The 121,896-nt window shown below is 40.0% G+C and overlaps 1 protein-coding gene across 2 annotated transcripts; it reads right to left on the bottom strand.

Moving 5' to 3' along the window:
• Positions 1-20,739: 20,739 nt before the first annotated feature.
• NIN (ninein) lies at positions 20,740-113,355 on the bottom strand. 2 transcript variants are annotated; one of them, XM_054567582.1, is made up of 31 exons: positions 113,177-113,355; positions 112,610-112,663; positions 104,239-104,442; positions 93,333-93,414; positions 81,058-81,230; positions 68,188-68,227; positions 66,731-66,921; positions 62,824-62,970; positions 62,189-62,356; positions 61,533-61,669; positions 61,068-61,208; positions 60,651-60,825; positions 58,104-58,214; positions 57,629-57,718; positions 55,839-55,977; positions 48,484-48,605; positions 46,862-47,367; positions 43,794-45,938; positions 42,418-42,543; positions 42,240-42,309; positions 40,436-40,648; positions 39,397-39,510; positions 36,550-36,675; positions 35,751-35,864; positions 34,818-34,964; positions 33,390-33,569; positions 32,189-32,338; positions 30,316-30,417; positions 26,901-27,101; positions 23,470-23,583; positions 20,740-21,299 (listed from the first exon to the last, which is right to left on the bottom strand). In XM_054567582.1, the coding sequence occupies exons 3-31, from the start codon at positions 104,419-104,421 to the stop codon at positions 21,090-21,092; spliced, it is 6,417 nt and encodes a 2,138-aa protein (XP_054423557.1). In that variant the 5' UTR covers positions 104,422-104,442; positions 112,610-112,663; positions 113,177-113,355; the 3' UTR covers positions 20,740-21,089. The 2 variants fall into 2 exon arrangements, with proteins under 2 accessions (XP_054423557.1, XP_054423556.1); XM_054567581.1 differs by lacking the exon at positions 36,550-36,675.
• Between the last annotated feature and the right edge of the window lie 8,541 nt (positions 113,356-121,896).

Here is a 121,896-nt window from a genome sequence, read left to right as displayed (position 1 = left end):
GAAAAATCTGTCATCCTTATTTTGTTCCTCTCTATTTAATGTCTTTTTCTCTGGCTGCATAAAATTAAATGGGATATATATTTCTAAATCATGGTTTATGAAACACAAAAATATATTCTTTGGTGAAAAAAATAGATCAAATAACACCAGGTTGACAAAATTAGGTTTGTCTGTAGGATATATATTTTTATATATATAAAATCTCATAGAGTAATGGCTCTCAAACTCTGGTCCCAGGACCACTTTGCATTCTCAAAGAGATTTCACTTATGGATTTATATGGATTTTATTTATCAATTTAACCATATTAGAATTTAAAACTGAGAAAAATTTTAAAGTATTATTTTAAAATAACAATAAGTCCATTTCATTCTATGTTAACACAAATAACATTTTTATGAGAAACACTACTTTCCAAAACAAAATATTTGAGAAAAGATGTTAGGAAATTTCTTTAATGTTTGGCTTAATAGAAAATAGGTGAATTATCCCATCTACTTCTGCATTCAATCTGTTGTATGTATGTATGTATGTATTGTTTTGGTTGAAGTTTATGAAGAAAAGCTGGCCTCACATAGATAAGTAGTTAGAAAATGAAGGAACATTTTAATATCTTTTTCAAATAATTGTGGATATTATTGATTGATACTAAACCAAATTTAACAGATAGTAGTTTCTCAAAGTTTGGTGGAAATGCAGAGTCTGAAACATACCAATGAACTTTTTGTACTCTGCTACATTAATATATATTGGTCTATCTTAGACTTTGAATCATTATTTATGCGTGATTTTATAACATGCATTGGTGTTTTGGAAAATAGTGGTTACAGAGTTATGTTGATCTTCTAATTGCTAATATAACATCATACATGTATCTTAAATCACATTCATAAATATTACCACTGACTTAACTCAAGTCTTTAATTATTGGAAAACTATCAGAGTCACAATGGCAGATATAAATATTTCAAAATTCTAACTTCCTTTTGAAAGAAGCTTTCAAACAAATTCAACAAATTCAGCCAGTTCTAGAAATTATAGGCTCACTTCATTCATTTTCAAAAAAGTGTCTAGATAACAAAGTCTGAATAATTATGTTTTGTCTGCTTGTCAATATTTTTTTAAAAGCTTTGAGATGTACACCTTAAAATGTTAAGGGTCAAGTATAAGGTGATGACTGGATATGTGTATATATTACAGAATGATTGCCACAGTAAGGTTAGTTACCATATCCATCACCTCACATTGTGTGTTTTGGTGAGAACATTTAAGGTCTGCTCTTAGCAACTTTCAAATATACAATACCGTATTGTTAACTACGGTCACATGCTGTATATTAATTCCCCAGAACATATTCATTTGACCACTGGAAGTTCGTACCCTTTGACCACCCTCACCCATTTCCCCTCCTCACTTCCCTACCATGCCTTGGTAACCACTAATCCACTCTGTTTCCACGTGTTCAGTTTCTTGGTTTGTTTGTTTTAGTTCCCACATATAGATCATAAGGTGTTTGCCTTTCTCACTGTAATTTATTTTATTGATATAATGCCCTCAATGTCCATCCATGCTGTCACAAATGGTGGGACTTTTCTTCTTTTTTATGGCTGAATAATAACCCATTGTGTATATATGTATGTATGTATATATAAAGTATTTATCCATTCACCCATTGATGGACACTTAGGTTGTTTAATTATCTTGGCTATTGCAATAATGCTGCAGTGAACATGGGGATGCAGATATCTTTAAAGACAATTATTTCATTTCCTTGAAATATATACCCAGAAGTGAAATTACTAGGTCATATAGTTATTCTTAATTTTTTGAGGAAACTACATACTGTTTTCCACAATAGCTGTGCTAATTTACATTCCTGCTAATAGTTCACAGGGTTTCCTTTTCTCCACATCCTTGCCAACACTTGTTATTTCTTTTCTTTTTTATGATAACCTCATTTGGTCTAACCTCATTGTGGTTTTGATTTGTATTTTCCTTATGATTAGTGATGTTGAGCATCTTTTAATGTACTTGTCGGCCATCTGTATGTCTTCTTTGGATAAATGTCTCTTCAGCTTCTGACCACTTTTTAATTGTATTGTTTGGGAGTTTTTTGCTGTTGCATAGTAGGAGTTCTTGATATATTTTGGATGCTTATCCTTTATCAGATATATGACTTGAAAATATTTTGTTCCATTTGGTAGGTTGCCTTTTCATTTTGTTGATGGTTTTCTTTGCTGTGCAGAAGTTTTTTAGTTTGATGTTTCCCACTTGTTTATTTTTTCCTTTGCTTTTGGTGTCAGAACTAAAAAGTCCTCATCGATAATACCTCTATCAAAGAGTTTACCACCTATATTTTCTTCAAGGAGTTTTATGGTTTTATGCCCTACATTCAAGTCTTTAGCCGATTTGGAGTAAGTTTTTGTATATGGTATAAGATAGTAGTCCAGTTTCTTTCTTTCTTTCTTTTTCTTTTCTTTTCTTTCTTTTTGCACATGCCTGTCCAGTTTTCACAACATGATTAAAGAGGCTGTCCTTTCCCCATTGTATTACCTCCTTTGTCATCAATTAATTTAACATTTATCTGTGCTTTTATTTCTGGGTTTTCTATCCCTTCACATTAATTGACATATTTATGCCAATACTGTACTCTTTTGATAGCTATAACTTTGTAATATAGTTTGAAAATCAGAGAGCATGATGCTTTCAGTTTTGTTTTTACTTGAGATTGATTTGGCTATTAACGGTCTTTTGTGATTCCATACAAATTTTAGAATTATTTGCTCTATTTCAGTGAAAAATGCCATTGAAATTTTAATAGAGATTGCATTGAATCTACAGTTGCTTTGGATAATAAGGACATTTTTAGCAATACTAATTCTTCAATCCATGGACACTGAATATCATTCCACTTATTTTTGTCTTCTTCAATTTCTTTCCCTAATGCTTTATAGTTTTCAGTGTTCAGGTCTTTCAATTCTTCAGTTAATTTTATTCCTAAGTGCCACTTGGATGAGTGCTGCGGGTCGCTGCTTGTTCCTGGTCCGGGCAACAACTGCACCGAGGGATGGAGCAGGTGGCGGGGAGAGTGGCACTCGGGGATCTGAGGGTTACTGTTCTGGGCCTGCTGAGATGGGTATGGGGACTCTGAATCCCACAGAGCCTGGCTCAGGGTTGTTACAGATGAGGGGGATAAATACAAGCATCACAAACACTTTGTTTGCCAGGAGAGGGGACATGGCACATCCCCCTAGTGGGGAAGACCCTGTGCCCCTTTGTTCAAAGACTTTTATTGAAAGGGTTATCAGTGGGGCTAGGTAACAGGAATGCACAGGTTGTCTCATTACATCAGTATGTTAATGTTTACAGAGAATAGATAATGTTTTGAAGAAAACAAATGGCAGGAACACCCCAGTTTACATGGGTCCTAGAAGAGATTAGTAAACTAGAGAGACGAATAAACATGAGAGTGTAGTAAACATAAGAGTGCCTAAGGATATAGGGTTAGGGTCTGTGAATAATGTACATTTCCTTCCCAGCATGAGCTGGCTATCATATTTTTTGAGGGAAAAACAAAACATACTTTAAAGAACTTACTTTTAGGCCTGATTTCCCCTGGGAACTGCCAAATCTAGTTTAGGGCTGTCTCCAGTATTGTTTTGAGCCTGAGCCAGGCGGGGAAAGGGAGCCACCAAGAGACAAGGAGACTTTTTTCAGATAGAATGAAGACTCTGGCCATGTCCAAGCTGAGCCGAGGGGTACGGACCTTTTTGCCCTTTCTCTGTGTTGCCCATGCCCTTGTCCGCTGCCCATACCGGCCGATGTCTGTCTTAGGTTGTTTTCTCCTCGTGAGAAAGCTTACCCATCATCGACAAGTGACCATCACAGGGCCAAGCAGGGTGATGTGGTGAGAGGGGGCGGGGAGGGGGGTAGGGGCTGCACCCCTGCCAGGAGGACAGGTTTCGTCTCCTCAGGGGCCTGTTTTCCCAAGGCCTCCTTGATTATTTCCAGCCTTAGAGGCCCTCTCGCCTGCCTGCAGGGTCACAGTTCCTGAAACCAGACAGGGCGTTTCCCAACACCTAGGTGGTTTATTCTTTTTTGATATAGTTGTAAATGAGATTGTTTTCTTAATTTCTCTTTCTGATGGTTTGTTGTTATAGAAAGACAACAGATTTTTGCATGTTGATTTTTTTTTCACCCTGCTAGTTAATTCATTTATTAGTTCTAACAATTTTTTGGTGAAGTCTTTAGGGTTTTCCTTATATAATATGTCATCTGTAATAAGGTTTACTTCTCCCTTTCCTACTTGGATGACTTTTATTTCTTTTTGTTCCCTAATTGCTCTGGCTAGAGCTTCAATGCTATTTTGAATAAAAGTGACAAGAGTTTGTGTCCTTGTCTTGTTCCTGATCTCAGAGGAGAATCTTTCAGTATGATATTATCTGTGGGATTGTCATATAAGGCCTTAATTATGTTGAGGTATGTTTCATCTACACCCACTTGTTTGAGAGTTTATCATGAAAAGATGTTGAATAATGTCAAATGTCAAATTTTTTTTGCCTCTATTACAATTATATGATTTTTATTCTTTGTTAATGTGGTATATTGCATTGATTGATTTGCTGATGTTGAAACATCCTTGCATTTTAAAAATAATTCCCACTTGATCATGGTGTATGAGCCTTTTAACTTATTGTTGAATATGGTATGCTAACATCTTTTCAGGATTTTTGCATCTCTGTTCATCAAGGTAGTTGGGGTGTAATTTTCTTGTGGAATCCTTGTCTGATTTTGGTATTAGGGTGATTTGGCATCAAAAAATAAATTCAGAAGTATTCTCCCCTCTTCTCTGTTTTTTTAAAAAACATTTGAGAAGGATTGGTATTAATTCTTAAAATGTTTGATAGAACTTACCAGTGAAGCTCTCTGGTCCTAGATTTTTGTTTTCTGGAAAGTTTTGTTATTGATTCATTCTCCTTAACTAATAATTGGTCTGTTTAGTTGTGGTGTTAATGTGAATTTCCCTGGGGGATTAGTGATATTGAGCAACTTTCATGTACCTGTTGTCCACTTGAATATATTCTTTGGAAAAATATCTATTCACGTTATTTGCCCATTTTTTTAATTGCCGATTTTTAAAATTGGATTTTTAAAAATTTTTTGCTGTTGACACCCATCATTCCTCCTGGTAAAAGTGGTGTTTCTGGAAAAAAGCAGCTAGTTTAGCACAAAAAAAAAAAAAAATATATATATATATATATATATATATATATATATATATATGCTTTTCATTTAGACAACCATCATTCATTAGTATAGAGAAGTGGCTTATGCTCTATTCCTATTTTATTGTACAGAATATTTAAAAGCTGTGTATGGAAAGGCCAAGGTAGTAGATCATCGGTTTTTATACTGCTTTATCAGGATCAAAGGAATTCTTAAGTGAAATTGCCCTTTTCTCACCCCACGCTTGAGTTTGCTGTGGGGAAAATGAAAATAATATATTCAGAAATTTATTATTTAATTTCATGTACCCTCTGAAATGGGTCTTGGGGACTCCTAGATTCCATGGATTATACTTTGAGGACTCCTGCTACATATTTAACATTTAGTGTGCCAGATGCTATACTTTGTAAAGTATATCTCAATTTGATCTCATGTGTCCCGTAAGATAAACATTATTATTCCCATTTTACTAATGTAGCAAATCAAGGTCAGAAAGGTTAAAGTTAAGTTTCTCTTTCAAATCTACACAGTTAGTAAATGACATGGGCAGAATTTGAATTCAGATTTTTCTCTATCCTAGATTTTTCTGGCTTTGTGTTCTTTACCATTATGCTACAACTAACTGTGCTACTATAGGGACAGTAATCTGAATGTCTGACAAATTTTTAACTTGATCCTTACTGAGATAAAGCTTTCTGGTGCTTTTATACCAGTCTCCATATTTCTCTCACATGTTTAAAAAAAAAGAACAAGAATAATGGGTATTGGTCCCCATGACAAAAAGTCCCCAAGCACAATTGTTGATTTTCCTCACTGAAGATACTGTTAAGAGAAACCCTTTTGTTTTTAAACCATAAGGCATATGAAGCTTAAGGGACCAAATTTAATTGAGAAATAAAACAAACTCTGAAAGTATCTTAAGCCATTAAGTAATTTCAAGTGAATGAGAACAGTTACTTCTATTTATGTCATGCAGAAATAATCATTCCTCAAAAAAAAAATTTATACAGTGTGTTTAAACATCTATTGACAAATGTTTGCTTAATAATATTTCTGTTGGTCTTTCACCCAAAGAGAATACACTTCAAAAGCTTTCTTCAATTTGTTCATTAACTATAATTTAGCTTTGCCTATCCTATCATATGTGAAAATGGGATTTTTAAAGGATATCACACAAAGCTTCTTAAAAATGTTAAGATAAACATTTTGAAATAATGTTTTTCTCATCTGATAATCATATCAGAAAAAATGAACTGTTTGATATTCTTGCTCAAAATTATGTGTCAGAAAGGGAGAAATGAATAATATCTTTCTCCTACAAATTCACAAGATTTTTCTTCATTAAATGTTTTGCAAAAAGTAAAGCTGAATAAAAGAAAGACAATGATTCTAAGACACCCTTAGCATAGGGAATTTAAAAATGAATTCTTTGGGTATAATCCCAGCAATGGAATTGCCAGTTATAAGGTAGTTCCATTTTTAGTTTTTTGAGGAAATTCCACACTGTTTTCCACAGTGGCTGCACCAGTCTGCTTTCCTATCAACAGCGCATAAGGGTTCCCTTATTTCCACAATGTTGCCAGCACTTGTTGTTTGTTGGTTTGTTAAATGATGGCCATTCTGACTGGTTTGAAGTGGTATCTCATTGTGATTTTACTTTGCATCTCTCTGGTGGCTAGTGATGCGGAGCATCCTTTCATGTGCCTCTGCGCCTTCTGTATGTCCTCTTTGGAGAAGTGTCTGTTCAGATCCTTTGCCCATTTTTTAAATTGGATTGTTTGTCTTCCTGGTGGGGAGCCATGTGAGTTCTTTATATATTTTGGAGATCAAACCCTTGTCTGAGGTATCATTGGCAAATATGTTTTCCTGTATGGTTGGTTCCCTTTCCATTTTGCTGATATTTTCTTTAGCCGTGCAGAAGCTTTTTAATTTGATGTAGTCCCTTTGTTTATTCTTTCCTTTATACCCCTTGCCCCAGGGGACATATCTGAAAATATTGCTGCATGGGTTACCTGAAATTTTCCTGTTCTATGTTCTTCTCTAGGAGTTTTATGGTGTCATGATTTATATTTAAGTCTCTTATCCATCTTGAGTTTATTTTTGTGTATGGTCTCAGTTGGTGGCCTAGTTTCATTTTTTTGCATGTCCCTGTCTAGATCTCCCAAAACTATTGAAGAGGCTACTTTTACTCCATTTGATGCTCCTGCCCCCTTTGTCACATGTTAATTGACCATAGAAACTTGGATTTATTTCTGGGCTCTCTATTCTGTTCCATTGATCTATATGTCTGTTCTTATGCCAGTACCAGACTGCTTTAATTACAGAGGTCTTGTAATATAGTTTGATATCGGGTATTGTGATCCCACCTACTTTGTTCTTCTTTCTCAAAATTGCTGAGGCTATTCAGGATCATTTATGATTCCATATATATATTTTTGAAATATTTGTTCTATAGATGTAAAATATGTCATTGGTATTTTTTCTTTTGGTGTGTTTATCACATATTTTTGGGGGGGTTTTACAAAATTTTTTATAACAGGCATATATTACTTTATAATGATGATAATAAATACTATTCCTTCATTCTCTAAATATTTCAGCATCTATCATGAGCAAGTTTTCTAGATGCTGAACATACAGCAGTGGACAAGATAAAGTCCCTCTCTGCCTGGAGCTTCCATTCAGTGGCAGGGGATGGGGAGATAATAGAATGTGTGTCCTTCCACTGTCAACTCCACCATCACCTGATGGGCACCACTACCATTGGTAGCTTCACAGGTATACTTTCCCGTGTCCTCTTCAGGCCGGGTCTGAATCAAGGCTGAAACTCCCTCGGATTGCACAGTCCATCAGGAAGCAGCCCCCACTGGTGATGGGTTGCCCATTTCTGTACTACATCACGCAGGGCTCTGGGTAACCCCAGACCCTCCCTTCAAACTTGGCGAGGCTCCTTCTTTGATGCAGAGGTTCTGAGGGGATGAAATGAAAGCAGGAGCCTTGGTCAGGGGCATGGAGCCAACTCTTGAGTAATCCACTTTGAGGGAGCTTTTAGAAACGTGTGTGGAGGCAGCCAGCTTCACATCCCCCATAGTCATCTCCTTTGTTGTTTGTTGTGGCAACTGGGCGTGGAGGGCAAGGAAAGAGGTCTATTTCCCTGTGGTCTCAGGAAGCCCTCAGTCAAGTAGCTCCTGAAGTTGTTCTAAACTGCAGCAGAGGCAGGCGATTTGGGAGGTGATTTGCCTGGGTTTCAGCAAAGGCTGGGGCAGAGTAGGCAGGAGATGCTGGAGGATGGACTGGGGAAGGAGGCCCTGACGAGAGAACCGAGGGAATAGCAGGCAAGATCAGGGTGCTGACCCCTCCCCCATACACAGCAGCCATCTTGCCCAGGCAGACCACACCTATTATTGGTATTTTAAGAGGGATTGCATTGAATCTATAGATTGCTTTGCATAGTATGGACATTTTAATGATGTTAATTCTTCCAATCCATGAACACAGTATATGCTTCCATTTCTTTGTGTCTTCCTTAATTAATTTCTTCAGTGTTCTGTAGTTTTCTGAGTATAGGTCTTTTGCCTCCTTGGTTAGGTTTCCTCCTAGGTACTTTATTTTTCTTGTTGCTAGAGCAAATGGGATATTTTTTTCCTAATTTCTGCTTCTAATATTTTGTTGTTGGTGTACAAAAATGCCTTTAATGTCTGAATATTGACTTTGTATTCTGCTCTTTTGCTAAATTCACTTATTAGGTTGAGGAATTTTTGGTGGAGTCTATAGGGTTTTCCATGTACACTATCATGTCCTCTGCAAACAATGAGTGTTACTTCTTCCTTTCCAATTTGGATGCCTTTTATTTTTCTTGTCTGACTGCTGCAGCTAGAACTTCCAAAACTATGTTGAATAGATGTGGTGAAAGTAGACACCCTTTTTTTCTTGTTCCTGATCTTAGGGGGAAAGCTTTTAATTTCTGTCCATTGAGTATGGTGTTGCCTGTAGGTTTCTTGTATATGGCCTTTATTATGTTGAGGTATGCTACCTCTACTCTCACTTTGCTGAATGTTGGTTTTTTTTCTTAATCACAAATGGGTGCTGTGCTTTATCAAATGCTTTTCAGCATTTATTTATATGATCATGTGATTTTTGTTTTTCATTTTATGTGATGTATGATGTTTATTGTTTTGCAAATATTGTACCATCCTTGAATCCCTGAAATGAATCCCACTTGATCATGATGTATGATCTTTTTAATGTTCTGCTGGATCCAGTTTGCCAATGTTTTGTTGAGGATTTTTAGCATCTATGTTCCTCGGTGATATTGGCCTGTAGTTTTCTTCCTCTGTTGTATCTTTATCTGGTTTTCGAATTAGGATGATGCTGGCCTCGTAAAAAGAGTTTGAGAGTCTTTCCGTTGCTTGAATTTTTGGAAATAGTTTGAGTAGAATAGGTGTTAGCTCTTCCCTAAATGTTTTGTAAAATTCTCCTGTGAAGCCATGTGGTCCAGGGCTTTTGTATGCTAGTTTTTTGTTATTTTTTTTATTACAACTTCAATTTCAATAGCTGTTATAGGTCTATTTAAGCTTCATACTTCCTGATTCAGTTTTGGAAGGTTATGTTTCCAGAAATTTGTCCACTTCACTCAGGTTTTCAAATTTCTTGGCATATAGTTGTTTATAGAAATTTCTTACTATCCTTTGTATTTCTGTAGTATCAGTTCTTAATTTCTCCTCTTTCATTTCTGATTTTATTTGGGTCCTCTCTCCTGTTTTCTTTTTCTTTTTTCTATATATATATTATTGATTATGCTATTACAGTTGTCCCATTTTTTCTCCCCTTTATTCCCCTCTGCCCTACACTGTACCACCCCCCAGCTCTTCCCCTCTCCCCTTAGTTCGTGTTGTCCATATAAGTTCCTTGGCTTCTCCATTTCCTATACTATTCTTAACCTCCCCCTGCCTACTCTGTACCTACTATTTATGCTGCTTATTTCTTGTACCTTTTCTCCCATTCTTCCCCCTCCCCACCCCTGTTTTACTGTTAATAGTTTTTGATCTTCTTTTTCTTAGATAAGTCCCTGTAACATTTCATGTAATAAGGGTTTGGTGATGATGAACTCCTTTAACTTTACCTTATCTGGGAAGCACTTTATCTGCCCTTCCATTCTAAATGATAGCTTTCCTGGATAGAGTAATCTTGGTTGTAGGTCCTTGCCTTTCATGACTTTGAATGCTTCTTGCCAGCCCATTCTTGCTTGCAAGGTTTCTTTTGAGAAATAAGCTGATAGTCTTATGGGAGCTTCTTTGTAGATTACTGTTTCCTTTTCTCTTGCTGCTTTTAAGATTCTCTCCTTATCTTTAATCTTGGGTAACTTAATTAAAATGTGCCTTGGTGTGGTCTTCCTTGGGTCCAACTTCTTTGGGACTCTCTGAGCTTCCTGGATCTCCTGGAAGTCTATTTCCTGGGCCAGCCTGGGGAAGTTCTCCTTCATTATTTTTTCAAATAAGTTTTCAATTTCTTGCTCTTACTTTTCTCCTTCTGGCACCCCTATGACTCAGATGTTGAATTGTTTAAAGTTGTTCCAGAGGTTCCTAAGCCTCTCCTTTTTTTTTTTTTTTTATTCTTGTTTCTTTATTCTGTTCTGGTTGAATGTTTATCTCTTCCTTCTGCTCCCAATCCTTGATTTGAGTCCCTGTTTTCTTCCCTTTACTGTTGGTTCTTTGTCTATTTTTCTTTATTTCACTTTGCGTAGCCTTCACTTTTTCCTCCATTTTGCAACCATACTCAACCAATTCAGTGAGCATTCAGATTACCAGTGTTTTGAACTGTGCATTTGATAGGTTGGCTATCTGTTCATCACTTATTTCTATTTTTGGAGCTTTGATCTGTTCTTTCATTTGGCCATATTTATTTCAGCATGCCTGTTACTTGGAAGGGGCAGAACCTTAGGTATTGCCAGGGTAGCGCAACCCAGGTCTCTGAGTTGTGATGCTGTGTGTGGGGGAGGGGTCCGAGATCGGCTCTTGTCCTGCGTTCAGTCACTTCCCTCCCTACCCACAAGCAAATTGTGTCCTCCTGGTACTGATTTCCTCATGGGCGGGTTTGTGTACATTCCAGGACCATGTGGGTCTCTCCAGCGGACTCTCCCATGAGGATGGGAGCTTCTCCTGCCTCCACAATCCCCACAGGTTTTTACAACCAGAGGTTTTGAGGCTTTCTTTTCCTGCGCTGGAACCCTGGATTAAGTGACTCTCTCACTTCCCAGCTGTTCCTCTGGTTTTGGTTTATCCGCATGCAAATGTGGGGCTGCCCAGTCTGCCAGCCATTGCCTCGCCCACCCTGTCCTCCAGCCACAGCTTTGCCTGTGTCCTCTCTGTCCCAGCTGCCCATCTCCACCCCTCCTACCAATCTGGATGAAATGTTTCTTCTTTAGCTCCTTGGCTGTTGGACTTCCATACAGTTTGATTTTTCTGGCAGTTCTGGTTGTTTTTTGTTTTTAAATTTGTTGTTGTCCTTCTTTTGGTTGTGCAAGGAGGAAAAGTGTTATGTGCTTACTCCTCCATCTTGGCCGGAAGTCCCTCTCTCCTGTTTTCTTGATGAGTCTGATTAAAGGCTTGCCTGTTCTGCTTATCTTTTCAAAGAACAAGCTCCTGGATTTATTGATCCTTTGAATTGTTCTTTTAGTCTCTATGTCATTTAATTATGCTCTGATTTTGATTATTTCCTTCCTTCTACTCATTCTGGGCTTCATTTGTTTTTCCTCCAGTGTTTGTAGATATACGGTTAGGTTCTTTCTTTGAAATATTTCTCTTTTTTTATATAGGCCTGTGTTGCTGTGAGCTTCCCTCTCCAGACTGCCTTCACGGTGTCCCATAGGTTTTCGACTGTTGTGTGTTCATTTTCTTTTGTTTCCAGAAACTTTTTGATTTCTTCTTTAATCTCATTATTAGCCCATTCATTGTTTAATAGCATGCTATTCAGTCTCCATGAGTTGGAATGTTTCTGAGTTTTTTCCTTGAGGTTGGTTTCTAGTTTCAAGCCCTTATGGTCCAAGAAAATGCTTGATATGACTTTAGTTTTCCTCAATTTGTTGAGGCTTGTTTTGTGTCCTGTCATGTGGTATATCTTTGAAAATGTTCCATGTGCATTTAAAAAGAATGTATATTTTGCTTCTTTGCAAAGAAGCAAAGAAAGAATGAAAGGTTCTATGTATATCAGTTAAGTCCATTTGATGTAATGCTTCATTCAGTTCCAAAATATCCTTATTGATATTTTGTTTGGAAAATCCATCCATTGTTGACAGGGGAGTGTTAAAATCCCCTGTTATAACTGTGTTGCTGTCTATAACTTTCTTGAAGTCCCCCAAGATCTTTCTTATACATTTGGGTGCATATATGTTTACGATATTTGTCTTCTTGATGGATTCTTCCCTTGAGTATTATGGAGTGTACTTCTGTCTCTTTTTGAAGTCTGTTTTGTCTGATATAAGTATTGCTACCCTGGCTTTTTTTTTCCTGTTTCCTTGGAATATTTTTTTCCAACCCTTCACTTTCAGTCTGTGTAGGTCTTTTGTTCTGAAGTAGGTCTCTTGTAGGCAGCATATGTGCAGGTCATGTTTCCTAATCCATTCAGCTACCCTATGTCTTTTGATTGGAGCATTTAATCCATTTACATTTAAGGATATTATTGATAGGTATTTATTCATTACCATTTTACCCTCTTGGTACCTGTGTTCCTCTCTCTCTCACTTTTTCTTCACCTTCTTAAAGCAGTCCCTTTAGCATGTCTTACAAGGCTTGTTTGGTAGAGGTATATTCTTTTAGCAGTCTTTTGTCTGGGAAAGTCCTTATTTCGCCTTCCATTTTAATTGAAAACCTTGCTGGGTAGAGTAGTCTTGGTTGCAGGCCTTTGCTTTTCATGACTTGGAATATCTTACCATTCTCTTCTGGCTTCAATAAGTGATTCTAGAAAACAATCTAAGCAGACAGGAAGAACAAAGACAGAATCATGGATACCGAGAGCATTTAAAATGGTTGCCAGATGGGAGGGGGTGCAATGGAACGGATAAAGGAGAGAGGGGATTAAGAAGTACAAATAGGTAGTTACAGAATAGTCAAGGGGGTGTTAAGTACAGTAGTGGAAATGTAGAAGCCAAAGATCTTATACACATGACCCATGGATATGAACAATGGTGTGGAATTGCCTGAGGGGGTGGGGTGTGCTGGGTGGAGTGGGAAAAATTAGGACAACTCTAATAGCATAATCAATGAAATATAATTAAAATATTTTCTTACAATCTTTTTTATTCCTTTGGTGTCAGTAGTTATTCTCCTTTCATTTCTGATTTTATTTGGCCCTTTTTTTTTTCTTAATGAGTCTAGTTAAAAGTTGGTCAATCTTGTTTATCTTTTCAAAGAAACAGCTCTTGGTTTCATTTTTGGGGGAGGGGTATCACTTTTTTAGACTATTTCATTTATTTCTGCTCTGATCTTTATTACTTCTTTCCTTCTACTCACTTTGGGCTTTGTTTTTTTTTTTCAAGTTCCTTTAAGTGTAAAGTTAGAATGTTTATTTAAGCTTTTTCTTGTTTGTTATTTTTTTTGAGATAGGCTTATAATGCTATGAATTATCCTCTGAGGATTGCTTTCCCTGTGTCCCTCAGATTATGGATTATTGTGTCATTCTCATTTGTTTCAAGGTGTCTTTTGAGTTCTTCCTTGATCTGGTTGTTGACCCATTCGTTGTTTAATAACATGTTATTTAGCTCACATATCTTTGTGATTTTCAGTGTTCTTGTGATGGATTTCTAGTTTCATAACATTGTGGTCAGAGAAGATGCTTGATATGATTTCAATCTTCTTAAATTTATTGAGACTTGTTTTGTATTTTAACATATGGTCTATCCTAGAAAACATCCCTTGTTCACTTGAGAAGTATGTATACTCTGCTGCTTTGTGATGAAATGCTCTGAAGATATCAATTCAATCCATTTGATCTAGAGTGTTGTTTAAGGCCCCCCCCCTTTTTTTTTCTGTCTGGAAGATTTATCCATTGAAGTCAGTGGGGTGTTAAAATCCCCAGTTATTACTGTATTTCTGTTGATTTCTCTGTTTATGTCCATCAAGATTTGCTTCACATATTTAGGTGCCCTATATTGGGTGTGTAAATGGTTACTAAGGTTATAGTCTCTTGTTGGATTTTTCACTTTATCATTATATAGTGTCCTTCTTTGTCTTTTAGTATAGCCTTTGTTTTAAGGTCTATTTTTTCACATGTGAGTATTGCTACTCCAGCTTTTTTTCCTTTCCATTTGCATGAAATATTTTTTTCTATCCCTTTACTTTTAGTCTGTGTGTATCTTTCAATCTGAGGTGGGTCTCTTGGAGGCAGCATATATATGAGTCTTGTTTTCTTACCCATTAAGCTACCCTGTGCCTTTTGGTTGGAGCATTTAAGCCATTTACATTCAAAGTGATTATTGATAGATACATGTTTAGTGCCATTTTATTGTGAGACTGTTTTCCTCTGTTTTTCTATTTTTCTTTTGCTCTTTTCCTATCCTTCTTAAAGCAAACCCATAACATTTGTTGCAGTACTGATTTGGTCCTTTAGTTTTTTCTTGTCTGGGAAGATCCTTATCTCTCCTTCAATTTTAAATGATAGCCTTGCTGGGTAAAGGAGCCTTGGCTGTAGGTCCTTGCTTTCTTTATCTTGAATATTTCACATCACTCCCTTCTGGCCCGAAATGTTTCTTTTGAGAAATCAGATGACAGTCTAATTGGTGCTCCCTTGCCTGTAACTACCTGCTTTTTTCTTGGGGCTTTTAGGATTCTCTCCTTGTCTTTACGCCTTGCCATTTTACTCACGATGTGTCATGGTGTAGACCTCTTTGGATAACTTGTTTGGAATTGTCTGAACTCCCTGGATTTGTGTGTCTTTTTCCTTCACCAGATTAGGGAAGTTTTTGGTCATTATTTCTTCAAACAGGTTCTAGATCCCTTGCTTACTCTTCTGATATTCCTGTGGTGCAGATGTTGTTCTGCTTCATGTTGTCCAAAATGTTTCTTAAGCTTTCCTCATTTACTTTTTTTTTTCCTTTTTGCTGTTCTGCTTGGGTGTTTTTTTCTACCTTGTCTTCCCAATCACCAATTTGATCCCCTGTTTCATCTAACTTACTGTTTATTCCTTCCAGTGTATTATTTATTTCAGATATAGCATTCTTTATTTCTGACTGTCCTTTTTTATGGTTTCTATGTCTTTTTTCATGCTATTGAGTATGCTTATAATCATTACTCTAAACTCTTTATCTGATAAATTTCTTGCCTCCATTTTATATAGTTATGGAGAAGTTAAGATATATCATGTGGTATATCTTTGAAAATATTCCATGTGCATTTAAAAAGAATGTATATTTTGCTTGTTTTCATTTGGGCCCTGTTTGTCTTCCCATTTTGGATGCCTTTGCATTTGTTTCTATGTATTAGGTAGATCTGTAAAGACTCTGGTGTGGACATTTGTTAGATGCTGCTTGTGACTGGCCCTAGGCAACCTGTTTGGAGCTATTGGAGCCACAAGCTGTGGATCTCTATCTCCTGGGCCTTAGTGTATACAGAAAGAACCAGGCTGCATACCAAGGCCAGCTTTTACTAGAATCAGTCCTGGTGGAGGGTAGCTAAAGTCTCAGAACTCCCAGGGATCTGCTCTAGTTGTTAAACTGAATCAGTGATATAGCCTCAAGCTGTACTCAGCAGCCTGGCTTAAGTTTCACAGGGTGGGGCAGAGTAATTCCTGTGGGTGTGGCTATTGCTTCCCCTCAGGCTGATGCCATTTGGAGAGACGTGCTCTGCCTGAGAAAGATGGCTCCTGCAGTATGGGGGATGACTCAGCACAGGGATCCTGGCTGCTGTTCCTTCAGTTCTCTCCCCAAAGACACCAACCGCAGACTTTCCTCATGCATCTTTAGTCCACTCTGCCCTCCCTCTGCCAGAGCCCAGGGTAAGTGGCTGCAAATGGAATTGTGTGCATTGGCCCTTTAAAAGGTTCTCTGTGTTTCCAGCAGTCTCTCCCTGGCAGACAGAAATCTGCTGCTTTTCAGCACTGGCTATTACCTGGGTTCCTTTTCTGGCTCTGGTGCTGTAGGCTGGGGAGTCCAACTTGGGATTTACACCTCACATTTTTCAGGGGGAATCCCCTAGCTGCTGAAATAATTCCCCTAGAACTTCAGCTGATGCCTGTGGGAGCCCAGCCAGCCCTCTCATGCCTCCTCCATGCGTCCTACCAGTCATGTTGTCGTGATTTCTTCTGTCTGTCCGTGGTTATAAGGCTCCTTTCCAGGTAGTGTTCAGTTGGTCGTTCAGAATGAGTTCTCTGTAATTTAGTTGTAATGCTAGATTTGTCCTGGGAGGTTAATGTAGCTTCTACTTGCACCTCTGACATCTTGGGTCCCCCCTCAAGTGTTGCAACATATTAGTACACACAAACCTGGGCCTTGAGTCTGGTGCCCCCTACTTAGCAGGCTGTGTGGCCTTGAGTAAGTCACAACTTTCTTAAGTTCCAATTTTCTCATCTGTAAAATGGGGATAATTGTTCTTGCCTCATAAAGGCAATGTGAATCTGGTATAAAAGCTTAGAAAATAAAACCAGGCTCATGAGATAGGTCTAGTTTGGCCAACATTGCTATTTTATATTTCAGTATTCAGTATATTATGTGTTCAGGTTAACATTTTTTGTGCCTATAATTTCACTTATCTCATCATTCACACACAGCTGAACTAAAACAGTCTGTCATCCATGAAGTTGGTAAAGTGAAATACCACCACCTCAGAAGCCCTGACTATCCCAAGCATGGCCTTGCCTATGGTTAAGTCAGAATTTTTAAAGTAAATTATGAACCACAACAGGAACAGAGACCCTAAACTTGCCAGTGTGAAAATGATCAATTCTGTGACAAAAACAGGAGTACCGGTGCTCTAAATCACATACACCATTTGGGGATCATTTAAAAAATCCATAATCTGATTCATTAGGTCTGGAGTGGAGAATCAGATTCTGCATTTCCAGAATTTTAAGTGCAATATTTTTATGTTTTCTCTCTAAATACCAATGTTAAAAAACACTGAAAACTATAAAATTTCAGAGTGTATAGAAAACAAGAGTCATGTTTGCAAAATTATTTATTTATATTTTAAGCTCACATTTAAAATTTCTAAGATAAAATGGCTAAGATGATATTTACAAGGCCAATATAAACACATACACATTAATCTTTATCTGAGAAGAATCCTAGAGATGGCTTTAGATGAATTCGGGTTTTCCTTCACGAAACTATAGTGTTCCCTTAAATTATGTTATGATGTCGTCCCACAGGAATAAATTTAATATATCTTTCAGAAAAAATGAGAAACAGAAAGCTAACTTGGATTTATTATTACACAGCTATTTATATGCCGTAATACCAAAACTATTTTACAGTGCTGAGATGTTTAAATAGGTCCAAACATGATGTAATGAATAATATTTAAATATAGACTGCTTTGGTTATTAGGCTTTGACATGGTTTTTGGCTTACTTGTATAATTATATCATTTCAATGAGTCATTCCAGACAATAGGTTCAAAACCAGACTTGCTTAATACTATTTATTACAAAGCACTTAGTCTTCCCTTGATTGGGAATGCCTTTAGGATGTTGACAGTAGCAACACATTTCTCTTTTCCTTCACTCAGAAAAAAAGTCACAAAAATAAAAAAACTCATTCAACATGTTAAAATCTGCTATGTCTCATTCATTCTTTAAAAAAAATAATTCCTCATAATATTACCTGCCTCAGGTATTGGTACATTATTGAAATACTAGACCTGTAACAGCCCCTCTAATACCTTCAAAGCCTATGACTTGGTGATCTATTTATGTAAAGATTAAATTTATAAGTAATGCATTTGAAGCTTCTCCATTTGAAGCTTCTGGGGAGGATTTACATTTAAAAGTTTTAAAATCTGAATTTATTAAATTTTAGAAAAATAAATAAAATATTATGGTGGTTCTACCCCTCCCCTTCTATTTTTCTCCCTCCACAAATATGAGTTTAAGAGCCTAGGTTTCTAAAAAGCAGAAGAATGTGAAATAGAATACAGGTTTTATCATCCACATTTTCTTCTTCTTAGTGCAACATATTATCAAAAAGGCATTGATTCTCTTTCCTTGAAATGAAGATCCCATCGTCTAAGACTTAATTTAAATAACTGTTCTTAGGAAGTCAAAAGAAAGTTTAACCAGTGCTTTTAATAAACAAGCAGCTATAAATGCCTATACAATTATATATAACTTGTGATTTTTTTTAAAGAGTGCTATTATAAAGTCTGAAAGCAGTATCTAATCATTTAACAGTTTAATCTCTTTAAAAAGGTCTTTTAAAAAGCTATAAGTTATATTATAAATTGCCAGTTAAATTCCTACTCTAAACTACTTCATAAAAATAAACTGCTGCACAAATGTATCAATTTAAGGTAACTACATTTGAGAAATGAGATCATGAGATGTTGATTCCTGTCCCCCCACAATGTTCCAATGTTACAAGAAATTAAGCACCTAGATGTTGGTTAAACAAACTTTCATTTGAGCAGCATTTTGATTTTGGATGAAGGGATTCTAAAATGTAGTCTACAACTTTCCAGAAAGTCATATTCACATTCACTGTACAGGATTTTATATATACATAAATACAGATTTATAAGAAATAAACAACCTTTACTTTTCATAATATAAAAATTACAACATATGAATCACATGCTAAATATTTGAGAAGTATTCTTGGTGTTCATTTCTGATGGCAATAACCTTGAGTAAGTTGAAGTATATCACACAAGTATACCACAGAAACTTATTTATAACCTTAGCCTAGGCCTAACCACAGTTTTAAGTGAAAAAAATTCTCTGTTAAATCCAGTGCAGTAAAAATAGTTATATTTACTAGTAATGTTTGGAAAAGAAAGATGAGGGAATGCATGATAGCAGATATCCAATGTTTTGAAGTGTACTTATTGGGAAGGATTAAAATTCCCTTTCCAAGAGAAAATCAGGACTTTCTGATGAGGGCTGTCCAAAAGGGAAAAGGTTTGCTTCATGAATATGAACTCCCGGTCCCATAAACAACCGTGCCTTGCCCAGGGCTCTGGTGGTGAGGACTCCTGTGTTGGCAGGTGGGACATAGTCGATGGTTAGGTCTGCGGAGGGGGCGGGGGCGGGGGTGGGCTCTAAAGTTCCTTGATGCAAACTGTTGTGTTGAGTTTGAGTTTCTGACATGTGATTTCTTAGGCAGTTTGCTCTGTCTTTTGTTTCTGCCCATAAAGCAGTGTTTAATTTTGCTGTTATACTGCTTATAAATCAATGGGCTTGGCCTTGCTTGAATACAGCAAAGTCAGTTTTTCTAATTAACTTATTTCTTATTGCTATCTCACAAAAACAAATAGGTGACTGTGATGGGCTTCGTTAGTGCCCTACACCTAATCAGTCCTCCACCCGCTGCTGGCTGATGTAGGCTACTTCACAGATTTTACTTGGAGGGTAAAAAGAGTTATCTAATCTAAAATGTGTATTGTTCTATAAAGTTCTGGTATTGAGACTGAATGGGAAATGCTCTTTGGCACCCCTTTAGCTCAGGTGGCATGCCAGTGCTTCCATATCACAGTAAGAAATTCTTATTACCGGATTTGAGGTGTAGAGGAATAGGAGGTGTGGAAATTTTGACCTATTTAAACAAACAAGCCAATAATGATAACTATTCCATAAGTTAGAAGAGGATTTTAACTGTAAAATCAAGGCCTTTTCTCAGAAGATTACATTCACTAAAAGTGTAGAAATAAAAATCCCACTATGGCTCTAAATACAATACAAATAAATAAGGTCACGTGGCTTATACATTTTAAATTCTTACAGAGGCCCTATAATATTTCAGGAAGACAGCTTAAAGTATTGTTCCCTGAGTTCTTGAGGCAACCCCAAACGTAATTTCATGAATTCCAAGACTTCTGAGAGAGAGAAACCCACCTGGTGTGCTTTTCTCTCTTCTAAGAGTAGCTCTTCTCAAAAGTGGTTTGTCCAGTGCTTTCCCTATAGTTCAAATGCTTTAAGAATGTGGCTTTATCCAATTTTAGAAGATAATCTCCCAAATGAAACTTATAAGAAGGGAAAAGGGCTATTTAAAGAAAGTGAAGTTTCAGCATTAGTTAACAGTGCAGCTGAGTAAATCAGCTGTATATCTATAATACGGCAAGAGTGATAATACTGTCATAGGTATTAGAAGGTAGAGTTCTATGGACTCTGCCTTTTTTGACCTCAGTGGTTATTGAGCCCAGTTTCTGTTGCTAAGTAGAAAGTCTAACAATTAATCCAAAGAATGAAACTATTAGAAACAGAGTAACTTTCACATATTTAAATGCTAAGAAGGCATACATTCAGTTTAAAATAAAGATCAACACAATATTAATTAGATGTCAAACTGAAAATAGCTGGAATTTAATAATTATTTAAAAAAACTCATTCAGAATTGGTGTTTTAAGATTCTTGAACTGTTTTCAATATCTACCTTCTTGGTGGCCATTAGAATTCTCTTAAAAATTCAGAAGTTGGAAATACTTCAAACTGAAATATGTGACTGTTTGCAACTCCCATTAGAGTCAATTTAGGAAAAAACTCATTACAGTGAATGGAGACTTCAGTTCTGTTGCTGGCAGTTTTAAGATAGGCTTAACTTGAAGCCATGAAAGGTTTTTTAAATTAGTAATAATAATAATAAAAAAATGTTGACAGAACCTACTGAAATGTTCCATCCATTTCAGTAAAGTGCACAAACATGAGTGTATCCTTTGGCTTTGCTATGACCTCAAGGGAGGTGTAGAAGTCAATGGTGCTGGTGTCAGATTCCTGACTATATTGCTAAGGCTGGCAATCTTCTCCTCTAGGAGGTAATTTTTCTTCTCGGCTGTTTTTTGTCGCTGTTCAGTCATTTCCAGAGCTTTCAACAACTGGGCATTTTCGACATACAAACCCTTCGCCGTTGCGTCTGTGTTAGTATTCTTGCAGAGCTAGAAACAGAAGCAGAAACATTTTGACTCCATTTCTGTAATTCTTTTAAGTTAAAGTCTGACATACGGACAGTTGTTTATAAAGGCAAATGGCTTCTATCAATTATATTCTCTTATTTTACTACACAGACTTAACATCAGACTTTCATCAGAGATACAAGTAGAGCAAATCCACTATTATTCCAAACTGTTTCTTTGCATAGTATGTTTGTAGAAGTCACTGATAAAAAGAACAAGTTGATATTTGAGGGTTCAAAAATGAAAGTTTTTTCCACCTAAAGAAATTAGGTATTATTCTTTTATTCAGTCTTGAAAAAAATATTAAATACTTTTATAACTTAAATTTCTGAGTTCGGGTGTGAACTGTGTTTATTTCCATTCTTAACAAATGCTTTAGCTTCCCATTCATAACTACAACCTACTAATTATTTAAAAATGTGTCTCATGTATTATAAGAAGCAAGATTTGTGCAGTTAGTTTTCCTTAACCATTCCTCTTTTATATAGAGCCTTGTCCAGAAAATATTTATTCTAATATTTATGGTTACAATATATAGTCTAGGGTAGTGTGGGAAAACTTGTTAGCAGCCTTGGGATAATTTTATTATTGCTTGTGTCAATATTTTCTAATCCCTCTTCCCTCGTTATACCTTTAACTCCTCATTTACACATAATTTCAAGCAGGACAGCTAAAAGTATAAAGGCTTAAGGGGACACAGAGTGGCTAATTAATTTATTAGCATTTCACAGGGCAATGATGAAGCCCAGAATTTAGTGACTGGCCAGTGTAACATACTAATCTACTCTCTATTGAACTGTTCTAATGCAACCCTCCCTTCCATTTTTCTTCCCTCCCTTCCATTAAAAGATACTTTTGATGGTTCTTTATCATCTAAAGAATGAAATTCAAATTCCATGGCTCAGCATTTTAGGGAGGAGCTGGCCATAGAGGGTCTATCTCTCTAGTTTCTTCTCCTGCTTTTCCCATAATAGTGTTATGCTAAACTATTATGCCAAAGTGTTTGTGGATGTCCACACCCCAAATAGTCATAACTGCATGATGTTTCTGTAGCTTAGAACGCCCCTGCATTTCTCCACTTGTTAAAATCTTACTCAACACACAGTATTAGGCTTAAGAGGCCTTTAGCAAACTTTCTTTAAACTCTCTGGGTAGCAACAAGTTTTCCTTCTCTTGTTTCCCTCTACTGAAAATAGAGTGGACCCCATTTTCTTTTATTTTTGAAATTATTACTGGCCAAATGCTCAATACTTTGTCAGTGAACTATGCTACATGTGGGCAGAAATTTTATTTTGCTCACTGCTGTATCTCTAGTGCTTAGAACAGTACCTGGCACACAGTAACTGTAATTAATGATTAAAGGGTTAAATCAATACATGCTTATTTTATAGGACTTTTTAATATCCATTCTGTATATTAAGATATAGGACAAAGGAAAGCTGTGTCTACCTCTGAATGAAGATCCTCTCTTGGAATTTTTCTTCCTAAATTTTATTTATCTAGAAAACCAGGTTGGGCAACTTTCTCCTGCCAACCCCCACCAGTTCGTCTCAAACTTTCCTAGATAGTGGCCCTTTCTTGCATATCTCTTCAGTGGATGTACATATAATTCCTAAACACAGAGGCCACACCTGCCACCAGAAGGTGAAAATCTCCAGGCCGTTTAGAGACTTTGGAGTTCAGGGTCTAGGTTCTAGTTCAAAGCACAGCCTTTTGAATCTGGTTATAGCCGTAAGGTACTTTTTGAGGTTATCACAGCTGTTGCAAACAGGAAAGCTAAAGTTCTATATATTATCCTCCAATTTTTTTTTAACCAACTATACATTTTCTGTTTATTTAAGTAGGACTGTTTTCTCTCTTGGGCCAAAACAAAAAACAAAAAAACCAACAACAACTATGACACTGTTAGCAAATACACGTTTTTAAAACTGTGGACAAACATATGCCTTAAAAGAGCTTCAGAAAAAATAATGCCGAACACAGAGTTCATGAAGTGGTATGGGGGAACATGAGTCCTAACTTCTATACATTCAGAGTAGAATCTGCCCTTTTTAGACAACAACGGTTAACAAGTTAATGGCAATAAAGGAATGTAAAATGAGTTAAAAGTGGAATGTAAGATGGGTGGGTAGAGATGACCTGGGAGTCTCACTTGTTCTTTGAGCTGATTCACTTTTTCCTGAAGAAGCCTTTTCACCAGTTTCAATTTCTGTTCAACTTCTATCATTCGTTCCTCCATGACAGTTACCAGTTGTTCCTGGTTTTCCTGAAGGGAAGAAAAAAATGTATTATCATTTGAAAATCATGCCACACTGAAGTGAAAACACTAACAGTTTATTTTCCCCATAAGATGCCTAGGGAAAAGACAGCAAATGTTTGCCTCTGTAACAGGAAGGGTGGATTTCTTATGAAATGGGAGTTCTGAATACTTCATGGGTTGTACATGTTAGAAAAGTAACCCTATCAGAAAAAGAATCAGATAAAAAAAAAAGAATCTTACCTGTGTTACCATCTTCCCCTGAGATAAAGCAAAATTCTTAAAACCCACAATTTAATACCTGTGTGTACTTTTAGTTTACTTTGGATACCTATTTTACTAAAAGATGGTTATCAACCTTCCGTCTGTGATTTGGGTCTTTGCAATACTGTGGGCCTCTTAACAACAAAACAAAAACTGAGTTTATTCTGGGTTGTCTAACGTTCCCAATCAGCTTGAAATATGCATATCTGTTTTTCTTTTGAAATGGCTGATTACTGCGAGGGTGTTAGTGTTTCTTCATGATAATCAGCCTCTTCCTACCAGTTACTCTATTCATCTTTTTCCAGTTTGACTCATTAATGTGAAGCAAACATTGCACTGGAGAATGGGTTTATCAATTGAACAGATTTAAAATTAAGAATCTCCTCCCCACAAACAACTAAAATAGGGCAGCAAAAGAGCCCTGGCTTCTTTTCCTCTCCTCACATTACAGTGCAACTGAGTGCCCCTCCCCACAGTCTGCTAACATGTTCACATAAGGAATTTCCGATTTTAAACCTTCTTCAAATGATAAGCACAACTCAGGTGTTAGTGGCTGATGGTATAACCAGCCTTTAAAAATCACGCAGAATGACCACACATGAGTTGAAAACCAACATATTACGAAATAGCATTTATTCAAACATACAAGAAACAACTAAACCATGTGATTAATTTGAAGATGAAAATTGTAGTAGGCAAAAGTATAAAGCAGAAAGTAAATTTCAAGAAATCAGGCTTTGAAAGCATCTCTCTTTTTAAAAAATCCTATCTTTTTAAAAGATAGAATGGCTGTTTAAAACTCAAACATAAAATGGAAAATGCCTGATTCCCACTTGCCTTAAAAAAACAAAGCAAAACAAGTAAAAAACAATAATGGCTAATTAAAGAACATGGAACATGGCAAAAGAGTGGGGAAAGAGGAAAAACAAAGGCAGTCATATTTAAAATTTATTTTATTGTTTCATCAAAAATTTCCTGTCAAGTAATGTACATCTCATACAAAACAGTATAAATAAACCCTGATTTTCTTCAAATTCCATATATAAAAGTAGTACCTCTTATTAAAAATAATTACAACATATGGAATGAGAAAATATATGGAATATACATCCTGTCAAGAATCTCAAATCCACACTCTTTAAAGGGTATAAATAAAATGATTTGTTACAAGCTGACATATGTGAATTTGATTCACAAAATCTGTCATTTCTACATAAATAAGAGCCATAATACTGCAAAGGCATAATAATAATAATAATAATAATAATAATTTAAAAGAGCACTTGATTCCAAAACATTTCTTAGCTTATGTCTCTGTGTTTGTGTGGTGTGTGGTGTGTGGGTGTGTGCATTTGAGTGTCTGCCATGGTAAGAAATGCCATCAATAGCAGCCCAGTGTTCACAGGTGCCCAATCCTTCTGTAGGAATCTGCATGCACTGCTCGCTGCTCCGGTAGCAAGGCCTAGAGAAAGAAGGCAAGTGGTACACTTCACCCTGATGTCCAGATTATGTTTTTTTGGGGGGAGGAGTCTAAATTCACACATTTATAATGCAAGCAGTCTTTAAAAGCACACACATTAACACCACATATGCAAGCAAAGCAACACAAAGGCGGAAGAAATCACATCACTCCACACACAGAGACAACATGCAGATTCTAATGCTATTCTTAAAATTTGCGTCCGCTCCGTTACCAGAAACAGGAGAACCTGTAGTGGCAGTCTGGTGGGAGCAACAAGCAGTCCACCCTGCCATCTGACTGGAGGAATCTTTTCGTTTTAATATGAAAATCTTAACCTATTTTTGCCTACCTAGTCCTTAAGTGATTGGAATAATGGGATATTTATTTTTAAACATTGGTGGGTGGGCTGGGAAGAGAACGCTTTAATAACAGGGTGCATGGGAAAGCAATGAGTAGAATCTTAGCTTAATCATTAGTTTAAAATGTCCAGTAAAAAGTGAAGTCAAGGTTTTATAATTCAACTCCGTAATGAAGAGCTGAAGCATCTAATAGCCCACCAGAGTTTTTATTCAAGAATTTAATTTTAATATTTGAAAACGGCAGTGGAATGTGGGAAAGTCTTAAAAACATGGATGTTAAAGCACACAAGAAAAACGTTTTTAAAGGTTTTGTTGGAAAGAATATGACAGAAGTACATCATGACAAAGCATAGATATACATTAGGGGAGGAAAAGAGAACTGCTCTAATGTGTAATTATAGTGTTAATATGACTTTGCAAAGCCACTTTGAGGGGATTACAGAAAGAGTTGGGAAATTCCTTATCAAATGTCAAAAGAGAAGCACAGTATTTGAAAACAGAAGAGCATCCAAACCAGCAAGAATTAATTTATAATTCTGCAAACTAAGGAGTATTTTAAATTTTATTTCTAATTCTGAATAAACTAAATACACAAGACCAAAGAGTTAAGAGACTTCTAAAAAAGGATGATTATGAATGTAGCACTAAAGAGAAATAATTATTTGAAAACCTAGGTGACATAAGGTGTCTGGTAGTCAGCTGGGATCATGCTAATACAAAGGGGAGGAGGACATCTTTATTATCTTAAAAATAATATTTTATATGATGTAGTTTGAAACACTCTAAGTGAGCTGTGCCAACTGAAAAGTCACTGACTACACATTCAACTTTGTTAGTTGTGAAAAGTCCCTAGTTGTTAGTTCCACGGAACTCAAGCAGGCTGTGCACCCCTCAGGTACAAGAAAACCCAGGAAGCTTTGTTAGTAATGCATGTCCTAGAATTGCACTTGAATTCTGTAATATTTTTGGCGTCAGATAAGACTGTACACTATGTGCAAGTTATCCTGATACTTTATCATCAATTACGAATGTGCAAAGGAGACCCAGAACATGTAATTACCCAGCTTAGAAGCTGAGAGCTCAAAAGCAGCACTGCAAGAAACAAAAGAAAAAAGGCACTGCAGTCCTGACAGAAGATTTACATTCTTTATTTCCACCTTTCAACTGGTATAACTTCAAATAAGCAAGTAAAATAAATAGGTGATTTGAGTTTCTGTTAAAGGGAAAAAAGAGCCTCGTACCTGTGGTGTGTTGGTTTCCGAGGTTCTGTTTTCAGGTTCCTCCCGCCGGTGCTGGTTTACCCTTTCGGCCTGCAGGAGCTGGTGTTGAAGCTGCAGAAACTGCTCCCTGGGCACCATCGGACAGGCTTGCTGCTGGAGCAGCTGCAGATCCCAGGTGTGGGGGGATGGGCTAAGCATCACAGTGGACCTCAGGTGCTGCATCTGGAGGACAAGGGCAAAGCCCTGGTCAGCTGCAGCGCCTTCAAACACACACCTGCTCTTGAAGGTGTTAAGCAGAGTAATGAAGCCTGATCCCTCCCCGCCCTCCCAACTTGCAAATCAGGGAAGCACATGAGTCTGAATAAGGAGTAAATGGGAAGAATCATTTTGCTTAGGAGATACTATAATTAATTAATCAATCAGTAGGCCTTCTTAAAAGTTTTAGACTTAAAACTGTTCTTCCTCACTCTTGAGTGAGTATAAGGGGTACATGATGTACATAATGCTTGAATTCTATTTTTTTCTTACATTAGAACATTTAATTATCCCTCTTTAAAAAACAGCCACACCAGAGCCGGAGTAGACAAATGGGAGAAAGTGGTTTTGCTTTAGGGCTTGCCACTTACCATTCAAGAGATTCCTAAAAGTGAATGTTCAATGACTATGTATTTTTCAAGTTAGCAATATTTTTTCAAAGAATCTCACATCTAAAATTATTTTAATAGCTTATCAATACTATATTCTTAAATAGCACAATAAGACAGGCAATTCTGGGGCATAAGGTGGTATCCCAGAACATCTGGGAATTGAAGTACATGGAATAGAAGTATGTGTTCAAGACAATGAAGAAATGGTATGCACATCTCATGCCAATCAAAGTTGGGGAGAGGAAAAAGGAGAGGAGAATGCACTGCATTTGGCCGGTGAAGCATGCCAATTCACATCTGTCGGCATATTCAGCAGACACAGGGCTCAGTGGAAAGCATGCAACAAACATGACCAAGCACTAAACTCCAGAAGTACCCCAAGGCTTGTGAGAAGGGAAAAGGTCCTCTAAGACAAAACTATAACAAAATGCTATCATGAAACTTCAGAGCCATTATCCATTTCTGTCAATCTAAATTTCTGAGGTGGGCCATTACCGATTTTGAAATATGTTAAAGGTTCAGAAAACCCACCATTTTATTTTCAGAAACAAAGTATAGAGAGAGTTATGATCCCATGATATATCAGGGCGATAGTTTTCATCACTTTTTCAAATACTGACTTTTAAATACTGAGGAAATTCCTCATGTAAATGTAAACAGAGACATATTCCACAGTTAAAGCAAAATGAAAATGAATATTGGCTCTTTCCTTTAGTACTTATTAACTGTTACAGTCAGTAGAAGTGATTACATGTACAAAGGAATTGAATGAGATGTCTCCATGCTAGGAAATTCATTGAAAGAGCATGTTCTACCTTCACACACTATCTCAGGCAGAGAACTGCACCCTTCTCTGCTAGTTCCAACCACAGAGTTCTAGGTACAGGTTAGCCACAGACAAAACAAAAACAAAATTGCAGGAGTTATAAAAAGAAGAAAAGTATGAGTTATAAAAAGAGAAAGAAGAGTACAGATTGAGTGTATTATATACCTGAGTATGTGTGCTTTAACCAGTAAGACCTTATAAAGGACCAACAATTACATTGTCTGTATATAAACTGTACAGATGGTAAAAGTTTTGGAGGGAGGGGGCGATGGTTGTAGAACATCGTGAATGTAATCGACACCACTGAATTGTATACTCAGAAATGGTTAAAATGGCAAATTTTATGCATATATTTATCACAATTTTAAAAAATGTAATATGCCAAAAACCACTGAAATGTACACTTTAAACAGGTGAGTTGTCATATGTGAATTATACTTCAATAAAACTACTAAAGAATCCGATTTATTTAGGTCTATATGGAGTAACAGCTCAGTCTTATTTTCCTAAAGAAAGCTATGTTAGAACAGTGTATGTTTTTTCAGTCTTTCCATTGAAAATTCATGCCTTTTCTTTATTCAGCTCCAGTGCCAAGTACACTTCCTCATCCATTAGTAAATATTTACTACTAGATAAGGAAGAAAAATAATGAGGAAAAATGGCTTAGGATGGCTAATCATGTACAGTACAGTTGGGCTTCCAAGGCCAGTGAGAGCAGGCAGTGTTTGGAGAGGATCCAGTAGTGATGAAGTTACCCTGTTACTTTTCAGTGTGGTAGTAGACAAGTCAGCCTTAGATTCAGATATCTTACTCATTATGGTATATAATTGTTTCATCAGAAAAGCATAACTATATGTAAACACAGTCCACAGCTCAAGGTTTTGAACCTCTGAAGCAGTATGAATTCCTATGACATTTATTACATGCTGTCAGAGAAAGAAAATGCTTTGGGTTTTGCTCTTTATAGTTTAGTAACCTATTAGTTGATAAATCAGAGGATATAAGTGACAGAAGCCTCAGTGATCATTTCAGTGTCAATGTGATAGGTTTGCCCATGTTTCACATTTAAAAACCAAGCATCTATTTAAAGTTACCTTTGTATGTTCCCAGCTTCATAAACATACTTAAACATTTCTCTTCCTTCTGATAATTCTGGCTTAAAAATAATTGTATACATAGTACTTTTTAACAGCGCGCGCACACACACACACACACACAAAGACATTTTCTACTCATGCCTCCCTACCTTATATAAATTTTATAGTTCACTAAAGATTGGATAAATATTTTCATCTACCCAAAGCAAAGTATCTCAATGAAATTACAACTTACTAGGGAGGACTCGCATATGAGTTGTTTCATAGCCTGGAATTGTTTTCAGTATTCAGGAAGCAATCTCGTAGATTGAAACCCAATGTCCTGGCCGACAAGTTTTACAAATCCATTTTTGTATTTTACAGCTGTACCTCTCACAAGGCAATGCTGGGTACTAACGTAATAAACAGTGGCAACACTTGAAAGTTAAACTTCTAAATGCTAATGTTTTCGAATGCCCTGTATGGATTTCCTAACTGAAGAGGTTGTTAGAGAGCAGCCACATCTATAAAATACTATTACTATGGAAGGTATCAGGAAACTGTTATAACCATAGCAATGGCAAGAGAGCCATGGGTCCTTTGGCTAGTTTCGGACAGAGTCCCTGCCTCTTGGACATTTCTTACATTTTAGGACAAACAACATTATTCCTTCCTCTGAGAAGCAGTATGAATTCCTATGACTGTGTTAAACTAAAATGTCCATCGAACTTGCTAAGATAGAGCAAAGAATTTGGCTTGGCAGGGTACTTAGATTTTCACTTTTTTTCATAATATGAATTCAGTGCTATACTAGTCTCTCCCAACAAATGGCTCATTCATGGATTAAAATATTCTTCATAGCTGAGGCCATTTGCTTAAAAGCTTACCTCCATTAGCTGCTCATCCAGTTTTACTTGTTTCTTTTTCAGGCCTTCAGTTTCTAAATGAATTGTTTCTAATTCTTGTTCAAGGGAATTCATTTGACTGACCTGTTAAAAAACAAACAAAAAAAACCCCCTTTTTAAACAAAGCAAAACAAAACCCCCATATGAGTTGCTCTAGTTTATTTTGACAAGTTTACACCAGTCAAAAACCTCAGCTCTTGAAAGAAAGCTGAGTTCATTCCTTGAAGGAAAGCAAACAGAATAATTCAGTACATTTATTACATTTAAGAAATCTAGTTGTAATCATCACTCTTCATGTAGAGCAGATTCCTAAAGGGGCCTGGATTTCAAACTTCAATGCCACTCATTGTATGAAATACATTTTATCTTGCAACCCAGGAAATAGACCCACTCCCACTTGCTACCTATACATGTGTATTCATTTTAAGTACATATCACTGAAAGAAAACTTTCAGAAATAACATTTATCCTTACCATGTACTCATATTTTGTGGTATATTTTATTAATAAAAATGCTGATGTTTCACTAAATCAATTTTATGATTCTCCACTTTGGATCCGCAGTGTAAAAAAAACACTTTAAAATTTTATTTATTTATTTTTAGAGAGAGGGGGAGGGAGGGAGAAAAGGAGGGAGAGAAACATCGATGTGGGAGAGATACATTGATCGGTTGCTTCTCATACACCCTCAACTGGACATCGAACTGGAGACCTTTCAGTCTGTGGGCTGGTGCTCAATCCACTGAGCCACACCAGCCAGGGCTTTAAAAAATTTTTTTTATTTATTTCACTGTTTTAAGGCAAAGTTTAAAGACTTAAAACTTGGAATACATAAAACCTGATTTCTATAACTCCTTTCTCAATTCTAAAGATGAAATTTGAAGATTTTATGAGTATCCAGTTTTAGAATTCTCTTTATTGTAGGAAGAATCTAATGAGCTAGAGAACACTGGGATTTAGAATAATGCTAAATAGAAAACATATGACAATATTCTAGAATGTTAATTTTTGCCTCTACCAGAAGAGATGAAGACAGTACCAAGAATTGTGAAACAGAGTATAGTCTCTCAAGGTATATTTAAATTCATTGTTATGTTAAAGCCTATCATTAGATTTTTCCCTTAGTGAGTAGCTAGATGAAACCCACTGTCCTTCTTGAAAAGTTTACTTGAATGTACCTAAAGTTAAATGCCATTTCAGCTTTAGAGCAAACTCATTCTTCTGCTGCCAATGGTCATCATAACTTTCACAAACAATAAAAAACTTTATGAAATTTGCATAACAAAATAAATGATCATAATTCTCGCCAGATTTTTAAGCAAACCATAACTTTCAGAAGTAAACAGTGAAAACTGTGAGTTTTAGTTTAGAAAAAGAAAGAAAAACAAGTAATAACAAGAACTCCCAGAGTAACACTGGCCTAGAACTCTAGCTTCATGGAACAAAGCACTGAACTGTGCTGCAAGGGTTTAACCACATGGTAGCCAGCCTCCTCAACGGCCCCCCAGGACCACCACCTCGTTTGTTATTTTAATTTGTTACACAGACATAGATCATACCGACCTTAAGATGTTCCTAATATATACTTTACTAACTTATAAAGGTTTTGTAATACTAAATAAAGATGATTAACTGTCTTCTTTATGAAAGCTTAAAGTTAATCGTACCTTTCAACCATCACTCAATCAAAAAGAATTATACTGTTTTGACGAGATTACTAGAACATAGTCGTAAAGAAAAACAAAAACATGGCCCTGTGGTCATTTCCTTGGAAGCACGCAGGGGAAGAAATACACACTTAGAGGCACATCATAGTCAGAACACAGTAGATGCATGGTATAAACTCTTAATTCACCTTTCTATTTGTAGGGGATCTTTCCTTTTGAAACTGTTCACACTCTCTCTTTAAGCTCAACTTCTCCTGCTCGGTGGGCTTCACAGTACCTGATGAGTTTATATGTTTTTGGTGCTTGGTGTGTAGAAGGTTGGATTCCAGTTGACGGACCTAACAAGAACAAATGTAAAGGCAAGAAATGCTAATAGTCACCCAACCAGGAAAAACAAACCATGAACATAAGGGAGGTTTTTATTCACCACTTGGGTGTTATCGTAATAAAAACACTTTTGTCAGTCAAGTCTACTAATTTTTGAAGCCTACTTTCTTTGTATTTCAAAAAGATCCTTTCTAGGTAAATCTATTTTTAGTCTGATTGGCTCTAAAAACCCAATGCTGTAAAGGACAGGCAGGGAAGGAGGGAACTTGTGGCTCTAGCAAACTGCTGAAAGTCAAGAAAGCAGACACAGTCCTAGGCACGTCTGCTCTGACACGAGGTGACAGTCCGGTCTATTATACAGTACTTTGTATTGGACTGTTCGCACCTGAAACAATATATTTACATCAACTAAGTTCCACGAGGACAGTGACCACATCTGTCTTACTCGAATCGACACTGCAGCTTCAGTGATAGAGTGTGTGGCGCACAGTAGGTGTGCTAAATGAAAATCTGTGGCTCTCCAGAGAGTTCTTCCTTGAAAGAGGTGCTTAAGTAAAGGTCAAACATAGTTGTTTCACTACTTAGAGGTGAAGAATTTAGACATCAGCTTAGTGGTTGGAAGACATGATCTTCAAAGACCATTCTAATCTCTAAACCTTGAAACAACCTTTGAAAAGGGACACCTTTTCTCTGACAAGGACTCAGACCACAAGATTTGGGTCTTGTTTTGCCATTTTTGTACTACCCGTCTCGGTGGCTAGCCTATTTGAAGAGGTCTGGTTAACAACCTCCATGAGTCTATATTTTGGACATGGGGATTAAAATCACAGATTTTAATGTATTGATAGAACTGCTTATACAAAAATGAATAATGTTGTATAAACATATCAGGATAAATTTTAATGAAAGTAAATGATAAATTATACATTCTTAAAATAAGTATGCTATAAGAGAACACTCAAATCCATACCCTACAACTATTTCAGTCATATCAAACATTTATCTTCACATCAAACTAAGCATTTTCAAACATTGGCCACCATGTGCAACATTTCCAGTTACCTTCTCCTGGGAGTGCGAGAGTTCCGCCTTGGTGTTTTGCACCACACTTTGGAGTCTCTCATTCTCTTGCCAAAGCAGCTGTTGTTCCTCATTCCTCAGATGATCCAATTTGTCCCAAGACAGCCGTTGCTGCTGACTATGGAATCCTGATGGATGGGTGGCTACTTCTGGGGCCCAGTTCTTAAGAGAGAATTGTAGAGTTAAACCTTAAACACAGACTGATTTCTATTTTTGAGTGTCATATTTACCTAATGACATCAATTCTTAGTACCTTTCAACCTTCACCTTTGTCTTCTAATGGGAGCAAGTGTACATATATACAGATATAAATAAAACAATGTTATTAGAGTTTGATTTAAAAAAAAAAGTTTTGTAAACTCTCTGTTTAAAACAGTCTTTGGCAAAAGAGCCCCATCAAGTCTAATGGCACAGGTGATCGTGTGGCAAGTCCCACTTCCATGCAGGACACAGTACATAGTGACTGGTGGCCTTCAAAACTGCCTCATTCTTATGAAGCCAGGCTTTGAGCCCAGACAACTGCCCTTCTGGTTAACAGAGGACACGGGGGAACTCTGAAATGCACCGCTAACTTGAAAGCTTTCACAAGCTCAACTCTACTTCCATTTTCACACATGCAATCATATCCTTTTTTAGATTCCAAAGCACATACTGTCCATGTAATTGAGGCCTGAACACAGAAATATACTTTAAGTTACCGAAGTGACTTTTTGGATCCTTAAAAATGCTTTAAAAAATAAAAAAGGCAACACAACTTGATAAGCCTTTTAAGTCAAAACACGAAAAAGAAAAAAAGGTACTATCTCATTCTGAGAAAAATGTCAGCTCAGAAGTAACTTTTAAAAATGGAAACTTTTATTTTATTTTTTAAAATCACAGTTGAAAAGTATCACCAAGAGATAAAATAACTGAATTAATGCCTACTTTTACAGTAGGACAAAAATCTCAACATCTACCCGTGGGTGATGACATCCGTAACATTGTTCTTAATTTATTTGTGCACAGATGAAAAAGCATTGTGATATTAAAATGAGACACATTTTCTTGAACATCAAAATTTTTTAGTTTTACATAATAAAACAGCTTAGTCATGGTCTTCTGACTTGCACAACACAAAAAGTTACCTTGTCACTATGGTTCTATTTATATGAAGTTCAGAAACAAGCGTCCCTATTCTAGGGTGCAGAGGGTAGAACAGTGGTTCCCTTGGGGATATCAACTGGAGGGGGCAGGGGAGGCTGCTGGGTGCTGGAAAAGTTCTATACTTTGAACTAGATGGTGTTTACACAAACACGCGGAGATAGGTGAAATACATTTTACCTATACATGTATATAAATAATCAAGATGTATACCTAAAATGTGTACACTTCACTATAGAAAGTTATACCTCAATAAGAAAAGAAAATTACCTTGTCCCCAGCATTGTGAAGTTGCTTATGTAAAGACATCACTTCTTGTTTTAAAGCCTCCTTTTCCTGCTGAGTCACTCGTAGGTCGGATTTAATCCGGGACATTTGCAGGTTTACATTCTGCAGGGTGTCCTCTAAACTCTGAACCTGCATGATGAGAAAAATCTTACACTGTGACCCAAATCCTTGGGGTCTCACCTATAGTGTATCCAGGTATGAATGAGCTTGGAGAAGATAACCCCTGGGTCCCTTCTATTTCTACTTATTTTCTCTGGCTCTTTACCATAGCTCTGCAGAAACTCAGTATGTTATGTATATTTACAAGATGTTAAATCATATTTATGATAATGATGAACTATGCCTAGAGCAATATATTGCTTATATAGTCATCTGGTATATTACTGAGTGGTATCTTATAGAACCAATGAGTACCAACTGGCATCACAAAATAGAGTTTTACCTAATTTTACAGAAATCATGTTTCAGCCTGTGGTGTTGATTTGTAAAGAACCTCTTAGTTGAAAATAAAAATATATACTTGTAGAACCCTACTCTCTGCTAATATCTCAATTATTTCAATTAAAAAATTAAATTGGTGAAAGGAATACTGATACAGATCTTTATAATAGGGCATGAACCTACCTTAGAAATCCCATTTCTAAATTAGGAACAAGCAGTTTTTGTTGCACACTATTCTCAAGCTTTCACAAATAAGTAATTTCATAATGATGAGATAATCTCATACTAATGAACTTTGAGGGAAATATTCTAGTTATTTCACTATACTATAAGCAAGTATCAAATGTTAGACAAATTGAATCATTCTGAGCCCATTGAGGCCACTTCCGCCTGGAACATTCTTTCTTCTGTGGGTTCTGTTGGAAGACACAGGAAAATATTAACTGTGCAGATGAAACAAAATTGTCCGCATACCTTCTCCTGTGAAGCCACTAGCTGCAACTTTAAACTTTCATTCTGCTGTTCCCAAGACTTCTGTTCCTGCTTCATAGTAGCAATTCTGTGCTCTAAAAGACTTGATTTTGCCAACTGTTTCGGGAAAAGAAAAGAGGTAATGGTGCATTTTTGCAAACACATCTAGTCTCAATTTATGTGCCTCCACTTAACACTGAAAAAGATCAAATACCATCTATTTACATGGGGGAGCAGAGCAAAGTAAAAAAGTTCTCCTCACTAACTCCCTTTTCTACCTTTAATTTTGAGCAGTCTCTTTTCTTTGGGGATTCCCATTTTTCTTTCTCATCACCTCCTATTTTGCCGGTTAAAGACAGTGGACTGGAAGGCAGTCAGAAATCTCAAGAGTGTACCATAACAGGGAACTACAGAGTGCCGAGTAAGGCCGGGGGGGCAAAAGCAGTGTTTTGGATCTGCTAGGGAAAATACAATAGAAAAAAAGTATCTGTGTTCTAGATCTCAAGTTAAATACAACGATATATTTATATTACATTTAAGAAGATAGTAATAGATTTAAATATTATTATTAAGTAGCATGGCTACATATTAAAATGAGACAAACTTCGTATTACCGTCTTTAATAATATAGTTATTAAACAACTAATTTAGACTGCTGTTAAAATCATGGCTTCAGCTCTGAGGCCACATAACGCCGGCTGAAATGTTGCCCCAGGAGACTCTGGAACGATTAGGCCCATGTGCATAGAGAAATGCTTACTGTGGTACATATGATCATGGTAAAAAGTCGTCTTATCTTTACTGACTTATCAATACAGCTATTTAATTCTTCGCTTAGAACTTCCTTCTCTTTCTGCAGTTTTTCATTGTAGCTTAGAACACTAGAAATTTTTTGCTGGAAGTCAGAGAGATCAGGACACCTGTGCAGCTGTAAGAGTTAAGCTAACGAGCCCTCCCATCACGTCTCCTGCCTGTATGTATAAGCAGGGCACTTTCTTGCCTGCTGCTAGATACTGCAGTGGACATCTGAACTCTCGGGGACTATAACTAACTTTAACACAATGTTCCCTGCTAGGCTTCTCTCCATTCCCCAATCAACTGTCTGTTCGGATAGACTCAACCAGGCAGACACTGACAAGTGATGGTCCTAGCTTTCTGTTTTACTTTCGGGGTAGAATAAATAACATGACATCCTGTCGTCAATTTAACTTGTGTACAAATAGCACAATACATTTTCCTCATGCTTTTTTAACTTAAACAAAAGATCTCCTTCAAAAATCTCAGTCAAGAGTATATAATTAGTATGAACCAAGTACAATGCGTTAACACAAAGGCCAGTTTAATGATAAAACTGTTTTCCAGCTTGTTCCATGTACCTTTCCCTTTGGAAAATGCCAAGATTGACTTGGTGAGTAAAATGTTGCTGGTATAAACACACTGGCTTCCTCCTCTCCCCTTTAAGGAATCAGGACAAACCAAAGACATTTTCTGTTTCATTTTAGCATCAACCTTAGCACTATTGACATTTGGGGCCAGGTAACTCTTTGCTGTGGGTTCTGTCCTGAGCACTGTCGGGTGGTTAACAGCAAGTCTGGCTTTACCAATTAGATTCTAATGGCACCCCTCTCCTTCCCCACACGCCAGTTATAAAAACCAAAAATGTCCCCAGACATTGCTAGATGTCCCAGGGTAGGGGAACAACTCCCACCTTTCCCCAACCACTGCTTTAAAGAGACCAATTATTTCTTACACTTCTTTTTAACTCTTTTCTGTAGTGCATATGTTTCTAATTTCCCTCCACTTCTCTTGGCTTTCAAATCCTCGATTCTTTATTAAGATTTTATGGCCCTCTTTCTACTTCCAACCTTAGGTTCTTTTACATTTCGCTTAGCACTAGTATGACAAAGTAGCCTTTAAAGGTTGAATCTTGTCTTCAACTAGCAACAAATCTAGCATACCTTACAAATCTAAAGAAGTCAGAAGGATGTAGGGAAATGTATTTTAAAATACCTGGGCATTGTTTTCATGAAGAACCTCTCTCCTTTGCCTACTACCTTGCCTCCCCATTCCCAGACCCTCACAAAGCCTGGTGTCATTTTAGGTGTCTACAAACTGGCAAGTGACTTCTGCTAATGCTATTCGTATTTCCTTTCAGTGTAACAGATAATAAAAAAAGCTTTGTGAATGAGGAGTCGTTTTGCCATATAGAGCAACACATGCTTTCTAGGTGGAAGCTGTATGGCAGTGACAATGGGCTGACATCATTCCACTCTTGTGATCCAAAAGAGTGCCATGAAGCAACTTATTGCCACGATTTACATCAATGCTGCTGTAAAAAAAAAAAAAATGCAATAAAAACATGCCAAATGATGTCCTTCCTCATCGTGCTCTGCTCTTTGCTCTTTTTCTTCTGATCCCTAGCTTAGCAAAGTCACAATGCACACGTTTCCCGTGCTATGGATTTGGAACGATCACTATCATCTTAAAGGTTGAACAACAGGCAGATTTTCAAAAAGTAAAGGAGGAAACTATGCCCAAATTCATTAGGATGAAGTTGGTAATAACAGCTTTGGAGCACTTATCCCCCAGAGAAGGGCCCTGTGAGTTTTAACTTCTGCAGTGTTTATATGGACAGACAGCTTTGGTTATGGCAGAAGAGACAGACTTTGCACAGTAGCGTCTGACTTGAAATGGTTCTATTAAAGCACTCATTAGGAGCCAGTACTGTACTAGGCATTACGAGACACAAATTCCCTGAGAGTCTAAGAATCCTATTAGGAAATTAAGACTGATAGGAGTCAATCAGAGGTGGACGAAAATGTAACACCTTGCGGCAGAGACTCAACATTTCAGCATTCAAGGAGAGGCACTTTTGTGCTAATAGGCTGAACAGACACAAGAGAGAATTTTATCATCTAAAGATGTTATACTATTTAAGTAATCCTTTAGTGAAGCAAATTAAATAAAATGAACAACTAAATTCTCCTATTATAAATCAGAATTGCTCAAACAGAAAGACTCCTGTACTCATTGAAAAATTCAGAATAAAGAATAAAATAGGACAATGTCCAGGACACAACATTAAGGTGAACCATCTTTTATCCTTAAAATTAAGTCTTTGAAACTTTTGAAATAGGCTTTTGAAAGACAAATTCGTGAGACTGCAACCTTGATAATACTCTAGAATTTACCCTACGCAGTAGACAGATGCCTCATACTTGCTGTAAGAAAAAGGGATAAGAAGGACCAGCTTCACCTGTGTCTTCATGAATCTGGGTGAATAGCAATTAAAGTTATAAGCCAAAAAGTTACCTTCTTTTTAGACAAGCGTATTTTTTCCCATCTGGTTTGGAGAAAGTAGAACACCAAATTCCTTAAACTGAAATGGTTGTGATTCATTTATAGCAATAGAACTTCAGTCTATAACATATATAAGTTATAAACTAGAACAACATTTAGAGCTATAAAACAGTAACCCTTACAAATAGACTTGTATCGCAAGTCCTCAACTTTACTAAAGCAACATGCTAGTTGACATGATTCAGTAAAAGGGACATTTGGTGGCTAGAAAAGCCAGAAGACCATCAGGTACATATCGTTCTATGAGTCCCCTTCTCCCTGACCCCTCCTAAGCAGCACACACTCTTACTTGTTTCATTTTCTCCAGTTCATCTTTGAGAAGGAGGTTTTCCTGTTCCACAATATGAGCCTGTATTTTAACTTCAGAAAGTTCTGCTTCCAGAGAAGACACTAAAGTGGAGGACTAGGAAAAAAATTAAAAAGTGAAATAATATACACATTCATTTAGCCTGCGGAAACTTAGTAGGATCACAAAGGCAGCATTAAGGACATACTAGTCCAAGTTCAATGACACAATGTTTTATGACCATTCATCCATCCATATACTCAGTGGAACTAAAAATATCTTTTAAAAGACTTTCCTCTTAAATGGCATGAACATGATTTCTAGGGTAGTTTTTGCAAGGTTCTCCATAGTAAAGTTACTATCTTTCTCTTGGGGGGACATACTTTGAGGCCATGTAAACTGTGTTTGTCCTTAAACTTTTGCTTATTAATTTTGGTGTCTATTAGTAGATTCTGTCTACAAAAATTATTACTCTGATGTTAGCCTTAAATAATTTTCTATTTCTTTCTTTCTACATTTATTAATTGGAATTCTACTGTAAGGAAGACAGTGTTTCTCCTCCCTTTAGCTACTTACTCAGTTTTTTATATAGGTATGGGCCTAAAGATATTTACTATATCCTATATTTATTACTATATTTCTTTTATGTTATACTATGATTATTTATTTTATTGATGAAATTGTTCCACCTTTGGCCACAGGTTGGGTCCAGTGTCCTTCCAACATTCCTAATCTTTTTTGAGCCCTTTTTTCTTCCTGGTACCGTGAAATATTCCACGTTCTTCTTGAATTTTCTGTGTCGCAGCCCTGGAATCAATCATTTTCCCAAGGATCCCTGGTTCCTTTTATCGGAGAAAGGTGTTTAGGAACCAACATCTGGGCACTCCATCAGTGTACACACATCTATCTCTCTGTCTATTAGTATGCCAGTACGAAACTCTTTTAATTATTAAGACTTTAAGTACAAGAAATTTAACATCAGCCTTTCTTTTATTTCTTGGGAGTTCCTCCAGAAAGGCTGTGCGGTGGCTGCAGACCATACCTGCACTTCACAGTGTTCCAGTTCCTCTTTCAGATTAGACTTTTCTTCTCCCCATTCCTCAAATGTGCTGCGTCCTGGCTCCTTCTTCTGGCACAGTACTTCTGCCAGACGTTGATTAAGTTCTTGCAGTTCTTTCTGATTTTGAGAATTCTTTTGGCTAAGTTCCGTATTTTCCAAATCCAACTGTTGGTTTTTGGTTTCTAATTCTGAAATCTAATTAAAATCGAAATAAGTTTTAAAAACTAGTTACCCTACTTCTGCTAAAAAGCAGATTTAGAGACTAACTCTTTTGTTTCCTCACTCTGTAGATAAAGCTTCACACACACACACACACACGTAATAACAGAAATAATACAGAGTACTTGTTACAGATTCAGTCAATTGAATCTGTTAACAAGGAGAGTACGAAGAAGTGACAGATATTCTGACCCTACTCCACATGGGTAACCACTATTCACAGCTGGATACACATGTATCCCTCCATAGGTTGTTTTCCATGCATATACAAAACCCATGCACACATAGAGATATTTTTCTTCTTTATAACAAAGATTGGAATTATTTCAGATGTTAGGACAGCCTGTTCTTTTTCCTACTTATCACATCTTACAGACTCTTATCTTTCAAGTCAGTACATTCAGGAACCACCACATGCTGTATTTTTTAGTGCTATATTTTTTAGAGGCTGTCGGGTATTCCATGGATCAAAACATTGCATAATGTGTTGAATTTTTATCATGAAGAAACAAAACAATCTTTTAGGACATTCATTTACACATGGTAGCATTTTGTATTTAGGATCATGTTTTTTAAAAAAGGGGCTGGTGGGTTAGAAGGCATGCGCACACATTACTTCTTTTGTAGATATTCTCAAATTATCTTCCTCAGAGTGCTACCAGCTTACAGTCCTATCAACAATGTATGAGTGCCTTCATTTCCTCATTACCTCTTTTATACTTGATGATATCACTGTTTGATTTTTGCTAATCTTGACAGGTAAAAAAGAAAACTCATTTAAGCTGCACTTCCCTAATCACTAATGAGGCCAACCACCTTTTTGTTTATTGTATTCTTTTTTTCTGTGACTTGACCATTCGTATCAATTATTCATTTTCCAACTGGGTTTTGCCATTTGTTTGTGTGTGTACAAAATACATTTTGGATGTTAACACCTTGTCTATTTCAAGTACTCTTCCCCAGAACGTCCTTGCCTTTTGACTGTTTCAGACAGATTTGTAAATGACCTTCCCCTACACAACTGCATGTTGTGAGATTATACAAATTGGGTATTGAATGGCACAAGTTTTCTGAATAAACCATAAAGATCTGTGAAAAGATATACTGATTAACTGGTATTTTATAGCTGTGAAATTTTGTCCTTAACTTTTTCTTTCAATCATGGTGAGAAAATAGGAAGGAGCTAATAGTCAAAATTATAGGAGCGATAGAGCCAGTATTACATAGGTTTGGTGTTACAGGTATCGCCTACCCATTCCCACTGATACAGAGTTTATACTAAGCACTCGGAGTCAAGAAATAATAATACATTATTATACCTACAAAAAATCAGAACTAGAAACCTAGTTTCTAGACACAAAAATTCACCTATTCACAAAAAAACAAAAACCTAGTTTAGAGTCAGCAGGAGGTGAGTTTGCGCTTTGAAACTCGGGCTTTAAAACCTTACCATCACTAGCTGCATGAGTTATTTCAATAGCATGCCCATAAGTTTGTAGATTTCAAATAAAAACAAAGGAAAATTTCAGACTCAGGAAGCACTGGGAAATACTAAGCATCTCCTTACCTGTTTCTTTAAATTTTCAATCATCTTCTGAACTGTGGCTTTTTCCTGTTTTACAGTTTCTATATATTGCCTAACGGGACAATGAAAACATAACTTAGGAGTTAGACTTTAAAAGCTGAGGTAAAATAGTTTTAGTCCTTGTAAAAATGCCTTAAGAAAATTTAAGTATATGTCTTACCACATTTCTTCCTGAGATCCATTTAATTTCTCCAATTGCAGGTTAGAAATGCTATCTTCTTCATTTAGAGTAGTAATTTCATTTCTCAAAATAGAATTTTCCTCTTGAAGCTTCTCAGATTCATATCTGAAGTACAGAGATTTAAAAAAAAAAAAAGTAGTTACAACAAGGCAGTCATCTGGCATCTTTGGAAAATTCTTTCTAGTAATTTCCAATGAAACAAGTATTCCATGCCAGTTAAAACAAGAAGTCTAAATTAGTAGTCTCCCAATTCTTAGAAATCAAGCTGTGACATATTGACTCATTTTTTTACGGGAAATAAGAATTTCACGAAAAGGCATCCGGGAAGTGTGGCTAAAATGCTTGAATACGGAGACAGAAGGAGAGGCAATGCCCACTCTGGTTGCTGATTTTCTCTGTGGCAACCATACTGCTTTGAGCAAATAACTTCCTTTTTCTCAGTCTCAAGTCCTACCTGCTTCAAACTGACATAAACCATATTACTAAGTTGTCTTAGCTTTAGTTTCAGGCCCCAAGGTACCTAGACAAATTCACTACCTGAATGAAAGGGCCATGCTGAAATATACACACTAATGTTTACTTTGTGATTTTTTTTCATTTCATTATATTCTGATTTTTAGAAATGAAAATCATCTGAAGAAGAGGAGAAGCTACATCCAGAATTAAATTATTTTGTTTCATGCCATTAAGATATTTCAGGCACGATGTAATGTTTCACAGGTTTTTTTAAAACCAAATTTGCAAGAAGACTACTGAAATCATATTTCATAAAGTCAAATAAGCAATAGTTCAAGTAGTTTCATTTCTGTCTTTATTTTCAAGCACATTTTTTAGACTCTGATAGCTCCCCAATAAAATGATATGTTCTTCAAATGGTATAAGCAGGAAAAACTATAAGCTACAAAACACATTTATCCTATATTAGTATAAGAAGTGAGTTATCTACCAAGCGAGTTATTAATATACAAAAGGCATTCAGTCTCATGTAATGTGTTTTCATCAAAATGAGGGAAAGAACATTTAAAAACAACAACAGAGATCTATCTGTCCGAATGGTGCTAGAAAAGTGTTAAAGACTTGACATACATTGACGATGCTCATGGTTAAACAGTACTCTCCATTATGAACTTTCACACCCCAAATGAACGACATTTATTTCCTACAGAGGAAGGGAGTGCCTCCTAGGCAAGGTTATTCTATTTGTTAATATGACACAGAAGCAGAAGGAAGTCTAAAGTACTGCTCTCCTCTTGAAGACTAACAGGTTAGTTTCTCTAGGAACAGCAAGCAGCAGCAGTTAGATTTGGCGAGGTGCTCTGTGGGATTCTGTGAGGTGTAGAAGGTACATACATTACCTCAGCAGTTCAACTTTTTGCTGCATCTCACTGCACGTGTTTTGCAAGTCATGCATCATTGCCTTCAGCTCTTCCTCCTTTCCTCCTTGAGAAGACACATCTTTTTGCTTAATTAAATTAGTGACTTTCTCCCTCAACTTTCTAGTCAGCTCCTGCAGCTTTTGTTTCTCCAGTTCTAACTCTGCTATCATGGCCTGACGCTGAAAATGTTTGTCTTGAAGGCCTATAAGAGCAGTGTTTTCCTCTAGTATGACTTGGTTCTGTTCTCCAGCCTTTTCTCCGTGTGTCCGGATTGTCCTGCGCAGCCAGGCAATCTCACGTGCTTTTACTTTTTCTAAAATCTGTGTATTCTCCTGCTCAAGGTACCGGTTTTCTTGATAATGCTCTTCTATAACTTGGTGTATGTTCATAACCTCTGGCACACACTCTCCCAGTGTCTGATTTAGTAGAAGTACATTTTCATCAGCGTTGCCATCCAGGTTCTTTAAATGGGCTTCCCATAAGGAGAAGCAGTCACACTGTGGCACTGCTCCCTCTTGCAGCTTCTCAATCTTGCCTTGAAGTCTTAAAACCACCACATGCAGGTCCTCGTTTTCTCTTTTGACCTCATCATAACTCTTTTCCAGGCTAAGGAATGTTTCAGTCATTTCTTCCACTTTCTTCAGCTCATCCTGTAACCTGAAAACTTCTGAAGTGAGTTCTTTGTTGTTTTCTAGGGCTTCATCGTAGTGCGTCTCCAACACTCTCAGCTCTTCCTGGAGACAGTCATTTTCTCTATTAGCATCTTCATATAACAATTTATACTTGGAAGAAGCCTCAGGGATTCTCTCAAGCACACTTAGTTTCTTTTTTAGCACAGAAACATCAAAAAGTAGGTCCTGTTTCTTTTCAGAAGCTCTATCGCAGTCTGCACGTAAGATCATTAGTTGTTCCTGAAGTTGACAAATCTGATTCTTCAGGTCCCAGGTCTCAGTCCTGGTCTCCTCACTGTTTTCAAGTTCGGAAAAACTCTCTATGGATGCTTCAGACTCCTCTATTTTGACCTCCTGTCTCTGAACAGAGCTAGTCCCTGTACTTCCCACATCCTGGACTTCATCGTCTTGCAGGTCGCTTAGGATGTGCCGCCTGGTTACACCTTCTACTTGCTTCATTCGGTTTTGCAGTAAAAATGGCTCTGTTTGTTCCACAGACTTTCCAAAAAGTCCAGTAGTTGGCTCCTCTAGACAAGACGACATCACTGACCCCGGCTCTAACTTTTGCAACCTCTGCTGCAGTCTAGAAATTTCAGTGGCCATTTTCACATTTTCCTTCACTGCTTGTTCGTGAGCTCTCTGCAGGCTTAAAAGGACATCTCCGTTCTCTTCCAACAGCTGCTCTCCCTGCTGGAGCAGGGACATGGCTCCACTTCCTTCTGCCTCCTCCCCTCCCATCTCCTGGCAGCCACTCTGAAGCCTGGGGGGAGGAGACGCCACCTGCTGCATTTCCTTAATTTTATTCTGAAGCCGAGAGATTTCTGCACTCATTTCGGCTCTGTCTCGCTCTGCATTTTCACAGGTCGCTTTGTGGGCACTCTCCATGGCCAGAAGCTTGGACATCATTTCCTGCCTCTCCTGGTCACGCTCCATTTCTAGCCTTTCAAGCTGCTGGTTGGCTAGCTGCTCGGAGACGCCTGCCTGGCACAGGACCTGCTCGTGGTCCTGCAGTTCTCTTTCATGACTGCTTTTCAGCTCATGTATCTGGCTGGACAGCAGGCTTTGCTGACTTTCAGACACGTTTCTTAGATCTTCCAGGTCTTTGAGTAGCTGCTCTCTCTCAACAACCATACTATTTAAGTGTTCCTTGTATGTCTTCTCCAGCATCTCTCTCTCCTGGGTCAAGGCCAGGGAAGTTGCTTTCTCTCTTTGGAGAGTCTCTTTCAGCTGCTCCTGGGCTTCAGCACACTCCTGGGCGAGCTCATCCTTCTCAAACTCCCACTGAGATCTCTCCTCATGCTGTTGTTCCAGGAGCTCCTTCAGCTCTTTATGGTAGTGCCTCTCCAGGCTTTGCAGAGCCTTTTCGTATCTCTCAGTGACTTTCTGACAATCAGCCTGAAACTGGGCTTCTATCTGACAGGTTCTTCTATTACACTCAGTTTCCATTTTTTCCCTAAATGTGGTCAACATACAGCATTACTAAAACTGCCATCAACTACGGAAGCAAACAAACAAACAAAACCATTTTCTATGCATAGAAGCTGCCAAGCAAATAATTTATATACTTTCTAAAAATGGTTTTCACTTATCTCTCTGTGATTCTTTTATACTCAGAAGGGATCTCATTACTGAGAGCCAAGACCGGCAGCTATTAATTCATTGAAAAGACTCATTACTTACTTCTCTCTGCATTTAGGAGGAAAATTTAGAAAAAAAAATTCTTTGGCATACTCCTGGATGTATTTGTTTTTGGATTTTTAACCAAAAACTTAAAGTGATATTTCATGGTAAGTGATCAAATGCATATATTCCCTTAACTTGGGAAATATTTTTAAAAAATGTTTCCTTTTAATTAAGTATACATTGGAGGAGAATAATCCTATAAACCACACATACTAAATTCATTATGTTTTTGCCTCTTATTTAACGAAGTAGCACTGAGGTCATCAGAGTATGAAGCGCCAAAGTCCTCATGTGTACCTGAGATTTCATCTTAGTAAGTACAAAAGTAGTGTTTCATAACTCTGGGAGGAAATGTTACTTTGCCCAGAATCTAGTTTATACCCTTTCTCAGAAAACAACAAGGCTTAACTAGGAAGGAGTCACATTTGCAATAACCTTATCCTCATCTGTGATCTTAAAAGATACAAGTCTGATATGAGGCATACTTTCCTCTTTTAAAAGAAAAAGTTTCAGTAACCCCAAGGTAGATTTATGTCTGAACAATGGCAAAACAGGTTGAAAGACTAGAAAAGAATCTAGTGAATCAAGGAGCTATTACACCTTCTGATTCATCAAAGTGTCCTTAACTGACTGGAACCTCTGGTGCCTGTGACAGACAGCACCCAAGTTGCGGCACTTCTCCCATTTTCTTACCTTCCCTCTTGAAGTTCCCTTTGGTGTTTTTCCAAGAGCTCTTTGCGCAACTCCTCTTTCTCTAGAGTGTGCTTCTCCACCAGGCTTTTCAGCTGCTCCTGGTGAAACTGCTCTAGTTCCTGAGTCAAGCCCCTCACCTTCTCTTCTGTCCTGGCACCGTTTTGGAGAAGTCCTTCCTTCTCTCGGTGGAAGGTTTCCTCCGCCTGCTGCAGTCTGGCCTTGAGCTCCGCCTCATGTTCCAGCCTCAGCTTCTCCTGCAGGAGAGTCTTTTCCTCATCCCACTTCATTTGCAGTTGTTTTTTCTCTTCCTCATGCCTGCAGTTAGTCACATGTTGAGCCTCCTGGAGCACCACTGCCTGGCCCTGAAGGTCTGCGATTTCATTTTTAAGGTCACTTATTTGTTTTTCCAAGATATGCACTTCATTCTCATACTTTTGCTTCATGTTCTCCTGCTCCTTTTCACACGCCACCTTGGTTTCATCTAGCTGCTTTTCATAATGGTGCACCTAAAGGTAGAAAGCAAAACCGCCACAACGTTATTCAACTCAAGGCCATGGAAATGTGAGGGGGCAGAAGTACTGTTTTTTCCTACAAGACATTCCTCAGTTTTGCAATTTTGTTCTAAAGTAATGATTCAAAAACACATTAAATAAGATCTATTTAAATTAGGCTTGGTTTTTCTTTTATTTTAACTTGGTTAAATTTTATTAGTTTCTGAACAACTCTATTAAAACTGACAAGACTTCTACACAGATACTATTTGTCTTCTGAGGCATCATTTCTAACTGCAAACTTAGGGGCCTAACATAATTAAATTCATGTATTTATTGAACACATCAGGTACTCTGCAAGCCTCATGGGAACACAAAGTTGGATAAGACGTTGTCATCAAGGAGAAACCAGTCTATACATGGTTATGACAAATACAAACAAGTATGCTACAAAGCAGAATAAAAAGAAATATTAAGGTACTGAAAAAGGAGCTACAGTGTAATGGAGGATTCAAAAGGGAAAAATCACCTTTGATAAACAAAATTTAGGAATGGGTTCATGCAAGAGGTAATATTTGATATAAACTCTGAAGACTAAGTAGATTTTCAACAGACAGAACGGAATAACATAGCATGTACTATAGCATGAGCAAAAGAGCACCATCTGATGAAAAACAGCAAACTACCTGGATTGACCAGAGGATAAGGTAACTCAAAGGAATGATAAAAAGGAAAAATGGAAAAATAAGTTGAAACAACGTGGTTAAGAAAGGGCATTGGAGGCCAACACATAGAACTTGTGCCTAACTTAAGATGTAACATTATAGTAAAGTGCTTTTTTGTTTTATCAAGACATTTTTTTAACAAGTTGGAAATAATGTAATGGCCTTCAAGTTCTATTTTTGCTAGAAAGTGAAGATCTTACATTTTGGAGAAACTCTCTGAGGAAAAGGCCTCACCTCCGGCCTATGAAACCATCCTGAGGAACTGGGTTCCTGGTAGCCACCAGGACAAGAGAAAATGTATAGAAAGTGCTGCTCTGTGAGAACAAAGAATTGAGAAAGTACTACATGCAAAAGCTTGTTAAAACTCAAAAAAAATTAGAGAACAGGATTGACAGGAAGGACTTACTTTATCTTCGAGCTCCAGCCTTAGGTGACACAAGTCCCTGTGATGATGTTCTTTCATCTGTTCGATGACCAGCTCTGCCTCAATGCTCATATTCAATGGATTACATTCTTCAGAACCAAGGCCTGAAAATATATGAGATCTGTTGACACTCATCTTTCAATAATACAAGAGGCATCTGAGGAGGGACATCCATTTAATAATGGAATAACTTCAGCCTAAATTACCACAGATGAGATCTACTAGGAAACAGCAGAAGAGAAGTCTCTTCTGTTTTCAAGCATTAGGGAAAACAAGGAAAAAATGAAGGTGAATAGATTCTGTCATGTAGTTAGTGCATCAAACCTTAAAGAATCCTTTTTTGAACAGTAGGTAGGGGGTAGATGTGGAAATTGTTGCTTAAGTATGATCGCCTCCTAAAGAAAATTCTGTAGATTGAAGTAGCTTGGTCAAATCAACCAGCCTTCTATCCATCCAACAAATACTGAGTAACAGATTAGCTAGGGGCAGAGATCCAAGATGGTGGTGGAGGAGATCTCCTCCCAGGACCAAAGTGGAATTAAAACTGGAATACAGAATAATCAACCTGAATAACCAACTGAAGACTAGCCGAATGAAAGTCTTATAACCAAGATTTTACAGAGGAAGCCACATGGCAACTGGTAGGAAGGACAGAGATGTGAAAAGGGCTGGCTCCACTTCCACAGGCTATGGCTGAGATTCCAGAGGGATATCTCAGCTGCTTAGGTTACTCCTGAGGAGCACAGGTTCTCAATCCCATGCGAGGCTCCCTAGCCCAGAGCACCAGAGCCACGAGAGGCTCCTACATAACATCTGGCTATAAAGAGCAGCAAGGGTCTGTCTGGAAATGGGAGATGGGAGTCTGTTAGAAACACTGGCACCCTCTAAAAGGGCCAATGCACAAAATCTCATTCACAGTCATTTAACCTGAGCTCTGGCAGAGGGAGGGCAGAGTGAACCAGAGCTGTGTGCAGAGACTAAGATTTGTGGCTCTAGAGAGCTGATGGGACAGCCACCAGAATCCTTATACTGAGTCTTTCTCCCACACTGCAGATACCATCTTTCTTGGGTGGAGCACACCCCTCCATACAAGGAGGGAATCTTGAGAGCAACAAAAGAAAAACAATTAGCTACCTACAACGGTGCTCACATAAGACTGTCAGCTGATTTCTCAACAGAAACATTTCAGGCCAGAAAGGACTGGCATGAAATAGTCAAAGTGATGAAATGCCAGGACCTACAACATAGACTACTTTACCCACCAAGGCTATAATTTAAAATTGAAGGAGAAATAAAGTGCTTTCTAGAGAAGAAAAAGTTAAAGGAGTTCATTACCACCAAACCAGTATTGTAAGAAATATTAAAGGGAGGAGGAAAAGAAAGAGGAGGGGGAGGGTAGAGGAGAAGGAGAGAGGAGCACAGTTACAAAAATTAAAATGGCAATAAATATGTACCTATTAATATTCACTTTAAATGTAAATGGTTTAAGTGCTCCAATCAAAAGACACAGGGTAGCTGAATGGATACGAAAACAAGACCCATATATGCTGTACACAAGAGATAAGTCTCAGAACAAAAGATAAACAAAGACTAAAAGTAAAGGGATGGAAAAAAGATATTTCATGAAAACAGAAATGCAAAAAAAAGCTGAGGTAGCAATATAGACTTTAAAACAAAGGCTATCATAAGAGACAAGGAAGGACACTACATAATGATAAAGGGAGTAGTCCATCAAGAAGATATAACCCTTACAAACATTTATGCACCCAATATAGGAGCATGTAAATATATAAAGCAAATCTTGATGGACATAAAGGGAGAGACTGACAGTAACACAATCATAGTAGGGGATTTTAACACCCCATTTACCTTAATGGATAGATCTTCCAGACAGAAAATCAACAAGGAAAAAGTGGCCTTAAGTGACACCCTAGGGCAGATGGATCTAACTGATATCTTCAGAGCATTTCACTCCAAAGCAGAATATTCATTCTTTTCAAGTGTACATGGAATATTTCCTACAACAGACCTCATGTTAAGACACAAAATAAATCTCAATAAATTTAAGATTGAAATCCTACCAAGCATCTTCTCTGATCATAATGGTATGGAACTAGAAATCAATCACAAAGAAAAACTGAAACACACACAAAGACATGCTGGCTAAATAACATGTTACTAAACAATGAATGAGTTAACAACAAGATCAAGGAAGAAAGAAAAAGACACTCTGAACAAATGAAAATGAGGATACAACAATCCAAAAGCTATGGGACACAGTGAAAGCAGTCCTAAGAGGGAAATTCTTAGCATTATAAGCCTATCTCAAGAAACAAGAAAAATCTCAAATACACCATCTAGCTTTACAGGAACTTGAAAAAGAAACAAAGCCCAAAGAGAGAAGAAGAAAGGAAATAATATAGATTAGAGTAGAAATAAACAAAATAGTTTAAAAAAATCCAAAAGACCAATGAAACCAAAAGCTGATTCTTTGAAAAGATAAAAAAAAAAAAAAAAAAAAAAGGACAAACCTTTAACCAGACTCATCAAGAGCAAAAGAGAAAGGACCCAAATAAATAAAATCAGAAATGAAGGAGGTAAAGTAACAACTGACACCACAGAAATACAAAAGATTGTAAGAAAATATTACAAACTATATACCAACAGATTGGACAATCTGAATAAAATAGAGAAATTCCTAGAACACACAATCTCCCAAAACTGAATCAGAAAGAATCTGAAAGTCTGAATAGACAGACTATAACTAGTGAAATTAAAGCAGTAATCAAAAAACTCCCAACAAACAAAAGTCCTAGATGGGATGGTTTTACAGATGAATTCTACCAAACATTCAAAGAAGAACTAACGCTCGTCCTTCTCAAACTATTTCAAAAAATTCAAGAGGGCCTCACTTTATGAGGCCAGCATTATTCTAATTCCAAAACCACATAAAGACACTACGAAGAAAGAAAATTATAAGCCAATATCCCTGATGAACATAGATGCTAAACTCCTCAACAAAATATAAGCAAACTGGATCCAGCAATACATTAAAAAAATCCCACCATTATCAAGTGGGATTTATTCCGGGAATGTGAGGTTGGTACAATATCTACAAATCAATAAATGTGACATACCACATAAGCAAAATGAAGGATAAAAATCATATGATCATATCAACAGATGCAGTAAAAGCATTTATAAAATCTAATTTATAATAAAACTCTCTATATGCATATATATACATATGCAAAATGCATATAGAGGGAATAAACCTCAACATAATAAAGGCCATATATGTTAAAACCACAGCCAACATCATACTCAATGGGAAAAACTAAAAGTATCTCTGTTAAGATCAGGAATAAGACAGGTAATGTCCACTTTACCACTCTTATTCAACAGAGTACTGAAGTTCTAGCCATAGCAATCAGACAAGAAAAAGAAAAAAGGCATCCAAATTAGAAAGGAAGAAGTAAAACTGTCATTATTTGCAGATGACATGATACTGTACATAAAGAATCTGAAACATTCCATCAAGAAATTACTAGAACTGATAAATGAATTCAGTAAAGGAGCAGGATACAAAATTAATGTCCAGAACTCCATTGCATTTTATATGCTAATAATAAACTATCAGAAAAGGAAATTAAGAAAACAATCCCATTCACAATTGCTTCAAAAAGAATAAAATACCTAGAAATAAATGTAACGAAGGATGTAAAAAACCTGTACTCAAAAAATTATACAACACTGAAGAAAGAAACTGAAGAAGATACAAATAAGTGGAAGCATATACTGTGCTTATGGATAGAAAGAATTAACATAATTAAAATTTCCATACTACCCAAAGCAATCTATAAATTCGACACAATTCTTACCAAGATACTAGTGGGGTATGTCACAGAACTATAAGTATTCCAAAAATTTATGTGAAAACACAAGAGACCCCAAATAGCCACAGAAATCTTGAGAAAGAAGAACAAAATTGGAGAAATCACACTACCTGATATATGACTATACTATAAGGCCACAGTAATCAAAACAGCATGGTACTGGCATAAAAACAGACATATAGACCAATGGAACAGAAGAGAGAGCAAAGAAATAAACCCACACCTTTACGGTCAATTAATATTTGACAAAGGAGGCAAGGACCTGCAATGGGGTAATGGTAGTCTATTCAATAAATGGAATTGGGAAAATTGGACAGATACGCGCAAAAGAAAAAAAAAGAAAGAAACTAGACCACCTTCTTATACCATGCATAAGAATAAACTCACAATGGATTAAAGATTTAAATGTAAGACTCAAAACATAAACATCTTAGAAGAAAACATTGGCAGTAAAACCTTAGATATTTCTCATAGTAACATTTTTCTGATATATCTCCTCGGACAAGATAAACAAAAGAAAAATAATAAACAAATGGGACTACTTCAAATTTAAAAGTATTTGTACAGCAAAGGAAACCACCAACAAAATGAAAAGACAATCCACAGAATGGGAGACCATATTCGCCAATGATATATCTGAGAAGGGGTTAATAGCCCAAATTTATAAAGAATTTATTAAACTCAACCCCAAAATAACAAGCAATCATATTAAAAAATGGGCAAAGGACCTAATAGATGCCTCCAAAGAGGACATACAGATGGCCACTACATATATTAAAAGATGCTTAATGTCCTTAATCATCAGAGAAATGCAAATTAAAACCACAATGAGATATCACCTCACACTGGTTAGAATGTCTATCATCAATATATCAACAAAAAACAAGTGTTGGTGAGGATGTGGAGAAAAGGGGACCCTAGTTCACTGTTGCTGGGAATGCAGACAGGTGAAGCCACTGTGGAAAACGGTATGGAGCTTCCTCAAAAAGTTAAAAATGGAACTGCCTTTTGACTAAGCAGTATCACTTGTGGGATTATAACCGAAGTAAACCAATACACTAATTTGAAAGAGCACATGCACCCCTACGTTCGTTGCAGCATTATTTACAATAGCTAAAATTTGGAAGCAGTCCAAATGCCCATCAGTAGATGAGTGGATCAAAAAGCTGTGGTACATTTACACAGTGGAATACTACTTGGCTGTGAAAATAAGGAAATCTTACGTTTTGCAACAGCATGGATAGACCTGGAAAGTGTTATGCTAGAAATAAGCCAGTCAGAGAAAAACAAATACCATTATTTCACTTATATGTGGAATCTAATGATCAAAATAAACTAACAAAGTAGAAACAGACTCATAGATTCAGAGAACAGACTGACAGCTGTCAGAGGGGAGGGAGTTTAGGGGTCTGTGTGAAAAAAGGCGCAGGGATTAAGCAGAAAAAAACCCAAAAACCCCAAACAAAAAAAACCCCTCATAGACACAGACAACAAGCTGGTGATTACCAGAAGAAAAGGGCTTGGGGGAGGTGGGTAGAAGAGGATAAAGGGGGGGAAAAGTGGTGATAAAAGGAGACTTGACTTGGTAGGATGAACACACAATACAATACACAGATGATGGATTATGGAATTACACACCTGAAACCTATATAATTTTATTAACCAATGTACCCAAACAGATTCAATAATAATTAAAGAAAAAATTAGCTAGTGGCAATGTGGCAGGAGAACTAATGACCAGCATACTTTGCTGCTATGCCTTGGTGCTAATTTCATGGGTCAAGATATCCAACTCACTATTCAACATTACAGGAGATTAAGTATTAAAATATTAATTTCCTATAGTGTAGATGGAGCCCTATCTTAAATTATCAACTAAAATGAAAAAGAACTGATAAAGACCGAGACTTTAAAATGAACATAATCAAGAGGGAGGGTCCATGGGAGGAATCCTCACACTATATATAATCATGAGAACCCTACAGGGAGAACTCTATGTTTATATAATAAAGCTCTATGGTTCCAACTTCCTCTTCCGTTATTTGCCCTTTTCCTTCATATAAACACCCCTCCATCTTGGCACACCGGCTAGTGTGTGCATATGGCTGGCCACACACTGAATTGCAACCCTTTCTTTTTCTCAAAAAATCCTTTTTGATGATGAAATACCTAGTCAATATTATTTTTCATTCAACAAAACAAATAGGCATAGGCTGGGAACACAGATATGGAATCAGGGGGAAAACTTCTCAATTCAATCATGTGAGTTCAGCTCTGCAACTGCCCATGATGATGACTTAGGGGCTGAGCTAATATACAGACAAAATGATTAGAACTAATTCTATGTAGAAATCTCTTAAGGCAGAGTAGTCAAAAGTGTTTTTTACAGGAGGGTATGCAGGGAGATGGGAAACAGGGCACAAATCTAGCATTTGGAATTGATGATCTTGCTTTGAGCTTTTTGCTTCATATGTCATGGCATATGCCCTGGCATATGCCCAACTGACAAGTCATACTTGGGGTGTAAACCACCCCAAGATAGTGCAGCTTCACACACCCATGAGGAGATCCCCCATGGTCATCTATGGAAAAGTCCAGAAAAGCTTCTGAAATGTATCATATCAACAGTTGGGCTCCATCCTTACACGACAATAAAGCTATAGACTTAGAATCAGAGGAAAGGTCCTAAGTCCTCTTTCTGTCCCTTCCCCCATTCCTTATTTATTCTAGAATAAATGGGTGAGGAGAATAAATGACTCTTATAAGGACCCGTACTCCTGTAACAAGTAGCAGTGGGGCAAACCTATTTATAACAGGATAATTTATTATGAGCCCTTTCTGAAATTCAAACTAAACACACTGGAAGAAAGAAGCAGGAGACCAGGAGGGAGGAAAAGAGCTGATAATGAATAGAATAAAAAGGGTTCCCTGCAACCTTGCCGCTCAAAATCTTCTCCAAAGGCACAGGCAATACAGGCATTTATTGGCACAACCAGCATAAGAAAACCAAATTCTGTAGTTTCTGGCTGGTGCACTTTCCAAAACCGCTATCATACCAATGAGAAAGGGAGGATTTAGCGATAGTTCAGTGTCTGAATTTTAACACTCCAAAGGCTTGGATTCTCAGACTTGTGGCCAGTTTAAAAACAACAAAAAATGCAGCAAATAAGCAAATACCCCTGTAGTTTGATTTTTCCACTTCTTTGTTTTTATGAGGATATTTCTATGCAAATATCAAAATCACATAGAAATATTCTCATAAAGACTTCAAGAACAAACAAAAACACAGACCACAAGTGAAATAGCTCAAGAAAATAGTATTGTTAAAGTCTTTTTCTGTTGTTATTGTTGCCAAAGTTTGTCAATTTTACATTCAACCGTGGTTCTAAAAAGAAGAGTTCAAGGCAGAGACTCTGAGGATGTGGTGTCTGAATAACTTACCCTGGTCAGGCTCAAGGCAACCACTGTTAACATCAAGTTCTTCCGCCAGCGAGTTCTTCAAGGGAAGTCTGAGAACTTTGCCTTGTGTACGATACTCTTCCAGCTCAGACTGGAGTTCATCCACCTGGTCTTGTAATTCCTGGAGTTTAAAATCCAACATGAGTCTTAGATGTGAAACCAAACAACAAAAGAAAGAATAGAGAAATAGAACATCATCAAAATTAAAAACTTTTGTGCTTCAAAGGATACCATGAAGAAAGTAAAATAACAACCTAAAGAATGGGAGAAAAGTTTCTGTAAATTATATATCTGACAAGAGACTTATAACTAGACTATATAAAGAACTATTAAAACTCAATAATAAAAAGACAAATGATCCACTTAAATGTTAGGCAAAGGATCAAAACAGACATTTCTCCGAAGAAGATATACAAAGAAGCATATAAAAAGATACTCAACATCATTAGCCACCAGGAAAATGCAAATCAAAATCACAATGAGATACTACTTTATATCCGCAAAGAATGGCTAGAATAAAAAAGAAATACAATAATAACTACTAACAAGGATGTGGAGAAATAAACTATCATACTATGGTATAATCCCATTTGTATCAAATATAAACAATAGGCTAATCTATAGATACAGAAAGTAGATTATTAGTAGCCCAGGGCAAAGTGGAGCAGGAGTTTCTTTTTGGGTGATGAAATGTTCTAAAATTGATTATGGTAATGGCAGCACAATTCTGTGAATATACTAAGAAAGAGGACATTGTACTCCTCAGATAGGTGAATTGCATAGTTATGAAAATCATTAAAAAATAAAGAAGTGGATGGATTTGGGAAATTTTTGGAGGTAGAGCTGATAGATTTTTACTGATGACATAATTAAAGACATATAAAGAAAACACTTCTACTTGATTAGAGCCAAGAGCCAAAATTAATGAGAAAGCAGCATAAACATTTCATTCCTTTACTCAAGATGTGCATACGTATTTCCTGAGAGGGCAGACTATGAGCAACCTCGAAAGGAGGTGATGTTTTCCTAATTTCTGTACAAGTACAGTGTTCATCTAAAGCAGTCAGAACTCAGTTATGCTTACCTCGTTAGAATAAACAAATGTTTGTGGTTTAAGGAAAATTTCAAATACCTAAGCTTAGGAGAGTGTTGCTGTTTTTTTAAAATCCAAGATTTCTATTAATTATATCAGAGGAGTTTTGTTTTGTTTTGTTTGTCTCTTCTGGCAGGAATTTGTAATGATTTACTAGCTAAAGATTTGAGTGGTTTCTGTTTCATTTGCATTTGTAAAAAAAGTAAGGAATGTAATCAGGAAAAAAAAAAACCCACAGGACAAAAGCAAATTACATCAGATTAGTTCTGTAATGACCAATCAGGAAAGGCTAATTTTGGAAGAAGCACATCAACATGACCACATATTCCGCCCCTCAAAATAAAACTATAGTTTCCTGTAAACAGTAACAATTTCTGCCTTAGATAAAGGAGACTTAACTGCAGTGTTCATGATTCCCTAATTTTTCAGGATACTAAAAATAATATTAATAGCTAACATTTGGGTTAAGTGCTTACTATGTTCCAGGCTGTGTTCTAAGCATGTTACATTGAGTCACTCATTGACTCTTCAGAACAACCCTATTATTATTATTTTTTACCATATTATAGATGAGGAATTGAGGCACCAACAGATTAAGCAGTCGGAGAGCTAGTAAACGGGGAAGCAGGATTTGAACCCAGGCACTCCTCCACTTACTAAGCTCTGTTCAGTCACTCACCCTGCACTGCTGCTCATATTCATTTCTCATCTGTGCCAACCTTTCTTCTTGCAGAAAGAATTCGGCACTGCTGGGATCGAGGTCACCAAACTAGAAAAGGAAAAGGAGAAAGCCATCATTTTTCCCAAGTGCCCTTCTTTGACCTATAACATACCAGAAGTCCCAGTTTCTGGTATTTACCCAGTCTCTCGAGTATGTAAGGAATGTGACATTTAAGCAGAACCACCACCAGCTAGAATGGGAAGAACATGCTAGAGAGGCATGTTCAAATAACACAGCGATCACTCCTCAGTGCCAAGCAATGTTTTCCTCACATTCAGCCTCATACATGATATCTCTGCAAAAACACCGCTTCCTTTTGAAAACTACCTAAGTAAATCCCTAATATAAAATTTCCTGGTAGTATTGCCTCTGCTCTTTTGAGCAAACTACACTTTGGGCTGTATACCAGGAAATCACATTTAAACAGATTTACCTTTTCTGCTAACACATTTTCCAAATTTCGTTGAAGTTTTTTTGTCAGATTCTCATATTCTGCCAACTTCTCTGCATTTTCCAGAAGCTCATTTTCTAGACGACTGTTTTCCTGGAGAAATTTGGGGAAATTAGGTAGGCACACATTAAAAAATAAGCCAACTGTTGTACCATTTTATTTGGGGCATAAATCAGTGCTCTCGATTGAAAATCGGTTTATTTTATGTTTCAGATTAGACAAAAGTAAATATTAAAAATGGATATTTATCTTACAATCTAGAAGTCTGTCCCTCTTTTTTTTTTGATCTCACAGAACTGTGCTGTCCAATATGCAGCTGCGAGCGGCTGCATGTGGATGCTGAGCACTTGAGATGTGTATAGTACAAACTGAGACGTGTTGTACGTGTAAAATACCAGATTTCTAAGAGTTAATACAAAAATATAAAACAGCTCAGTAATAATTTCTGTACATTGAGTACATCAAAATGACAGTGTTTGGAAATACTAGATTAAATAAAATATTTAAAGTTGATTTTACCTGTTTCTTTTTACCTTTTAATGTGGCTATCTGAAAATCTGAAATTACACACATGGCTTATATTATCTTTCGACTGGACAGCATTACAGTATAAAACTTAATGACACAAAAAACATTCTCAACACATTGTCAAATGAAAGAAAACTGGTTCCACTAACAGCAAAAAAGAAATCAGAAAAACTATAAAAAGTAGAATAACTCTGAAATCAATTTTTATTCAGTGATGTTATAGTTTGGTTTATATTTAATTTACTATTTTGATTTAAAGTTGAAGTCCACAAAGAATGGGTTTTTTTTCCCTCTCTACATAATACTTGTTAGAGAGATTTCCACCCACATTTGCTAAAAAAAATAGTATCACACAGACATGCCATTGACCTATTTTCTATGCCAATGTGAAAGGCTGATTGGAAGAGCAATATTTTCAAAGTACATTTTTGCCAAAAGAATATAGAGCCAATATATTTTAATACATTCTGGTTCACACCCTCTCACAGCAATATGGAGTAAAAAAGAATGTGCTTGAAGCATTTAAAAAATACTACTTTCCCCCAAAATGCCAATTCTACAACTCAAACCTTCCAAGTATGCCTAAATTTAGTTGTCAAACAATGAGCAGCAGTCTCGATGCATCAGGCCTGTGCTGGTGCTCTGGAGACTGCGGAATCAGATTCGTAACTGACATCAGGGAATGCAGAGCCCCAGGTAGGGAGTGAGTCAAATAATGCCGATCTCCCTGGCAAGAACAAGTAAGTGAAATGGAAACAAAGTAATCTGGCCTGCAGTATTGGAGAAAGCAGTGAAGGAGCCTAAAAGCCCACTAAGAAGCTGAGAGAACTGATGGTTGGTGCAAAGGGGTTCGGGGCATGACCCCGGGATGGGGGGAGTTGCTGGTGGTTCCTGAGGTTAGAAAGGTATGACAAGCCCCGTTTTAGGAGCCTTTGGTTCTACCACACTGCAGTCTTACAAAGGGTAACAGTGTGATTGTAAGTGTCCTTTAGTAAGGTAGCTCTGGTGGCCACCTGGAGGACAGATAGATAGAAAAAAGGCTGCCCATTAAGTCCACTGAGAAATTGTGATGAATTCTGAACCTATCAGAGCCTGTGGACATGGACAGGAAGTGGATAAATCTGAGAAGCGTTTCAGAGCATCAACAAGGCTTAAAGACTGCTAAGTGAACATGATTGAGAAGTTTCGCCTCTGCCACTTAGAGCACATTGTGATGATGTAGATTAAGGAAAAAATTTGAGAGAGGAAATAATTTGATGGTTAGGGAGCAAGAATTAGCTCAGTTTTTGATGTGTGGACCTCAGGAATCTTTCATAACCTCAGCAATAGTGAATATTCCATATGCACTGATTACCTCCTAGCCATTGTCTGTGTAGCATCTCTCAATCCCCGTATCAATGCTATAGGGCAGGTATAACAATGGAGCCCATTTTGCATATTAGGAAACAGGTTTGGGTAACTTGATCAAGGTTTTCCAGTAAGTAGCGGTCTGAGTCTAGAACCGCACTTCTCCCCGCTTATCTCTAGACTACACTCTACCATAGTATCTGGTGCCAGTTTATTAAAGAGAAGGATCACTTCCTCTCTTGAGGAGTGGGAACAGAGAGGAGGATGTATAAGGGAAAAGGCACATTTGAAAGCAGGGAAGCAAAGATGATAGGCCCTGTGTGGCAGGAGACAAGACCATTTACTCCCATTATGGGGTGAGGGGAGGGCAGGGAAAGGTGAGGGCATCCACCTGGCCAAACAGCCCTGAGGACCCAGTGAGGCTTCAGGGGGAAAGAGGAACAAGATACGCTAATCAACACTGTTGGCAAACCAGAAGTCTGGATACCCCTGAAATCTAGATTCCGAGGAGGGCGGGGCTCTGCTATGTCTGGGTCGTGGCACAGCGTGATACAGTTACAGTTGTCCTTGGCTGAGCCCTGCGCAGGCCTGCCTGCTTACAGAGCTGCGGCTTCCCCAGTGGGACCCAGACCACAGAACTAAGAGGATGATTACCTTTAAGGAGAGGGCAAGACGGTCCCGGATGTAGTTCTCTTCTGTTTTTGCCTTCTCAATTTCCTGCTCAAGCTCCAAGCGCTGCTTGCCCACCTGTTGCATGATCTGCTCTCTCTCCTTTCGGAGTTCATTCTTTAAGGCTGCTATCCGCTCCTTGTACTCTTCATCCAGTTTCCTGTGAGGAGGAGAGACCGGCAAGCTGCCATCAAATCCCTCAGAAATCCCCATGTAGATCCACCAAAACTGGAAAGAGAGTCATAGAGATGGGAAGCAACTTGAAGAGAGTCCTGCTTTCTATCAGGCTTAGCCACACCCAAGTCATTCCAGCCAGGTGCAGCCAAGCAGGCAGGCAGGCTGAGCCCCACTGCCCAGGGCCAGGGGGCCAGGTAAGGAGGGACCTGGCCCTACCAGTCGCACCTGAGGTTGTACTCATTCCGCCGCTCTATTGCTGCATGGTGATCGTCCACCTCTGAGGCCATGAGAGACTTGAGCTTCTCAGCTTTGTCCAGATCTGACCGCAGCTTCTCTTTTTCTCTGACCACTTGGTCAACACGCTCCCTAGAATCAGAAATAAACCAACTTGAAGGGAAACTGTTTCTAAGCAACAAGTAGACCCCAAAAAGCTCTCATCTGGCTTGCTTCAATACAAACACAAAACCAAGACAACCAAAATCCTTTCAAAACAAAGACATTCCACAGTTCCCTTCGAAGACCTATATGCACATCTAAGCTCTACCTTATTTTTCACAGTAGAGAGATTACAGGAGATTAGCCATATTTGCGTATAGAATAAAAGAATCTATGCCACAGGCATCAGGATGACTTGCTGGACAAGTAGAAAAGGGAATAAACAAAAGCAGGTAAACCTTCCACCCAACTTACAGCAAATGACGGATTTCTGCTTTAAAGCTGGCCAGAGCTGCCTGGTGAATGCCGTTCTTGGTAACCAAAAGTTCATTTTCAAGAGCCAGTGTTAATTCTGTCAAGTTAACGTTTCCATCAAGGTTGAAATCCAAGGCCTAGAAATCAGAACAAGTTCAGGACAATCACTAGTTCTATCCTCTGAAAGCAGAGAATGTGAAGGTTAACAAACCCAGAGAGCTAAATTTATAGTCTAGAAGATGGACGATTATAGTTCTTTAGCGGCTGCTAATGAACAATCCTCAGTCCAGAACATAACTAAGTTCTTTTTAAGAAAACCATGGTATGGTTATTGACATGTTTTGTTTTGTTTTGTTTTTAAAATGTTATCTGGCACTTTAAATAAACACAATGGAATAATTCTAATCTTTACCAACCAGAGATCAATTAAGAGCATTTCTCTTATCAATAATTTAGGGGTTAAAAACATGGAAAGTTGTTAGCAGCAGATTCCTGGTTAAAGGAAGTAGGAAAATTACCTCTTATCCCTGAGGTCTTGTGAATAGAAGTGCCATTAGGAGAATTCAAATCAAATAAAATCACAGTTTCAAAAAAAACCCCAGAATTTTTCAACCCTTTCCTGATTTGTCATTTTTATCCCACTTCTGCTACCGCACCTTCAGGATCTCCTGGCTGTTCTCAATGCCCTCCTCCTGCCAGGTGTCCAGTATTCTCTCCACTGCTGCGTATCCCATCCCATCATCCAGGCAAGAGAAGACCCGAAAGCCGATGGTGCTCGTCATCGCCGATGGGGTTGTAGTACGTCGTCCACTCTCATCAAAAGACTGGAGGAAGAAAGAGACTTCAGCAAGCCCAGGCATTTCAACAAGATGTTAATGAAGACCAACACTGGCAGAAGGCATGTTTCTCTAACTGGCACTGCTAGGAAAAAAGCCATGCAGCTCCTTTGATCTCCTTTTCCGAAGTGTGCCAAGAATGCACAGCTTATCATCAACAACTGCTCTGGGTCAGAGTTCCTTGATAACAGATGAAATGTGTCTCTACTTAACACCAGGTTTCTTCCTCATCTAACATTAGGGGAATAATGAGTGGTCTTTCTACTCTGTAATTTATGGTCATTTCTCAAACGCAACTTCTCCTTCCCAATGGTTTAGCCTTTCTGTCTTCTTCTTTTTTTTTTTTGCTTCTTTCTCCTTAGTATTTCCTTCAGACAACGAATTAAGTCATTAAAAATTATTCAAACAGACTTAGCTTCTACTTATAAGGAAACCACTTCCCGATTCTTTTGTACCTGCATGGAAAGATGCCTTTTCAATTGCCTATATGGAGTAGATGCCGATGGTGTAAGGGATTTTCCATTTTTGAACAAGCCGTAGAAAAAATCTTCTACACTCATTGTACCATCAGGATCAAGGTTATGGAAGACTTCCTCAAGCATCTAGAAGAGGGTAACCATGTATTTTAAATATTTCACTCAAAATAACACAAGGCCCAAAGTATACTTCTGGCTTAAAAAAAAAAAATATGGCACCACTGTTGATTTTAGGATTCCAGAAATATAACACATCCCTTCATGTAATTTCACTGAATTTATTTTCCTTTCTAGTAATATACCCTTCCACCTCACTCAAACTAAGCAAAAGTCCATTTCAACACCTTCACCATCTTTACACAAGTAACAATGAACTGTTTTCTTTTTTACTCATACTAATAGCGCAGGTAATCTTTAATGTTACTATACATTATTCTCACAAATTAAAAAATTATTTAAAAATATGAAGATATAGCTTCCTGTTATAACAGTAAAAATTAGGTGGACATTGAGCCATTAGACTGTGGTGACTCTACATAATATTGTACTTATACTCAATTTTTGAAATTGATATGTTAAGCACAGAGAATTTGGCCTGGGGCAGATTGCAATGATCTTAGTTTGGATCTGAAACCCATGACTTGGGATTTAGAATGTTGCTTGGCACAATACTGTGTGTTTTGGGTTTTTATTTGTTTCAGTGCTTTAGCACAGGAGAAATGAAGATTGGATAAGAAGGACTGTGTGTGTGTGCAATAGAAGGGTTATAAGAGATTGTAAAGAGAAGGGAATTTTGCCTGGCCATTTTGCAACCTCTGAAAGTAATCAAGGAGACCTCACTATATACTTGGGAAAGAGGACACTGGGCTCCTGTCCCTTCTATGGGCTTGCCTCAGAGATGGTCTGTTTCCTAGCTCAACAGATGAATGGAAGGGGAATACAGCAGATGAATCACTGAAACACAAAACAGTGAGGGAAGGCAAAGGCCTCTTTCTCCTCTTGGCAGTTGGATTCCTCTTTATTTGGGGGAGGGGAAGGGAGGCTAAAGTTCTTCAACAGGAACATGCCTCCAGTGAACAAAACAGAAATTACCTGAGGATCTTGTAAAAATGTGGACTCTGATATAGTTAAATCTGGGGGTGGGGCTTCAGAGTCTGGATTTCTAACGAGTTCTCAGGTGATGCCCATGTTGCTAAGTAATTACCAGAATAAACAACAGATTGACTCTTACTGCATCAGAGCCTACAATTAATTGGGTCCGTTGTAACAAAGACCTCTTTGTAATACATCCTCAATTTTAAATATTCATTTCATAAGTCTGGACTGTAGCTAGGATTCCTGCCATCTCAGAATTGTTGATTTTATTCTTCATGTAATTGCTTGAGGCATTTCTTTAACCTCAAATGCTTTTTTCCAATTCATATCCAATAGGAAACATCTGTTTCTATTCCTATTTATATACCACTTCCTCTGGAGAGGATTCTAAAACAAGAAAACCTTTCTAAAGAGTGGAAATCTTTGGCAGAAGCAACGGTTCCTAATAGAGAATTGTGTGATGAAAACAACAGAAAGGTATTTGGGTCAAGGTTCTGAGGTTGCCAAGATTCCTTAGCTTTTCTGTCTCCTTCTTATCAACCAAAAGAATACTTTTTTAGAGGGCAAGGCTTTCAGGGCTGTCAAACCAGAAGTCACAGCAAAATCCAGCTGGGCTGACTGCAGTTAACAAGCGTATTTTGGCTCTAACCTTAGCTCCACACTGCTTGAGTTTGTGACCCTGGCCAAATCAATGCGTGGCTTCCAGATTGCCTAAACGCCCGTCACCTGATGCACTCACAGCGCGTCCTGGGCAAATGGTGACTAAAAAGGATGTGGATTCAGAAAAGGGTGGATGAGCAGGGTTGGACTGAAAAGAATACAAGTCAACTGGGGCACCCCCTGCAACTTGGGCAGGAGCCGAATCCAGAACCCTGATGACATTCTTGCTCCCTGTGACACACCAGCCAGGTCTTTGGAGGGTTGGTTTCCCAATGTGTAAGTTGCAAAACAGTGCACTAGAATAGGGACCACGACCCCAAATGCCCACAGAGGCTAGGGAGGTGAATAAACAAATGAGGCAGGGCAGGACGGACACACAGAAAGCAGTGCTATTTAAAGCAGTATCCAAAGGAACCGGGCACTTCCCACTGCCAGCAAAATGGAGCCAAACCCAACTTTTAGAAAAATTTCCTGATTTATAAAAATGCAGCCCTAACCGGTGTGGCTCAGTTGGTTGGGTGCCATCCTGCATAGTGAAAGGTTGCCGGTTGCATTCCCAGTCAGGGCACACATGAGGGGGACACCTAAAAAACCCAGAATTTTCTTCAGGAGGGTGGGCCCCTCGTAGTACAGGCTTCCCCCAGCTAGGTGAGAGTTCTAGGAACCCATCTGAATTAGTGCCCCGGTTGGTGATGTGAGAGGCTCCATTTGACTTCAGTGAATTTTTTTTGAAGACCCTTTCAATGCGTTTGCCCATTTTATGATGGCTGATTTACAAGTGCACCTGCCCATGCCACACTGAGTAATCAACAATTTTTGACCAAAAATGGCATGACCCCTGTACCCATCCTCCATATTCACTCTAGGTTACAGGTTTGATCCCAGGTTGGGGCATGTGCAAGAGGCAACTGGTTGAGGTTTCTTTCTGACATCAATGTTTCTCTCCCTGTCTTTCTCCCTCTCTTCCCCTCACTCTAAAAATAAATAAATAAAATATTTTTGTAAAAAGTGCAGCAAAAAAGTTCAATTTTTAAACAGTGGGCAGGCCAAATAAAATAGCCATTGGGCCATACTTGGCATCTGGGGTGAGAGCTGGGCCATCCCTGCCCTGTAGACGGCCTTGCTTCAGGAGAGCAGGGTGCTAGTTATAATCATAACAAGGGACTCTAGTTCCCCCTTCATGGGGACACAAGAAGCAGCAGTGACCTCTCTCTATCTACGAAATGAGGGGTGACTAAATCCAAAACTGCTTTCAGTTGTAAAATTCTAGGATTCCAAATTGTATTCTGATGAAATCATCTTGAACTTTCAGCTCCTCTGTGGCCCAGAGCTAGTAATACAACGTACCAGAGCAGGCTGACAGCTCTGGGGGTGGGGGGAGGGGAAGTTAGGGGGTGGAGGGACTGAGCAAAAAGGAAAAAGGATTCATGGGCATGGACAACAGTGTGGTGATTGTCGGGGGGAAGGAGGTATAAGGGGGATAAATAGTAATGAAAAAATACAGTAAAAGATGAATTAAGAAAAAAAAGTACTACAGTATTTCATGATTTTTTAGATGAGAAAAGCACTAAGTAAAAGCTGTATTCAGTAAGTAATCCCTTACTCATCCTCAATCAGAGGAAAATAAATGTGCTACTTTTTTCTTTTTTTTCTTTGAAGGACATGCTTATTGATTTTAGAGAGAGGGGAAGAGAGGGAGGGAGAAAGGGGGAAAAACATTAATGTGAGAGGGAAACAATGATCTAACAATGATCTGTTGTCTCTTGCACATGCAGTAGTGGGACCAAACCCACGATAGAGGCATGTACCCTGACCAGGAACTGGACCTGCAACCTTCTGGTTTATGGACAACGCTCCAACCAACTGAGCCACATTAGCCAGCATTGTGCTACTTCTTTTCCAAGGTTCTAAAAACTCCACCACAAAAGATGCAACTCCCCACAAGTGGCTACAGTTTAATCCAAGAGGTTGTCAAAGATAGAATCTTCGTGGCCGACTTCCCAGGAAAAGAAGAGAATGTAGTCTCTATAACATATTGCAGGAAGCCAAAATATGGCTGCTTCAAGCCTGTGGCCAGCTGAGCTTTTACCATGATTATTATTCATGAACAAAAATACGATGCATGGTTTACCTCTCCATTGACGTTCTGCAAACCATACTGCTCACAGATGGAGACCAGCTTCTTTTGGTTCAGGTGACCATCACGGGAAATCCCCAAATCCTCACAAATCTCCTGCAGTTTCTCTTCGATCCAGTCTTGGGGAGGGGAAGACCCACTTTGGGATGCAGTCAAATCATCTGGGTTCCAAAATCTTAGCTGGCCTGAAGTAAAAGCATATATTGTATTTTCTCCAAAGGGATTGCAAAGAGAGAAACCTATTTTCAAAGAAAATGTGCTTTTTGAAAGTAAAAACTATTTTTAAAAAAGACTATGAAAGTTGATTCCATTTTGATTTGATTCTGAAGTTCAAATGAAATGGAACCATCGGTTCTCAGGCTGCAACTAGAGCAAATAGGCACTTTTTTCTTTTTCGGTTCACTGGCAGTCATACCGTGTGAGAACTATCTCCCTTGCAGTCGTGCCAAGGCTCTAGTCTTGTTTTATTCCAAGAGAAAACAGGCACAGGCTTATGCTTTGGTGTCATCGGAAGAGAAGGCTGTCGCAAGGCGTTCCAGAGAGCTTTATACACCCTGCCTCAGCTGGAGCTACCATCATTATTTTTATTATCTCCATGTTCTTTCTAGTCTAAGCACTAGGACTGCTTTTACTGAGAAGAAAATTTCATGATAACTACCATTAAAAAATCTCAACATTAGCTTGTCCCCAAATCTTTACACATGTGGATATTCTTACTGGCAAACAACCAACCTGGAAGAACAAAAGGTTTCAAGTTGCAAATTATTATTTATCTATATATTAAGGATAAATTCTATTTGAAGACTCTAGGATCAGATTACTTATTTAAAAATCAAAATTTATCTTCTATTAAAAGTTCTCACTTCTAGTTAAATTTTCCACTTATCTATTAGAGAGAGTCTTTAAAGTCATTAGTTAAACATGAGATAATTACTGGCACAATTTTTTGTGCCTGGAAGAATCTTGGAAGGCTGAGAAGAGCATTTAGTGTTATTTATTGAAGCCTATGAGTGCTGTATTTTTACAGGTTGGAGACCTAGAGAACACACTGCAATTGCACTTAAGTACAGTTAACCTGCCAGGGGAGACAGGTTCTGTCGGCTGAACCACAGTGCCATCTGCTGGCCAATGCGTTCGGATGTTTCTTAAATACATTGACAGCTTGTCAACAAATAGGTTACTATTTAATTTAGGACTGTTTGCAGATGAATTTCAAAGTCTATATAAGAGAGCAATTAACCCATAAGTGAAATCCTACATCTTAGTTTCCATTTCTTGCATGATGTTAAAGGTTAGTATTTTAAAACGGTGAGCCATCAATTGGGAATGGATTGTTGTTCTTAAGGTGACTTCTTAGCAGGTCTCCAGCATGCCAGGCTATCAGGAAGAAGGCTAGGAAAGCGCCCTGTCAATGGCAGCCCTGCCTTCCCCGACACAAACTCAGTGCCTACCTTCTGCTTCGTACTCCTCACTGCGCTGTGTCTTCCAGTGCTAGAGAAGGCAAGAGAAGATGATTAGTGTGCTTTAGAACTTAATCAGTTTTCCCAAGACCAGCTAGCTCGCTGGCTCTGAAATCAGCATCTCAGTGGGTCACGTGATTCAGGACCCTCACACAGCCTTCTGCAGTGTCTCTCCAAGGATTTGCCTTTCACAATTGCAAGGCCACTTACTCAATAGTAAAATCTATCACACCCAAGCAGTCAAGCCAGAGCAAGTATTCAGATTCCAGCAATGAATAAGGGTTTGTATGTACACATTGATGAGTTTGTTCTTCAATAAATGTTTATTGGATGCCAGGTATTTTGCTACATCTTTGGAATACAACTATGAAGAGGACAAACATATTTCCTGTCTCAAGGATTTTACGTGCTAATGAAGACGTGCAGACTAAACAAGGCAAAAACCAAACCAACCAACCAGGAAGTACAATATTGTAGTGTATTAAGTGCTATGATGGAAAGTTCAAGATGCTATGAGGATATACCTAAAAGCATAGCCTTCAGACTTGGAAGATATGGGTAGACTTCCTGAAAGAATCAATGTCTAAACTAAGACCTGAAGGATGAGCAGGAGACAGACAAGTGAAGAGTATGGAGCAGTTACTATTTGCTGATGCATGGAGGCAAGAATAGCCTACTGTGTTTGTGGCACAGTAAGAGGATAGAGATACAACCCAAAGACAGGTAGGCTAGAAAGCTCAAGTTAAATAAAATATATATATCTGGTAAATTACATTAAAAGCAGTGAAATGTAACTGACCGGGGCCATTTTATCCCCTTATCATGCTATGTTACTAATAGGTCTTTTCCAAGTCACAACACACAGCTGTGGTTTGTGTTAGTGCAAAAAGCACTCAGCTGAGGACACAAGTCAGAACCCCAATCCATGCCTTACTCCAGCATGGCATGGTCTGCTCCAAACAGTGGCAATTAGGAGGTCCACAGTGGCCTTGGCCTCATCAGCGAGCTGCCTAATCACTCCTTTTGGGAAGTTCTACAACCACCGCAGGAAACCCCATTGAGAAAAGCTGCACCCTCCCCTTTCGACACCTGGCTGTTGTCTCTGCAAAGAGCCAACTTTATGAATGAAGCTATCTTTGACAACAAATAACCAGCCTACTCTCTGTGATGGCTGAACTGTTGAACTGAACAACATGAACTGATTTCTTAGAATTCTGAAATAAACTCAACAGGAAAATGAACCTAGTCACTTCTTGTCTCCAGAGCTTGGATTCCTCAAGGCAGGCAGGGTGCCACCTACAATTCGTAGATTAAACACTGACTTTCAGTAGTAGCTTGTTCAAGTTGCTAAGAGTTAAAGAACTTCTTTTAGGCAACCTAAGTGCAGCTACTTTGTTCCCTTCTCCACACTCATCTAGTCCTCTCTTCTTAACTGAAGGACAACTGTCCACCAGGGTATTACAATTCTGTATTTTCCTTAGGAACATATTGAAGATGGCACCAATTCAGAGAGTTCACCAAAATTTGCCACCCTAAACTGCAACCACAGACTGACAATGCTGAGATGGGTTATTCTTGCCATACAGAAAAAAAAACAAAACATCAAAAGGCTAAATTCAAAAAGTGTAAGTGCACTACAACTCATTCAGGTTACAACTGAAAGTCACTAATATACACGGTACCTGTGGAAAATGAATTAGGGCACAAGGATTTTTGCTTGTTTGTTTGTGATTACAATTTTGTCAGGCCACATTTCCACATAAGGACGTATCTCACACCTGGAAGACAGCTAGGCGTGGTAGGGGTAGGGAGGGAGCAGTGGAGTAAATAGTCCTCCATAAATTTTCTTACATTATTGTTTCTGGGCAGAATTCAACTTTTTTAAATTAAAAGTTTTAAATCAATAAAGCCCTACTAATGAAAGCACCCTGCCTATCTGTTCCTCCCTTTTTATTTCCTTATCCAACAGAGCAAATGATTTAATGCTCTCACACCTGTGGCACCCCAAATGTGAAAACTCACTCAGCATATAATATGTTGGACGCACCCTAAAATAAACTCCATTAAATCTACCTAAAACAAATAAAATAGGTATCTATGGTCTAAGAACCATTTGGTCAAAATCTGCCAAATCATAAGCAGCGGGTGGTTTTCAACAGCACAAACTGACAGCAGAAATGGCAGAAGAATAAGTATCACTAGACATGAATGATAAAGGGAGCCCCTAGTGGGATACAGTTGGAGAAATGCAAATACACCTTCAAAAAATCCTTAGTAACAATTCTTAGAGCAACAGGGTATATATCTTACTACATAAAAATTTATTTCTTACATTTGCTCACTTCTCAATTCATTTTCAATTAGTGAGCAATTGGTTCAGAGGAGCAAGAGGCTGCAACACACTGTCTCCAGCAACTCCTGAGTCCATGGGTCTGGGTGTGTGTATCTGATTCAATCCCTAGGCCATCGCTTTCTGCTGCCCTCTTTTCCGGATTCCCACCCTTAACTAGCAAGAGACCACACTGAAGGGATCGCGGCCCAGAGGCGAGGGGCAGACTGCCAGGCTCTGAATCCTGGATTACCTGCCAGGTTTGGTGTGGACAAGTTTCTTAACCTCTTTTGCCCTCCATTTCTCCATCTATAAAATGGGAATAAAGTAGTACACATTCCACAAAGCTGGGTAAAATGCTTAGAATTGTGCCTGGCAGATAATAAGCACTATACAATGCTGTATTTTTATTTGACATGCGTTTATGTAGTACATATTAAATTTATGTTTGCAGATTTTTTTTCATTACGTTTAAACTTAAAGCATTAATTTGGGTGGCCCTGAGGAGGTATTAATTATTCATATCAATCTGTAAGAAAAATGCCAATTCTCCCACAAATATGCACAGAATACTAACAGACAATTTTCATAAGAAGCAACACAAATAAATATGGGAAAAGTTTCATTTCCAGAGCAATCAAAGAAGTATAAATGAAAACCAAGGAATCACTTTGTTATCATTAAATTAAAAAAGATATGACTGCTATTACGATCAAGACCATGATATAAAATAGGCCTGTTTATGTATTACTGGTAGCAGTATAAATGGCTATTACGCTTTTAGTAAAGAAAATGATTTAATGTAACAAAAGCCATAAAAATATTCATACTCTTTGACCTAATAATTTCATATGATTTCTTATGGTAATACAGTCAGAAGAAGAATAAAAACAGACATAAACATGTAAATGCAAAATTTTTTTGTAAGAGTACTGAAAATAATTTAAATATTCAACAATGTAATGAAACATTATAATGTAGTCATTAAAAGTATAATTATAAAACCATGTAGGAGCATGGAAAAACATGTTATGAAATGTTAAGTGAAAGACCATAACAAAAATGCTACCTACACTCTGATTACTGCTGGCAAAAATATTTATACAATTAGACAAAGACTGGAAGGAAATAGATGATAAAGTAGATATGTTTGGTTGAGGGAATATGGGGAACAATTGTATTTCCTTTACTGTTATAAATGTTGTTTATGTAATATAAATAGGTACAACTCCACGGTTTCTTTTGCCCACCTGCCCTCAAATTCTCACTAAGTGAATTCCTGTGACACGGGGGTGTGAAGAAAAGGAAAGCCCTCTCCTTCTGGTATTTACCACTCTGCAATGTCCTCTAGCAATGTGACCTGTGCCGTAGAGAGAGTGCTTGGTGGGAAGCCCAGGTGCTGTTCAGGAGGGTGAACGCTGCCGGTACCCAGACTTCCCACGCAGGGATGGCACCCACACTGGGGACTGTGACTATGACCATGCAGAGAGGCATTCTTAAGACAGCCTGACCCAAAGGCATCAGGTATAGCACGACTTCCTAAACCCCAGGCAGTGCCAGCATCTTAAATGATTTCAGCAGCAAACTCTTAACGGCAAATGGTGGTGGGGTTAGGGATAACTTGTTTTAAAATCTCTAGGGTATAACAATTTTCCAAGCATTTCTTCCATGGCCCTGTGTAAGAATCACAGAGCCACCTAGGACCAGCCCTGCTAGGAGAAAGAAGTTTATTATGCTAATGGCTACATTTTCATTCCAAGACCACCTCAACTGGAGAGGGAGTTTGCCATTCCAATAAAGACTGAGGTAAGCACATGGCCGCTGAACGTTTGTTATTAAATTGCAATTGGGGAACTGGGGTGTGCAATTCAATTCAGTCACAGCTCATTTATTTTCATTCTCACTGCCTGGAGCCAGTAGTTCCAATTAAAAAACAGGGGAAGAGGGAGGGGAAGGCAGATTAAAAGGTTGGGGGATTAGATCATTGGGCTACTGGAACACCACCAATAAAAGCAGGCATCATTCCGGAACAAGGTCATTTAATTGCTGATGGTTTACCCGGTGCAGTGAAAGCCTAGCAGGTGGCCTCCAGACACAGGTCAGCCAGGAGCACTGGGAAGGAGATAATCACAAAACTCTCTGGGAAAATGTGGATGGAAGGGAGCAACAACTACTGGGATGTGTTCTCAACACTGCTTCACAAAAGAGGAGTTTAAATCTCTTCCCTTGAAAACTTAGGTAGCCTCTCACTGGAGAAACAATAGATATTAACAAAATTTTAAAAATCGTTCTGTGGGACTTCAGCTCCTCCCGACTCTGGAGGCAAAACTGGTGGCATGAGTGAGCATCGGGGTCCGGCAGAGGGACTGTCTGGGTCATGTCTGGCTCTGCCATTTTGTGCGACCCCTCTGTACTGTACTTCATCCGCAAAGTGGGGATGCACAGCACATGAAAGTATATGCCTGGCACTTGGGAAATATTAGCTCTTATCCAGAGCCCAACTCCCAGAGTTCAATTTCAGTTCAATTCCACCACTTACTGGCTGTGCAACCTTGGGCAAGTTACTTAACTCCGACTGTGCCTCAGTTTCCTCGTGGGTAAGTAAACAGCAATGCCTACCTTGCAAGGGAGTACTAATATTTGGAAAGTACTTAAAACAGTGCCTGCTACAAATTGAGTGCTAAGTGGCTGTTAAGTAAACAAATATTACAATGACTATTCCTACTACCTGGGCATTCCAAACGAGGCCAAAGGCAGAGGAAAGAAACAGCAGACAGAACAGTGTCAGCTTTGAGAACAGACCCAGAAGAGGCTTGTAGAAATAACAGCTTTGAGCATGAAGTTCTGATGAAGCAATCAACTTTTTCTCTGAAATCCTTACCTGAGGACATGTTTATTGATTTGGGGGTTGGGGGGGGTCAGAGAGAGGGAGAGAAACATCGATGTGAGAGAGAAACATCAATCATTGCTCCGTCACACACCCTGCCTGGGGATCAAACCTGAAACCTAGGCCTGTGCCCTGACTAGGTATGGAACCCACAGCCTTTTGGTGTGCGGGACGACACTCTTACCAGCTGAGCCACCTGATCAGGGCATGAAGCAATCAACTTTTGATTCAGCTTAGGAGCAGGGCTTCCCCAGGGGCCCTCTCCACGTGGACAGTGTCCCCTGGTGGCCACGGCTGGCAGGGCCTGCTTACGCTTCCACATTACCATGCCAAGTGTGCTGGCCAACATCCCCATTGAGAGTGGGCAGAGGGGAGGGGGTCAGAGGTCGCCTGGCTCCAAAATGGTTGCCACAGAAGGCAGCTCCCACCGCAGCAGGCAGACAAAGGGAGCCCCCGACCCGCCTTGGGGGCTGTACATCTTGATGTCATGCTGGCCATTGTGGCCAGCTCTCTACGGCTGGATGAAAGTGCCCTGCACACGTGGCCCCACAGGCGGCACTGCTTTCAGGAAGGCTTTCTCTGGAGGGACACCTGCTTGGCTGGACTGCAGAGCAGATGGCCCGAGCCTCTTGGATCCCTGGCTTCCAGCGCCGAGGCCGGGCCAGCATCTGTAGCCTGTGGTGCGGCCCCGGCCCACAATGGCCCAGTCACAGCCCTAACCGACCATCTGCTCCAGGGCAGACCTTGTGCCCTGCAGAATGTATGGCTCATTAAAACAATTACGGGGGCACACGTTGGGTTATTCTTTTCCAGCAGAGGTTGCTGTGCTGATCTCAGCAGCTTTAAGCAGGGTTTTTGGTTTTTTGTTTATTTGTTTTTGAAAGGCTAAAGTCTAGCAAGCCCAGAGAGAAGAGGAAGGAAATTTTCTAGAATAACAAACTGAGGTGTAGGGTCCATTTTACAAGAGTAGCTAAGCAAAGGAAGTCTCTGGGAAGAAAACAAAACAAAACACAACCACCCAAATTGGTTTAGGAGAATGCTTATGATTGAAACTTTGGGACTTTTAAAAACCCAGCATCCATGGTGCATCTAACTAATAGTCCTAAATTTTTATAAAGCCACACTTGCGCTAGGTACTGGAAACTAAGTGAGCCCAGCAGGGCTGGCTACTGTTTCTGCAGGGACACACTTCCTGGGATTTTGGTTCATTTCCCACTGTCCCAAAGTGAGCAATGGAGAACCTGACAGCCCAGTTCCTAACCTCTCTGTTCTGAACCCAGGCACAAGCTGCTCAGTTGAGGCGCTGTTGCAATTAGAGTGCAAATCAGTGCCTTATACAGACCATGTATCGCAGTAATGTACACTCGAAACCTATATGACCCTATTAACCAATGTCACCTCAATTTTAAAAAAGGCAATTAAAAGTTACCAGTAAGTGCTGGGGATAACAAGAATCAATGCATGCATGAGTTTCAAATGGGTACATTTAGATGAGTCTTGCTATGTTGCCAAAAAGCCTTCGGTGTGTGAAGAAATGCTCAATTTAAAAGAATTTTAGCCTTAAAGCTCTCCTACCAAGTTTGGAGACTGGTTTTGGTTCACTGAATTTTAAAGTCCTTAAAGGAAAAGGATTTGTTTTTATTTTATTTATTTTTTAAAATGTTATCTATTTATTTTTAGAGAGGGGAAGGGAGGGATAAAGAGAGGGAGAGAAATATCAATGTGTGGTTGCATTTCATGCACGCCCTGCTAGGGACCTGGCCTGCAACCCAGGCATGGGCCGTACACTGGGAATCGAACCAGCGACCCTTTGGTTTGCAGGCCTGTGCTCAATCCACTGAGCCACACCAGCTAGGGCAGGATTTGTTTTTAATACATCTGCTCACAGTATCTAGCTCATCAGAGTTGCTCTCAACAGATAGTGAATACTGCTATTCTATTTGGAAAACACTTAACAGTGTATAATTGGACAATATTACTATTATCATTAAAGTTGACTTGTTAATTTTTGATTTGTTGTCCATGTTATTTCCTGGTCAGAAAATGAATATTAGAAATTGTTGACCTGGAAGGAGATAGGGCTCCGGGCTGACTCCAAGGGAGTTCCCCCAGGGGTTGAGTCAGGAAGACTGTTCAGAACAGTGAGGCTTGAGGGCCTTAAAGGCTGAAAGCTGTAGTCTGTGTTGCAATGAGAGACATCTTATTAGCTTTGAAGGGTCTTCTCTGCATCACTTTCAAGTGATCTACAATTGCATCTTGGGTGAGTGTTTCCTCTCTGGAAATAGCCAGATGATGTAATCAGATTTCAGAAATATAAAGGGAAACGCTGGAATTCCACTCATAAAATGTGTCCTGGTGATGTCACGTCACTTGATGGAAATAAATGGCTTTAGTAATGAAGCCGCTTACAGATTGTCAAAGTCAACGACTATGTCATGGGAGTAATGGGAAAACAGGTGCATTTCAACTACAAAAGCTCTTAGCAGAGTTTCTCTCGGCTCTTGATGTTTGCTCCAGAATTAAATATTTACTCTATACCATGTAAATGAATAATTCATAAAATTTAACTGCAAAGTTATTCATATATGAAAATGAACATAAGGGGAATATAAGTCAGTTTCACACTTCTTCAAGAAGTTTGATTTTTTGTAGGGTAGTAAAATCAGTTTTTCTTTTGCTTTTTTTTTTAAAAGTTTTTAAATTACCACCATCTCCCATCCTCCTACCCCCACAGTCCCAACACAAAAACTTGATTTGCTTGTCCATTCTTGGGCGAATTAAACAATTGGCTTTAACTTTTCTCCCAGGTCCTCACTTAAACTGCATGGCTCTGGCTTACACTATTATTGTCTATAGTTGAAAAAAGAATTGTTCAAACTCTCTTGCTCTTGATAAGAATCTTACTAGACCTGATTTATTCCCGGTGGAGGAAAACACTTAACAAGGTGTCCCCTGTTTTCAATGAGGGCAGAAAGCAAAGTGGCTCTGCCCCAATTGTGTTAATTGAACAACCTTTCCTACCAGGGCTGAGTAATACAGAAGAGAATTGAGAATTAGTTTAGTTTTTGCCACCCCCTTCCATCTACCCTTAGAAGAAAGGGGAGCATAAAATTCAAGGTCAGTTCAGTAGCCATTGCATATATGCATATAAAAGGGGGGAAATGTACCCTTTAAAACCTAAAAACTCATTTCTGTTTCTTAATGAAGTGAAGCAAAAATGACTGACGGCAGCCAAAACCTTCTCACTGATCACACCTTACGTGGAATCAAGAATGTGCCCTTTGTTAGTCTGGAATAATTCAGAACAGAATGCCCAATTGAATGGCCTCGAGTGAAAATGATCCCATGAAAAGAAAAAAATCATCACCTTCCTTTCAGTACCACCCAGAATGTGAGGTCAGACTCCCAAGGGATCCACTTGCCAGATAAGCCACTAAGTTGGAAGGTGGATGCCCGTTTCAGCCTGATGGTGGAAACTACCTGTCCTTTGTGAATTAGCATCTTCTGCTGCGGGGTTTCAAAATGAAGTTCTGTAATACACTTTTCAGTGCTGAAAATTTAGCAAGAAAGCAATGGTCCTTCCCTGTGGAATGGCTTCCTGGGCTTAAACACTAACCTTGGTAGGGGAGGCATGCTTAGTAGCTAGGTTAGATGCTTTGTTTCACCAGAAAAGAATCAAATCACCTAAATAAAGCTGGGGGCAGGGGTTTGGGGGCAAGGGAAGGGTAGGATGAAGATGATTAGAATGTTTACAGTTTACATTAGGGCATTAACGTATGTGAATTGAAACAAAAGTCGAATGTAATAAAAAATACCTCGTAACAAGATTTATTCTGATATATTCTATTTAGGGGATGAGACCACGGTGATGGAGCATGTGACCCCCTAGTAACCATGTCGGGTCTCACCCAAGGCACCAGATCACAATGGTGCACCATGAACAGTCACGAGAGGAGTTCCAAATTGCTGTAACTAATGAAGCCTGAAACTTCACATGGGACTTACATTAAAAATAAAGTTAGTTGTTTGAAAGCAATCTACACCAGCATCACTCTCACTTGTCCAAATTTCTGTTTTCTGGGGTGGCACGGAAAGGGTGGAGTTACAGGTACACAGCAGAGACGTACGATTACTGAGAATCACCTAGAATTTTTGTTCTACGTATGGAAGTAGGCCTTCCAAGGAACCATGCAGGAAAACATTATGAACTACTGACCCGGGAGCCTCAGAATGAAGTGTTAATCTGTAGCAACCCCCCTATTGTAGAAAGACCCTAGAGAGAAGAGTCGGGGTGGGTTATTGTTTTATTCCTGCAGAGGACTGACTGTCTGCTCACATATCCCTCCAGGACGAATTCCTAGAAGGAAGCAAGTCACCGCAAGGACAGCTTTTACAGGTGCGTGTGGCACCATTCCGCTCCATTGCCCACCCCTACCCAAGTCCTCAGATAAATAAAATAATTATTTGATTCACCCTAGAGCTAAAATTAGTCTCCTCTTGGGTAGCAACAGCCAGACTCCCCCTCCATTTAACTTCTAACAGCAGTTACAGGTCCTTTTGTCTTCATCAAAAAACTAAAGTCACTCTAGGAAAAAAAAACAGGCATATCTGAGAGTAGGAGAAACTGTAGCCCAAAGGCAAGCTCAAATCCCACCTGCCCCTGAGCCAGGAGCCAGGAGTCAAAGGAAACTAGTGATCAAAACCAAGAAGGCCTGTCTCCAGCTCTCCATCTGACTGCTCCTTATTAAATATTCACGCCAGGGGAGACCCAGTCCTGCTCTTTCCTTCAGTATTGCCCAGTGGTGCCGAGATGAAGTGTGAGCCACTGATAAAAAACACAACCGAAGAATAAATTCTTAACACCCAAGGGCAGGACACCAAAGGGCCTCAGGCAACCAAAAGGGAGAAAAAAAGAAGTCAACTGTACAATAAAGAACTCCTGACAGTTTTTGAACTCTTTATAAATTAAGAATAAATAAATCCCACAGGACATTGAGAATTTCTTCTTCTCCAGAGTCTCCATTGGGGGGTTACCCTAGAACAGGAAAGATTACCCAGCACTCTGGGGAGACCTAAACAGCTTCTGTAGAAGGGACGAGGGTATTTCTAGCACAAGCCCGGGCTGCTAAGAGCGTGGATTTCTGTTGGCCAACTGAGTTGAGGCCCCTGTGAAAACTGGCCAGGAAACAGGACTGCTGTCTTGACCTAACAGTATGCAATAAGACTGACACACTGATGAAACCGTGCCACCAGGCTGTACGCGTCTGTGAGTGTGACCTACAACCATGGTTACTGCACAAAGCTGGGGCTGGCCTTTCTTACTGCCAACAGGAACATCAAAAATGTCACGTGAACCCATTAATTTTTTAAAGTGACGAATTGATTTAAAAACTGACAGGCTCCATTCAGCTCACAAAACACTTCATTTTTAAGCAAGAAAGCAGCTGGATGAGCTTTGGTTTGAGCCCACACTCAGCAATTTAAAGAGACAGGAGTGAATGTGGTGCTTGGAACTCCTGAAGGCTTTCTGGGGTGGGATATAACAGACTATCAAAGTTGAGTCAGGAGTCTGTCCCTTGGGGGACAGACAATGAGAGAAATGACCCCCTCCAGGCCTCCACTAGCTGCTCTGTTCATGGTGGGAACTTGAACACAAAAGTTTCTATATTTAGCATCAAATGGTCATACCTGAGAGGCCCAGGAGGAGTGAGAGAAGCGCAAGTCCATCGGGGTGAAATGGTTCTCCCAACATACCCTTTTATTAAGACGCAAGCAGCAAGATTTTGCCCAGACTCAGGCCTCCACGCTTCATTTACACGTGAAACCAGAGTCTCAGTTTTTAAACAGTAAATCTTGAAGTCGGTAGATAAGATAAAACAAGGCTTTAAGAAATACACTACCAACAACAAAATCAGCTCTGCCCAAGAACTTTGTGTGTTTCCAGGTGGTAACTAGAAGCTATCATATTAAAAGCTAAGAATCATTTAATTTCTTAGCACCAAATAATAAGGCCTTGGGTATTAAAAGTAGTTGGAGAAGGAAGATACCAGACTTAAAAGTGTTCTCGAAATAACCAAAGCTAACCTCCTAAAACGTTGAGACATATTTTACCCCCTTTTTTTATTTTTCGTAAAGAAATGTCTCAGATACATTCCACACTCCTTGGGGCTATTAAACAGACTTTGTGTAATAAAATGATACTCTTCCTGACAGCAAGATAAATATTACAAACACTGCAACAACGGAAGTATGCAAATTACTTGCCTCCCTGAAACTATACATGTAAAATTTCTGTGCATGTGAGTTTATGTGTTTTATTGGGGAAAGGCCCTGTCTAAATTCTCACAGGGACCCAAGAAAGGGCCTGAAACCAACTGACCCAAGAGGGGAAGTAGCCTCTGCTCAGACCGCTGGGCAGCGTTCTCCTTCTTGCTTCTCACAGCCTTCACAGTTTTCAGTTGTCACTTCTCTACTCTTATACCATTTCTGTGGTTTCTCTCTCTTCTCTAGCTACTTTTCTTCCTCTCTTCTGGTTCACCTTTTTGACACTGCCCCTTCACTTCTGGGGTGAGAACAGGTATCGCTTGTTTTTTACAAATGGTGCAGCTTCTGATTGGCAGACGAGTCATGCGTGTTCTAAATTGCAGTACCTGTGGCTGGTTTCATTTCTGCTCAGTACTTGGGCTCTTCTGTTACCTTTGGGTTTATGGATGGGTAGTCTGCAAAGTTCAGGATGCTAGATTCCTGCCAATTGTAGTAAACTGAACATTCACATACATACACTAACACACGCGTGCATGAGCGCATATGCCCCTCATCAAGCCACAATCTATAGACTACTTTCAGAAAGTTGAGGCACTTTGTCTCTTTTCCAGTTTATATTAGTATTGGAAACACTTGCAGCCCCAGACTGAGCTGGGTGTGCAAGAAATATTTAGAGCTTGCGCAGCACGGCATTTTCAAGCATGTTCTATAAATGGCATGCTGGTAAATGAGCCATAAAGAAAGAATCAAGAAAATGTTACTGCTTCTCCTTCACTGGTACGTTATGGCAACATGTAAGACGAAAACCAGGGAGATGAGGGAGGCAGGCGAATCTAACTGTTGGGGAGCGAGATGTGCCCAGGTGCCACGGAACCAGGAAGAAGAGCCACAGCACTGCTGGGTGCTGTGACAAGAACCAAATTTGAAAAATGTGTTACCTCTCCCCCACAAAAGATAAGATGCCGGGTCTCAAAGCGCCTAACACATTGCTTCCACTTCCTACCAGTCACGGATGCCGTTTTATAGTTTGGGGTTGGGGTTGGTCAGCTTTTTACACAACTAAAAATGACAGGGCCATGGAGGAGAGATCTATTTCCACAAACAGTTAACAGTGGCAGACACCAGATAATCTAAAAACAACTGAATCCAAAAATGTATAAATACAAAGCATGCACAGAAATGTCAACTCTCCCAAAGTTGAAAGAGATGAAAACATTCAAACAATAGAAAAGTTAGCCTTCTTTATCCAAAAGGCAACTAACAAAACGAGCAGAGACCTCGTAACTGAGAAAGCCATACACTCCTTCAGGTGTCTTGTCACTGCACCATGGTGATGTAGGTGTCCCGTGGTCCACACGGATGCACCTGTCTGATTCCTTACCTCACTGCAGTCACCGGCTGGGATGTGTGAAGGCCTTGCTTCTTCTCCTTCTAGGGGCTCAATCACTGTCACCTCTGCAAACTCCTCCACAGATTGTTGAAACTCCGGTAAGGATCTTCGTCCATATCGTTTCCCACCTCTGACATATTTGGGCTGAGCTTCTAGTGGGCAGTCTGGGCAAGGAGACAAGAGTTGAGGCCACATTACATGACAATCTCAGGCCTTAGCTGATGCTCACAGCCGTCAGATGCAGCCTCTTATACCAGCCCCAAAATAAACCAGCACCATCTGCCAGTTGTGGTAGACGTGGGCGTGTGTGAGCCACCAGTTCAGATGCAGAGCACGGCTTCTAATTCTGAATGATTTTGCCGCACCCGAATATACCTCTGCATATGATGATGCAGTGCTGGCAGGGAGGGATTTGACTTAAACGTACAGAATGAAGATAAGGACAAAGAAGGGGGCATACTGGTTCTGTTTATTAAGCTGGTGTTTTGCAGGAAAGGGAGAGGGAGCGATCATACTAACAAAGAGGCACGTTGAAGGAAGTCTTGGAAAATCATGATAAAACAAACACTGTAGCAACACTGTAAAGTTAGTATTCACACCAATTAGTCTGAAACATACCCCTCTTGTACGTCAGAGGCTCCTTTGTTAAGCATCCCACTTTCTGAGCTATAAGACAAACAGGATGACGGAACAAAGAAACTGTCACAATGGATCTGAATCAATTAATGACAGTTCATCGCTTATATGAAACCTGACCTCAAGAGCTCATTATAAAATTAAAAGCTGTGGAATTAAATAGTAAACATGAAACTGCATTAAGAAAAATGGTGTATGTTTTTCTTCTTCTTCTTCAAGAGCTTCAGTGTCGTACAAAATAAAAAGTATTGTGTATAAGGAGAGAGCCATCTCTTGACCTTAAGGAAGGACTTCAGCATTCTGACATAACGTGCCACAGGTTCAGCATCCGCCGCCACCGCCGCCACCGCCGCCACCACCACCGCCGCTGCCATCACCACCGCCACCGCCACCACTCCTACAAACTAACATTTCTCTACAAACGAGTGCTTTAAAGCAATAAAATAAATACTTCACTCCATGCAAATATCATCTTAGATACAGGCTGGCTGTTTTATTTGTTGTTGTTGTTGTTGTTGTTTTGGCAACTTGTACAGAATTAGGAGAATAAAATACTCCATTACATACAAAAGGCTAGCAATGCTTTGATTCTTATCATCCGCACCGACATGGTGTCTCTCTGGAGAACATAATATGTGTTCTGTCTGAACATGACAGCCCTAACAAGGTATGCCTGAATTCAGGCATGTAGACTTGTAGATGCAGTATGTACACATACCAACAAAATGAAGATGGTTGTTGATTAGATAAGAACTAAAAGAATAAAACCTTTTCTTTATCATCACTGGAACTGGGTCAGGGGTCCGCCATTACTCGGTAGTTTCCCTGGAAGTACTAGCTCTGCTCCCTCCCCCACTGCCCATCCTCTGGCATGAGCTCCGATTTCACAGATGTGGTCAGAAGCATCCTGAACATGCTCAGCAAAGCTCAGAGTGAAGTACTTATGTTTGCTCTATAATTTCTAGCGATATTTATATCCAGCTTTATAAAAGTCCCAGCCAAGTCACTGTATTAGGTCGAGCGATTCTCTTACAGGAAGTATTAAGGCATACAAAATTTATATTGAAAATCACATGCATATTTGAAGGTACCTTTTATCAGAAGAGAGTGTGTCAGCTTGTGAGTATTCAGGATCGGCCCGGACACCCGAGCTGCATGTTGGCAGCTGACACCCACAGATGCTAGTCAGATAAGAGGCAATGCAGAACCATCCTTAATTTATGACATACTCTTAAGTTGTACTGGCAGACAACAAGATACACCATTAATGATGATGGGGGCTTATAAAAGAGGAAGAGGAAAACTTATAACGTCAGAAAATGGAACATGGGATTGTCCCAGTGTGAGAACAGTCTCGGGGCGGGAATTTCATCTGGGGACAGAAACAGCAGATGTGCGCTGAATGCGTGCTGCACTTTTTCTGAAGGAAAACCGTGTGGGACAAAGGAACTTTTTTTTGGTTTTGTTTTAAACCCACTGGAATTAATCCAAAGCCCACCTGTGGAAGAAATGGTTCCTTAGCTATTTACCACTCAATACCCCATGCCGTGCAGGGAGCAGCAGTAGATATGCAAGAGCTCTTTTCCTAAGCAATGCAAGGTAATAGATTGTGATCCACTAGGAACTGTGAGGGGTTTGGGTCAATTTATTCACTTACCTAACTTTTGCACTGTCAGGAACTTGAACATTTTTTTAAATTTATTTTATTATTATAACTAATTTTGAGCAAAGTTTAACACTTTTTTTCCCACAGAATGTACATATATCGCAAAGTTAGTTTTCAGAGAAACTTATCAAACTGTATCATCTTTTTGGAATAAAGATATTAACATACATAAAGGATAAATGGGGTATTAAGTTTTCCTCATACCAAGTTTCCCAAATTATCCATGTGACCAATAAAGACTTAGATTAATCACACCAATTAAAAAGTTACTTCTTAGAATTAGACACTCATCTATCCCTCCCCTATTTAGAGCATCAGCCTTGTTACATGATGAGGGGACAAATGGCAAAAGGAGGCCCAGAGAGAACATTGTCAACAGCCATTGATTGCTGTGTTAAGTACCTGCACCTTTATTATTCTCCTTATCAATCTCAGACCTGTAGGAGTCCGCAGCAGCAGCCCACCGAGCAGGAGGCCTCAGTGGGGATTTTAAGACTCTTTAAGGAATGCCTTAGCCCTTTCCTTACCATGCCCAATGAAAACTTGTAAAACCAGCCTTGGGGCAAAGTTTATTTGCTTTATGAGTGCATCCAGATGTAACTTACATAGTTCAAGGTTTCCTAGTGGAACAATTTTATCTATGGATCATTTGATTTAATAATAAAATAATTCACACCTATAGCTTCCTTTAACGTAAGTGTTAAGTAACTGCTCCAATCACGAGCTCCAAGGAGAGATGGGAAATGTCAGTGAAACAAATAAATTATAAAGGAGTGTGGTGCTTTTGGTGTTTTATTTCCTTGAACATATATTTATAATTCTGCCTGGACTGTCAAGCTTCTAGGTCATTTTCCCTACTTTCCCTTTTTCCATTTCTCCTATTTGTCATCACTACATACAAATAACAGTGGGCTGTTATTTCAAGGAAAGCAGACAAGCCCAGACTGCCTAGAGGAGTCTTGGATGCCACCCTGGAGAGCTTATTATGAGACACACCAACCAAGCAAGGTGACTTGAGGCAGTCCTTCCTGACCTAGTTTGGATGATCTGGGCTCTTTTCCGTAAACCAAACACTTGGTTTGATTCAATTTCCTAGACTGCAGGTATAACATGGAGACTACCGACAGTCTCCACAGAGAAGGTGGGGGGAAAAATCTATTTAGAGTTCAAAAGACAAAAAATAAAACAAAAAAACCCTTCCTTCTGGTCTTAGAAATTATACAAAATCTGGATCCTCAGACATCACATTCTTAAAAAAAAAAAAATAACATTTTTGATTTTAGAGAGAGGAAGGGAAGAAGAAAGAGAGGTTTGATGTGAGAGAGAAACACCGACCGGCTGCCCACCCTCCCCCAATGCACGCAGACCTGACAAGCCCAAAAAACCCAGGCTTGTGCCCTGACCAAACTGGTGACCTTTCCCTTTGCGGCAGGACAGCCAACCAACTGAGCCACCCCGGCTGGGACAGACGCCACATTCTTTACTCCCTATCTCATCTGTCCCAAGGAGAAGAACTTCAGACCTGTGATAAAGATGTTCACCTTCCAGAATCAGGATAAACCACCATGCACATGCATGACTTTTGATCACACAGTCTTGCACTTACAATAAAAGAAAAATTGAAATACAGCGTCAGTGAGAATAAGCCGGGGATAAGCCCGCCGCAGGCAGGGAAAGCAACCGACATTCACGCACCCCCATCCCTCCCCACGCCCCCCGCCCCGCTCCCTCAGCCACAGGGTGATGAGCTCTCCTGACAGCCAAGGGCAAAGCAATGAGGACCCAAGAGAAGGCTGAAAGAGTTGCTGGAAAGCCTAAATGCTATTTATTCAGTCAAGGCTCTCTTTGCGGAAACACAAACTTAAGACCTGGAGTGCAGCAGCATCCACATATATGGAAAGTTAAAGAGGAGTTTCAAAGATGCATCCCAGCATTAGTCAAATCACTTAACTCATATTTATTGAACACCGGCCATGGCAAAGCATTATGGTATACCTATCCAGGGATAAGATGAATATTTCATCATTTTTTTAATACAATTTCCCTGTTCCTAAGAATGCCCTGAGGATATTTCCAAGATGAAGAGGGCAGCCCTGCCTTTGTGGTGCTGATAATCTTATTTTGGAATTGCTCGGGCAGAGCCTTGCTCTCTGCTTGCCCTCCTGCCCTGTGTAGTCAGCTGGGGAAACCATTCCCAGGACTGCACCTCCTTGCAAAGGACCTCGGCACGGGGGTACTGCCAGCCTGAGGCTCTCCACAGTACATTTCTGCCGAGCTTCCAGGAGTTCTGAAGTCTATCTCCAAAAAAAGAAGGCAAATAGGAGGCACAGACAAAGCTCAGGACAAGCACCCCAGAAGCTTCCCTGGGAAAAGGCAGTCGTGCAGCAAGGGAGCACCCCCAGGCCCACTGCACACCCCCACCTCCTCGCCTACTCTGACCACACGATTGCACAGGCATCACACAGTGAGAGTGCCATCCCACACTTGATTCTCCAGAGAGAAAAGGGGAGAGAAAGCATCAATGGGGAGACCAAGACAGAGGGAAAGATTGACAGACAGACATACAGAGACAGGCAGGCAGAGAGAAAGACACAGAGAGACAGACTGAGACCGAGAGAGAGAAGGAGGGTGGTGACAGAAGATGGCCAGGGACCCAGAAGCCTATGGAGGGCAGGGGGGAGGAAGATGAGGGGCAACGGATGGGGAGGGACCAAGAGTTTAAGAAAGAGTGGGGGGAGGGGCAGGGAGGAGAGGAGGGTAGAGGTGAGAGGGAGTGGTGAAAAGAAGAAAGAAGTGAGAAGGGTCTGTCCCAAGGACGGGAGAGGAGAAGAGAGGCCAAGAGAGAATGAACAATATAAAAGGGATATCAGGAAATTCTTCCGACGTGACCCACTGTTCCTTCTGCCTCCCAGTAGGCTCCCTGCCTCTGCAACCGGCGGTCAAGAGTCAGGATCATCACCCCGCACTGTGTGCACACGCCTGTCCAAGGCAGCAGCTTCTGGGCCCATGTCACAGGGCTCCCCAGCCACTCCTCTCTTCTGATGCACAGGTTCAGTTGGAGCTTTCTGGTCCTCCCTGGATGCAAGGACATCAGCTCCCATCAGTCTCAGTGATGCCTGTTGCTGGAACACAGCTGCTTCCAGACACAAAGGTAATGTGCGTGGTTTAGGAGTTTAGAGGGGAAGATTAGCACCCCACAAGAATGCCAAGGAGGCAATCCCCAGGGGTAATGGTCCTGACTCAATGGTCCATCTTAGCCCTAAAACAGTTGAAGACAGGTCAAGAGAAAGCTCTTTTGAGTAGATAATGATGATATGATTATCTTTCCAGCCTTCTCCTGGAGGAGTCAGGGGTCAGGGAGAGATACCCACATGAGGCCCCACAGCAGGAGAGTCTCGCAGCCCTCGATTTCACAGCAGATGTCCCCAGCTTCATTTGACCTCATTTTTTGTAGTGGGTAAGATTAGTGGCAAATGCATAGTGACGTTATCCAGTCCGTCATCTCAGAAAGCAGAGGTGCCTCCACCTCATTATTGCCCTCATTTTCTCTTCATTTATCTCCTTTCCCTTCAGCAACCGGCCAATGTGAAAGGGACACACCAATTCTCTAAGACTCCTTGTAGAAACCAATCATCGTTGGTCCCCCATTTGGAAACCTTCTCATACACTGAGCCTGAAATAAACTTACATCAGCAGAACTCCTGAGTAAACTGTTTCATTATCAAAATTCTCACCAGCCTTATTTAATTTTAAATAACAGAAGTATTTTTTGCACACACCCACATATTGTATTTTTAAAAATTATTTAAAACATTTTTTTCATTAACACATTTTTTATTATGTCTATTAGATATATTTCTAGAAGTGGAATTTTTGGGTTAAAGCTGTAGGCTCATTTACTTTTTGAATAACTATTTTATTGTTTATGCTATTACAGGTGTCCCAATTTTTTCCCCTTTGCCCCGCTCCACCCATCTACCCCTGACTCCCTCAGGCAACCCCCACACCACTGTTCATGTCTATGGATCACACATGTATGTTCTTTGGCTAATCCCTTCACCTTCTTTCAACCAGTCCTCACCTCCTCCTCCCCTCTTATACAGCAGTCAGTCTGTTCCATGTTTCTATGTCTCTGATTCTATTTGGCTTGCTAGTTTATTTAGTTCATTAGACTTCACATATAAGTGAGATCATATGGTATTTTTATTTCACTGACTGGCTTATTTCACTTAGCATAATAGTCTCCAGGTCCATCCATGCTGTTGCAAAAAGTAAGAGTTCCTTCTTTTTTTACTGTTGTGTAGTATTCCATTGTGTAAATGAAGCACAGCTTTTTTATCCATTCATCTACTCATGGACACTTCAGCTGTTTCCAGATCTTGGCTATTGTAAATACCACTGCTATGAACATAGGGGTGCATATATTCTTTTGAATTGGTGTTTCAGGATTCTCAGGATATACTCCCAGAAGTGGGGTCGCTGGACCAAAAAGCAGTTCCATTTTAATTTTTTAAGGAAACTCCATGCTGTTTTCCACAGTGGCTGCACCAGTCTGCATTCCCACCAACAGGGCACTAGGGTTCCCTTTTCTCCCCATCCACGTCAGTACTTGTCATTGATTTATTAAAGATAGTCATTTTGACAGGCTTGAGATGATACAGATCAATGGAACAGAACAGAGATCCCAGAAATGAACCCACACCTTTGTGGTCAATTAATATTTGATAAATGGGGCAAGAGTATACAATGGAGTAAAGAGAGTCTCTTCAGTAAATGGTGTTGGGAAAACTGGCCTGTATATGCAAAAAAATGAAACTAGACCACCAACTTACATCATACACCAGAATAAACTCAAAATGGATAGACACTTCTCTAAGGGGGACATACAGATGGCCCATGGACATATGAAAAAAATGTTCAACATCACTAGCCATCAGAGAGATGCAAATTAAAACCATAAGATATTTTTATATTTTTTTAAAGATTGCCTTTTAGTTTAATAGCTTAGTCTTTGATTACACAAATATATCATAATTTGCCTAACCAATACACTATCAAATATTTATCTTTGATATAGTTGTTCACTATTTAAATGAATATCTTTATACACGCATCTTTGTGTACATCCGTAATTATTTGTATATTATAAGATCTGAGAGTAGCACTGATTAGCCCAAGGCATCTTTATAGTTTTTGTTGCCTACTGTTTTACCTGACCACCAGCAGGCATGTTTCCTGCTCCCCCGACCTCATGAACTAACTCCCCACACCCTCCTCTGTTGGCACTGGGGATAGTGGTAGGGGTTTTATTTTGCTTTTAATTTGTGGAGAAATATTTGTGCCCTCACTGTTAGCATCTTTTAGATACCAAGGGAACAGGAGACTAAATTCTTCTTTATCTTAACTCAGAAAAGGGTAGGACAACAGAACACACCTGTGTGTAATAACTCCTAAAAATAGGAGGGTCTGGCCCAATGCCTCTGAATATAGTTGCAACCGCAAATCTTCAATCTTTGCAATTCAGGACCAAGTCCAATGTCTGTTCATCAGACCTCAGTGCAGATTAGTTGAGTGAATGAAAGGTATCTGTTTGTTATAGTCATAGCTTCCTCAAAATATAAGGAAAATAATTAAAATTAGGGTGGGATCTGGAATTAGGAACATTTACTACAAAAAACCCAATCATCTGCACCAAAACCATGCCTAGTCTTATTTTTCTAAGGATTTGGCTTTTCTAAACCTATGGGGTTTTTGTTTTTTTTCACTCACCAGATAAACAAAGGCAAGATATTTTACATTAACCATATCAGGGAAAAAAGGGCTACCTGCATCATGCTAATGCTACAAACAGAAATCTAATGCAAGCAGCATCAGATGAGGACGAAAACCTTTGGAGAGCAGAGCCCGACAGCATGGTGATGCCACGTAGCTTACAGCCTGTGCCAGCACTTCCATGACAAAAATCCTATAATCCGCAGCCGTAGCAAATTGAATAAATGACTAATAATTAAGTTGTTGTCCCTTACTTAGTCCAGGAAAATAATTTAAAAATTAAATCATACATGTAGAAATGAGGGAGTTATGCCACTGGCAATGTTGATCAATTTGGAATTTACAAAGGATTCCCTACAGCCACAATCCATTTTTCTGTCCTTATCTGAATTTCAGTATTTGTCATTGTATTGTACTATTGTGGTTAGTTTTGTTTTTTTAAAGAAAACACTCTCTTCTAACATTTAGAATCATAAATATCAGAGTTAAAAGTATGCTGAAAATAGCCTAGTCCATAGCCTCTAAATTTAAAAATAAAGAAACTGGCCCTGGCTGGTGTGGCTCAGCTGGTTGGAGAATGAGAATCGTCCTGTAAACTGAAAGGTCACAGGTTCAATTCCTGGTCAGGGCACATACCCAGGCTGCAGGTTCGGTGCCCAGTGGGGCATGTGTGAGGCAAATGATTACATCTCACATCAATGTTTCTTTTGTGCTCTCTCCCCCCAACCCTCCCCTTTCTCTCTAAAATTGATAAGCATGTCCTTGGGTGAGGATAAAAATATATTAAAAAAAAATAAAGAAACTGTACCTCTGAGAAGTTATAAATAGCAGAACCCAAGACTATGGAAATAATGACTTAGTTCCATCTCCTCTCAAATGCTATTATAGCTTTGCATTTGTATTATTTATATATAGCTGCCTTTTATTAGGGGTATATGAAAGTATTGCATGTACTGAATATTTCTCCCTAGAAAACAAAATGTTACAGTGTCCATTTCTGTTAGGTAAAATCTTACAGAAACAGAAAGCTAAGTTTTTGCATAAAATTAGATAAGGTCATTTAGATATTAGAAGACAACATGATGAAATCTTGGAGCTGAATGTATTTTAAGTATTTTTTAAGTACAACCACTTTTACATGCAAAGTGACCACCAAAGACCACAGAGGCCACCCAATTAGAAGGGCAGACACAGCATTTCATAACTCTTGGCTCAAGGCTTTTTCCATCATATGAAGCTGGCTTTTCTATGTTATGGTCTGGTATAGCCTCTGGTATTTTTAAGGTATAAAAATCTGAGATGTTATAAAATCCCAATTTATGACTATGTACACACTGTGGCTCCCTATGCTTTCGGTCATCTTCCAAAATCTAGTAGGTCTACCAATTTCAAAAGGCAAGACAAAAATACCACAGCCCTTATGGTAGAAGGTGAATTAAGTACTGAACAGGCAAACAATCTGAGGGCACAGGCCTCCCTGTCACTAATGATCAGGCAAAACTTGCCCTTACTCACTCCTTCCTGCGGCCTCTGGCCACTTGTCAGAATCTCTCTGGCCAGGCTGCACTGACTTGGGGCCGGGTTATTCCCAGCTCATCCATCTGAGGGTGAACACCCTTACACTGGAAGTTCCTGAAGTCACACGCTTTGGCAATACAGCATCAGCCTCCTCCTCTGCTGCCATCTGCGGGACTTCATTTAAGCTATGTCCCTCTTCAGGCCTCCATTGGCTCATGGGAGAAATGGCTGCATTCTCTCCAGCCTGACAATGATATGGTCTATGATTTAAGGGATAGTTCTTTTCCTAAAGGCGAAGCAGGGGGTGAATTCGGGTGGCCTCGTAATACAACACATTTGAGTCCTGACCCTTCTTTCTCTGTCTCTCGCCAGCCAGTCAGCCTGTGGGCGTGCAATCACATTTTAGAGTGGGTGGGAGAACATTTGAGTAGAAAGAACTGCATGATCCCCAGACACAGATGGAAGGGCCAGACAGAGATGGGCAAAGACGGAAAAAGCAGAGATGCTCAGGAACAACGCGGGGGATGTGGGAGGAAGGGCTGACTCACTGCTTTCTATGAGAAAAAACACTCTTAAGGTACTGGCTCAGTCCTAGATTTCATCCTGCCAGGCCAAACGTCAGCGAAGTGACATAAATGCTGGATGAAATGCTATCCATTCGTACTCTGCTGCTTCATTACACGGATTTGGGGCAGGTCTGTAAAAAAGATTTGCTCCAGCCGACCCAAAGGATGGAGCACACAGCGGAACTACAGAAATCCCCTCTGTGCGATGTCCGGGAAGACTAGGCCAAGTTATGGTCTCAGCAGCGAGGCATGTGCACGGGCTCTGAGGTCACCATCTGGAGCCAGAGTCATAAATGCAGTTTCCTCACTGTGACCAAGCTCAGCCGGCCGCCGTCTTCGTCCTCCTCCTGCTGCTTAGGTCGCAGCACCGTACAACTCTAGGGCGCACTCTTCATGTTTGTGGTCGCCATAAATCTGCGTATTTATTATGGCAGTTTTCTGGCAGGGGGCAGTGCAGGTTTGTAAGAAAGGGCAGGAAAAAGATCGTCGGAGAAGTGGCAGGGCTGCTCCTCCCAAACCCACACAAAGGTCCACCACAGCCTAGAGGAGCACATGGAACCTACGCTTACTCACCTATGCTCTTAGTAACTAAAATGCGGTGATGTCACCAGAGCGCTAGTCAGGGTCCCTACATACTGCACTATTGTCATCAAAATGACAGACAACCTGAAATAAGGAAAAATATCAATAAAATGTGAGACCTCATAAGAGTGAAAGTCCATGTTCCAGCAGTGGTCACCTACAGAAATTGTACTGTCAGTCTGGAAAGCCTCGAGAAGGCAACAAAGGCAACAGACTCCCTCTGAAGCTCTTGGTGTACTTCCAGTGGGCTCTGGCAAGCCTCAGGTTAAGGATAAACTTCCTCAGGGTGATCACCATACACAAAAAGGGGGAGACTCAGTCCAGTGTTCATGCACATGACACAAATCTGGAGCCTTGCAGAAGGAGCGAAGAACTGGATCACCAGTGAGGATCAGAAATGAGTTCCCATCTGTGCTTCGTCTAAATAGGTCACATTGAATGGCTCCTTGTAGCCACAAAATGCTAATGATTTCTCCTTAGTCTAAAAAACTGTATTTTTGATGTTCTTTTAAAAGTAGGGTTTCTTAAGGTATAACTTAAAAAGAGTAAATTTCATCCATTTGGGGCATAATTTTATGAGTTGGAAAAATTCATGAAATCTGTAACTCCCCACCACCGTCAAGATACTAAACAGTTTCATCACCTGCAAATCCCTTCATATCCTTTATGATCAATCCTGGATTTGATAAAACTGGACTGTGTTTAATATAAATTGTAACATTGTTTAAACTTCCCCTTAGATATTTACCATATTTCATCAATTCTAAGACACATATACATACCACCCCTCCTTGATTTGAACACTGAAATTAGGACGCATCTTACAATCAATGGCATTTTACCCTAATTGGTAGTAATTTTTCTTCTTGGAGATACATAAAATAATGTGTTTTATAATCTATGTTGTCTTTTTAAAAAATCAATGAAATATATTTAAGTCATAACATTTGAATACTTACTATGGGTTAAACATTTTACTAAGCCCTGAAAATACAAAAATGAATCAAATGGTCCTCAAGGAACTATCACTTGAGAAAAGGAGATAAACAATTATAATAAAATGTAATAATGTCTACCGTGCAGGGTTATCCATTCGCTAGGACTAAATGAAATTATCTCTAGACTGGCCATCCTTCTTCTTTCAAGCATAACCCCTCCCTTCCCCCCCCCCACCCCGCCCCAATTCACATCCTTCCGCGAACACAGGAAATAAGGATGAAGGAAGTATCATTCGGCTTCACTGCTCATTCCAGGAATGAGTCATTGCCACACCATCTGACACATCCCCTAGGAACAATCCAATTATTTCTTCCATAATCCACTGTTGTCATAGGGAAGTCTCATTTTAGTGTTCAACAGCTGCAAGGCTTTTATGATAATATCAAAAGACAAGTCACTGAAAATAACTGCTTAATCTATGATAGGCAGATGCCCCAAATCTTTCCTAGACATGCTTTAAGGTCCCCAAATTCTTCCCTGCACAGCTTTTAAAGGGCAACGTAAAGAAGGCAATTCAGTGTCCTTACCTGGTTCTTGAAAGTGTTCTTCACTTGACAGAGTTCTAGACAGGACAAGTATTAACGCTTCTTTAAATTGGTCAAAATGCACCTAAAAAAAAGCAACTAAAATAAATTCAAAATAGCTTCCACAGTCTTAAGGTAACAAATCCATTTACATACAAGGTGCCAGAGCCAGCTGTCAGCATTCTGAGAGCCTTGAAGTAAGTCACAACCTGCTTTTGTTCCCTTTCTTTCTTCATTTCTCTGAAGTACCAGTAGGGGTGTCCACCCTGCAGCCCATGGGTCGCGTGCGGCCCAGGATGGCAATGAATGCAGCCCAACACAAAATCGTAAATTTACTTAAAACATTATGAGAATTTTTTGTGTGTGTGATTACGTGTCACAATGTGTTTAACGCATGGCCTAAGACAACTCTCCTTCCAGTGTGGCCCAGAGATGCCAAAAGGTTGGACACCCCTGCAGGAAAATGGGCTAATTATTTCTGATACCACAGTGTCACAAATGCTAATATCAATATTAATATTTATTCAATCCTGAGGGCAAAAGCTACATGGCAAAATCTTCTTTATAAACACAGACAAAGATGTGTTTTGAACACTTCTTTTAGTTTCCTGAACAAGATCAGAAGAGAAAGATGTTAGGTTAGACATTAGGAAAAGCTTCTCAAGTCAATGATCTATGGTAATGATGCCCCAAAGATGCTCTCATCTCTCAAGATATTCTAGAAAGAGGTTATCTTTTGAGGATGACTTGAATATAGCCTTGCCTGTGGCAGGTATATAATATTTATCTCTATGAATGTAAAAAATAAGCAGAAATCAACAGCAAACACAAATGATAAAAGGACCTTGGAAAGCATTTTCTTGAATTCTTAAAATCATAGTTACTTTGACTTAAGTAGGAAATAACCTGAGTTTTATTTAAGTAAATACTCAGAATTGAGATATCACTTTGGTTAAAGGGGTAAAATGGTTTTCTTTATCGCCAAGGGTACTCTTCTAAAACATAAAGTTATGTGATCTCACTGTGGGGCTGAAGGGAGAAATGGTATTTCTTACCATCATTCTAGCTCAATGATGTGGCATCTGTTTATACAGAAGACCATATGTAAACACAAAGTTAGTAAATTTGTAATCTGTGCTGTTATGAGTCTCTGTGGATGTCATTACAAAACAGTCTGTAGAAGTTTAAATATAGGTATCAGATACAAAACACTATCAAATTAAAACTGGAAAAGCAACAAACCTCATTAGTTATCAAAACAATAGAAGAAAAATCATATGTCTTAGCCATGCAAATCAAAGCAAAGGAGAGGAATCCACTGAGATTCCTGTCATAAAAGTGTATGTACTTGCAATTTACCAGACTCTCCCAAAGTACATGTGATTTCCCTACCACATTAGTTGTGTTTAATTGGAATTACATTCCAAAAGCATATTTCTTTAGATCATGCACAGTAACAATCAGCATAATCTACAGAACCAGAGCATAAATCTGTCAAGGGAGCCAGGGCCATACAATCAACAAAAAGGTTAAAAGATTGTGAAAATGTAAGCTGTGCTAGTTAGGTTTCACAGGTGACAATTGGCTGAGAAGCCTGGGAGAGGGAGGAGGGGCAGGCGCCGCTGTGTCCCAGAGTCTGAGGTGGGCTTCAGGCACTGTGGCCTCCCAGCTCAAGTTCCCAGGGGCCGGCCTCTTTGCAGCCAGCCAGTCCACAGACCTCACCCACCCAAGGGCTCGTGGGCTCAGCAGCACTTCTAGGCACTTCCTACTTCCTGCCAGAATCGCGCCTCCCGGGGGCGGGGGTGGGGGCAGGAGAAGGGCTAAGAGCGCAAGCTCTGGGTCCTGACCCTGGTTCGGCCACTCACTTCCTTTTGTGAGCCGGCTAAGTTGCTAAACCTACCTGAGCTTCAGTTTGCTCATCTGTAAAAATGGGACTATCTAACAACTCATATTTATGATTCTTTCAACAAACACTCATTGAGCAGCTGCTGTGCACCAGGCACTGTCCTAGGTCCTGGTGACAGAGCAGTAAATGAGTGACATAGATCCCTGCCGCCATGGAGTACAAGTCCTCAGGAAAGGCCACAGGGAGCCAGGCAGGTACTGTGCAAAGAGCAGCACATGTATTTTGTCATTTATAATACCACATCCCTCACAGCTGAGTTAGGGAGACAAAATGAGAGTTTGGTCAAGTGTTTAGAATTTCCTGAGACTTACTAGGTATGTAGCAAATGGAAGTTAACATTACTAACAGGTACAGTAATTGAGGTGACTGTTTCCACCACTTTTACGGAGAAACAAGGCCACATTCTCAAGCAAAGCAACTGGCCATGAGAGCAACCCAGACAGGTGAGCGGGAGTGTGTGGTGGGGGGGCGGGGGGTGACAGCAGGGAAGCCCAGGAGCCTGCCTGGCCCCCAGGAGCTGTGCAGCTGCCCAGCATCTAAGAGAATGGTCCAGGCTGCTGTGCTTGGGGACCCCCAAATGTGTGTCTCCCCTGTCTTTTTTTCTCCCTGTCTTAAGATATTAATGGAGATGGCCTGAATGAAGCCTAACTCTCTTGTTGCCACAGTTAGGAACTGACCAGAAGGAGGCTCCTGTTTCAAAAACTGTTGCCCTGAGACTTTCAAATCCTGTATAGTTGCCTCCAGGGTTTCTGCTGGGTCTCTGAAAGATGGAAGTTTTGATAGCGGTAACTGAAAAGAGCCCTTCTGAATTTTGTCCCAGCAGTCCAATGCAGTGAGTGTTAGCCGTGAAAATCACCCAGGGGTCTCTGTAGCTCTGTTCTGCTCCCCCTGAAAAGTGGCAAAAACAGCTATAGTCTGGAAGTTAATTCTAATCAGCTTCCAAGACTTTATTATACCATATTTAAGGGATACTTAGGCCCCACACAAACACACCAACTTCTGGGACAGTATTATCCTCATTTACACAGCGGTTATCTTATCTCCCAGCCTCAGTGATCTCCAGTACAATAGACCATCGGCAAACACGCCAGTGGCGTCCAAAGCTGAGGACAGCATCATGAAGCCCACACAATCCTCTCATAGAAAATGCCACAGAACCAACTCAGAAGCTCTTCATTCTCACTCGACCTGATTTATTTTAAGCTTCATTATCCTGCTTCCCAACCTGGTACAGATTAGAAGCAGCAAATAAAAGATAGAGGTGCTCCAAGGCAAGTACAAGAAATAATTATTGACATATTGGGGAAGAGGAAGACTATCCTCCCTCTAATAAAGTATAAAACTTTTGTGCTTGAACAAACTATTTTTAAAAACTATATAAATTACATGTAAAAAGGCACATGCCCTCAAAGACCTAACAGGCTGGGATTATTTAGTGTTAGGTCAAGGATCCATGTGCTGCTAAATAAATCCTGAGGGCATCACTCTTATAGAAGAGTAAGTGACAAACCAAGAAGATTTAAATGAAAGAAAAACCTTATGTTTAATGTACTCTTTGATAGGGTAAGACATAAATAAAAAATTTTTTAATCCCCAATGGTTAACCTTAAAAAAAAAAGGGCCACTTATTAAAGTAAGAGATTCAGTTATTAGAAAATTTTATTAACGTGAATCCTGATTAATGCTAGATGAATCAGAGTATTACTGTACATTTTCCATCCTGGGCATTTGGTCATTTGGCTCTCACAGCATTCATGCGAGAAGGTCGAGGTAAGTATCCCTCCTTAGAATTGTCTGGAGAGGCTCAGCAGAGGCCCGAGCCTTGCCCAAGGCCACATGTCTTAAGGGGAAGGAATTGCCGGAGGACCCAGCCCTTCTACCTGGACACATTAAAGTGCAACCACTCTGTGGGCCTCAGGCTGCTAAGACCCTGGTCTGACCTCTCCAGGAAACCCCTCTGCTGCTCCTACTCAAATCCTCAATTTGACACAAAGCCACTAAGTATAAAGCAGTCCACTGGGGCTTCAGAGGATACAAGGTCAAGAGATACACAACCTCTGCCCTCAAGGAGTTTACCCGCTACGCTCTAGATTCTAGGGTGTGGGAGGGTGGAAAGGAGAAGAAAAAAAGAAAGTTTCTTAGTAACTACAAGGCAGAACCTGGTGTGTTCTCAGAGAGACAAAAACGAGCTGGTAGGACCTCTGACAAATGAGCAACCCCTACCTGGCCAGTGGGGAGGAAAACAGGGACATTTGATGACATTTGACTTCTCCAAGATATTCATAGGCTGACCTTAACGTTTTCCAAAGTGGACTTATAACGTATTAAATTTGTCACATTTTAGAAGAAAATGGTCCGTAAAACACTAAACATGATTATTAACTCAGAGTTCTTCATAATCCAGCAATGTCTATCTAGGTGACCCCTTCCTCCCCCACAAAAAGAAAATCTAGAAATGCAAAAACGAAAACCTGGCAAACTGATCAAAACCACTGGAGCAGCGGGGGAAGGCAAAGTGGGTCAAAGGGGCCAATCACCTGGCAGCAGATGGAAACTGGGCTTTTGGGGGTGAGCATGTTCCGGTGCACACAGACAGTGAATTATAATGCTGTACACCTAAAATTTATATATTTTTAACCAATGTTACCCCCAGTTAAAAAAAAAATTGGAACAGCTTTAATTCTTAAATTGATCTTTATTTCCCTTCTTGCAGGGGCATATAGACACCAGACCCTCCACTTTCAACAGCAGTAAATTCCATATCTTTCAAGAAGATAGTTCTCTAATAGAGGCAGGTGACTGCTATTTTCCATCAATGCTCATGAATACTAATGTGGCAGAAAAGCCCCTTAGGGCACAACCCAGAACCAAAATGTTAATAAATGCCCTCTATTGTGAAGAATCATGCATCAGCAGGCTCACTAAGTTCAGTAACTAGAATTTTAAAGTGCCATTTTTTCTCTTCCAAGGGAGTTTTACTATTGAATTATGTTAAAATTTAGAAATCATCCCAAATATACAATGCAATTAAATCTCACAAAGTAACAAGCTCGCGCGCTGTGCATTCCCTGGCTGGTACCTCCTCATTTGAATAATAATTGCTGCCATTCATTTTACAAGCATTCCTATATCTTGTATGCCTCAAAGGGCAGTTTGCAGCAATGGGAAAATTACATGACTGACTGAAAACACACATGACATTTAAACTAAATTAACAGGAGGGCCAGTCAAGTCTGATTGTTTTTTGTCATGTGTCACTACCGCTTAACAGAAATTTACCTCCTCACTTTTGCTCTCCAAATTTCATATGGATGCTTTCTTTAGAAATACAATTTGCCTTTCTGAAAAAAGAATTTAAACATCATTTAAATAAGAAACAAATGCTATTTTAAACCACCCATACACACACACAAATTGCAACAGGAAGTAAAATAAGGAACCTAATGTTGCATAAAATAATCTTGTGCAATCTCAGAGATCAAATGCATAGTTCCCATATGTGTGCAGGCAGTACTTCAAACAGACCCAAAATGAGAGTGTGCAAGTCAGTGTTCAACAAAGTGAGCCTGTCAAACAAGACAAAGGCTCATGTGACTATCTTCATACGAAGGAGATTTATATCTAGTAACACAAAGGGAAGTCAATGAGAGAATATTCAAAACATTGTTACTTGAAATGGATATAGAAATGTGGACTCCTCAGAAGGTTAATGTAGAGGAAAATAATGTTTCTGGCATTATGCAAAGAGAAATGACATAAACAAAAAGACAGTTTCAAATGAAAGACACAGTTATAAAATGTTATATTCTAAATAAAACATTCAAGTTATGACTTAGTAGGTCATTTCCTGCAGACAATGTCGAAAGAGGAAAAGGTCATTTGAAAAGGCAAGTTTTAAAACCCTGAAGCAACTGCATGAAGTGGCTCTCCAAGACTGATCCAAGAGCCCTGCCTTTGGATGGAAATAAATGAAACCACCACCACATGACTTTCTAGCAAATCCATTTTCTATTATAAGGGGATTCCTCAGAAAATCAGTGCTGGAAACTCATTATTTATCAAAGACCCGTTCTAGGTGTGTAAGAGAAGGAAGGAGATATAGAACACAGTAGTAAACTGTGCACCTGGCTCTAGGATGTCTTTGATATATACAATCTAAGTCAACTTTCTTCACAATCTTATAAGAAGGGTACTATTTTTCCCATTATCCAGATAAAGAAACTGACACTCAGAGTATTTAAGATAATATGTTCATATGGCTAAAATGTCAGCATACATATCCAGGTCTGACTTCAAAGGCTGTGCCTCAGTGATACACTGTCTTGATGTGGTGGTGGGGATGGGGACTGATTAAAGGGGGACAGAGGAGGAGGTTCATTTTGCACATCTAGAGTCCAGAGTCCAGAGTCCGAGGAGTCTGCAGAGACATGCATTCACTCTCGGGGGCTGGGAAATCTGGGCTTCCCTTCTGGTGCTCCTTCAAGTGTGTTGCCTGCCCTTGGACATATATCACTGTACTGTTTCAAGTTCTGGATTCCAGGTTCCTCTGTCATACAGATGAACATTTAAATTTAAAAACCTGTGATGAACACTGAAGAACTTTAAGTCCTCTCTTCCAGACAAGATGACTCATAAAAGTATCATTGGAATACTATGGAAATTTAATAAACATTCCTGACCATACTTTCTCTAGTGAAAGAGATGCTCATTACTGAAATAAAGTAGGTAGAAGAGAGCAGCTTTTTAAGTACTTGTTCCCAACTCCTACTGAGTGCGGAAGGCCTTCCCAACAGCTCTCCCCTATGGCCTTGCTCTAAATCTCTGAGAGATTCAAGGTTCACATTTTGCAAAACCAAAGTTAATTTTGCAATGAAGTTGACAAGAAAATGTTAATACAGGATGGAAACAAGTCTTGTAGTCTCTTACTCAGAATGTCTTCTTGTTTATAAATGGGAACCAGAGACCCTTAGGAGTTTAATTCACCCCAGATGAGATTGTTGTAAAAGAAGGGATTGATGGAGAGAGATCCAGAGTCACAAGACCAACATAGAAATCAGAAAATATCCTTCACCCTTTCAGGTTACTCACCGGTGGCCAAACAGTAAGACACAGTAAACATTCAGACATTTAAGAGATGCAATGAGAAATGTTTCCACCATTCACTCTAATGAGTTCAAAAAGGTTTGGATCAATAAAATGAAATAAGAGCATGAACACACGGTAGTTATAAATAGGCACTATTTGCTGATCAAGCGTAATTTTGCACACAGAGAACAAGTCCAAATAATCACCACCAGAAAGTACTTCTGTATTTCTGACTTACTTTTCAAATGGTTAAAATGTGTGTAAGAAAGAAATCTTTAAAAGCCTTTAATGAATTAGAAACAACAAACAAGCAATCCTCCCTGCAAATTAATCTTGACATTTTCATAAAAGAACTCCAAGCACTTTAAAACAAAAGGTGGGAAAGCTGAGCTAAATTATATATTCGTACAGCTATCAAATTTTAATACTAAAAAATGTTTAAGTGCCTTTGATGGCCAAGGTCTACCTACCTATGGAATTCTTTGGAAGCCAATGACGAGTTCTGCTTCCAGGTGGCTTGTTCAGATTCTAGAGAGTGCCAAGGGCATGGGGCCCCTCAGCACCCAGGCTCATGTTAAAGAGCAGGGCAAGGCGGCTCATCAGAGCCCCAGGGGGCTGTTCTGTCTCAAAGTTGGTACTTTCCAGTATGAATGGAAAGAGCATTTTTTTAACAGGATGTAATTAAAGGCTTCAATAAAACCAAGGTACATTATCATATTAATGTCCAGATTTCTAATAAAAAAGATAGAGAGGCATATTGAAACACATCATTTAAAAGACACAAAACCAGGAAGCACCTACAATGGGTATCAAATGCTTGGATGAAAACTTTATTCAATAAAAGAGTTAATGTGGTTCTTTCTTTCTTTCTTTTTTTTTTTTAATGTTTGTAGTATTTGCTCCTAGTACTACTCACCTTTCAGGTACATTACATGACCAGGCTATAAATTCTTCAGTGTCTTGAGGAGTCCCTTGTCTTGGGGGTGTAACCCACCTAACAGAGGCTTAACTGTGACAAAAATATGAATGGAGCTCTTTTGATAAACTAGTAGGAAACACCTACCAGCAATGTTGCCTCTCCTTCAAATTGGTGATTCACAGTCTTTCAGCATTTCAAACTATTACATACAGGGTGAGGCCAAAGTAGGCTTACAGTTGTTCATATGGAAAATAACCCAATAATTAAAACAAATAATAATACAAGAATACACTGTGTTTTGTATACTCACAATTGTAAACCTACTTTGGCCCCGCCTTGCAAAACCACTGTGCACAGAGGAACATGGCTCTAAGTTATCAAGCAAGATCGGGCAGACAAGCTGAAACTCAATTTGGGCATAGATGGTCTATTAGTAAAATGCATGAAAATGGCAAGTCAATTTAAGTTGCTTTCCTTAACAGCTGTCAAAAGAAACATTAGGCTTTAAGAAAAAAGAACAAAAAGTTATTAAAGGTGGATTTTAAAATAAACAGATGATATTCATGTTCTTAGTTGAGGGGGAGAGTATTTTCAAGGAACAATGATTAATTGAGCCCAATTCCAATAAAGGTAAACTTAAAGTTTTGTTTTACTTAAAAACTATACTTGTTAAGATTTAAAAGGTCAAATTAAAACCATAAGCATCCAGGAAGCTGATGGACACTAATGTATCCAAAAACCAACTTAATGGAAAACTGGAGTTTGCAACAAACATAAGTTGACACATAAGACTAGTAGAATGCCTGATATACAGGACACAGAACAACACATATATGCTGAATTAATGAATAGATGAATATATTTAGATTTGTAATGCTACTATTTTTTTCCTCCTGTTTCACTAAACCAAACTCCTAACCCTTGTAAGTTTTCTAAAAATAATACCCAAAGAGAAAAAAGATGACTGGCATTAAACACTTATTATAACTTGTGACCCTTCTCAATATACCAAGAATGTGATAGCACTTGGACTGCTTCTGTGAATTCCAAGAATTTTTTCTCCTATAATTTAAAATTATAGACCATACAGAGTGTCTTAACAGCATATGGCCAAATTTATGAGATCATCTGAGAATAATTCAATTTCATAAAAAATGCAAATTTAACAGTAGTGCATTAATTCATGTCAACCCTGCTCTCAAGACAATCACCAGGGACTCCCACATGAAATCAATGTGCAGGCATCTATTTAACTTTTATCACAGGCTCACTAGGTAAATATCACGCTATACACCACTTAGGTATCCCTTACTCACATGCAAACAGCAAAAATAAAAAAAAAAGCAAGCTGGTAGTGTCAAGTCATTAACAAATCAATCGATAAGTGCTCCCCTGTTTTAGTTTGCCAAATGAGGGCAAAGATGTGCAACATCTGGAGAGCAAACTGCTAACCTGCTGCCACAGTGCAGCAGAGGCTTCCATATTTACACTGAGTCTTCAGGGAAACCTTAAGTTCTATTATGTCTTCACAGGCTTTAATAAGCATTAAAAGAAATCCACTCTTTCATAGTATTTCTTAGACACCAAAAAGCCTGAGATCTCCAAGGACCACAGTGGGAAATGCTACTTTTCTGGCTCCTCAACATGTGTGGGATGGAGGCAGAACTAAAAAAGAAAAAACCTGAGTGCATTACGTGACAAGGAGCAAATGATTCAGTCCTCAAATATCCCATTTCTACTGTTTTCAAAGCAAAATTTTTAGCATTTTTGGGGGGACCACATGTATTCACAAGTAGCTAACTACTCCGAAGTGGCCAAGAATGATCCCACTTTTGCAAAAAGTTACTTTTTCCTTTCTGTAACCGTGAGCCTGTCAATCACCACATTCATGGTGCCAAGCCCTTGAGAACATCATCCTCTGTGCATTAATATCAGGCCGGTCACTAGTCCTGCCTGTCTCATGCCACAGAGAGCCAATACGTCATATGGTGTCTGAGGTCACCTACCCAACTTGTCAGCTAAGAGACAGTGAAAATGAAGCAAAGAAAAGGAAGTTCAGTCAATGGAATACAGTTGAGCTTCCTGACTGCTTCCTCAATTTACACCACATGATAAAAACTACTGTCTACAAAGTGTCAGCAATGACAGCAACAGGCTAAAAAAGTATTGCCCATTTTCTCCTCTCATCCATTCAAAAAAAAAAATCAATAGCAAGACTCAATCTAAGGCCATACAAATGATGCTCTTAATTATAAATATGAGAATTGAAGGCAGTATCAGGTCGTGATGGAGCAAATATCCTTCCTACTAACAGAAATGGGGGGCAGGGGAAGAACCCACTTACTCATCCCTGTGACTTGATCTATGGGGAGAACACAACTATTTGTTGTCAAAGGCAGAAGTTAACATCAGCACACACACGTCTCTGCTGGAAGCAAGTCGTGCTGGGTTTTAAATGAGCCTGCACTGTATTTACTTACCCTCCTGTCTTACTTCCTGGGTGAAGAGTTTAATTAATACTTCACCCCAGAAACAATCCACTATATTTCTTCTATAAGAAGAAATAGCTTTATTGGGAGTGGAAGTCATAACGGCAATCTGCCTTTCCTGTGAATGGCAGTTTCCTCACTGCATTTCCCTTCACTTGAAATCTGTCACCTCCCTGCTGTCTCAGTGATGAAAGTGGAGTCCATAAAATGCTCCACAAACATCAAGAAAAAAAATTGGAAAGCATTCCTGTTAACTCTCTTTCTGTCTTTGCCTAAGATGCTCAGCTCACGCCATTCCAGAGAGCACAGGAGAGCAGGCTCCCCGCCCCCGCCCCCCGCGCCGGCACCTGCGCAAACTGCACTGCTACAGCAAGCCCACTACATTTTGTCTGTTTCTCAGGTTAAGAGCGGGTGTTAGAAACAAGTTGCAAGAGGTGTGGTTTGCCCCACCCCCAGGCCCGGACAGAAACCGCACCCACTTCCCACTGCTGAGCTCTTCCCCAGCCTTACCCTGCCCAAGAGGTTGTCCTGAAACAGCGTCTCTTGCAGCACCGGGGCCACCTCCTCCAAGCTCAACATGTGGCAAAGGTCGGTGAGTTCTTCCTGTCCCAGGGACCCAGTGCCTGTTGTGTCAAAACTGTCAAACAGCTCCTTGAGTCGGGCCTCATGCTGGTTCTGCTCCACCTCATCCATCCCATAGCCCACAGCGGTCACCTGTGCGGGACAGAGACAAGGACAGGTTGGGACAGCCCCCAGAATCCTGCTGCTGCCACCACTCGGCACACTACCCCACCCTCTGCACACCCTGGTCCCCTTGTGCCAGTTGACCGGGACCTTGGTGAGGGCCAGCAGGAGAGGTAATATTGCACACCCACCGGCAAGACCTCGGGTCCCTCCAGGACCCAGCCCTAGCCAGTGGAACTGCCCCATGCAGGGGGCTTCACCGGGGCGGGGGCGGGGGGCGGGGAACACTAACAAGGTCAGGTCACCACAGGCCAGTGACCAGAAAGAGGGAGTCTTGTAGGCAGAAAGGCGTCCCCTCAGGTGGGCAGCCAGTCTGACAAACTCAAGACAGAACAATTCTCTGTGAGCTCATCCAGCCCAGGACTTACAGACAGTGGAAGGCCACTTCTGGCATCCAGTCCTTTCAAATGAAGTAACTTAGTGCCAACCAACTGCGGGGCTACAGCTTCCATGCAAGTCTGCAAGCTCCAGCCAGCCCGCCCAGATGCTGCAATCTGCTGGCTCGCATGAGCTGCTGTTCAGTTTCTCTTCCTGCAGAGTAGATGCTCCTCTTTGTAGTTAGACAGAGGGTTGCAGCAGGAGGCACTGAATGAACACGTCTGATACAAAACCACCTCCCTGTTTACATGAGACCCAGTGCCTTTTACACGTGTTCCTCAAAAAGCAACTCAATTAACTTGATTGCTGCAATTACATAAGGTGTGACAGGAAGAGTATTCCCTGAAGCACGCTTTAGTCCCAGGGAGGTTTAGGTAATGCTTAGTTGCCTAGAGAAAGGGGAAAACAATATTCCAACCTTTCAGACAGTGAGGTCCAATGGAGCCACAAACCATATGAACCCTACAGAGTCTCAGGGGACCTCTGCCATCTGGGCCATCTCACCTCTGTTCATCTGGTTACTCTGTCTTCCATCTCTCTGACCCACACAAACCCCAGGCCTTCTGTTCTTCCACTTGCTATGGGATTGGTAAAAGCATGGGGTCATCAATAACTTCCACAATCATTTTTGCTAAAAATATGTACCATAAAATACTAGGTACATCCTACTTAAAGAATGAAACTGGTTTTGTTTTTGTTTTTGCTTGTACATTAATTCATTTATAATGTGTTGGGTCTTCCAATCAAAGGCTAACACCTGCACACCTGGAGGTACCTTCCCCATGATGCAATGCTAGACAAACACAACATATACCCTTGAGACGGTGACCTCAGCTATCTGAAACAAGGCTCTCGGAATCAGCGCCTGACTATACAAAGCAGCACCTTTAAAAAATAAGTTATTTATTTTGCCAATATAATTTTTTATTTTTATAAGAACCATATAACATGAAATCCACCCTATTAAAATTGGAAGTGTGCAGTATTGTTCACTATATGCACATTGTTGTACAGCAGATCTCTAGATCTTTTATCATCTTGCATGATAAGCTTTACACCTACAGCACAGCAACTTCCCATCTCCTCCTCCCCCAGCCCCCGCAAACACCATTCTACTTTTGAAAGCAGCACCGTTAAGTAAACCAAGCCCTGGGTCAGAAAAGTCTAATTTAGAAGTGATGTTCCATGGAGCAGATCGTTACAACATGGGAGACATGTTTGTGAGTTAAGATGTTGAATGTGGCCAGAACTGAAAACGAGAGGCTTCCATACAAATCAGTGATGTCCTCGAGGTTGTGTGGACTTCTTTCCATTCACAACTGTTCAAAACATGACAAGCTAAAACGGAACCAAGATCATCCCAGAGTTTCAGCAGAACTAGGTCGACTCAGAAGATGAATTCCAGCCCTGCCACATAGCTCGATTTTTACTGGGGCTGCTCATTGACATGGAGTGGTACTGTGCTGGTCCAGGCTCCGGGTATCAAAAGGTCTCTCCTCCTAATTATCAGTTTTTCTGTCACTAAGGTGCTGCTGGTTCTGGCTACCTTCCCAGAGTTGGTCTGTTGGGTTAACTAATCACCATATAAATGTTTTCAAAATAAGTTGAAAGTGCTATATAAACATCAAAGCATCAGAAAAGAAATACCAAGGTGTTAAGTAGAGCCACAAGAGTTAGGAATTTAGAAAAGGCCAAGGCTTGGATAATGAGATTTGCTTGGAGTCAGCCAGCTACTTGTCAGCTGAGATCTGCAAAGAGTCCCCAAGGTGCTCTGGCATTTTCCCGGTTGCCATAGTTCTCAGACTCACTCTTGGAGTTTAACCATCCCTTGGGCTGTAACCTGACCAACTTCATAAAAGCCAGAATATTCTACTTTTGCTTGATTTTGCATATTAAAAAAACCCCAAAAGTGAACAAATTCTAACACTTCCCCTTTTAAAAACTATTTTTAAGGGTTGGGGATTTGTCCATCTGCACCAATGAAAGAGGGCCAAAAACTCACCTTGTATTGAGGAGTCCTGGTCTTATCTATCTATGGCTTTGGGTTTGATAAACTATCATGCCCTGATCTTTGGGAGGTCACTGGATTGTCATCAAATAAAATTCCTTTAATAAGAAAACATTCTTTTGACTCAAGAGAGAAAACAGCCCTACCCCAGGAGAACAAATGATTGTATGTAAGAAAACATCCAAAAGACGTTACATATGGTGACAAGTTGTCAGTTGTCTTCTGGCACAAAATGCATTTTTACTAGTTGATATTATTTCCCAAATGTTCACCAGTAATTTCATGTGCAAGAATTTTTTTCTCCCCACTTGCCAAAAATTTCTTTAAGGTCAAGGTCTACAGCTTCAATTTCTTTTACAGCTTTCCCCAAATGCATAGTATTTGGGGAAATGTATCCTTCACACCAGGATGCAGCAAACATGGACTGAGCATATGGAGATCTGAGTGGAAACTTAACCCTAACGAGCTACAGAAATAAATGAGCATATGAAGAGTTCGAAATGCCTATTTCTTTAGGAAACACACCTCTACTCCCTCCCATCCACCCAACCCTTTTTAAAAGACATTTTCAGTCCTCGACATAACCAAGAAGAAACAGGAAGCCTGCACCCACTGCCAAGGGCCATGTGAAGTTTGGTTCAAGGATTAAGTAAGTGAGCCAAGGATTCTCATATTTGAGCTGCATTTGTTTGCAATGGGATGTGGCTTTGGAGGACAGCTAATTACTAAAACACCTTCCCTGGTGCCCTCACGTACAGAATGGGAAAAATAATGCCCATCTGGAGGGGCTGTCCTGAGGGTTAAATATGGTAAGCAACTAGGAGTAGTTAATCCCAGAGGAAGTTGATACCAGAGGGGAACTGAGAAAACCACCATGAAGATACCTGTGACTTACAGAAGGAGTAAACTGAAGAGAGGTAACTTACACAAGTCAATCAGCCACAGATCTGCCTTCATAGTCAGAGCAGGAGCTGCGGAATGCGAGACTCCAGAGGGCAAGAATGGGCAGGTTGCACACTGCGTACAGTAAGATGTTATATGACTCAATGGTGATGGCAGCAGGTAATATTCAACGTTCCCTCAATTTTTGAAGGCAGATTGTTGATAAATTTAATGTGAAACAAAAGTAAAAAGGCTAAAATATTGTTGGGAGTTCAGAAGAAATCATTTCTTTTAAATTTCTGAGCATTTACTATAAATCTGGCCTATGTGGAGTACTTTACCTACATGATCATATTTAATCCTCCTAGTACTTTAAAAGAGATCTCATATTCCCATTTAAGATGTAGAAATCGGGGGTTGGCAAAAGTCCACAACTTGTCCAAGGCTACAGCGCTAGCACGAGGGTGGAGCCAAGACTGGAACCCTGCTGTGACTGGAAACAACGTCTCTCAATCCTATACATAGTAACAAATGAATGGGAACACAGAAATGATATTGACAAATCACTTATCTCCACCTTTATGTGTTAACCAGCTGAACACAAGTACCAAGTACCAAAACGCTTGTTTGCTTGCACAGCACACCTGAGGTCTGCAAACTCATCTAGGTTGTAATGGGGAGTCCGGGGGGGCTCCTTCCTCCCTACCATCCTTGACCCCTTTATTGAATAATTATAGCCCCCAAGGCATTAGGGATACACAGAATAAGTAATTTCTTTTTAATAAAGCATCTTTGGAATTTAGGGCAAGGAAGAAATAACTTTGTATGTAAAAACGATCATGAAGAATCCCATATCTTCAATAGTGGGCAAAGTCCGGGAATTGATAGTCGTTGAATTAATTCCCCCAAACACTTAAATATGTCTCATCTGTGCAATTCAATGCTTTCCAGAGTCAAAGCCTAACTGACATCCACCAATGACAAGAATCTTACTCAGAGATGAAGGAAGTTGGGTTTAGAGTCATAAATCTTTCTTCAAATGGCAAAAGCATAATTCCTCTTTCATAAAGCCCGCCGCAAACCTGAGGCTCCCTGCAACCACCTACATCCCTAACCAAACTGTCAGGAGCCTTAGCCACTCCTCTGGAATAAAAGGGCCAGTGTGGTCAATAATTTGGAGTTCTCACTAGGAACGGTTAAATAAGAGGCAGATGCACAGAGCCATTAATCAAAACATTTGTCACCCACTAACCATCCATAATAAGAACTACTTGGAGCACTTTCCTTCCAAACAACTCAAAACAAGGCCGCCAAAATGTGCAGGCTCTGACGGCGATGTCCATTACGACGCTGTGTTATTGTGCTCCGCTCGGCAGCCCTGGCTGATGAAATCATAGTGCCAACTGGGACTGGGAGAGACATAGGTGGAGGTGCAGCTGGAATGATGAAGTCCCCAGCATAAGGCCAACATGAAGTGGCTGCGTGAACTTGTGAACTTTCCAGCATCCAAGATATAGAAAGGAGCTTGTAAGAACGGCATCCCAGCCAAAGAGGACGTCTGTTCTGGGCCAGAGGGAGTGAAAGGGGGACAATGCCTGGCAAGGGAAAGCCAAATAATAAATGAGCACAATGCCAGAGCCCCTAGCTCAGGCCTTTTATTTCCCCTCCAGATGGTCCGGCAGCTGAACAGCTACGAGGAATGTCTGTATGTCCCTGTTGGCTCAGCCGCTTTCGTTGGGTATTGTAATAGATGCTTTTGGATCTGTGTTCAGACATAGCTGTTGGGGGTCCACAGACCAGGCAGTGACCACCAAGTGACTAATTTAGTTACTTTATAACTAAAGTGACAAACATGCACAAACCCTGCTTTGGCAAAGCTCTTCTTTCACGCCTTTACCTTTCACCATTTGGTACGTCAGAGCCTCATAAGGCCAATGATCAAATTAAACTGTTTATTTTTCTTCTCTCTTTCCTGCAAATATTTTCAGTCTTACCATTGTAGACTAATTGTAGTATAAAATGAAATAAGGACAAGGATAAATTTAAGTTTAGCAAAAGCTTAATAGAAAAAGCATATATCCCCATTTACATATCTATATAGAATATTTCAGCTCAAAAGGACTGCTGCTCAAACCTATTATTGTGAGATCGCCTCCTCTCTGCTCAGATACCACCTCATTTCTAGCTGGATACCAAAAGCACAAGAGTATCACCAAGAATAAAATTATGGTATAAAAATATAACACAAAAGCTTAAATGACACCACACAGAAAAAAAGTCATGTTAAATTAAAAAAATAACAATCTTTGCTATAAATTTAATTAAGAATATCCTCTAGTATTTATTCTAAAACATAAATAAATTTAGTATTTTACTATGCTGAATGATGTAGCAAAGCCATGCTTTTGTTAAACCTAATAGCCAGGTGGATTACCCAATCAAGTTGTTAACTCAGAAGAGCTGGAGGAATAAAACCATTAGCCTGACACAGCATAGATTCAAAACCGTAATCAGCTACTAAGTAAAATTACAGAAGCAGAAAACCCACTGTTTGTTACTTTCTTGAAAGAGACTGCTTGTAACAACTTTCACTTCTTGCGCCATATTAACTCAAATTAATGTAAAATGCCTGCAGCTATGAAAACAGTTCCCTGGAGTCAGAGTGAAGAGTTTCACTTTTTACATCTATAAACAATAGGTCTTCTCAACTTTGTTTTTTTTAAGTGAGCACTGGAACATGAATACTTTGTAATTTTTCCATCCAAAAGCTGGAATAAATGGTTAATTGCTGTGATAAATTGCCATACAGAAGCATTCTAATTTCAAACAAAGTTGCTCATTTGCACATACCCAAAATCTTTTTAAAATTCATTTTATTTGTAAAGGGGATAAAATATATTTTCCCAAGCTTCAGTAGGTCTCTCCACAAGCCCCTGCTTAACAGATGTAAGTTCAATAGCCAGAATTCAAACCACATAATTTATTGGCCTACAAATGAATTGATATTTATAAAAATAAATCTTCTCAAAAGACTTTAGGTTGTTTGAATCCCCAAAAGTGCTCTGGTTAAACCTGCCCATCCTTTATCAATGTTAGCCTGATAAAACGTATTTTCATTATCCATCTAAATCGGAAGCACCAAGATCGGTGAAATGTTAGTTTAGAAAGCCATTTGCAGTGGCATTTAAAACAATTTATTTGAACAACATTTAACTTATGATAAGAATATTGCCCATTAAATTAAGATTGGTTGTTCAGAATTCATTGCAGCCCCTCTGTGACAGTTAATATCTTTTGATATTAAGGGTCATCACATAACTAAAATAAAAAAAACAAACAAACAAGAAAAGAGACCCATACCATTCTGAGCAACTTCCTATTAAAAAGACTGATATGTGAGATTTTAATGCAAAGACTACGCCTGCGATGGCTTCCTCTCTCTTGTCCCCTGTAAAGCCTTTTCCTGCCTTTGCCCCACGTTCAACCTATTTGGAACATCCATTAAGTCCCACTCCTTTATCTACACTGCAGCTCAGAATTCTCTCCTTGAAAGACTCAGCACAGCATAGGTGAAAGTAAACAAATCGGCAGAGAAGCTCCCCAGCAGTTCACTTGACCTCCCTAAGGACACTGACAACAGCTGAAGAGACCACAAGAAACTGGCTTTGCGGCCAGCCTGTAATGTTCCTTTCACACGCAGCCTGGGCATTTTTCACGGCCCCCTTCAACTCCAGAGCAAGTGCTGCCAATATTCTAGGTCAGCCACCGATAGGCTGGCCACTAGAGAAGATCAAGCTAAAACTACGCTGACATGGGAGAAGAAATTTCCTTGCAGACTGTCAAGCCTCAGGAAACAAGTAAACATATAAATTTATTTTAACATATGTAAGGGAGGCAACTGGGAATCTTCGATGGTCTCAGGCTCTTAGCCCACCTGCCATGGTGGACTTAATTAGGATTTTAACCCTGACCACCACCCACCTCAGTCACAAAAGACAACCAGGCAATGTCTTCATTTCCTACAGTCAGTAGTGAAGTTGTACGGCAAGCCCATCTCAGGAATTCTCAACACTAGGAGGGGATCTCTTCCAGTCAAGTAAAGACAGCAAAAGATCTCATAATAGCTGAGTTGTCTAGACACCGGGTTCATGGTAGAACAATTTTCCCAGCCCCCATTTTATCTGCAGGGCTGAGGCTCGGAAAGCGCTTCTTTCTATCTCTATCTCTTTCAACTTTACAGAAAGAGCTCTCAGCAGTAAACTGTTTCCAGCAGCTTTGTCCTTTTGTCAGAGACCGGTCTGGTAGCTGTAGAAGCCCAGCCCCTGGAACCTTCTCCCGCTAAACTCCACTTGCATTCTGCTTCGGCTTTCAGGCAATAAACTGACATTTTGTTCTTTCCCTTTCTTACTAGTAATTGCCCTGGGAAAGTCTTTCTCTATGCATCGATCCCACACACCTTCGAAAATCCCCACTTTAAGGGTAGCTCTCCCAGACTCAAGGCTAACACCTCGGGTTTCCCCAGACAGGTCTCCTCAGCTTCTCAATCACAAGCCTGCCTTGGTGGCACAAGGCAACAGAACAGCTATCCTTTCTGTTCCGTCCGGGACTCACGTCCACTCCTGGACCAACATACAGCAGCCCCTTTCAGCTGTCGGCTGCGGGCTGGGACCACGCGGGTGGCGGAGGTGCCCAGACCCGACTGCGGAGGCAGAAGGTGCCGCAGAAGGGCGGGCGCGCCGCCTCGGTCCCTGGCAACCTGTGATGCCGATGCGTCCCCGACCCGCCTGCTCATCGCCGCCCCTAGAAACCTCAGACACCCCGTTGCAGCGCCAGGCAGCCCGCTCTCTCTGCCCCGCGGTCCTCGCCTACCTTCCGTCGGCCTCTCCGTTGCGCCCGCGCAGCGGGCCGCCCGCCTCCAGTGCTCTGCAAAGCGAAGGTGGATGCTTTGTTAGGGCGCAAGTAGCGGGACAATACTTCGCAGGCGGCGCTGAGGTTCTGGGCGGGCGTCCTTCAAAAGGACGAGACTGGAGACCCGCGCGACCGTCATTTCCATATGTAAGGAGCCAGCTTTTACAAAAGCGCGACTCAGGGGTTGCGGCGCGCGTCCTCCCACCCCCGGCCCGCCCCCGCCAGCGCAGTCCGCGCCTCCACGACCGGCCCCTCCTCCCGCCTCCGAAGCCGCCCCCTCCCCGCCTGGTCCCCCGGGAGAGTCCCGGCCCGGCCGCCCGCCAGGCCACCCGCTTCCCTGCGGCCGCTCCCTGCGCCCGGCCCGCGGAGACAGCTCCAGCCCTGGTCCCGAAGGAGAAGCCCGTGCCTCTTCTAGGCCGGGCACATGCCGGGCGCGCAGGGCCCCACCGACGACGCGGGGGCCGCGCGAGGCCTCCGCGCACCCCCAGGCCGCGGAACTGGGGTCCCGGAAGCGGGCTCCTCGCTTACCAAGTCCCGGGGCTCAGGCGCCGGTCGCCGCCGCGGGGACCATGGCCGTGAGCGCACTCAGGGCTCGCACGCGCCGGCAGCCGCAGCGGGACGGCCGCGCCCAGCGCGCTCGGTTCCCGGCTGTGCCGCGGCCACCCGGAGCTTTGGGCGCCGGTTTGGAAGGGCCAGGCCCGCGCGGGGAGGAGGAGCCAGGGCGGTGCCGGCCCGGGCGCGGCTCCTCCTCCTCGACCCGTGCCTGAGGGGCGGTGAGGGGAGGAGCGCCTAGCGCCTCCGGGGCCCTCGCGGGGTCTGTCCCCCCGCAACCTCCACCGGGACTGCGCCCGGGTCCCGAATGCTCGGGGTCGCGGAGGCCGAAGGAGCCCGGTCCGATCCTGTCTGCCGCTCGACGCGGGGGGAGGTCGCTTCGGAGATTTGAACTTGGAAACGCCAGGGCTCGAGGGGGTGCAGGTGGAGACCAGCGCCCCGAGGTCGCCGCCGGACAGCAGCTGGCGCATCCAACATTCGAACCCCAGCCCGCTCGTCTCCCTGCTCTTTCAAACGCGCCCTCACACACCCCGCTGCGCCCAGCAGAGCCGGCGGCCACTTTCAGAGGTGGAGGGAAGGCCCCGCCTTCAGCTAGCGGTACTTCACGGGGCATTTAGGTGCCTCTCTTGCCCTCAGGCGGCCCCGGGCTCCCATTGGCCGTTATTGGGAGCAAAGTCCAGGAGGCGGAAGGGCTCTAGACTCGGCTCTGAATCCTTTAGGGCGAGTGCAACGCTCCTAACCAGGTCTTGACTGGCTTCTGCACCTGCCCCACATTGTCCTCGTAGGCCCCCACCCCTTATCCAGCCTTCCGCGGGTACATCCAGCCCTCGGTCACTAGCCACACAGGACAGAACAGCCTTGGAGTTGGTAGTTTCCCCGCCAACTATTGCTCGGTGTTTACCGCCACCTCTCTCTTCCGCCCTACTCCACTCCTCCGCCCCCAACTCCCCAAGTCTCCGCTTTCTAACTCCCCCGTCCTTACAATTCCGATCTGGATGCAAACGGGATTCCAAGACCAGGCCTAGAGTGGTTGGTGGCAGCCGTGGGCTGTGGAGATACCCAGGGCTCGCTCTCTCTGCAGAAGCTGCAGGGTTAAATGTGTTGCCCTGGAAGAAGGAGACACCTGATTTATTATAACCCACAAGTCTGGTTATTTCAAAAAGAAACTGGAGAAAGCTGCCTTGCTACTGAGAGAACAAGGGACAGGAAGGAAACTAGCATTTGAGAATCCAGTGTGCTGGAATGACCTTACCTCATCCTTGCACTGCCTTTAGGATGCAGGCATTATTACACTCATCTTGCAGCTGAGGAGACTGGGCCTTAGAGATGTTAGGGACCTCGCTTAGGATCACACAGGTAGCACTTGGCAGAGCTGGGATTCCAAAGCAGCTCACATATGCTAAAATTGGGTAGAACTAAGAACACACACACACAAACAAATGCATGTAATACTGGCGACATTTAAGCAAGGCCCTAGGATTGTATTTATGTCAGTTGCCTGGTTGTGATGGTGTACTAGTTATGCAAGATGTCATCATTGGAGAAAATTAGGTAAAGGATGCATAAGGAATCTCTATTTTATTTCTTACAACTTAATAGGAATCTACAATTACTTCAAAGTAGAAAGTTTAAAAAAAAATAAAGCAGATCAGTCTTATTTTAGGACCCAAGCTCTCTTCCTTCCACACAGTGCGCCTGGAGAATAAGAAAGAGGAGAAGTTCACATTCCATGTGCACACCCACACTCATGCAATTTATGCATGGTTGTTCAGACCAGTAATAATTATACAACACACAAACACACTGTTAAGCAAAGAGCTAACTTGTTACCAGAATACTTACATTGGTGTCATTTTATATATAAGGGAATAATGTCCACCAAGGACTAAAGCAGCCAAAAGTCTTAAAAGGTAGGGATAAAGAGATGTTTTTCTTGTTTTACCTAATCTCTGCCATGGAAGACGCAACCTACTGGTTTTCTCTGCAAACATCCCTTTTTAACCTGCAAGAATCCTTAAAGCTGAGACTGCTCATTAGTTTAAAACATGGTGATTCTTTGGGGCCAGAGATGTTGGAACCAGCCTTCACTCCTTATGGAGGAAGATCAGAATTGGTGAGGGCTATATAATTTGAAAAAAAGAAGATATTCTTTCTTGAGAGAAGTGAACGGCATGGAGTTAGTACTGAGGCTGGAAACTGGAAATTACATTCAACAACCCCCAGCCACCCTGCAAAAGTGGAGAAAATGTAGCACAGTTACTTCATGGTGTAGCTTTGCAAAAGCAAGTTTACTAAAGTAGATATAATTTAACACCATATGCCTGTAATTTAGGTTGCAAAGGGTGAAGGTTAGTCTTAGTCCACTGAAGTCATTGGAAGAAAGCAGGGACTTACCAATACCTTAGGACCTATCACTTGAGGTTTTCTCTCTGTTAAAATAAAAATGAAGATAATAGCAGAAATAATAGCCAATCTCCAATTCTACATCATATGCAATATTAGGAAAAGTGAAAAAGAAATGTAAATGTTTATCCTGCATTAATTATCCTGGATTAATTATCCTATAAACCACATTTTACTCTCATCTGTTGCAGTTGATCTGCCTCTGATACCAACTCTCACTTTGTTTTAACAAGAGCCTTGTTCTGGGACCCAGGATCCTTCAAGTATTTGTGGTGATATTTTCAAGTGGCTTTCTGCTACATTTTTCAGTATTAAACTGGCTTTCTCAGATGATTAAAAACTCTAAGAAGTTAACTGTACAGTACTCCATTGAAGAGAAAGTTATTATTTCTTCCTGAAAGTAACTTTGTAATGATTAATTTAGAGTTGGGATGGCAACAAAAAATTAAAAAAAAAAAAAAAAGAGAGAGAGCGAGAAAGCAAATTCAGGCTTTGTAAATGTTCTGTGCAGAGTTAGAGCTATTTTTTTTTTCCTGGTAGGGGAAAGCCTATGGCTTTAACCAAATTGGGCCTACCTTCCTCCAAAGCTGCTGTTGGGTGTAAGTTATTACTCATGTATAAAATAGTAAAAAACAAATAAACAAAACACTCCTCTCTTGTCACTGTGTAGTAACTTCCAGGTCCTTCTATACTTCTTTAATAAATGTCTTTCTTATTTCTCTGGCAATTTGAACTGATCAGAACAGTCTTCAGGTAAATTGTAGAGCTTCATCAGGGAGGACCACCCGGTGCAAGCAGATTTTCAGCTCTGGTCCAGCCCAGGGCCTGCTGGGGGACAAGGGATCCTACTCCTCCCAAGGCGCCAAGGAAATGGGTGGTGAAAGGAGGAGAGGGGATTTGATTGGAGACATGCAAGTCAAAGACTAGAGTTTCAGTGACAAAATGTTGGTGGTAAGAACCTAGGAAATCAGCAGGAAAAATGGAGAAAAGCACAGAAAAGGGATACCAAAGAGTTAGAAGGCAATCTGATTTACTCTTTTGCCCCGAAAGGGCATGCATTAGGAATTAGGATTCTCTCTTCATTTTCCCTCATTAAATACATAAAGGAAGAAGAAACACATTTGGCAAAAATTTTTTAATCCCTATCTGAGGAATTTTTTTTTTTCATTGCTCTTAGAGAGGAATGGAGAGAGAAAATCGTCAATGTGAGAGAGAGGCATCGATTGGTTGTCTCCTGTGGGCTCCTGAACATGGGATCAAACCTGCAATCCAGGTATTTGCCCTGACTGGGAATTGAACCCACAAACTTTTGGTTATGGGATGACACTCCAACCAACTAGCCATGTTGGCCAGGCAGACTACTCTCCTGGAAGTCATGAGCTATTAAAAAACAAACAAACCATCAATCCTGGTTCTTACCCTTGAGGAATAATGTATCATTCTCCCTGGAGGAAGCAAAACTATGTACACATGAGAGAGTAAGAGTAATGTGATGTGGCACTGGATTTGAATCAGGTCCCCTAGTTGGGGGACATACACATACAGAGCACGGCCGAGAAGAGAGGAATGGTTTCCCTGGAAACATGGCTTCTGTCAGGTCATTCAGGCTCTGCTTTTCATGCCAGGTCCTAGGTCTCCTTCCTACACGCAAGGCCCTGCAGGTCCATGCCTATGTGTGTCTCCTCAGACAACCTAACCTTCTACTCTGCTCATTGTGTTGCCAGGTTTGCCCTCTTCCTACCCAGATCATCAGTCTGAAGACGTATTTGATGTCCTCTGTCCACTGTTTTTTGTTTGACCCAGCAGTTCATGCATTTCAGGAAGTGGTTATTAAATATGTGTTTTGGGGAGCTCATTGGCTGAGCATTTAGGTGCTTAGGTGCTTTCCAAATACTTGGTACTCACATAGAGAAGAGATGTTGCAAGTGTGTGCGTGGGGATGGGGAAGGACACCGGTCATCATTTTTGGAGCTATCCTTTTTCATGTGCTGGAATCTGGAAATGTTCGACAATTCTAAAGACTGTCGTGCCTAAAGGTAGACAACATGGCTTCATTCAAAATAGAAGGAAATGAAATTCTGGTGTAAGAAACATTGGTGTTCCTTCCCCTCACACTCTCTTAAATACTTAGCCAAGGTGGCATGAACTTTTCACCTTTTTGTTAAAAAAGACCCTTGACTAGAAAATGACGTAACATTTTTTCCCCAAACAAGACCCCTTTAAGTTTTCTAGAATTCGATGCACATACAAAAGAAATGGGAACTCTGAAACTTATATATTAAAATATCAATAGTTCTTCAACAACTTCTAGCAGCTACATTTCAAAAAGTAAAAATTTTATATTTTATTTAACCCAAAATACCCCTAAGTAGTATCATTTCAACATATAATCAATATAAAATGTATTAATGAGGTCACTTAAACTAGCATTGTGTAAGGTCTTTCAAATCTGATGTGTATTATGCATTTGGAACACATCTCCATTCAGACCAGCCGCATGTGGCCAGTAGCTACTGATCAGACAGTGCAATGTTAGAACAGGAAGAGGATTCCAACTTCCTCTAATCTGCCGCTCCCCGCCACTCCCCCTCCCTGCTGTTACAAGAAACCTGGGTTCAGGGAGGGTTTAGTGCCTTGCTCAAGACCATCATACAGTGATCACATCAGACCTCTAGGCTGGGCCCATCCACCCCGATACTGTCCTCCTGTGGGGGTTCATGAGTGATGCAAATAGCTGCCTCAGAATGAAACAGTGCTTTAAAATATTTTTTATCACCTCCCTTTAAAACAAACATATTTTACTAAATGAAATTTCAGAAGATAATAGCCAAATATTTACTATTTTAATACTTAGAGATGACAACTCAGCAAGCCATTTAATGCCTACTCCACAGCCACCTGCTTTCTTCTCAGCTGTACCTGAGCCTCAGGGCAGCCAGGACAGAGGAGGCTGGAGGGCAAGAAGGCAGGGCAACGCCTGTGCTCAGTGGTGTGTGGGAGCGACCCTTCTCCACCTTCCATCGTTCATCCCAGCCACAGTAGCTCCTGCCAGCAGCCGGGACCCATGTCATTTTCCATGATTAATCTCAAAGACCTTGAAATAACTGAGTGGATTTTTGTCTTCTGTTCTGCACATTTGGTAGTGTTTTCTGAACCAAGCCAAAGCTGAATTCAGGAAATGACCATTTTATAAACAGAAAATGAGGCAAATAGGAAGACATTGCTTCTGATAACAAGAACATTTGGCAGTAAACTGAATAATAAGAGCATCTTTGTACCTAGACTTTTGAGAAAAATACATACATCATTACAAAAAGCAATATAAATCTTTGATTTACATTTTGTTTTCATTTGGGAGAGATGGGCATAGTTCTCTGAGGATATAATTTAGGCCTCTTTGCACCAAAATAGTGAGGTCAAAGTGATGACAAATCTTACGGCAGTGAGCTCTGTGAGTCCTATTTCAATCCTTGTCAAATACCATCTTTGAGGCTGAGGGTTGGGGAGTAATGCTGAGATGCTCAGATGCCATACTCAGGCTTTAATAAAACCATGTTTTGTCCAATTCTTGATTATTGAGACCTCCTCCCCCACATCATGCAGCCTATTTCTGGGTCCCCTAAAGTGCAAACAAGATAAAAGGAAATAAGATGAGCAGAGAGAAAAATCAGTGCCTATTTATGTGCCACTGGTCACAGGTCAATGCCAATAACAGATCAAACCATGTGTACACATGTGTGCGCACGCTCCCGCGCATGTAAGAGAGAGAGAGAGAGATGGGGTGGGGAGAGAATGACTAGGTAGACATGTTCAGTAGCTTGTTTGTCCTCTCTGCTCTTCCCCACCTGCTCTACACACTAAGAGGCCAACTCAGATGCATTGCATTCAGGGACTCCTTTGTGCCCTGGCATCCCATTGGGTCCAGCTAATGGAGTCACTGACAAAAGATTGGAAGGTGGAAGGAGCACGAGGTTGGGGCATTTATTCACCCAGCTTGCTCTCTGTAGGGTTTTTGGAGGCTGGTTTCATCCCTCAAGATCATAACTGTTGCACAGCCCTCTCCTCTTGCCAATGAGGCCCTAGGATTAGTAGTAAACATCAGGTTCCAGGCAGGTACGATGTTTGTTTCTCTGTGCCCAGCCCACCCCTTTGTAATTAGTTCCTTTATTAACTATTCTCCAAAAACCTACTTTGAGTTTATCTACTATTTCCTCCTGAGATCTTGATGGATAAAGTCGTTATGCATACATTCCATGCTGCAGAAACAATGACCCTTCTCTCTATTAGCATGTAATGCCTTGATTTTTCTATTGTCCAGAATTTTAGGTCAGTTCCCACAAGCAGACTCTGAGATGAGGATTTGTGTGCAAGGGTTTTATTAAAGAGATGCTCCAGGCAGAAACCTGCAAGGGGGTGTGGTGGAGGAAGAAGAGGGGAAAAAACAACAGAGAAAGCAGAAGTCAGCAAGGATAGAATTTCAAAGTCCCAGCCTTAGCTGAATCTAGAGTGGAACTCTGGGGCATATACTACATCTCAGAGTTTGCACCAGTAAGTCAGGGACCCAAGGACATCCAAGTCAAGAACCATCAATTTATGCTCCACATAAATCCCATGTAATTTGAAAGCATGTAGGGAGGGAGACACACTGATTATTAAGTGGCTCAATAATGGAGTTATTGGTGAAGAGGAAAGAGAGTCACCTCCAGGTACTAAAAAACTCACAGCAAGTGTTCAGAGGCAGACCCTTTGAAAAAAACACTGCACAAAATTTGCCCTGGTTGATGTGGCTCAGTTGGTTGGAGTGATGTCCCTTAACTGAAAATTCTCAAGTTTGATTCCCTGTTGGGGCACATACCTAGCATGCGGGGACGGGATGGGGCGGCGGCATGTTTGGGAGGCCACCAATCGGTGCTTCTCTCTCACATTGATGCTTCTCTCCCTTCCTTTCTCTCTAAAAGCAACAAAAAATGTCCTCAGGTAAGGATTTAAAAAAAGAAAAGAAAAAGAAAGAAAGAAAAAAAGAAAAAGAAAACTGAACATAATTAAATAGTGTTTGCTTTTACAGGACTTGGTTAATATATTTTAATGTTAGTGAAAAATCAAATTAGGGCCAATTCTTAAAGAGCAAAGGCATCTTTGTGGGAATCTTAGCTACCAGATGCAGGTAGTAGTTCTATGGTATGTGTGCATGTGGTTGGGGGTGGGGAGATGTATCAACACTTGCCATTTCCCTCTGAAGCTTCTAACACTTGGAAATTTGTCATAGAAGCTTTTCTCATCTGCAGTTCAAACACTTTTTTTCAGTAGGAATTTAGCTGAAGTTGAAATCACCATCTGGCATCTCATATTGAACCAGGTTCTTTGTGTGCCAAGAACTTTTTCTCTTGGCAATGATGTTGACTGTGATCTTTCAAAAATATTTCTGGGGTTGGCAGTCTTGACTGAACAGAGCAAGCAGCCTGTCTTGGAATTTAGGAAGAGACGTGTTGAGCAAGTTGTTTCCCCAGGAAGAAAAGTGCGAGGTGAAAAGTTGAGCCTTTGGTTCTGAAACCCCAGAGGCCATAGCTGTTGTTATTGAACTATAACCAGCTAAGGAATAAAATCTCAGCAATATGATTAGAAGTAGCAAAATGTCACACAAGACGTAGAAGTGGAGTATTCAATTTGTACCAACAAATGCTATTTTAGCATTTTTCAGGTGCAAAATGATATCCTCTATGCCTTAATGCAGCGATTTCAACCGGCGTGCGGCAAGAATTTTTAAAACATGCAATACCTGATTATTTAGTCAGGGGCACTGACCTCTTTTCCTTTGGATTATCAAATTTAAAAAAAAAATGATAATAGCCCACATAACAATAACTGTCTGGTATGAATGAGTAAAAATACCTTTTTGTTTTTTGGTCAAATTGGCAAAAAATTTTCTTTGGTGTGCCAAAAATATTTAGTAATTAGTTTATGTGTGATGAGATGAAAAACATTGAAACTCACTGCTTTAGGGACATACCAATGACTAAGAAGGGGACTTCGCACCCACGTGGTTCACCTTCCACTGACCAGAAGATGCTCAGGAGGAAACAAGGCAAACAGTACTAAGGAGTGTAGCTGACACTGTCTGTTTCCTCCCGGATGCTCTCACATGCCTTTTACCATTTTTGTGTGTCCCTCCATCATATGCTATTTCTTCCAAAGGCCTGTACCTATGACTCTTCTTCAGTGGCTGCCCTTCGGTACCGTGTACCTATGCAGAGAGCAGAAATGCTTGGGAGCTTAGTTCCAAAGCTCAGTGTGGG

The sequence above is a fragment of the Pteronotus mesoamericanus genome, unplaced genomic scaffold, assembly GCF_021234165.1.
Source record: "Pteronotus mesoamericanus isolate MK-2021 breed Mesoamerican mustached bat unplaced genomic scaffold, CSHL_Meso_final contig_182, whole genome shotgun sequence".
Lineage (NCBI taxonomy): Eukaryota > Metazoa > Chordata > Mammalia > Chiroptera > Mormoopidae > Pteronotus > Pteronotus mesoamericanus.
Note: the sequence above shows the minus strand (reverse complement) of the source record. Positions and strands in the feature narration are given on the sequence as shown.

Excerpts from the sequence above, each read along its gene's own strand:
- NIN (XM_054567582.1), bottom strand. The coding sequence starts at position 104,421 with ATGGATGAGGTGGAGCAGAACCAGCATGAGGCCCGACTCAAGGAGCTG. Across the intron at positions 47,368-48,483 it reads GGCTGGAGCTCGAAGATAAA|GTGCACCATTATGAAAAGCA; the intron begins GTAAGTCCTTCC and ends TTCTACCTTTAG. Across the intron at positions 35,865-36,549 it reads ATAGCTGTATTGATAAGTCA|TTGGCAAAATCAAGTCTTTT; the intron begins GTAAAGATAAGA and ends TTCCCGAAACAG.